This window comes from Callithrix jacchus, chromosome 14 (genome assembly GCF_049354715.1).
Source record: "Callithrix jacchus isolate 240 chromosome 14, calJac240_pri, whole genome shotgun sequence".
In the NCBI taxonomy this organism is placed as follows: domain Eukaryota; kingdom Metazoa; phylum Chordata; class Mammalia; order Primates; family Cebidae; genus Callithrix; species Callithrix jacchus.
The window spans coordinates 25,467,209-25,593,044 of record NC_133515.1 but is presented as its reverse complement, the minus strand read 5'-3'; the positions used below and the strand labels follow the sequence as shown (position 1 = coordinate 25,593,044).

At 39.8% G+C, this 125,836-nt stretch overlaps 1 protein-coding gene, 1 non-coding gene and 2 pseudogenes across 4 annotated transcripts; 1 reads left to right on the top strand and 3 right to left on the bottom strand.

Moving 5' to 3' along the window:
- Positions 1–22,833: 22,833 nt before the first annotated feature.
- LOC100398411 (elongin-C pseudogene) lies at positions 22,834–23,245 on the bottom strand (annotated as a pseudogene).
- A 5,652-nt stretch (positions 23,246–28,897) lies between these two features.
- LOC108588190 (large ribosomal subunit protein eL6 pseudogene) lies at positions 28,898–29,765 on the top strand (annotated as a pseudogene).
- Positions 29,766–33,518: 3,753 nt separating this feature from the next.
- EIF2AK3 (eukaryotic translation initiation factor 2 alpha kinase 3) lies at positions 33,519–104,897 on the bottom strand. 3 transcript variants are annotated; one of them, XM_078348935.1, is made up of 18 exons: positions 104,403–104,897; positions 89,936–90,065; positions 89,038–89,090; positions 71,752–71,946; positions 69,376–69,509; positions 67,467–67,701; positions 67,091–67,253; positions 65,364–65,504; positions 64,572–64,694; positions 62,764–62,984; positions 60,232–60,344; positions 56,178–56,300; positions 52,167–52,316; positions 49,572–50,349; positions 45,814–45,981; positions 39,183–39,284; positions 35,688–35,750; positions 33,519–34,712 (listed from the first exon to the last, which is right to left on the bottom strand). In XM_078348935.1, the coding sequence occupies exons 4-18, from the start codon at positions 71,929–71,931 to the stop codon at positions 34,512–34,514; spliced, it is 2,895 nt and encodes a 964-aa protein (XP_078205061.1). In that variant the 5' UTR covers positions 71,932–71,946; positions 89,038–89,090; positions 89,936–90,065; positions 104,403–104,897; the 3' UTR covers positions 33,519–34,511. The 3 variants fall into 3 exon arrangements, with proteins under 3 accessions (XP_078205061.1, XP_002757568.4, XP_035127904.2); XM_002757522.6 differs by lacking the exon at positions 89,038–89,090; XM_035272013.3 differs by lacking the exons at positions 89,038–89,090; positions 104,403–104,897 and adding an exon at positions 76,410–76,552 and having other exon boundaries at positions 89,936–90,059.
- On the bottom strand, positions 43,632–43,738 carry LOC118147520 (U6 spliceosomal RNA). Its single transcript, XR_004733974.1, has one exon. It is a non-coding gene; the product is annotated as a U6 spliceosomal RNA (small nuclear RNA).
- Positions 104,898–125,836: the final 20,939 nt, after the last annotated feature.

Below are 125,836 nucleotides of genomic sequence, written 5' to 3'. Positions count from 1 at the left end.
GGCTACAGGTGCACACCACCATGCTTGGCTAATTTTTTTTTTTTTTTTTTTTTGTATTTTTAGTAGGGATGGGATTTCACCATATTGGCCAGGCTTGTCTTGAACTCCTGATCTTGTGATCTACCTGCTTTGGCCTCCCAAAGTGCTGGGATTACAAGCGTGAGCCACCGCACCTGGCTGTTGTTTTTATTTCTGTAAGACAGAATCTTACAAGTAGAATTGCTGCAAACAGTATAGCTGTTTAGTGTTAATAGACACTAAGAGAATTTGTTTGGAAGAGCCAATAGTCTTCACCCCACAGCAGTGGGTGATAGTGCCTCTTTTCCTGTCTCCTCACCAGTACATAGATATTATCAATCTTTTAATTTTTGCTAATTTGATAGATGAAAAATGGTACTTTACATGCTTTTAATTTGCAATTACCCACCCTAGCCAGGTTTGAAATGTTTTCTGTATCATTCATCCTTGGGTTTTCTAGTCCCATCTTTTTCTTTTGAGTTTTATTTATTCTCATCAATTTATCGGAGCTCTTTGTACATTGACAATATTAGCCCTTTTATCTAGCACATGTTGCAGATATGTTCCTCTTTAGTTGTAATTATGAAATTTTAGATATGTAATGTGATAATATGTTTTCTAACATAACATTAATAATGCCTTTGGGAGAAAATATTGAAAAGTGAAGAAAAGTGTGAAAGAAGAAAAAGGGACCACTTATAAAATCCCACTACTCAGTGATAACTGCTGTTAACATTTTGATGCCTAGGATGGCAGGATAAAGGTTAAAAATCTTGATTTTTTTTTTTTGAGACAGAGTTTTGCCCAGGCTAGAATATTATGGTGCAATCTCAGCTCACTGTAACCTCCACCTCCTGGGTTTAAGTGGATCTCCTGCCTCAGCCTCCCAAGTAGCTGGGATTACAAGTGTATGCCACCAAGCCCAGCTAATTTTTGTATTTTTAATAGAGATGGGGTTTCGCCATGTTAGCCAGGCTAGTCTTGAACTCCTGACCTCAGATGATCCACCTACGTTGGCCTCCCAAAGTGCTGGGATTGTGGCATGTGCCACTGTGCCTATCCAAAATCTTGATTTTGGAGTCAGACAAAACTGAGGCTTCACCCATACCCTAACTTACTATTTACTAACTGAGAGATGTTCTAGAAAAATCTCTCTGAAGATCAATTCTCTCATCTGTCAGAGGTATTAATAATGCTCCTATCTTACAAGTGAACACTGAACAGTGCCTGAGATAGTGCCCAGTGAGAACTTTTATACAAGTTCACACTGAATTCTGTAATTATTTTCGTTTTCTGTTTTTGGGCAATAATACATTTTATTAAGGTATTTTTTCATGCCCACTTTCTGTCTCTTGTATCATCCCCCCAGTTGACTTCTTTTTTAAAAATTACTATTTAAAAAAATCACTGACCAGGTGCAGTGGCTCAATCCTGTAATCCCAGCACTTTAGGAGGCCAAGTCGGGCGGATCACTGGAGGTCTGGAGTTTGAGACTAGCCTGGTTAACGTGGTAAAACCCTGTTTCTACTGAAAATACAAAAAATTAGCTGGGCATAGTAGCACGTGCCTGTAATCCCAGCTACTCAGGAGGCTGAGGCAGGAGAATTGCTTGAACCTGGGAGGTCTAATCAGAGTGCAATGATTAATACCGAGTGTCAACTTGATTAGATTGAAGGATGCAAAGTATTGATTCTGGGTGTGTCTGTGAGGGTGTTGTCAAAGGAGACTAACATTTGAGTCGGTGGGCTGGGAAAGGCAGACTCACCCAGTTTAAGGGCACCAATGAATCAGCTGCCAGCGAGGCTACAATATAAAGCAAGCAGAAAAACGTGAAAAGACCAGACTGGCCTATCCTCCTAGCCTACATCCTTCTCCCGTGCTGGATGCTTCCTGCCCTCCAACATCAGACTGCCAAGTTCTTCGGTTTCAGGACTTGGACTGGCTCTCCTTGCTCCTCAGACGGCGTATTGTAAGACCTTGTGATTTTTTTTTTCTGGCCATAAAAATACTTCATTAGACCAAACTACACACTATAAAAATGCTTTAAAATGGGCCAGGCACGGTGGCTCAAGCCTGTAATCCCAGCACTTTGGGAGGCCAAGGCGGGTGGATCTCAAGGTCAAGAGATCGAGACCATCCTGCTCAACATGGTGAAACCCCGTCTCTACTAAAAATATTTTTTAAAAAATTAGCTGGGCATGGTGGCGTGTGCCTGTAATCCCAGCTACTCTGGAAGCTGAGGCAGGAGAATTGCCTGAACCCAGGAGGCGGAGGTTGCGGTGAGCCGAGATTGCACCATTGCACTCCAGCCTGGGTAACAATAGTGAAACTCCGTCTCAAAAAAAAAAAGCTTTAAAATGTAGGAGGAGGAGATGTAAAGACTCAAAGAAGTACAAAGAAGTAACAATGGCTATCAGAACACACTAAAGAATCCACACTACTTCCCCCTTTACCTCGAAAAGACAGCTTTTAGGCTACTTCTGCCTCAGCACAGGATTGTGTGAGTTAATGCTTAATAAACTCCCATATATATATGTATGTATATATATGTCCACATTTATATATCTTATTATTTCTGTCCCTCTAGAGAACCCTGACTAGTACAGAGTAATCAGTATATTAATCACCTTAAACATTTATCATTTCTTTATCTTGGGGACATTCAAATTCATCTCTTCTAGCTATCTGAAAATATATGATAAATTGTTAATTCTAGTCATTCTATCATGCTGTAGAATAGCAAAGCTTATTTCTCTTATCTAGCTATAATTTTGTATCCTTTAATCAACCTCTCCCTATTTTCCTTCCCCTCCTACCCTTCCCAGCTTCTAATAACCACTATTCTGCTTTCTTTTTTTTTTTTAATTGCATTTTAGGTTTTGGGGTACATGTGCAAAACATGCAAGATTGTTGCATAGGTACACACATGGCAGTGTGATTTGCTGCCTTCCTCCCCTTCACTCACATGTGGCATTTCTCCCCATGCCATCCCTCCCCAACTCCCCCTGCCGTTGTCCCTACCCTATTCCCCCCGACAGACCCCAGCGTGTAGTGTTCCCCTCCCTGTGTCCACGTGTTCTCATTGTTCATCACCTGCCTGTGAGTGAGAACATGTAATATTTCATTTTCTGTTCTTGTGTCAGTTTGCTGAGAATGATGTTCTCCAGATTCATCCATGTCCCTACAAAGGACACGAACTCATCGTTTTTGATTGCTGCATAATATTCCATGGTGTATATGTACCACATTTTCCCAGTCCAGTCTATTATTGATGGGCATTTGGGTTGGTTCCAGGTCTTTGCTATTGAAAACAGCTCCACAATCAACACATGTGTGCATGTGTCCTTATAGTAGAACAATTTATAATCCTTTGGATATGTACCCAGTAATGGGATTGCTGGGTCAAATGGAATTCCTATGTCTAGGTCCTTGAGGAATTGCCACACTGTCTTCCACAATGGTTGAACTAATTTATTCTCCCACCAGCAGTGTAAAAGTGTTCCTATTTCTCCACATCCTCTCCAGCATCTGCTGTCTCCAGATTTTTTAATGATCGCCATTCTAACTGGCGTGAGATGGTATCTCAATGTAGTTTTGATTTGCATCTCTCTGATGACCAGTGATGATGAGCATTTTTTCATATGTTTGTTGGTCTCATGTATGTCTTCTTTTGTAAAGTGTCTGTTCATATCCTTTGCCCATTTTTGAATGGGCTTGTTTGTTTTTTTCTTGTAAATCTGTTTGAGTTCTTTGTAAATTCTGGATATCAGCCCTTTGTCAGATGGGTAAACTGCAAACATTTTTTCCCATTCTGTTGGTTGCCGATTCACTCTAATGACTGTTTCTTTTGCCATGCAGAAGCTGTGGAGTTTGATTAGGTCCCATTTGTCTATTTTGGCTTTTGTTGCCAGTGCTTTCGGTGTTTTGGTCATGAAGTCCTTGCCTACTCCTATGTCCTGAATGGTTTTGCCTAGATTTTCTTCTAGGGTTTTTATGGTGCCAGGTCTTATGTTTAAGTCTTTAATCCACCTGGAGTTAATTTTAGTGTAAGGTATCAGGAAGGAGTCCAGTTTCTGCTTTCTGCACACAGCTAGCCAGTTTTTCCAACACCATTTATTAAACAGGGAATCCTTTCCTCATTGCTTGTTTTTGTCAGGTTTATCAAAGATTGTATGGTAGTAAATATGATGTGTTGCCTCCGATGCCTCTGTTCTGTTCCATTGGTCTATATATCTGTTTTGGTACCAGTACCATGCTGTTTTGATTACTGTAGCCTTGTAGTATAGTTTGAAGTCTGGTAGTGTGATGCCTCCTGCTGTGTTCTTTTGCTTAGAATTGACTTGGCTATGTGGGCTCTCTTTTGGTTCCATATGAAGTTTAAGGTGGTTTTTTTCCAGTTCTGTGAAGAAGGTCATTGGTAGCTTGATGGGGATAGCATTGAATATGTAAATTACTTTGGGCAGTATGGCCATTTTCATGATATTGATTCTTCCTAACCATGAACATGGAATGTTTCTCCATCTGTTTGTGTCCTCTCTTATTTTGTCGAGCAGTGGTTTGTAGTTCTCCTTGAAGAGGTCCTTTATGTTCCTTGTAAGTTGTATTCCTAGGTATTTTATTCTCTTTGTAGCAATTGTGAATGGCAGTTTGTCCTTGATTTGGCTCTCTTTAAGTCTGTTATTGGTGTAGAGGAATGCTTGTGATTTTTGCACAGTGATTTTGGATCCCGACACTTTGCTGAAGTTGCTTATTAGTTTCAGGAGATTTTGGGCTGAGATGATGGGGTCTTTTAGATATACTATCATGTTGTCTGCAAATAGAGACAATTTGGCTTCCTCCTTTCCTATTTGAATACCCTTTATTTCTTTTTCTTGCCTGATTGCTCTGGCTAGAACTTCCAGTACTATGTTGAATAGGAATGGTGAGAGAGGGCATCCTTGTCTAGTGACAGATTTCAAAGGGAATGCTTCCAGTTTTTGCCCATTCAGTATGATATTGGCTGTTGGTTTGTCGTAAATAGCTTTTATTATTTTGAGATACGTTCCATCAATACCGAGTTTATTGAGGGTTTTTAGCATAAAGGGCTGTTGAATTCTGTCAAAGGCCTTCTCTGTGTCAATTGAGATAATCATGCGGCTTTTGTTTTTGGTTGTGTTTATGTGGTGAATTACGTTTATAGACTTGTGTATGTTGAACCAGCCTTGCATCCCCAGGATGAATCCTACCTGATCATGGTGGATAAGCTGTTTGATGTGCTGTTGCAATTGGCCTGCCAGTATTTTATTGAAGATTTTTGCATCTATGTTCATCATGGATATTGGCCTGAAGTTTTCTTTTCTTGTTGAGTCTTTGCTGGGTTTTGGTATCAGGATGATGCTGGTCTTATAAAATGATTTGGGAAGGATTCCCTCTTTCTGGATTGTTTGCCAGCTCCTCTTTGTATGTCTGGTTGATTTCAGCTGTGAACCCATCTAGATCTGGGCTTTTTTTGGGTGGTAGGCTCTTAATTGCTGCCTCAACTTCAGATCTTGTTATTGGTCTATTCATAGTTTCAATTTCTTCCTAGTTTAGGCCTGGGAGGACACAAGTATCCAGGAATTTATCCATTTCTTCCAGGTTTATTAGTTTACGTGCATAGAGTTGTTTGTAATATTCTCTGATGATGGTTTGAATTTCCGTGGAATCTGTGGTGATTTCCCCTTTATCATTTTTTATTGCATCTATTTTGTTATTCTCACTTTTCTTTTTTATTAATCTGGCTCGTGGTCTGTCTATTTTGTTGATCTTTTTAAAAAACCAGCTCTTGGATTTATTGATTTTCTGAAGGGTTTTTGTGTCTGTCTCCTTCAGTTCTGCTCTAATCTTAGTTATTTCTTGTCTTCTGCTAGGTTTTGAGTTTTTTTGATCTTGCTCCTCTAGCTCTTTCAATTTTGATGATAGGGTGTCAATTTTTGATCTCTCTATTCTTCTCATGTGGGCCCTTATTGCTATATATTTTCCTCTAGAGACTGCTTTAAATGTGTCCCAGAGATTCTGGTATGTTGTATCTTCATTCTCATTGATTTCGAAGAATTTCTTTATTTCTGCCTTGATTTCATTGTTTAGCCAGTCAACATTCAAGAGCCAGTTGTTCAGTTTCCATGAAGCTGTGCGGTTCTGAGTTAGTTTCTGAATTCTGAGTTCTAACTTGATTACACTGTGGTCTGAGAGACTGTTTGTTATGATTTCAGTTGTTTTGCATTTGCTGAGCAGTGCTTTACTTCCAATTATGTGGTCAATTTTAGAGTATGTGTGATGTGGTGCTGAGAAGAATGTATATCCTGTGGATTTGGGGTGGAGAGTTCTGTAAATGTCTATCAGGTTTGCTTGTTCCAGGTCTGAGTTCAAGGCCTGGATATCCTTGTTAATTTTCTGTCTGGTTGATCTGTCTAATATTGACAGTGGAGTGTTAAAGTCTCCCACTATTATTGTGTGGGAGTCTAAGTCTCTTTGTAAGTCATTAAGAACTTGCCTTATATATCTGGGTTCTCCTGTATTGGGTCTGTATATATTTAGGATCGTTAGCTCTTCTTGTTGTATCAATCCTTTTACCATTATGTAATGTCCTTCTTTGTCTCTTTTGATCTTTGTTGCTTTAAAATCTATTTTATCAGAGATGAGAATTGCAACTCCTGCTTTTTTTTGCTCTCCATTTGCTTGGTAAATCTTCCTCCATCCCTTTATTTTGAGCCTTTGTGTATATTTGCATATGAGATGGTTTTCTAGATACAGCACACCGATGGGTTTTGGCTTTGTATCCAATTTGCCAGTCTGTGTCTTTTGATTGGTGCATTTAGCCCATTTACATTTAGGGTTAATATTGTTATGTGTGAATTTGATACTGCCATTTTTATGCTAGCTGGCTGTTTTGCTCGTTAGTTGATGCAGATTCTTCATTTTGTTGATGCTCTTTACCATTTGGTATGTTTTTGGAGTGGCTGGTACTGGTTGTTCCTTTCTATGTGTAGTGCCTCTTTCAGGAGCTCTTGTAAAGCAGGCCTGGTGGTGACAAAATCTCTGGGTATTTGCTTATTCGCAAAGGATTTTACTTTTCCTTCACTTATGAAGCTTAGTTTGGCTGGATATGAAATTCTGGGTTGAAAGTTCTTTTCTTTAAGGATGTTGAATATTGGCCCCCACTCTCTTCTGCTTGTAGGGTTTCTGCTGAGAGATCTGCTGTGAGTCTGATGGGCTTCTCTTTGTGGGTAACCTGTCCTTTCTCTCTGGCTACCCTTAGCATTTTCTCCTTCATTTTAACCCTAGTGAATCTGATGAGTATGTGCCTTGGGGTTGCTCTTTTTGAGGAATATCTTTGTGGTGTTCTCTGTATTTCCTGGATTTGAATATTGGCCTGCCTTGCTATGTTGGGGACTACTTTCTATTTCTATGAGATCAACTATCATTTCTCCCTATCTTGTTACAATCTTTAATACATCTGTTTTATACATCACATGCCTTCTAAGATGTCTGTAAAAGAAAGTATCTATGCACGAAAGCTTATTACCTGTCAACGCTTGCTAATAAATAATCTTTTTCAGTGACAGGTTGTGTGGATCAGCCGATGATTTTAACACATTGCATTTCTACAAAATGCTTTAGCTGAGGTGAAAACATTAGTCAAAATACACACTTGCTGCAAACACCACATACATTATTTCATCCTGCTATTCAGATAAAGAAACAGTCTTTTTTAAAAGACTTCAAATACAAGTTAGAACATACAATATTTGTCTTTCTGTGCCAGGCTTCTTTCGCTTATCACAATGTCCTCCAGGTTCATCCATGTCAGGATTTTATTCTTTTTTTGTGGCTGAATAGTTTTCCCTTCGAATATATATCACATTTTTTTAAACCATCCATCTGTTGATGGACACTTAGGTTGATGATATTTTGGCTATTGTCAATGGTGCTGCAATAAATATGGAAGTGCAGCTCCCTCTTTGATATACTGATTTCCTTTCCTTTAAATAAATACCCAGTAGTAGGATTGCTGGATCGTATTGAATAGTGTAATTTTAAATCCTGCTTGATTTTAATTGCATTAACTGTTAACATTCCCACTCAAACTTAAAACTTTATAAACATCATTGCATGAACCTTACAATCTTATAAACATCATTGCATGAACATACCATAATTTACTATTGTTAGATACTCAAGATTTTTTCAATTATGCATTTTCTCTTACACATAAGGGGACTTTTTTTTACAATAGAAACCTTTTTTCTGTAATTAGATTGAAAAGGAGGAACAGACTGGGTACAGTGGCTCATACTTGTAATCCCAGCACTTTGGGAGGCCAAGGTAGGCAGATCACCTGAGGTCAGGAGTTCAAGACCAGCTTGGCCAACATGGCACAACCTCATCTCTACTAAAAATACAAAAATTAGCCAAGTGTGGTGGCAGGCGCCTGTAATCCCTGCTGTTCAGGGGCTGAGACAGGGAAAATTGCTTGAACTTGGGACTTAGAGGTTGCAGTGAGCCAAGATTGCACCAATGCATTCCAGCCTGGGTGACAGAGAGAGACTTCATCTCAAAAGAAAAGAAAAAAGAAAAGAAAAGAAAAGAAAGTTATTCAGTCAAAATGCACAAGCATGTTCTTGATACATATTACTAATTACCACTTTCTAATTAGATGTATTTTTAATATTAAGGAATGATTACTAATTTTGTCAGGTGTGATGAGGGAATTTTGTTTATGTTTAAATATCTACTGTCTATTAGTGATTATTTTCAGACCTGGCGTGGTGGTTCATGCCTATAATCTCAGTACTCTGGGAGGCCAGGCAGGTGGATCATCCGAGGTTGGGAGTTTGAGACCAGCCTGATCAACATAGAGAAACCCCATCTCTACCAAAAATACAAAATTAGCCCGGCGTGGTGTTGCATACCTGTAATCCAAGCTACTCGGGAGGCTGAGGCAGGAGAATCACTTGGACCTGGGAGGTGAAGGTTGCGGTGAGCCAAGATCATGCTATTGTACTCTAGCCTGGACAGCAATAGAGAAATTCCACCTCAAAAAAAAAAAAAAAAAAAAAAAGAGAGATAATTTTCTTTTGAAATATTAACTTAAGAGTTGATGTCTGAAATTTTATTTTAAAAAGCTCTGGCAAAACAAACAGCGTTGATGGAGGAAATAGGTCAAACAATATCAGTGACAAAATAAAAATTTTTGTTGGGTTATGGGTCCTTGGAAGTTCATGATCCTACTCTTTCTGCTTTGGGGTATGTTTGAAATTATCCACAATAAAACGTAGGAAGGGAGGAAGAAAGGGAGGAAGGGAGGGAGGGAGGGAGGGAGGGAGGGAGGAAGGAAGGAAAGAAGGAGGGAAGGAAGGAAGGAAGGAAGGAAGTAGAGGAATGGAGGAAGGAGAGGAAAGGGAGGGAAGGGAGGGAGGAAGGGAGGATGGAAGAGAGGATGGGAGAGATGGAGCGGAAGGGAAGGGAGGAAAAGGAGAGGGGGAGGGAGGGAGGCAGTAAAAAAAGAAAAGAAAAAAAGAAAAGAAAGATGTACCTCTATTACTAGCCATTTATGAGAGTGGTTAATTCTCAGTGTCCTTATCATTTCTATTACTCTCAAGAAAGAAAGAATGAAAGAGAAAGAGAAGAAAGGAAGAAGACTGTTAAGAGGACAGTCTCTTTGATCCCTGGTGTGGTGGAATAACTTTTCAAATGCTCTTTATCTCTTCATCAGTTGTAAAATGCTTCCTGGTCAGTACATTCCTTTCTCCCTATCTTGTTACAATCTTTAGTGAATCTGTTTTATCCATACTGTGCCTTCTAAGATGTCTATAAAAGAAAGTATCTATTAAGGAAAGCTTACTACCTCTCAATGCTTGTTAATAATTTTTTTCAGTGACAGGTCGTGTGGATCAGCTGATGGTTTTAACACAGGACATTTCTACAAAATGCTTTAGCTGAGGTGAAAACATTAGTGACAATACATACTGGCTGCACACACCACACACATTATTTCATCCTCTATTCAGATGAAGAAACGGAGGTTCAGGGAGGTTGAGTACCTGGCCCGAGTCCACACGTGACAAAGCCAGAATTTAAATCCCAGATTTGATTCCAACCCTAAAGTTTTAGTCATTTTTGATAACTTGCATGTCACTTTATTCTAAGTAAAGGTTTTATTCTCAAACTTTATTTTAAAATTTTTATTTATTTATTTATTGAAACAGAGTTTTCATCTGTCACCCAGGCTGGAGTGCAGTGGCACAATCTCAGCTCACTGCAACTTCTGACTCCCAGGCTTAAGCGATTCTCCTGCCTCAGCCTCCCGAGTAGCTGGGATTACAGGTGCATGCCACCATGCCTGGCTAATTTTTTGTATTTCAGTAGAAACAGGGTTTGTCATGTTGGCCAGGCTGGTCTTGAACTCCTGACCTCAGATGATCCACCCACCTCAGCCTCCCAAAGTGATGAGATTACAGGCGTGAACCACCTCACCCGGCCTCTTCTTAAACTTTAATGAAACTGTCATCTTGCTCCCTAATGTCCAAGTTAAAGACCAGCTGGATTCAGAGATATCTTTCAGTAGTTCTTAATCTGAGATGTTCAGAAACCTCTTTGGAAACTTCCATTTCTGGGGAGAACATCACCGTCACTCCCCAGGGGTGTGCCTGGCTGAGCACAAGTTGAGGTGCTTTCAGACACGAAGTGGTTTAAAGATGTGCCTGGACACCATCAGAGAATGACATGCCAGTTCCCTAGGTGGACGGAGCAAGAAGGTGAGCCATGACCTGGGTCCCCCGGAGCAGGAGAGGACAGCGGTAGGGGAGCCCAGGGAGCGATCAGGCTCAGGAGATAAGGATGAGTTGAGACCCCAACACGCTGCTTTGAGGTGCTTGCTGCACCTTCCCACAGGAGGCTGAGGAAATGGCTCTGTCTGAAAAACAGCCACTAAAGTCCTGAGATTCTGCCTCAGAAATCTCCTTCAGATTTGGCCTTCTGTTCGGATCCCACTGCAGCAGGCCTCCTCTATGGCACTGGGAGCACGCCCTTCAGTCCTCCCTGTTTTAACCCTCCAGGAATCATAGAACACAGGATCCCACTGCAGCAGGCCTCCTCTATGGCACTGGGAGCACGCCCTTCAGTCCTCCCTGTTTTAACCCTCCAGGAATCATAGAACACAGTTCTGATTACATATTCATCATCTCCCCGTATAACCGCCAAGCCGGGGTCCCACTGCGTAAGGCCCTTCACAGGAAGCAGCAACCCCTCCCTCCAACCCATCTTTACCTGCCCTATAGGCATTCTCATCCCTCTCCCACCTCCTGCCTTGTTACTTTTTGTAAACAACCCTTTCTCCTGCTTTCCCCCAGCTGACAGCTGACACAGCCTCCTTTAGAGAACCGTCTTTACAACACGTCCCCAACAGTTTGCTCTCTCTGTGTGTTCCTAAGTCCCTTTGTTCCTACATCTTTCAGATGGGGGCTTTGAGGAGTTCATGAGTGAACACCTAGTGCTTACCCTGGCAAACAGTGAGTGCTCAATCATTGTGAGCTAGATTGTATTTCATTAAAAACATTTTTTTTTTGAGACACAGTCTCACTATGTCACCCAGGTGCGATCTTGGCTTACTGCAACCTCCACCTCCTGGGTTCAAGGGATTTTTGTGCCTCAGCCTCTAAAGTAGCTGGGATTACAGGCATGCACCACCACACCTGGTTAATTGTTGTATTTTTAGTAGAGACAGTGTTCTGTCATGTTGGCCAGGTTGGTCTCAAACTCCTGACCTTCAGTGATTTGCCCACCTTGGCCTCCCAAAGTGCTGGATTATGGGTGTTAGCCATTTAATTCTAATGTGTATTATCTTTAGAATAATTTCTTTAAAAGAAGTATTTGAAAGTGCTTTATTTTCTTTCTTGCTCTTGAAACCTGGCATATAGTAGGTGCTCAACAAATATTGAAGAAAGGAATGACGGTGAGAGAGAGAAACGGTTTTCCAAGGGCTGGCACAGGACAGAGAGAGAAGAGCTCCAGGCTTCTTCTGCAACTGCGTCCAGCAGCTTCAGGCTCCAGGCAGGGAGCAGGGAAGCTCTCAGTACCTGGCAGTATCAGGTAAAGTGACCCGGACAGACAATCCTGAGGACGGCTCACAACTTTGCCCACTGAATTCTACTCTTTCCAACTGAAGTTGTCTTTGGGGAAAAGCAGGACAATAGCACCTCCAAATTGGCTTTGGGTGGTGTCTCCATCAACCCCTCTGCCTTCCTACTCCCAGCTCTGCCCTGGTCTATCCAATAGCTGTGTCTAGTGAGTAGATCCAGGGGAGGTAAATGAATAAAATAAAATAAACCATGTCCAAACCATAGTGTATCTCAAGAATATTTTGGTCAACAGACATTTTAATATTCTCAGAATAAATCTCTTCACTCTTCACATAGTTTATTGCTGAGCAAAGCACAGCCAGATGCCAGCAGCCATCCCCATCTCTCTTCATTCCTCTTGTATTCTTTTTAGGGTCCCCTGAGGTTCCTCAATATAAGGCTGAGAACAGAGAATAGGGAGCAGATATCCTGGAACTACACTCACGACGTGCCAGCCTCCACGTTGGGCCGAGCACATACCTTATCTTACTCAATACCTACCTTCACCACTGAGTGAATATAGCCATCAGTCCTACATTACAGTGGAGAAAACCAAGGCCTCAGGTGACTTGGCCAAATGTCACATGGGTGGTAGCTGAGCTGAGATTAGCTGAGCTGAACCAATCTCCCACAAAATCTTCCTCTCATAAGATCTCATTTTGACCTTTCGTTTTCTCATGTGTAAAAGGAGGATAATTATCCCCATTTCACAAGATACAAAAAATAAAGTACATGAATGCACTTAACATTAAAGAGTTAATACAGTGTTTCTTTCAATTATTAATGTCAAAGAGAATAGATTGACACCTATTTCCCACCATTATTTGTAGATTCTGTGCTGCCCCCCACCACCGTCATGTCAACTCTATGGAGGCTTTTGTCTTTTCTTGACCTGGGGAGGGACCCTGTGGCAGAGGCTGCAGAGACAGGGCTGGGGCTTGAAGGTAATGCTAACAGTTTCATATGTTATATATATTTCAGAGTTTACGAAACATGGCCGTAGAGGGTATCTTCTTCCAGTTTGATTTCTTCTCCTTGACACAGGAATTCTTACACATCCATTTCACAGAAGGGACCAGCAACCAAGGGGTGAGGTTTTAGGCCCCAAGCTTCCATGGCAGTGTGCCTTCTTCAGATCAAGTGGCCACTCACGGCTGATCTTTGAGAGTTCTTAGCAGGGGATGGCAGTGGAATACCTGGGTCAAATGCTGATTCCTCAGTTCTGCCAGGTCTGGATGGAGCCTCATTAGATCTGGTGTGAACTCCAGTAATCTGCATTTTTACATGGTTCGCTGGTGGCTGAGTCACTGGTGCCATGTGAATCACACATTGAGAAATAGCAGATGAGGATGCACAGCTCCTGGAAGTCTTGAACAGACAGTGGCAAGTCTTTGCTTGAAATAAAGGATAACTAGGAAGTTGGGGTAAGGTGGATGCATGCATACATTAAAATATCTTTTATGGCTGGGCGTGATGGTCCATGTCTGTAATGCCAGCACTTTGGGAGGCTGAGGCAGGCCAGTCATCTGAGGTCAGGAGTTTGAGACCAGCCTCTCTGACGTGCTGAAATGCCATCTTTACTAAAAATACAAAAAATTAGTCAGGTGTGGTGGTGGGCACATGTAATCCCAGCTACTTGGGAGGCTGAGGCAGGAGAATTGCTTGAACCCAGGAGGCGGAGGTTACAGTGAGCCAAGATCAAGCCATTGCACTCCAGCTGGGCAACAAGAGTGAAACTGTCTCAAAAAAAAAAAAAAAAGGAAAAAAAGAAATATATTTTACTGGTTCATTTTGTGTTGCTATAAAAGAACACCTGAGACTGGGTGATTTATATAATAAATGAGGTGTATTTAGCTCATGGTTCTGCAGGCTGGGAAGTTCAAGGGCATGGCTCTGGCTTCTGAAGAGGGCTTTCATGGTGTGTCATAATATGGCAGAGAAAGTCAAAGGGTAAGTGGACTCAAGCAAAGAAAAGAAAACATGAAGAGTGTCCTGGCTTTATAACAGCCTACTCTTTTGGGAAACTAATCCATTCCCAGTCCCTTGAGAGCAAGAACTCACTCACTTCCTCGAGAACAGCACCAAGCCATTCCTGAGGGACCTGCCCCCATGACCCAAACACTTCCCAGTAGGCCCCACCTCCTGATACTGCTACACTGGAAACCAAATTTCAACATGAGACTTGGTGCAGTTAAACCACATCCAAACCACTGGGCATGGTGGCTCACACCTGGAATCCCAGCACTTTGGGAGGCCAAGGTGGGTGGATCATGAGGTCAGGAGTTTGAGACCATCCTGGCTAACATGGTGAAACCCCATCCCTACTAAAAATACAAAAATTAGTTGGGCATGGTGGCTTGCGCCTGTAATCTCAGCTACTTGGGAGGCTGAGGCATGAGAATCGCTTGAACCCAGGAGGTGGAGTTTGCAGTGAGCCAAGATTGCACCACTGCACTCTAGCCTGGTGACAGAGTGAGACTCTGTTTCAAAAAAATAAACGAGTAAAATAAAATAAACCATGTCCAAACCATAGTGTATCTCAAGAATATTTTGGGGCCCAGAGTGGTGGCTCATACCTGTAATCCTAGCACTTTGAGAGGCTGGTGTGTGATGAGCACTTGTCCCCAGGAGTTCAAGAACATCCTGGGCAGCAAAGGCAAAATTCTGTCTCTATTTTTGAAAACTTAAAAAAAAATCTTTTGGCTTTGCAACATGCCGAACGTGTCCATTAATTTCCAAACATTAAAGAATATATATTTCATTAGTATAAGGTGCCTAGAGTAGTCAGACTCAGAGACAGGAGGCAGAATGGTGGTTGTGAGGGGTTGGGGATGGAAGAAATGGGGAGTTACTATTCAATGGTACAGAGTTTCAGTTTGGGAGCTTGAAAAGTTCTGGAGATGGATGGTGATGATGATTGCACTACAATGTGAATGTACTTAATGTCATCGATCTCTACACTTAAAAATGGTTAAAATGATAAATTTTATGTGTATATTTTACCACCACAATAAATATATACATATACATACACACAAAAACACAGACACAAACACACATAAAAGGAGAGTTTCTTTAAAGATAACCTAAAATCTGGAAAGTATAAATTAAAAAATTAAATGAATACATTGCCTACATAATAATCAAACTTTCTGCATGGAAGAAAAACCCATAAAATAAAAAGGCAGACCAGGTTCAGTGTTCACCCTTGTAATCCTAACACGTTGGGAGGCTTAGGCACATAGATCCCTTGAGTCCAGGAGTTCAATACCAGCCTGGGCCACCTGGTGAAACCCCATCTCTACAAAAAAATACAAAAATCACCAGATATGGTGGCATGTGCCTGCAGTCCTAGCTACCTGGGAGACTGAGCTGGGAGAATCGCTTGAACAAGGGAGGCAGAGGCTGCAGTGAGCCGAGACCATGCCACTGTACTCCAGCCTGAGCGACAGAGTGAGATCCTGCCTAAAAATAAACAAACAAATAAATAAATAAATAAAATAAAAATTAGGACAAAGAACAAAGTAGGAAAATATTTGCAACATAAATGACACATCTGAGACCTTTATACTGTGAAGAAACAGGCCCATGATGCTGGAGAGAAATGATTTTTAATTTAATCATTTTCTCTTATTTAGCACATATGTATTTAAGACCTGTGTACCAGGCATAATTCTAAGTACTGGCAATATAGCAAAAATGAAAATAGTAATAAGACAAGGTGATTCCATTCTAGTTGGGGAAAATGACAATGAACGAAAGGACAACATGGCATGTTGGAAGGTGGTAAGTGGATAAAGACAAGGCAGGCGAGAGGATGTCAGAGTTATGGCACCAGGCAGAGGCTCCACAGGGTCCTCAGAGCAGGTGGCATTTGAGCAACGCCTTGGTGAAGGGGAGCCCTTCTCACAGGGAGGACTGAGACTGAAGGAGTAGGAAGGGCAGAGCCTCGGGAGGGGCCTGGGTGGCAGTGTCAGGGTTGTCACAAGGCTTCTCAGGACTGTCTAGGTGCAGGTAAGCACTTATAAAGGCTGTGACTCTTATTTTGAGTGAGACAGGAGCCACTGCAAAGTAATGAACGAAGGGTGACATTACCTGATTTCTGTGTTATTATTTATTTTCTGAGACAGAGTCTTGCTCTGTTGCCCAGGCTGGAGTGCAGTGGTGTGATCTCGGCTCACTGCAACCTCCACCTCCTGGGTTCAAGTGATTCTCCTGCCTTAGCCTCCTGAGTAGTTGGGATTATAGGTGTGTACCACCACACCCAGCTATTTTTTGTGTGTTTAGTAGAGATGGAGTTTCACTATATTGGCAAAGTTGGTCTTGAACTCCTGACGTCAAGGAATCCACCTTCCTTGGCCTCCCAAAGTGCTAGGATTACAGATGTGAGCCACTGAGCCCAGCCTGGTTTCTGTTTTAGAAGAATCACTTTGGCCACTGGATTGAGAAAAGACTGAGGGGACAAAGGGAGAAGCGGGAGAATGCAGGTGAGAGATAGGGGTGGCGTGGACCACAGCAAGCACTGTGGAGGTGGAGAAAGTGGAGAAATGGTTGGATTTTGGTTGTGTGTGAAGGCAGAGCCTGAGATTTCCTAACAGATTGGCTGTGGAGTATGTGAGAGAGAGACATTGATCATGCCTCTGTTTTTTGGCTTGTGCAAACTGGAAAGGTGACCTGCTTTTCAGTGAGATGGAGAAAATGATAGTCCAAATGGGTTTAGGGGAGATCAGTTTGGTTTTGGAAATATTAAGTTTGAAATGCCTCTAGGATTTGAGGAGGCAGTTGGCTACACAGGGCAGAGTTCAGGAGAGAGGTTGGGGCCTGGAGATAGATCCTCAGCAATTAACAGCATATGGATGGCACTGAAAAATCAGGAGACTCGGCCCCTTGCCAAGGAGTGGAAGTGGTCCGAGGTCTGAGGTCTAGGGCAGGTAAAAGTTGAAAGGTCAGGCAGATGGAGGGAGCTTTGAGGTGGAACAAAAACCATAGGCATCTGGTGTTCTGGAGATCACATGGCAAAAGGTAACAGGGAGGAGGGAGAATCTGCAGATTAGCAGGGTCAGATGCTGTTGCTGGGCCAGGACTGAGGACTTAGCACTAGATTATTATTAGCAACAAGGTTATTATTGGTAACCTGCAAGAAGCCTGGGGGTGAAAACCTGAAAAATAACCAAGTGCTTTTAAAATGCTCTGTTTTTATAGGTAAAGACAGGCACTATTATCATCCCTATTTTATAGATGAGAAAATTGAGTCACAGAAAGGTCAGACAGCTAGTGAACGGTGGAGCCAGGATTTGAACCCTAGTAGTCTATCTCAAGATTATAAGGACTACTGTGTGTAGTGGCTCACATCTGTAATCTCAGTGCTTTGGGGGGCTGAGGCAAGAGGATTGCTTGAGCCCGGGAGTCCAAGATCAGCCTTGGCAACATAATGAGGCCTCCATCTCCACAAAAAATCAAAAAATTAGCCAGATTTGGTGGTGTGTGTCTGTAATCCCAGCTACTTGGGAGGCTGAGGCAGGAGGATCCCTTGAGCCCTAGAGGTTGAGGCTTCAGTGAGTCAAGATTGCACTACTGCATTCTGGCCTGAGAAATAAAGCATCTCAGAAAAAAAGAGAGAAAGAGAGATTTTAAGTACTATGAAAAAAAAAAACGCAATTCGGGTGTGGTGGCTCATGCCTGTAATTTCAACACTTTGGGAGACTGAAGCAGACGGATCACTTGAGGTCAGTCTGGCCAACTTGTTGAAAACCCATTCCTACTAAAAATACAAAAATTAGCCAGTTGTAGTGGTGGGCACCTGTAATCCCAGCTACTCGGGAAGCTGAGGCAGGAGAATCACTTGAACCCAGGAGGCAGAGGTTGCAGTGAGCCGAGATCACGCCACTGCACTCCAGCTTGGGTGGCAGAGTGAGACTCTGTCTCAGAAAAAAAAAGAAATGCAAACCTCTCTGAGACCCAAATGACAGGAGAAACTCTGGGCAGAAGCTTTTTAGTGGCAAGCACAAGGCCATATGAAAAAGAGCACTGGGTGTGCTCATGGAACAGGAAGAAGGCCAGCATATTGGCTGTGGTGACTGAGAATGAAGAGTTGAGTTGTGGACTGAGTGGGTATCTGACTGCCTTAGAGCTGTAGTTCTCTCCTGGCATGATGACTTCTCCAGGTGGCAGGGAGCGCACTGCCGCTGCCTGTCCCAGTACATGACCATCCTGTTCTTGAGGACATTCTTCCTTAGGTTGAGCTCTGCTAGATTCTCCCCAGTAACCATCTTCTTTTCTGTGTTGACAGACCCCCAAGATTTTAGCTGGGTAATGGCCATTTGGAATAAAGAGTACATTTCCCACCTTTCCTTGCATAAAACACAGCTGCTTGACTAGATCCCAACCAAGAGGCCATAGCAAAAATGGTGGTGTGTGCATCTTGCCAGGCCACACCCTTTTCCTCTTGCATCCTGGTGCTTGGACAAGTTCTGAGCCTAGCTGGACCTCGTGGATAAGCACCCTGCCCTAGGGATGGTGAAATGGCAGTGAGAAGGAGGCTGGATTTTTGAGTGGTGCACAGCAGTCTCGTCAGGTCTGGAATGTGCCATGGGATAAAATAAACCTCCGATTGTTTAAGGCAATGTTTCTTAAGCTTACCTGCACATTATAATCACCTGTGGAGCTTTTAAAAAATAAATATACTGATGTTTGCCCCTTCTCCTAAATTTTTGATTTAATTGGCCTGAAGTGTAACCTGGCATTGAATAATTTTTTGAGACAGAATCTCACTCTGTCGCCCAGGCTGGAGTGCAGTGGCATGATCTTGTCTCATTGCAACCTCTGCCTCCCAGGTTCAAACGATTTTCCTGCCTCAGCCTCCCAATAGCTGGCATTACAGGTGCCTACTACCATGCCTGGCTAATTTTTTGTATTTTTAGTAGAGATGGGGTTTCACCATGTTGGCCAGGCTGGTCTTGAACTCTTGACCTCAGGTGATCCACTCACCTTGGCCTCCCAAAATGCTGGGATTACAGGTGTGAGTCACCACTCCTGGCTGGCACTGGATATTTAGAAAGCTCTAGCCACCGTTAAGAACCCTTGGTTTAGCACTTTGGGAGGCCGAGGCAGGTGGATCACGAGGTCAACAGATCGAGACCATCTTGGTCAACATGGTGAAACCCCATCTCTACTAAAATTACAAAAAATTAGCTGGGCACGGTGGTGCGTGCCTGTAATCCCAGCTGCTCGGGAGGCTGAGGCAGGAGAATCGCCTGAACCCAGGAGGCGGAGATTGCGGTGAGCCGAGATCGCGCCATTGCACTCCAGCCTGGGTAGCAAGAGCAAAACTACGTCTCAAAAAAAAAAAAAAAAAGAACCCTTGGTTTATATCACTGGTGATTTGGGTTTCTGTTAAACACTTAAAACTGTATCCTGACGTGCCGAAGCTCAGGTGGGTCTTGGCTCTTAAAAGCTATGCCTTGAGAACACAGTCAAACTGCTCTCACTGGACAGGCCTCCAAATTAAAAGGGCTGGGCACAGTGGTTCATGCCTGTAATCTCAGCACTTTGGGAGGCCAACGTGGGAGGATCGCTTGAGCCTAGGGGTTCGAGACCAGCCTGGACTACATGGCAAAACCCTGTCTCTACAAAAAACAAAAAAATTATCCAGGTGTGGTGGTGCATGCCTGTAGTCCCAGCTACTTGAGTGCTGAGGTGGATTTGTTGAGACCAGGAGGTCACGGCTACAGTGAGTCATGATTGCGACACCGCACTCCAGCCTGGGCAACAGAGTGAGATGAGACTTCATCTCTACAGAACAGCAACAACCAATTAGCTGGGTGTGGTGATGCATGCCTGTAGTCCCAGCTACTCAGGAGGCTGAGGAGGGAGGATTGCTTGAGATCAGGAGGTTGAGGCTGTCATGAGTCATGATCATGCCACTGTACTCCAGCCTGGGCAAAAGAGTGAGACCATGTCTCAAACAAAACAAAACAAACCCCCAAAGTTAGGTGACAGGCCTCTTTCTAATCATGTCTTGTTCATCCCTTCATTGGGATGAGGGCCAATCAGAATGCTATTCACCAAGATTGTGATCCTGGAGGAGAGACCTGAAAGGAAGGGTCTCCAAGGGGGTGAGGGTTCAGGTGGGTAGAGGAAGTAAGGGGGTAACAGACAGACAAGCTAGGGAGCGTGGCAGCTTGAGACAACGTCACGGGTTCATTTATTACTCCTGAAAAGTAGAATGGGCACATGTGGGTTCTCAAGAATTAAGGCTCAGCTGGGTCAGATGGTGATGGCCTTGTATGCCAAGCTCATGTGTTTGGCTTTGAACCTAAGGATGTCCACGGACTGTCAGAGGATGTTAAGCAGGGAAGAAATAGCATGGCCAGATTTATGTTGTCAAACATTCTGTCATGACAGCATGAGTTGGTTCAAGACCATAGATGGGAAGATCAGTTCTGAGGTCCTGTGAGAGGTGGTAGGGACCAAGGAATGCAGCCTGCTAGTGTCTGGAGTTTTGCCACGTCTCACGTTGTTGATTTACTTTAAGTTTCCAACCAATCTAGAGTTCTGATTGTCAACACTTGTATTGCTTCAAAGGTAGTTCCTACTCAGCCTGCATTTGTCCATCCAGAGCTTAGGGATCTGGGGGAATGGTTATAAGTCCCTTCTAGAATAGTCCCTTCCTCTTAGGAGTTGCTCGGGAGACGTTAGTAGAATGAACCATGGCCCAGGTGCATTTGATGTTGTTAGTGCCAGCCTGTCCCAGAAGCAGTCAGGGTAGGGCTAGTACAGGAGAAGGTTTGGATAAATCTAACCCCACCCCCCGCAGTCTATCTCAAATGTTAATGTTTGTATAAATCACTTTGGGTTCCTATGAAAATATGAATTTTGATCCAGCAGGTCTGGAGTAGAACCTAAGACTCAGCATTTCTGCTGATGTTCCTGGTCCTGTAGCCACTACGAAAGGGCAGGCCTGTGATTCTCAGCTTTGACTGCACTTTGGAATCATCAGGAGGCTTAAAAAAATCCTGAGGTCTGGGCTCCACACCCACAAGTTGTGATTTACAGGGCTGGAGTGCTGCCTGGGTATTAGCTATTTTTTTTAAGGTCCCATTATTATTCTATTGTGCTGTCAAGATTGAGAAGCAGTGCCTTAGAATCACCTACAAAGAGTCTTTAAAATGTAGGTTTTAAAAACTTTTGACTCTTTAGATCTTGGAAGTAGTGGATGGGTGGTGCATACCTATAGTCCCAGCTACCGGGGAAGCTGAGACAGGAAGATCTCTTGAGGCCAGAAGATGGAGGTTGCAGTACGCTATGATCACACTTGTGAATAGTCACTGCACTCCAGCCTGGGCAACATAATATGACTTAAATCTCTGGAAAAAAAAAAGAAAGAGGCCAGGACTGGTGGCTCATGCCTGTAATCCCAGCACTTTAGGAGGCCAAGGCAGGAGGATCACTTGAGGCTAGGAGTTCGAGACCAGCCTGGCCAATTTGGCGAAAGCTAGTCTCTACTAAAAAAAAAAAAAAAAAAAAATAGCTGGGCATGGTGGTGCATGCCTGTAGTCTCTGAGGCAGGAGAATTGCTTGAATGCAGGAGGCAGAGGTTGCAGTGAGTTGAGATTGTGCCACCACACTGCAGCCTGGGTGACAGAGTGAGACTCTGTCTCAAAAAAAGAAAAGAAAAGAAAAAGAAAAAAAAAAAACACCTTGAAAGAGGTCTTGCGAGAAATGTGCACTTTAGCAAGCACCATTGGAGATTCTACTGCAGGTAAACAGCTGTTACACTTGGGAAAGGGGCCTGTGGGTCCTGGTGATGCCAGAGTGCAGTGAGTATGGTGAAGCTGCCTGAGGGTCATGATTATTGGAATTGGAGAGAGCAGATTGGACCTCCAGGCTAGTATTTTCCAGCAACCCTGTAACAGTGGGTCAATCACATTTAAAAAGTCCTTAACTCAGCTGGATGCAGTGGCTCAGGCTTGTAATCCCAGCACTTTGAGAGGCTGAGGCAGGCGGATCATCAAGTCAGGAGATCAAGACCATCCTGGCCAACATAGTGAAAACCTGTCTCTACCAAAAATAACAAAACAAAAAACCCTTAACTCTTTTACTTGCCTGTCCCACTAAGATTAATATTTACCCATGTGATTTTAAAAAATAGATTCCTGGCCAAGCATGGTGGCTCATGCCTGTAATCCCAGCACTTTGGGAGGCTGAGGCAGAGGCTGAGGGTGGATCACGAGGTCACGAGTTTGAGACCAGCCTGGCCAACATGGTCTCTACTAAAAATGCAGAGATTAGCCAGGTGTGGTGGCACATTCCTGTAATCCCAGCTACTCAGGAGGCTGAGGCAGGAGAATCGCTTGAACCCGGGAGGCAAAGGTTGCAGTTAGCTGAGATGGTGCCATTGCACTCCAGCCTGGGCAACAGGTGAGACTCCATCTCAAAAAAAAAAAAAAGAAAAAAAAAGAAAGAAAGAAAGAAAAGAAAAAGAAAAATAGATTACCAAAGTGAAATTTTCAAGAAAAATTATCTTTCAAATTTAGACAGATACTGACCAAAAAAATCATTAAAATACATTGCTAACAACAGCCTATGAGAGAATTCTTTCATCACATTTTTGCTTACACACATAAATCTTTTTTTTTTTAACTGAAAAGAGTGAACAGTTTATTATAAGTTATTTTATTTAACAATCTAGGAAGTTTGCAGCCATCAGAAGTTCTAGTGCAATTTCAGGTGCAATTGGGAATTCTGGAATCTTGGTGGAGCAGTTAGTGTAGCGAACTTTGCACGTAAAATACATGCATACTTTTGATAGCACATGTGAAGGCATTTCTCTAAAATTGACCTCATTGGTTTCATTCTCAGCAAATTGACCTGGGCCACTCAACATGGCTTTTATTGTGCCTGATGTTTATGCATGTTCTCTTTTTAGGATAAATTCATGGCCATCAGATGATATCAATTTGACATACATGGCATCAGGGCCTTCACAGCCACCATAGGTTTTTTCCTCTTCATTTATTTTGTTCTCACGAAGTTCTACTTTGCTTCCCCAGGAACTTTAGTAGTTTCCTGGTGAGGCGAGGATGCAGTGTGTCACTACTTCCGTCTGGAGCAAGTATGTAGTGCCTTCTACACACTTAAATCTTTTAAATGTTTTCCATGTGATAGTAGAAAAGTGGGATCCACTGTTGCTTTTGTTTGCATTTCTGATGAGTAACTAAGTTGAGTTCTTTTCCTTTCTTTTTCTTTTCTGAGATGGAATCTCGCTCTGTCGCCCAGGCTGGAGTGCAGAGAGGCACGATCTCGGCTCACTGCAACCTCTGCCTCCCGGGTTCAAGGGATTCTCCTGCCTCAGCCTCCTAAATAGCTGGGATTACAGGCGTGCACCACCACCTCTAGCTAATTTTTGTTCTTTTAGTAGAGATGGGGTTTCACCATGTTAGTCAGGCTGGTCTCGAACTCATGACCTCGTGATCCACCCACCTCAGCCTCCCAAAGTATTGGGATTTCAGGCGTGAGCCAGTGCTCCCAGATGCATTTTTTTTCCCTTAAACTACTTACAGTTTCCCTATGATTTGCCTGGTTATACCCATTGGATGGAAATCCTTTGATTAAGTAAGCCTCAGTTTCCTCCTCTGTAAAATGGGGGCCATACCTCCCAAGGTTATTGAAAGTATTCCATGAGATACCACCAATATGAACTGCCTAGTATAGGATTTGGTATGCAGCAGGCCTTCCAGAAACGTTGGTTTTGAAACTCACCCAGGAGTCGCCCGCTGGCTGCCCAGCAGGTCTGCGGCCCGGATGAATCCCTCAGTCCTGAGGGCGGAGTGAGTGGTAATTAACCTAGGAGAGCTACCGGCTAGTCCCGCACCTCCGCCTCCTTCGCCAGCACCTCCCGCCCGCCACACCTCCATCGCCGGTGGTTCTCAGGCCCGGCCCACCCTCCCGCATCTGTCACAAGAGGATCGGTCACCGCACTGGACTGACTCGGTGATATTCAGTTCCCCACCCTCCACCCCAAGACCCTTCCCGGGGAACTCAGTGCGCCGCGGACCAGCCGAGCACCCACTTTGCCTTGGCGTCTGCCGTCCCCACTTGGCCAGCCTGGGCTCTTCTTCCTCCTGGGCCAGGTCTTTGTACCGACAGTTCCTGCCGCCGCTCCCAGCTGAGCCCGAGCCAGATTCCCTGCCCCAGCCCCGAGAATCCAGAAGGCATCCTCCTATCTTTCATCTCCAAACCCTCCGGCCACGCTGCGCCCCGGCTCCCCGCTGATCCCTGTAGACCGGCAGCCTAGGGTCAAAGGCCTGGGAGAAAGGAGGCATTCCCAGCCCTCCTCCACCCCCTCGGAAGCCCGAAACCCCTATACAGCAAAGGCGTTTCTTGACTGCTTGAATAATAATCATACTTTTATATTTGCAAAACACGTTGTCCTCACCTGGTCAATGCCATCATCTGGTACTTGTCATAGGCATATTAAATGTCCACATTTATGCATAAACATTATAAAGTTTTTATATGCTGCGTGTTTGACTAAAGAGCTTTTTCTGTATCTTTCTCTCCCATCATATAATCGTAAGAAAAATAAGCCATCCATATTTGTATGACCCTTTAACTCATAGTTGTCACAGTCCTCAGGATAACCCTACCACAGGACTGTGCCCATTTTACATTTGAGAGAACTGAAGTTGGGATTTCATTTTGTCTCTGTTTATCGAATTCTGTTTACCGGGTTCTACACTAAATATTATATATTCTATTGCTTAATCTTCAAAACGTGCTATTTGCAGTGAGGAAACAGATTGGAGAGCTGAAGGAAAATTGTAAACAAGGAAGAAGTAATGCGGCCAGCCCTAATTCCAAAGCCCATCACTGTCCTGTCACCTCTTACCCCTCTAAAATGCTCTCTGAATTGAGGATTATTCAGGAAAGTGGGGATTGTTATGCTAACAAGGGCAGTGCAATGATAAGTGGATCATTAAAAACTTCTTGTTAGGCTGTTGTAGTTATTTTAATTATTGCATTTTTTTACACATAAAATAGTAATGAAAATATCTGCTTTGCAGAGATCGTATTAAAATTACATGAGACCATGTCAAATAAACTATAAGGCAGAATACAAATATGAGATCAGTTAAGATATTGTAAATGCTGGCCAGGGGTGGTAGCTCACACCTGTAATCCCAGCACTTTGGGAAGCTGAGGTGGGTGGATCACTTGAGGCCAGGAGTTTGAGACCAGCCTGGCTCACATGGTGAAACCCTATGTGTACTAAAAACACAAAAAACTAGCCAGGCATTGTGGCACATGCTTGTAATCCCAGCTACTTGGGAGGCTGAGGCAGGAGAATTCTTGAACTCAAGAGGCAGAGGTTGCAGTGAGCCAAGATCATGCCATTGCACTCCAGTCCAGCCTGGGTGAAAAGAGCAAAACTTCATCTAAAGGTTTGATTTTGTAAGTGCTGTTTATTGGTTTCCATTTTCTTTCTTTCTTTTTTTTTTTTTTGAGACGGAGTTTCCCTCTTGTTACCCAGGCTGGAGTGCAATGGCGTGATCTTGGCTCACCACAACCTCCGCCTTCTGGGTTCAGGCAATTCTCCTGCCTCAGCCTCCTGAGTAGCTAGGATTACAGGCACGTGCCACCATGCCCAGCTAATTTTTTGTATTTTTAGTAGAGACGGGGTTTCACCATGTTGACCAGGATGGTCTCAATCTTTTGACCTCGTGATCCACCCGCCTCGGCCTCCTAAAGTGCTGGGATTACAGGCTTGAGCCACCGCGCCCAGCCTGGTTTCCATTTTCTTAATTTTAAAATCTAATTTATTAATCACATTGGATTAAAGTATCACCTGCATTTGAAAGAACTCAAACAATGCCGAGATGCATATTGATGTTAATAATCTTCTCCATCCTCCCCAGCTCTACCCTTGTAACTAGTGTAGCATTTGATGAGAATCCTTCCAAAACTTTCTCTATGCCCATGAAAAAATTCCATTTAAACAGATATAGAAACTATTTTACTTCGTTGCAATTGTACTATTAATACTTTTCTGCAACTTGAATTTGTCATTTACCTGCTTAATAAACCATTGAATAATTCCATGCATAATAATCCACTTATCATTGCACTGTGATGTAATCTACTTATTATACTACTGACTCATTGCATATCTATTGTATGAATGTATCTTCACTTACTCAGCTGGCCTTTTTCTGTTTGTTTTGTTTTGAGATGGAGTTTCACTCTGTGGCCCAGGCTGGAGTGCAATGGCGTGATCTCAGGTTGGCCAGCCCGAGCTCTTCTTCCTCCTGGGCCAGGTCTTTGTACAATTCCTGTCACTGCCTTCAGGATTCAAGTGGCTCTCTGGCCTCAGCCTCTGCAGTAGCTGGGACTACAAGCGTGCACTAGCATGTCTGGCTACTTTTTGTATTTTTTATTAGTAGAGATGGGGTTTTACCACATTGGCCAGGCTGGACAGCTGTTTTCTTGAAGAATACCCTTTCTCCTTCATTACTTCTCAGTATCAAACGCTTTCACTCCCTTGGGGCAAGTCTGTGACCTTGGTGGGTGGTGAAAATTCTCCCAGGCTCTTCTGGGAGGCAGCAGAGCTCCAAGCCAGCAGCACTGTTTCCTCTTCTTCCTACTCACATTTGTGCTGCTAGCAAGAGAGGAGCTGGTCCCAAACTGGTGGCCATCATTTATGACAATGTTCTCTGGATACTCTAAAAGCTAACATCATTTGAGAAAGCAGCTGGTTCTTCCCAAACAAAGAGGCCCTCACTACAGCACCCCCTGAAGTCCTTTAAAACTCAACACTACAGAGCACTGATAGAGGACCCTTCTCGGGTTGTTGGGAGCTAGCACATGGTCAGCTGCTGGACAAAGAAGGGATGTCTTTCAGCTTCCACTGCCTTGGCTCAGGCCCTCTGACTTCTTGCTGGTTAAGGGCTATGGCCTCTGTCTGGTTCCATCTTCAACTCTTTCACCCTCTTGTCAGCTCTCTTCCTCAGCCACCACAGTGATCTTGTGATTAAAAAATTTTTTTTAGAGATAAGGGTCTCTCTATGTTGCCCAGTCTAGTCTTTAACTCCTGGACTTAAGCAATCTGCCTGCCTCGACCTCCCAAACTATTGGGATTATAGGAGTGAGTCACTGTGTCCAGCCTGTAGTGATGTTAAAATCTCTCATCATGTCCTTCCGCAGTTCAGTAACTTTCTACAGCTTCCAATTATAATACACTAACTGTTTACCATCCAAGTCCTGGAATACTCATCCATCATCTTCAAAAGGGATATCTATCATTTCTTCTGTCCCCAAACTGCACCCTCCTTCTGGATTCTATAAAAGCGTCCACACCAGAAACTCAAGAGCCATCTTCTCCTTCACCTATAGTTAGTGAATTCCAGTGTCCTGGCCTTTCTGTCTCAAAAATAATTCTTAAATTGGTCTACTTCTCCCCACCCCACCTTTGAGAAATATTTTTTTTTTTTTTTGAGATGGAGTCTCACTTTGTTGCCCAGGCTGGAGTGCAGTGGCCTGATCTTGGCTCACTGCAACCTCATGCTCCCAGGTTCAAGCAATTCTCTGCCTCAGCCTCCCGAGTAGCTGGGATTATAGGCATCCACCACCACATCTATCTAATTTTTGTATTTTTAGTAGAGACGGGGTTTCATCGTGTTGGCCCGGCTGATCTCGAATTCCTGATCTCAGGTGATCCACCTGCCTTGGCCTCCCAAAGTGCTGGGATTACCAGAGTGAGGCACCGCGCCTCACTTTTTTTTCCTCCTGCCCTCCTTCCATGCTTTTGCATGGGCTGTTTTCTCTGTTCCCTCTCCCTTCCTCAACCTTTTCTTATTACCCCAGAATATGAAGAAAAATCAGAAAAGCAAGTTACTCAGCTGCTCCAAAGAAGCACCGAGTAAGGGATTAGGGATACTAAGCGTTGTTTGAAGTAGAGTTGTTGGAAGCAGCCAGGCACATATGGTTCCTGTGTTCATTTTTCGTTTGTTTATTTTGAGATAGAGTCTCATTCTATAGTCCAGGCTAGAGTGCAGTGGTGCAATCATGGCTCTCTGTAGCTCAATCACCCCTGCTCAGGTGATCCTCCCACTTCAGCCTCCCAGGCCGCTGAAACTCTAGATGTGCCCCACCATGCCCGGCTAATTTTTCTATTTTTCTGTAGAGACGAGATTTCGCCATGTTGCCCAGGCTGATCTCAAACTCCTAGGTGTAAGTGATACTCCCACTTCAGCCTTCCAAAGTGCTGGGACTATAGACGTGAGCCACTGTGCCCAGCCTATTTGTTGTCCGCATGAGACATTATTGTCCACACGAGAAATTTAAAAGCAGTTCATGGCCTGTGGACTTTGTATGGTTAATTTTTGCAATATCTGGCAAGTTTAGATTATGTTGACATGCTTATTCTTATGATATGTTGAACATTTTGGGGAAGGGAGGAATACCTTTAGAGGCTGAAGAATGTTCTTTATCTCAGCTGTCAACTGTCTACTACAGTCATGTGCCACATGACAATGTTTTAGTCAATGAGGGAACACATATACAACAGTGGTCCCATAAGATTATAATACTGGGGCTGGGCGCCGTGCCTTATGCCTGTAATTCCAGCATTTTGGGAGGCTGAGGTGGGTGGATCACCTGAGGTCAGGAGTTCGAGACCAGCCGGGCCAACACGATGAAACCCTGTCTCTACTAAAAATACAAAAATTGCTTTCCCATCTTGCAAGATGGCGGGTGAAAAAGTTGAGAAGCTGGATACTAAAGAGAAAAAACCTGAAGCCAAGAAGGCTGATGCTGGTAGCAAAGTGAAAAAGGGTAACCTCAAGGCTAAAAGCCCAAGAAGGGGAAGCCCCATTGCAGCCGCAATCCTGTTCTTGTCAGAGGAATTGGCAGGTATTCCCGATCTGCCATGTATTCCAGAAAAGCCTTGTACAAGAGGAAGTACTCAGCGGCTAAATCCAAGGTTGAAAAGAAAAAGAAGGAGAAGATTCTTGCAACTGTAACAAAACCAGTTGGTGGTGACAAAAACAGTGGTACCTGGGTGGTTTAACTTCGCAAAATGCCTAGGTATTATGCTACTGAAATGTGCCTCGAAAGCTGTTGAGCCACGGCAAAAAACCCTTTGGTCAGCACGTGAGAAAACTGCGAGCCAGCATTACCCCCGGGACCATTCTGATCATCCTCACAGGACGCCACAGGGGCAAGAGGGTGGTTTTCCTGAAGCAGCTGGCTAGTGGTGGCTTGTTACTTGTGACTGGACCTGTGGTCCTCAATCGAGTTCCTCTGAGAAGAACGCACTGGAAATTTGTCATTGCCACCTCAACCAAAATTGATATCAGCAATGTAAAAATCCCAAAACATCTTACTGATGTTTACTTCAAGAACAAGCAGCTGCGGAAGCCCAGACACCAGGAAGGTGAGATCTTCGACACAGAAAACGAGAAATACGAGATTACAGAGCAACACAAGATTGATCAGAAAGCTGTGGACTCACCAGTTTTACCAAAACTCAAAGCTATTCCTCAGCTTCAGGGTTACCTGCGATCTGTGTTTACCCTGACAAATGGAATTTATCCTCAAAAATTGGTGTTTTAAATGTCCTAATAATCTAATTAAATAACTGATTAAAAAAATACAAAAATTAGCCTGTCCTGGTGGCAGGCACTGTAATCCCAGTTATTCAGGAGGTTGAGGCATGAGAATCACTTGAACCTAGGAGGCAGAGGTTACAGTTAGCCAAGTTTGCACCACTGCACTCCAACCTGGGTGAAAGAGTGAGACTCTGTCTTAAAAAAAAAAGTTTTAAATACCGTATTTTTACTGTCCCTTTTCTATGTTTAGATACATAAATACCATTGTGCTACCATGGCCTACAGTATTCAGTAGAGCATCATATTGTCCAGGTGTGTAGCAATATCCTGCACCATACAGCCCGGGTGTGCGGTCGGCTGTGCCATCTAAGTTTGTGTAAGTGCATTTTGTGATGTTCACAGGATGAAATCACCTAACAATGCATTTCTCAGACCTTTAAGCAACGCATGACTGTACTTGGGGAAAATGGTGAAAATGAGCCACCTGGTGACAGCTACTGTAGTTGCAGGGATAGGCTCTGGGGGCAGAAAGTCTAGGGAAGCAGTGCCTTGACAATCTAGTTATGTGGGATCTTAAATGATAGCAGCGGTGGGCCAAAGAACATCCAGAGCCCCCACTTAACCCCTGACTTCTCCACTGTGGCTAGTGGTTAGACTGGGAGCTTGTTCTACCTCCACTCTCTCAGAGAAAAATGGCACAGAAATAAAATAGTTTTTGTTGTAAATGCATCCAGAGAAATATATCAGTAAGAAAACCCCATCATCCTAACATCATAAAAGTCTGCGTTTCTCTTTACTCCTGGGAGGCAAACAGTAGACTATGTAGCTAGTTTTCAAAATTTCTCATGGGCTTTCCATCCCCGGATGAGCCCTCAGGCTAGTCCTGCTGCCTCCCTGAAGGGTGAATCAGGAGCACCCTGTGCTCTCTCTTGGCATGGTGCCTACAGGCCTGTGTGGCTCTCCCCTCAGTAGCCCCCCAAGACAAAGGATAGGCAGCTAGACTAAAGGAGGAATGCAGCAGGCGGAGCAATGTGGGTGCTAACAAGTGTCCCAGCCCATTACGCCTGTCATTTAAAGCACAAGATCCCCTTCCTTGAGAAGACTTCGAGGATTTCGCGTACGGGCATAGTGGCTCATGCCTGTAATCCCAGCACTTTGGGAGGGCGAGGCGCACGGATCATGAGGTCAGGAAATCAAGACCATCCCGGCTAACATGGTGAAACCCCATCTCTACTTAAAAAAAAATATACAAAAGATTAGCCAGGTGTGGTGGCACACACGCGTAGTCCCAGCTACTCGGGAGGCTGAGGCAGGAGAATCGCTTGAACCAGGGATGTTGCGGTGAACTGAGATGGAGACACTGCACTCCAGCCTGGGCGACAAGCGAGACTCTGTCTCAAAAAAAAAGGAAGAAAACTTTCTAGAATATGATCCTTTCACCTGTTTTTAGCATCAGTATTCTTTTTTCTGTTTGCTTGACATGAAGTCTCGCTCTGTCGCCCAGGCTGAAGTATAGTGGTTCCATCTCAGCTTACCCCAACCTCCACCTCCCAGGTTCAAGTGATTCTCCTGCCTCAGCCTCCCAAGTAGCTGGGATTACAGGCGTGAGCCAGCACACTCAGCTAATTTTTGTATTTTTAGTAGAGATTGGGTTTCACATGTTGGCCAGATTGGTCTCGAACTCCTGGCCTCAAGTGATCCACTTGCCTTGGTCTCCCGAAGTGCTGCGATTACAGGTTACCGCACCTTGCCAGGATTTCTTTTTTTGACTCAGGGTCTTTTTTTTTTTTTTTTTTGAGACGGAGTTTCGCTGTTGTTGCCCAGACTGGCGTACAATGGCACGATCTCAGCTCACCACAACCTCTGCCTTCTGGGTTCAAGCAATTCTCCTGCCTCAGCCTCCCGAGTAGCTGGGACTACAGGCGCGCACTACCATGCCCAGCTAATTTTTGTATTTTTAGTAGAGACAGGGTTTCTTGTTGACCAGGATGGTCTCGATCTCTTGACCTCGTGATCCACCTGCCTCGGCCTCCCAAAGTGCTGGGATTATAGGCGTGAGCCACCGCGCCTGGCCGACACAGGGTCTTACTCTGTTGCCCAGCCTAGAGTGCAGTGGTGCAATCACAGCTCACAGCAACTTCTGCCTGTTGAGTTCAAGCGATCCTCCCACCTCAGCCTCCGGAGTAGCTGGGACTCCAGGCATGCACCATAACACCTGGCTAATTTTGTATCTTTTGTAGAGATGGGGTCTTGCCATGTTGCCCAGGCTGGTATCAAACTCTGAAGCGCAAGCAATTCACCTGCCTTGACTTCTCAAAGTGCTGGGATTACAGGTATGAGCCACTGTGTCCAGCTAGCATCAGGATTTTTAAACCATCTTTCCTTCTTCATTTTTGCCCAGTTTTTATTGTAGTGGGGGTTATATCTAGGTTCCTCAAATTCAATTCTGCAAATACGGAATCAAGTACCAGGCTTTATGCTGAATGTTGCTGGACTACAAGGTGTCCCCTTACTTTCCGAGACCTTAGAAATGAACAAGGGGGAGCTGACCTTAATCAGAGTTGCTGGCTCCTCTGCAGCCTGAGAATAAGTATTATTGAAGGCAACATGCTAAAAGCAGAAGCAAGGGCAGGGGATGGAAAGATGCCAGAAAAACAGAACTTAAAGGGGGTAGTGGGATTTGGAGTCAGTAGAAAGGGCTGTGGGTGAGAACACAGGGGTCTCCATTTTGGCTACTGTTAAGGACTTGTTAAGTGTTGCTGGCTCAGCCTCTTAACTTCCCCAACCCTATGCCTGCTTTCCTGCTGGTGGTCAGCCTTTGCTGACTCCAACGAGGGTTAAAATGAAAGAAAACTGATTACATTGACAGCTTGGTGCAAGGCAGTAGACAAAACACTGACTAGGAATCTAAATACCTAGGTTTTGATCCCGGTTCTGTTCTTGCTGTCTTTGTGACCTTGGGCTAATCACAACACCTTTCTGGACCTGGGTTTGATGGTAATAGTAGTGTCTACCATGGCTAGCTCCTAGAAGGGTCCTGGGGGTCAAAGGATCTTTGGGGGACTGAGTAGGGTGTGCTGGCAGAAGTCAACAAATCTTTACTCCTGGCTGGGGTAAAGAGGAAGGGAGAAAAGGAACAGCAACTAAAGCAGGCTGACCAAGAGAGAAAGTTGACAGGGATGAGCTGGCCAGGAACCAAGCAGAAGCTGGGGAATGAAGTCGATTGAGCAGCACTGCCACGTGTGTCTGGATATACAGTTAGCCACAAAGATCTGGGAAGTGTTTTTCCAGCTTACAAATTGCTCATAACCTTGTGTGGCAGACATTATTAGTTTGCAAGATGGAGATACTACGCATTTTGACCTTTCTAGGTTGTGTCTACCTGGTTCATGCCTTGTCAGCCCAGTATGCCACATGCCTCCATGTGGCACATGTCAGATACATCTTGATATCAATACAACTAGCATCACCACAGCCCTTTTCTCTCAGAGCTCTCCCTTTAGGAGAGGGTCCTCTCTATATTCCCAGTCTTTGGCACAGGGTAGGCACTGAGCAAATGTCTGTCAATTATGGATCTTGTGAATTTTGAAAGAGCCTGCCAAGTCTTTGGGAAATGAAAAAGACATCTGTCTGAAATGGGTTAGGAATAAGTTTTTTTGAGGATAGGTTTATGAGTCTTCCTAGATCTATGATCCCATTATAAATCTGAAAATCTACCATTTTGGGACTAACTCTTCAAAATGAGAGTCAACTATGCTTAATTTAAAAAAAGTTTTATTAAATCATTTAGACTTGAAAGAAGTCACAATAGTTAACACACTTAAGTGTGTTCTGTACACCACCAACCCAAATGGATTGATTTCAGAATTTTTATAAATAAAACATAATCATATTTACAGTGAAAAATAAAAACATGTTAGCAAGTTAGATGATTAAACTGTTATCTATAATCAGTTTGGGGGAAGTACCAATCTACAGGATTACACAGAAGACACTTAAGATTTCATTAGGCTTAAAAAGTCCATAGTTGAAGAAGTTAGTTGTAATATATATGATCCATTTCTTACTACAGTTTTTTTACTCCCAAAACTAGACCTTTCAACCAATTTACATAAAAAAGCTTCATTTTCCCTTTATTGGAGGTAAAAGTACAAAAAGCTCTAAACCCACCCTAGAACCATCTAAGGAATAAAGCTATTTAATGCTTTAGGACTATAAAACTACGGACATCAACCGTTATACAATTTGTGCTACTTGTCCTCCAAAATGGTGCAGATTCCTAATTTAACCACCAGGGACAAAAATGGAGTCAGCTTTTTCTGGAAATCAGTTTCAAAAATCATCATATCTCTAGAAAGCGTATTTCTAGAACAATACAGTTACCACATGGGAGACTTTCCTTCTTCTGTACTATAAAAATATTTCCATTTTAGCTCTCACTATATATATTTTAGGGATTGCTGCTACCTCCATAGGCAAAAATGGTGAGGGTTATAAAGCTTGGCCAGCAGCCAGTTTCAAGAGACTAACAAACAACAAAGACAGCTCTTTCTTTAAGTATAGCAAAATTCAAGAGTTGGCTCAAATTAGGTTATGCCCACAAATCCAGCTTACATTTGACATTAAAAAGTAGTCCACAAGAAAACTGAGCAAAGAACAAAATTTTCAAGTCCGCAATTTTGGACAGGCATATTCTAAGAATTAGGCTATTATCTGTGTCACCTATTAGGGTTACTAGCACAACTTAAGGCTAATTGCTTGGCAAAGGGCTATGGGAGTTGCTGGACTGTCTTGAATGTTTTGTTCCCGATGAACTCATGGAACGAGACCGCTGTCTGAGCACTGTTTTTCCTGGAAAGTCCAAATCCTCAAATACAGCATTTTCAATGATGTTTGTAGCTTCAGGTCGTTCCATGGGGGATGGAGAGAGCATGTCTTGAACCATCACATACTGAAATAGAAAAATTGTTTTGTGATTAAAGGGCCAGGTTTGGTCATTGTACAGTTTTTAAAATCAGTGCTGGCAAATTTTTCTGTATATATTTTAAGTTTTTGAACCACATTTGAGTTTTCAAGTCTCTGATAAAACTACTCGGCTCTGCCATGGATGCACAAAAGCAGCCAGAGACAATTTGTAAACTAATGGGCATGTTTACATATGCCAATAAAACTTTATTATAAAAATAGGTGGCAGGCTGGATTTGACCTGTGAGCCCTAGTTTGCCACCCCCCATTTCAAAAAATCATTGACAATTCTTTGGTAATTTGATTTTCTAACATATTATACAGGATTATTTAGTCACATCATTGAAACATAGATATAATCTGATCAGCATCTTACAATTGTATGTAAATCTACAATTATCTCTATAAAAATTTTAATTAGAAAAAATTATAGCAGAGATCAGCAACTAACACCTTTTCTTTTAAAAGGTTTTAAAAAAATCTCTTTGAACATAACATATACTCTTATAAGCCACCCTGGGAATAGATTCATCAAGTTTGTAAAATACATGATGACAATTTTTAGTAAAACATATTTAAGTATATGTAGGTATTGTCATAAGTCCATTTTTTAATGCAATCCTTCATTATAATACTGAATGATAAATTTTGATTTTTTACCAATTTGAAAATGAACACAAACTAACTCACTTCAACTTAATTATTTACAGAAATTCAAGATTGATCAATATATAAACTTCACAGGTGTTACAGTATGGAACACTGGACATTAGGCTGAAGGAGCCAGGCCCAGCTCCAGTCTTTGGTTTTAATAAATTTTGTGCTGTTAGGAGTAGGTCCCTTTCCTCTCTAGACCTTAGGCTTCCTCATCTGTAAAACAGGGAAACTGAGTTGATTACTAAAGACCCCCTAAGTTCTAAAGATGATTCTAAATAAAATAAAAGATGAGAATTACACATACCTCACAAGGATATTTCTGTGTAAATAATGGTGGAAATTTGAGATTTCTTACATCAGTTAAGGTCTAAAAAGAAAAAAAAGTGTCACTCATTAAGTTTATTTTGACATACAGATCTGTTTAAACATAGAAATATGTTTTGATACTCTAACAAAATGACTAAGTGGTTGTATATTTATCAGACAGAAAACTTATCAATTGTTTTTTCTGATTTAATAACTATATATAAGTGTTTCCTGAGCACAGATGTGTACTCCATCAAATATCCTCAAAATACAGGAGAAATATACATGTATATACAGTTGGTCTTCCATATCCACAGATTCCACATTCAAGGATTCAACCAACCACAGAATGAAAATATTTTAAAAATTTAAAAATAGGCTGGGCGTGGTGGCTGATGCCTGTAATACCAGCACTTTGGGAGGCTGAAGTGGGTGGTCAGGAGTTCAGGAGTTCGAGACCAGCCTGACCAACATGGTGAAACCTTGTCTCTACCAAAAATACAAAAATTAGCTGGGCATGGTGGCACACGCCTTTAATCCCAGCTACTCAGGAGGCTGAGGCAGGAGAATTGCCTGAACCTGGGACGTGGAGGTTGCAGTGAGCCAAGATTGTTCCACTGCACTCCAGCCTGGATGACTGAGTGAGACTTCATCTCAAAAAAAAAAAAAATTTAAAAATAGATGGTTGCATCTGTACTGAACAAATTCAGATTTTTTTCCTTGTTATTATTCCCTCAACAATAGAGTATAATACTTATTTACATAGAATTTCTATTATGTTAGGTATTGTAAGTTATCTACAGATGATTTAAAATATACAGGAAGGTATGTACATTCTATGCAACTATTACACCATTGTATATAAGAGACTTGAGCATTTGCAGATTTGGTACCCACGGGGAGTCCTTGGTATTCACTCCTGTGGATAGCAAGATGACTGTATATGTGTGTTGGTATTTATAAATTTACATATATGTGTATATATGTGTTTGGGAGGGAGAGAGGGAGGAGGAGGGAGAGAGAAAGAAGGGAGGGAAGGAGGGATGGAGGGAGAGAAAGAGGGAAAGAGAGAGAGTGCCATATTAAAGCACAAGGAAAATATTGGAAATCTTTGTCTCTATGGAGTTGCCTATTCTGAGTATTTCATAAAAACTGAATCATACAAAAGCGTACTTTTCTGTCTGGCTTTTTTTACTCAGCATGTTTTCAAGATTCATCTATGTTGTGGCACATATTAGTATTTCCTTCCTTGTATTGGTTGACTGCTTTCCATTGTGTAAAATACCACAGTTTGTTTTTCCATTCATCAGGTGATGAGCATTTGGGTGGTTTCAACTTTTGGATATTAGGAATAAAGCTCATATGGACAGTTGTGTACAAGTTTGTGTCTGTGTTTTCATTTCCCTTAAGTATTACTGGAATTACTGGATCTTATGATAATTCTATCTTTAACTTTTTCAGGAACTGCCAGACTGTTTTCCAAGGCAGTTGCACCATTTTACTTTCCACCAGCAAAGTATGAGGGTTCCAATTTCTCCACATCCTAGCCAACACTTGCTATTTTCCTTTTTGATTATGGATATCCCAGATTGTGCTGAAGTGGTATCTCACTATGGTTTTGATTTGCATTTCCCTAGTGCCTAACCATGTTGAGCATCTTTTCACATGCTTATTGGCCATCTGTTTATCTTCTTTAGAGAAAGGCCTATTGCTTGTCCCTTTTTAAACTGAGTTTTTTTTGTTGTTGTTGAGTTGTAACAGTTCTTTACATATTCTGAATTCTAGATACTTTTTTGGATATAGGATTTACAAATATTTTCTCCCATTCTGTGAGCTGCCTTTTCACTTTCTATTTAATTAATTTGTTTAGAGATAGGGTCTCGTTGTATTGCCCAGGCTATTAGAAGGTATAGTCATAGCTTACCGTAGCGGTAAACTCCTGGGCTCGAGATTCCTCTTTCCTCAAGCTTCCCGCATAGCTGGGACTACAGCCACATGCTACTGCGCCTACCCTGTCTTTTCACTTGCATGATAATGTTCTCTGAGGCATTTATAACTATATAAATTTCGATGCCATCTGATTCTTAATCCTTTACTTAGGTTAGACCTGTTTTATTTTCCTTTCTGGAAGCTTTTAGGGCCTTTATTTCTGGTGTTCTGAAATTTAGTTATTCTGATTGCTTTTTTCTTTTCATTTATTGTACAGAACATTTGGCAGTCCTTTCAGTTAGAAGAAATGAGTCATTTTGCTCTATGTGAGAACTATATCCTCTTCTACCATGGCTGGAGATTAGTAAGTAAGACCTAAAACTGATAAAATGAGAAATGGTGACAAGAGTCTAAACTTTGAAAATAAGGAGGAAAGTACCAGGGACAACAACTAGAAGAGGTGAGGGTAGCTACTTATGAAGGATAGGGAAGAATGTGACAGAGGCCAACTTTATTTTCAGACAGTCTTGCTGTGTCGCCCAGGCTGGAGGGCAGTGGCACAATCATAGCTTACTGTAACCACCTCGAACTCCTGGGCTCAAGTCATCTTCTTGCCTTAGCCTCCCAAAACATGTGCTATCATGACCTGCTGATTTTTTTATTTTTTGTAGAGATGGGGTCTTACTATGTTGCCCAGACCTGTCTTGAACTCCTGGCCTCAAGTGATCTTCTGCTTAAGCCTCCCAAAATGTTGGGATTAGAGGTGTGAGCCACCATGCCTGTCCCAGAGGGCTACTTTAAAACAACTTTTAGTCATGCCTATAATCCCAGCACATTGGGAGGCCAAGGCAGGAGGATTGCTTGAGTCTAGGGGTTTGAGACCAGCCTGAGCAATATAGGCAGAGCCCATCTTGACAAAAAGAATAAAATAAAATTAGCCAGGTATGGTGGCATGTGCCTGTGGTCCAAGCTACTCGGGAGACTGAGATGGGAGGATCACTTGAGTCCAGGAAGTTGAGGCTGCAGTGAGCTGTGACTGTACCACTGCACTCTAGCCTGAGCAACAGAGCAAGACCTTGTTTTGGGGCGGGGGGGCGGGGGGAGAAAAAGACTTTCAGTACTATTTGCTATAAAGGCTGTGATCATGGTTTATTTTGAGAGAAAAAAACCCCTAATTGTACATAATCTGCCAGCTTTTAAATATATGAGTGTATAAATATTGTATATTATATATATAATTATACAATACTGTAGCCCCCATTAACCTTGTGGTTTCCCTAGAATTTTTACTTATTACAAATTTACTGAGTGTAAAATATTGTTAAATTATGATGAATTTAAGCAAAAACTAAGAACAAACAATCCAACCAAACAAGTTTTTGAAGACTGAGCTTTAAACGGAAGCAAATAGTCTAGAACATCTCCCTGTGTTACTCACATCACCTCTTTCACTTTTAGTTAACCAGCCTCCTGATATTAAGAACAATTAAGTCTTTAAAAAATTCTTTTGTAAATGTTAGATCATTTTGTTCCAACCTTTTTTTTGAGCAGGGAGGGTACTTACCCTGACTCTCTCCATCTGAGTGCTGAATGGGTACAGCAATTCAAATAGAATCAGGCCTAAAGAAAAGATGTCCACTTTATGAGAATAGCTGTTTCCATGAATCTGAAATCCCATGTAAAGAAAATTTAAAAATTAACATAGACACAGTACAGTTGATTTTACAGCATTATTGAATCCCAAAGTTTACTTAGTCACTTCTTGGTTTCAATGCAAGTATATGTGTAAAAATGTTAGCAAAGAGTTAATCTCCCAAGTCTCTTTTCTTCACTACTACACCAAGAGTAATTAAACTACTCAGCATTACAGAAGGAAAGCCCAGGTATAGCTCTGAGATATGCATCAGTAAAATAGGCCTCTCAGAAACCTGGAGACTTGCCATGCTAAAAAGTTTGTGGGAGCCAGCAAAATCTGCTTGACTACCCCTGAGGTGAGGTTTTTCAAAGGGAAGGCTATCTAAAGCAAATCTCTCATTTCTAAACATCTTAGTGCTCACCCATTTTTATGAGAAAATCTTCATTACTCCCAACCACTAATCAACTGTAGTTAGCCTTCATTATGGCTCTTAATTATGGATACTTTGCATTCTTGGTTGTATTTTTCATGTGTATATTTCTTATTCTTCACAACTAGATTATCAAGTCCTGGAGGGAAAGAAATGCTTCTTTTGTGTTGCTACCATCCAGCACTGGGCTAAGTACAGAGAAGGCCCTCAATAAACACTGATTTGTTAAAATGAACAAATAAATTAGAACAGAACTACTTGAGTAAAGAAAGCATTATTTAAATTAAAATTGACCTTTTGGTGACTCAGAAATACTCCTTTATTTGTGAAAATTTCTTTAGGGATATAATTTGACATTTGGGAAATAGCCAAAGAAGAGCACTTTGGAAATGCTCCATACCAATACTTCTTAACTGGGGAGTAGAGGTGGTCACAGGGCAGTTGTCAGCATTTATGATCCCTTCACAACCTCCCCTCTAAACTGTACTTGGCATCTGTCTTCCTGGCCTTCTGCACAGCCTGCCTGCCTCTATGCTTACAGAAGAGAAGATGGAAAGTTTCAGTGATCACATCAGCTGCATCATCCTCTTCCCTTCCAAGTGACTGTAGCAACCTGAAGCCTGACTCGCCTCTCATCCCTGGGGTTTGGGAAGTGTTAAAAAAAATGTGCAAAAACAATACTTATAGGAGAACTGAAAAGGACACCCTCACACACTATTTGGAGAATATAAATAAACACAAATTTATGAGAAGCGACTTGGTAATAAATGTTTACTCCTGCTATTAAGCATCTAATTTTACCCACTCTAGGGCAGATAAAAATGTGTGCAAAGATTTGGGTATGGGGATAGCTACCCAAGTGATATTCCTGATAGCAAAATTTACAAGTAATTAAAATGTCCCAAATGAATGTTGAATACCATGCAGCTGCAAATATTTTCTAAGAATATTTAATAATATGGGAAATGCTTATATTTTAATATTGTATCTAAAATTTTACAAAGTAGAATTCCAATTTTATTTTCTAAAGTAAGGTATAAATATATACACACACGCAGAAGGAAATAACTGCTGTTAATATTTTAGAGAAATTTTTTGGTAAGTGATTTTTACTTTTTTGTTATATGTCTCTATACTTTCCATATTCCCTACAGAGAGGACAGATTGATGCATTACTAAATTTGTTATTTCTAATATTACTATTATTATTATTTTTTTTTTGAGACGGAGTTTCGCTATTGTTACCCAGACTGGAGTGCCATGGCACGATCTCGGCTCATGGCAACCTCCGCCTTCTGGGTTCAAGCAATTCTCCTGCCTCAGCCTCCCGAGTAGCTGGGACTACAGGCGCACACCACCATGCCCAGCTAATTTTTGTATTTTTAGTAGAGATGGGGTTTCACCTCGTTGACCAGGATGGTTTCAATCTCTTGACCTCGTGATCCACCCACCTCGGCCTCCCAAAGTGCTGGGATTATAGGCGAGCCACCGTGCCCGGCATTTCTAATATTATTAAATATATTTTAAAAATAAATATAGCCTCATGAACACATGAAAATTTATGTTTAAAAAACATCTAAAAAATAAGGAATTAGAAGGTTTATATCCTTTCTGAGTTTGAACTGATTATTTAATCGCTGTGCAAATCTAGAACTTAGCCTGTGTTTCTTTATAATTACAACCAAGAACAAAGTAACCATGGGTCCTGCCCATTTGTTCCAAGGATGAGAAAATTAAGAGAGTTCTGATAATAATTTTAAAACAATGTTATACTATAGCTTCTAAGGCTTGTGTAAGATTGTACAATTCATACAGCTAAACTATTCTGAGCAACTTTTAAGGAGCACTTTATAAAGTGACAGTTTCTACTCTTAAAGAGGATTAAGAAGAGAATTAAGACTGTCCATTTTAACTACCAAATTTTAACTATTATACATTGCAATATTTCTACAGCTATCCTAACTTTCTAGTTTTTTTAACAATACCAAATATAGCATCAGTTGTCATCAACCTCGTCCTTTCTCAAATGGCAACCCGGTTCTAAGACACACACACACAGTAGCCACAAGCCACACTACAGTCAGCACAGAAGTGTGTATGGGGTGGCTAGTACTACCTGATGTTTATCTTTTTTCACTGGCATTCACTTTCACTCATCTACCAAATATTTATGAAACTATGCCATATTCTAGGCATTGTTTCAGGTGTTAGAGAGACAAGCTAAGTCCCATTCTGATAGTTTACAGGGGAAGAGAAAAATAATCTCAGAGTTAAAAATGCTGTAAAAAGAAACCAGTGTAACGGCATGGACCCTGGCAGGGAGTAAAGGGAGAGGCATCCATTTTAAATAGAGCTAGGTGGGAGGGGCTTCCCAAGTTGTGAGCCTTCATAATAAGCATCCAGATAGAATTCCTTTTATTTGTTTTCACAATATTTAAAATGTAAAAGTATTATTTCCAGCTTCTTAAATAATAAGTTTTTAAAAACACAATTAAAAACTTTTTTTTTTTTTTTAAGATGGAATTTCACTCTTGTCGCCCAGGCTGGAGTGCAATGGCATAATCTTGGCTCACTGCAACTTCTGCCTCCCAGATTCAAGCAATTCTCCTGCCTCAGCCTCCCGAGTAGCTGTGATTACAGGCACCTGCCACCATGCCCAGCTAATTTTTATATTTTCACTAGAGACAGGGTTTCACCATGGTGGCCAGGCTGGTGTCTAACTCCTGACTGACCTCAGGTGATCTGGCTGCTTTGGCCTCCCAAAGTGCTGGTATTACAGGCATGAGCCACCTCACACGGCCAAAAATACTTTTTTTTAAAGGGATCTCACTCTGTCACCCAGGCTGGAGTATGGTGGCATGATCTTGGCTCACTGCAACCTCCCCCTCTCAGGCTCAAATGATCCTTTCTACTTCACTCTCTCAAGTAGCTGGGACCACAGGCATGCACCACCACGCCCAGCTAGTTTTTGCATTTTTTGTAGAGACAGTTTCACCATGTTGCCCAGGCTGGTATCAAACTCTGAAGCTCAAGCAATCCACCTGTCCCAAAGTACTGGAATTACAGGCATGAGCCACCAGGCCTAAGCAAAAACGTTTTTAATATCAATTCTGATATATGACTGTGTAGAAAAATTAGAATATATAGGAAAATCCAAAATAGATTAAAATTCATTCAAAGTCCCCCTACTCAAGAGCAATGCCTGTTGATATTTTATGGCTCTTCTAGTCTTTTTTCCCTATAGATAGAAACATGTATTTATAGTATTTTGATATTTCATACAGTTTTAATTTTTCCTTTCACCAGGCCTTGGCCATATCATTTGAGCAGGATGATTCAATTACCAGGGCCAATAGATTTATTAATTTTTCTATGTAAGCCAGTTTGGATACTTTTGGTTGCAACCAATTGACTATATATGAAATTCTCTAATAAACAAAAATCTCTTCTGTATCCTTTCTAATTTCTAAATTTATTTGTGATTTCTCCCTCTTAAGTAGGTATCTAGCTAGAGAGGATTATCTTTATTTTAAACTATTAGAAACAACCATGGTGATGCTATTTTACTGTTTCACCAGTATCAATTTTTTTTTTTTTACCAGTATCAATTTTTATGTTTGTTTTCCATCTTCTTGGTTCCTCCCTGCCTTCTACTGAGCAGAATTCCAATCACTTATACAGCAATGTGCTTATGTAATGAAGTCCTGTAAAATAAATTTATCTCCAACTGGAACTCTGAAAACTTCCTATAAATGTCACTATTTTTCATTTCTTGCATTTTTTTAAAACAGTTTTTTACATTTTCTTCTAAAGATTGGGTTTCACTATTTTACCCAGGCTGGCCTGGAACTTCTGGGCTCAAGTGATCCTCTCAACTCATGATCCTGAGTAGCTGAGACTGTAGGCTCAAACCATGGTGCCCAGTTCCTTTCATCATTTTATTTCTTTTTCATATGGAACGCTTCACGAATTTGCATGTCATCCTTGCACAGGGGCCATGCTAATCTCCTCTATATCATTCCAATTTCAGTATATGTGCTGCCGAAGTGAGCACTCATCATTTTCTTAATACTTTGTATGAGTATTTTTACTTCATTATTGACCTGATAGTTATTATTTTTTAATAATTATTTTAATGTTTTTTAAATTCTGCGGTACATGTGCAGGATGTGCAGGTCTGTTACACAGGTAATATCAGCTATTAAACAGGTAACATAACCTATTAATTATGGTGGTTGACCCTTATGTCAAATTACTTATGGTGCCATGGTGGTTTGATTCTTACGTGGCAATTACATTCTCCACTGCCACATGCTCATGGGCAAAAGCAAAAAACATTTAACTTAAAATGTCCTTAGCAGTAAAAATTATTAATCTATTAAATCTCAACCTTTAAATACACACTTTTTTAATGATCTGACAAAATGGGAAAATATTCGTAAAAACATTCACCGCACCTGGCAGACAGACAGTTTCTTAAAGATGAACAATGAGACAGGGTATCATGGCTTACGCCTGTCATCCCAGCACTTTTGGGAGGCTGAGGTTCGAGGATTGCTTGTGGCCAGGAGTTTAAACCAGCCTGGGTAACACAGCAGGACCCAATCTCAAAAAAATAAATTAATAAATATTTTTTAAAGAGAAAAAAAGATAAACAATGTGAGAATGGCACTTCAAGGAAAACTAACAGTATTTGTTGTTAGTGATAAAAGTTGAGCTTTTAATTGAAAATTAAAATTTTGGAAGATTTAAATCTACTAGTGGGAATTTGATAGCCTCCTAAAATGTAAAGCCTTTTCTGGTGAGATTTGTGGTCATATTATTCAAAGTGACTTTTTATATTATATGAACTGTGACAACTTTTGGAATAGTTGCCAAACTTAGGGAACCAATAGTTTCCAAATGACTAATGCACAATATAAAATCAAGCATGGGTAAAAAGATCCATTCAAAGTACAAAATGGACCAAAGGATGTTAAAAGTACCAGAGTACAAAATATTCATGAATGGTTTTAGATTTCACAGTGTAAATGACTTTTAAGAAACTATCACTAAGTTTCGATATATTATCAAAGAAAAATATCTAAAATTACTTGAAATGTAATATTGTTCTTTTTCCAACTACATATCTGTGTGAGGTCAGATTTTCTCCATGTACTTCAGCCAAAATAACATTGCAATGAATTGAACACAAAAGCAGATAGGAGAATGTAACACTTTTATAAGTCCGCTACTAGAGAGATTGGCAAAAATGTAAACAAATGTCACTCTAATTTTTTTTTTTTGCAGGGGAATTGGTGCCTGTAATTTTTTTTTTTTTTTGGTTTAGAAAATACTTTTCATAAAATAAGATGTAATGGGTTTAATTCTGTTATTTTAATTGATTTAATAAAGCTTTTAAATTTCTCCTTTAACTTCTAATATAATAAACATTGATAGATAAAATTTTGTTAAGAAAACCTTTTGGGTTCTCAATTATTTCCACAAGTATAAATAGGTATTGAGTGCAAATGTCTGAGACCTGCTGCTCTAAGCATAAGGAAGCTTGTGAAGATCATTTGCCTGGTGGTGGCTGAGCATGCTCACCTGAAGCTTTCAGGATGCCCTGCTCCCACCGCTCTTCCAGTCCCTGCTCTGATTATAGTGCTTTTCCTGTGAAGGCCAAGTAGCCCACAAGGCAACACAGGCCAGCCTGTGTGCCTCTATTTCCTACCATGGTACATGCTGGAGGCTGCCTATGAATGACCACAGACGGCAGCCCAGTATAGTGCCTCTGGGTCTAGCTGGCTCTGAAAACAGTTCTGACATAATATACACAAGGCAAACCAGAATTAAATTTTGGAGGGTGGTATTCAAAGTCTCTCTCCAAATTCATAGTTGCTGTCAGGTGCTGGTTCAGGGGATGAGTGCATTTTATGTGTAGGATTTTTCTTAATCCATCCTCAATTCAGGTTGTAGAAACTATAGTTTAGCTGTGTTACTATTCCACTACTGGAACACTACTGCTAGTTTTCATAATTTTCAGACTTACTGAGTTTTAGATTACTGTATTTTTTAATGAAAACATTGGAAGAGATTGATCAGGTACATCTGCTGCCATGCTAATAAGTGAAAGTATAAAACACTCACCTGCTCTGGGCTCATATACAGTTTGGTCCCTACTTGTCCTGTGTGTCTGGCATAAGCTGGCATTGGGGTCAGAACTGTCTGCTCTTCCTCATCCTGGTCCATTGCAGTCACTAATCCAAAGTCTCCAACCTTGACCACATCATCCATTGTAAAGAATATGTTGGATGGCTGGAAAGAATACAACAGACAAAAGTACAGTGGATGTGCATGGAGGAGAAAGAGAATTATTTAAATTATTACAAAGAAAAAAATGCAATAAACTAGGTATTTTCAAGCATATTTCTCTTTAACATGGGCTAATATGAAAATAGTGACAATTTTTCAGTGCCAGACAAGTACTAGTGGCAAAGAAAAGCGAAGGGTAGCAAAGAGAACTAGTATTTATTGAACATCTACTTAAACCCTTTGAGATGCGCATTCCCTAGGGATCAGGGTACTTAATCCTCAATCTTATTATTCTATATATTCTTCCCAGGCAAGCATCTCTACACTTAGGACTTAAAGCCTTAATAATTATAACGATAACTAATAACAACAAGTTCATAAACAGAACTTGCAACATGCTAGGCACTGTTCAAAGCAGTTTACTACTACTAACTCATGTACTACAATCCCATTATATAGATGAGTACTAACTCCATTTTACAGACGTAGAAAGTGAGGCCCAGAAGTTAAACAAATTGCCTAAGGTTACCCAGCTAGCAAGTGTGGAGCAGGGAATCAAACTTGAGCAGTCTGGCTCTATGAGAAAAGGACCTTGTTATCCACTGCCATGTGCCCAGCTTTCAGCTTTCAGTAGTTCTTGCTCTATGGTAGCTAATTACTATTTGGTGAATAAAAGAAACAGACTGATCTTTTGGTTTGTGTCTGGGAGGAGGACACAGATTATCAGAAGGGATAAGAGCTCTTAACTACTACTCTATGCTACCTCTTGTAAAATCTATATGCTCTTAAGACTACATCTACTCCCAGATCTCTGCCCTGAGTTCTAAACTCATATGAAACTGTTTATTGAATACATCTAACCAGATGTCTCATGGGTTCCTCAAACCCAAAGTGCCCTAGAAATACATCATCTTTGCCTCAGAGTCTACTCTGCCCGGCAGGTAATATGACCATTCATAGCCCTTGAAATGAGGAAAAAGAAAGCCATTTAGCTCATGAAATTGAATTTCATCATGTTTCAAATACTGCCAGAAAATAACATTTCATTCCCAAACTCTAAAATACCATTATATGATTTTGAGTTGGAAGCATGAAGTTATTGTGTATAAGATCTATGGTAATAATCTAGAGCTCTCCAATAAATAACTTTGCACCAGAGGCAATAATAGACTATCCTGCATTAAATGTCATCTTTCTTCCCCACTCCTATTTTCTGATAGCAGTTGTTATTTACTGAACCCTATAATAGACAAGCTTTTTGGCTCTCTAGTATCTATCTCTCTGTGCTTCCACCAGAAGTATCTTGACTTTATTTTGGGAACTTCCTTCATACTGACTGTGCAGCAAAACCCCATGGATAGTGTGAAAGGCATCCATGCTCTACAGTTGTTTATGCCAATCCACAGAATCCCATTGCCTGGCCAGAGACTGGGGTTGTTGAGGGATGAGTAGGTGTCCTTGGTTTAAGTAGAATAAAACTTCTGATAAATAGTGGGAGAAAAAAATACTTTTCTCTCTACCCTCTAACTCACCACCTCCAAAAGACTTAAATAGAAACAAGAAATAGGGAGGAGAGAAACCATGTTCTGGCTAAATCAATTCATCTCAGCTAAAGCTTTACCTGAATCCTCAACAGTTTAGTCACATGGTCCAACAGATTTCCTTTTTTGGTTAAGTCAGTATAAATGCTTTTGAGTGCAAACAAAATAAAATTCAAAATAAATGGTATGACCACCTAATCTAGAACATTTAGGCATTGTACTATAACAGGTGAAAAAAGCAGATATGGTCCATACCCTATGAAAACCATAGAATAAATAATCCAGGTGTGATGAGAATAATGAAGGACCAGGTTTCTGTCAGAACACTGTATATCAGAGGAACTGAGAAAAGCTCAGAGTGAAGAAAATAGAAGACTAGAAGCCAGTCTGAAGAGGTTGGAACCCAAGTCCTGATGACAAAAAATGTGACCAAAATATAACAAGGAAAGAAGGTTTAACACTGAGCTCAAAGATTTAGGTCAGAACAGAACAAAATGTATAGCTTTTTCAACAAGGAATAAAAATCTTTGCTTTTTTTTTTTTTTTTTTTTTTTTTGGTTGGGGGCACCCCAGAAATCTTTAAAAGGAATTGTCTCTTATTTAGAAAGGAATAAAACCTTTCTGATTTCTAGAAAAACTAACAGGAATATTAACTTTTTTATTAAATTTTTCTGGTGCATAGACAAATGTAGAAAAATGTTTAGACAACATTGGAGCATTAAGTGGATATTTACCAATATCTCATTTACATTATAAAATTGGCAGAAGAATATTAATTATCAGTGAAAACATAATTCATTGTCTTTCAAGTTGACATTTGTGTGTACAGCAAGTGTTAAGTACAAGAAGAATGTGTATATCAGCTAGTTGTTTTCCACCTAGTGATAAGCATTTACCATATTCAAACCTAAATGCTAGTTTCTCTCAAATTAGGGGCATGTGGTCTCCTGTAAACTGTCTTCTCTAATCCAATGAAATAATTCATCTCTGAACTTTTCATTCAGTGGAGAACAATTCTTGGCAATCAGTTTGGGCCTACGTCAAAATCACTGAAGCATAATAATTATATATAACTAATAATTATATTGAAAAAATAAGAATTATTTCTAATTCCTATTCTTGTTATCCTAAAGCACTTAAAATATACTCAAGAATTTGAAAACCTATCGCTGATTTTAGAAGAAAACTTGTGTCCAAATAGTTACTTTTGTGCCTGAAACAAGTCTGTGGTTACATAAAACTGAAAAGATTTAAAATGGATCCACATCTATCAAGACTTTAAGCTACTTTCATCAGAAAAGTATTTATACATTCACTATGCATTGACTGATGACAGCTAAGAGTATATGGAATGTAGCAGAAACTACTTAAATACAATTTCCATGTACTTATTTTTAGAAATACTACTAAGGAAATGTCATGTTTTAGTAAGAATCTTAAGTAATTTTGCATATTACTATAATATTCGCTAGAATCCAAGGTTTTAGAGCTATAAATAATTATCTGGTTAACTATTTGCTACCTTTCCCCATTAAGCTTCTCACCTCTTCCCCCAAAGTCTAAACAGTTCAGAATAGGAGCAACAGTGTGAAGATTTGCCCAATTCAAGCTGGCTAATGAAGGACCCCAGGTCTCTCCTTCCATTTGGATCCCTTTCACCATTCTGCTTCAGAGCCCTGGAGGTATTGGTGTCAGGGTTACTCAAAACCATAGAAAAAAAAAAAAAAAAACAAGCTATATCTGCTCATGGCAGATTTTAGCTAAATTTTTTTTTTTTTTTCTCACCTGGAATACTGGGAATACGTTTTACAGTAAAATAGAAGCAAACACATTGCCAAAGAGAATGAATGAATGCATGGTTTGCCTAAAGTTTTCAGACATAAGACTTCTTACTTTTGGAGCAGGACTCTTCAAGGCTACTTTCTCAGACCTCTGCTCTTAGATGCTTTTACTCTCCCCCACTCTTAAGGGTCCTTCAGAGTACTGTAAGTACTGCTCTGAATCACAAAACGTCAGATTGAAACCCAAGGGCGATGCTCCACAAATACAGACCTTGAGGTCCCTATGCATCAATCCTTTACTGTGAAGAAACTCCACCGCCTCTGCAATCTGCAGGAAGATGTGCAGACACATGCCCCTCTCTCTATCCTCTATGGTACATCGTCTATTCATCCAGTCTTTGAGGTTTTCTTTTCTGCACAGCTGCATCTGAATGTAAAGATACACCTTTGGTGAACTGGGCTGGAGTTTTTCTGTGGTGTTTTTACTGAGATCTAAACTTAAAGTGGTTGGTCTTGGAGGAGAAATAGATAACGTAGCTTCAGAAGAAGATCTGCTACTGGTGGGCTTGAAAGCAGTGAGTTTATTAGAATGGTTGCCAATATGCAACCGATTAGTTTTGGGCTCTTCTTTACTGGAAGCATTATCACAGCCAGAGTCTTCAAATACTATTGAAGAGGAGGTTCTCTCCCTTGACCTTACATAAGGAGAAGCTTCAGAAGGACAAAGTTCAAAGGAGTGTCCCTCATCATTGCCATCCATAGTACCATCTTCCACATCACAGTCTGTAAGGCAACTGTCCTGGAGGTTGTATGCTGCATCCACTGACACACTGATGTCTCCATGGTCCATTCCTGAGAATTCCAGTGGTGAGAACTCATTCTCAGATGAACTTGTCTGGCCACAGGAAATCCCTACTGAAAAAGACCTGCTTCTTTGTGGTGAAGGAGCTATGATTTCAATATGTTCTTTTGTAGAGAAAGGATCCATTCTGCATATTTTAACTGATGGTGCATCCATTGGACTAGGGGAGCTGAGTGGCCAGTCTGTACTAAAAGTGGGAGAAATACAAAGGGATAAGAGTGAATATATATTGATTAAAGTACCTGAACTGCACCCTCTGTTTAAAGAGCTTCAACTATAATAAAGCCACTTACCAAATGACAAACAACAAAACAACATACAAACTAAATAAAAACATACAATGTGCGATAGAGATCATCACATTCCATTTGTTCCTTCTAAAAAAACCTAATTTTAAAGCTTAATTTTATACATGAAACAGTTACCTGGGACTGTCTGGGGCTGTCACAGCAGCCAAAGCCTTTTATGTAAAGCAAGGACAGGATTCCTCAATGACTGTGATTCTGAAGCCCTAATCCAAATTAGGGCAGCACCTCACAAGGCCTTAAGATAAGCAGCCATTTCATTTGGACCTTCCATGGCTTAGTTATTGGTTGAGCCTATAATAAGCACCATTTTAATAAGGTACCTTAGGTGGATCTAATGTTGCTTAGGTACCTGTAGGTAGGAGTTTTACTCCAGTTGTTTGGTGGCAGTCTACCTATATATGCTTCCTCCTTATTCCCCTTTAATAGTCTTTCTTTCTTTCTTTCTTTTTTTTTTTTTGTGCATAGATGATCAAAAGGAAGTTGTGATCAAGTTTGGATTTTTTTTTTCTTTGAGGCGGAGTTTCACTCTTGTTGCTCAGGCTGGAGTGCAATGGTATGATCTTGGCTTACTACAACCTCTGCCTCCCGGGTTCAAGTGATTCTCTTGCCTCAGCCTCCTGAGCAGCTGAGATTACAGGCACCTGCCACTACACCCAGCTAATTTTTATATTTTCAGTAGAGATGGGGGTTTCATCACGTTGGCCAGGCTGGTCTTGAACTCCTGACCTCAGGTTATCTGCCCACCTTGGCCTCCCAAAGTGCTCAGCTGTGAGCCACTGCACCGAGCCTTCCTTTAATAGTTTTTAAATAACCTTCCTTCCTATAGCACATCATAGTTAATATGGGCAATATCTTTGGGCTAAGTTTATGTATTTTTAACTGCAAATAGTTCAAAACTACTTTAAAAGGAGTTGTAAATTATTAACTGCTAAGAGAATAACCAAATAACTAACAGTTTTTAAACATGGAGACAGAAGAAAATACCTTATACTGAGAAAAGTCACTATAAATCCCTCAGTTAATCACAATGTACAGAGCCCTATCAACTAATAATTTTTGTTTTGTTTTGTTTTGTTTAGAGACAGTCTCTCTTGCTCTGTCACCCAGGCTGGAATTCAGTGGCGCAATCTTGGCTCTCTGCAACCTCCACCTCCTGGGTTCAAGCGATTCTCCTGCCTCAGCCTCCTGAGTAGCTGAGACTACAGGCACATGCCACCATGTCTGGCTAATTTTTTTGTATTTTTAGTAGAGTTGGGGCTTCACCATGTTAGTTAGGATGGTCTTGATCTCCTGGCCTCATGATCTATCCACTTTGGCCTCCCAAAGTGCTGGGATTACAGGTGTAAGCCACCATGCCCAGCCTTAACTAATAATTTTTTAAAATGTAAATTCTCTTATTTTTTTCTAAGAGACAGGTTCTCACTATGTTGCTTATGTTGGTCTTGAACTCCTGGGCTCAAGAAATCTTCCCACCTTGGCCTCCCAAAGTGCTGGGATTATAGGTGTGAGCCACCCCTGTATGTTCGCAAAATCTAAATCAAAATTTCACAAGTGGCTAGAGAACTTTTTAAAACATGAAACAGAACAGAACTCTGCCATTCCTTAAAAAAAAAAAAATCCCTAAAGTTATAAAACTGATATTGTGATCACACAAGCAAAAAACTAGCTTAAGTCTACGTGGAACAAAGTTAGTTACCTTTCATCTTTCAGCCAAATTTCATCCATCTTTTCTTGCCACTTCTCTGGTGGTGCTTCAAGCCAGGCATTGAAATATCTAACAATGCCTGGGTGCTCAAGTTTGGCTAAGGCTTTAACTTCTCGCATTACCTTTTCCCGAGCCAATTCCCTGAAAGAGAAAAAATATATAAGGTGATGGATATTCCAATTACACTGATTTAATCTTTACAAATTATATGACACATACCCCTAAAATATAGATGCATTCCATATCAATAGAAAAGGAAAATTAAAAAAATAAAATTAGCCAGAAAAAAAAAAGAGAAAGTAAGACAACACTGAGGCCTGTTTATATGTGAAGTATTCATATTCAATAGTGAAAACAGAAAAGTAATAAAATAGGATCCCTTCTTGAAACTGAAATTAGAAACATATGAGTTAGCCTAGGGTATACTTCTTTTTATTTTTTGAGACGGAGTTTTCCTCTGTCGCCTAGGCTGGAGTGCAATAACGCAATCTTGGCGCACTTACCTCTGCCTCCAGGGATCAAGTGATTCTCCTGTCTCAGCCTCCCAAGTAGCTGGGAATGCAGGCATGCACCAATATGCCCTACCTTTTTAAAAATTTTTTTTATTTAATAGAGACAGGGTTTCACCATGTTGGTCAGGCTGGTCTCGATCCTCTGACCTGAGGTGACCCACCCACCTCTGACTCCCAAAATGCTGAGGTTACAGACGTGGACCACTGTGCCCAGCCAGTCTAAAGTATACTTCTAAAAGGCCACACAAAAAATATTTCGAGTCTTTCAGTATTCGAGTATTTCAGTTTTTTTTTTTCCTTCTGGAAATAAATGCTACAAGTGCATCTACTGCACATGCAAATAAAATTTTCTTGGCTGACTAAAAATGAATCATTACAGACTCTTAAAGATTATTGCTTAACATTTGTTGTCAATGGGAGGACAAATAGGTATGAGTGAGATATTCAGAAGAGACACTAGCATCTTCACTCAGGAACACGGAGAAGGACCACTCCAAAAGCATACACATTACAACCTCACAAGCTTGTACTAGCATGTTGTTTGTATAAGCCTCAACTATACAATATCATAGGCAATGAAATTTTAACTAGAAAGACATCTGGATTTTATCTTCTGCTTTCAAAACTTTTCTGACGGACCTAATCTCACATTTCTAGGGATCCCATCATCCCCTAAGCAACACAAATAAATGCAAATTGCATCTATTTCCCTCCCCATGAGAACACCAGCTACTCTGATTTTTTTCCTCTGTGCTTTGTTATGTTATTAATGTCCCCTGCTCTCTCATTCTAAGAATCCTAGTACGTTTCTAAATTAACAACTTCTAGGTACTCACAGTCAGTTACCAAATCCTATCAGCTCCTCCTTTTCAATTCCTTACACTCAATTCTTATTTTAGGACTAAACTGTTGCCAAAAGATCTCATGAACATTCCTCTCTTTTGTCCTTTCCTTGCATCAGCCATCTACACGCTGCTACCAGAGTCACCTCCACTTTGATCACATTGCTTTTTCTATTCAAATGTCTACAAAATAAGATACCAACTTATTTGCTTGGCATTTAAGGTGCTACAAGCTATTTTTTTCCCCCGGAGATGGAGTCTCACTGTGTCACCCAGGTTGGAGTATACTGATTCGATCTCTGCTCATTAACCTCCACCTGCCTTTTAATAGAAATGAAATTTTTGTCATGTTGGCCAGGCTGGTCTCGAACTCCTGGCCTCAAGTGATCCACCCACCTAGGGCTCCTAAAGTGCTGAGATTACAAGCATGAGCCACTGTGCCTGACCAACCTATCTTTTTCTTCCTCTCTTCCATCCTCCCCCATTCTTACCCTTTGCTCCACCTATTCCAGAACTCTCACCATTCTCCATACCACCTCCAGCTGCTTGCAAGAGCCTTAGCTCAGGCCATTTTATGCACTTGGCCATCCCTCCCATACCTGTCTCCTGAGGTAAAGGCTACTCTTGCACACCCAGAGCAAATGCCTCCATTTCCACAAAGTTTGACTTCCTTACTGCCTTTTGGCCACATCCACTCTTCTTCATGAGAAGTTGTTAATACTTAATTGAGATGAAGCAAAGGTCAAAATCTTCCTTGCAATGTATTTACTTGAGTACACATACAAAAGCACCAAAAAGGTACAAGCTTCTTGAGGGGAGAAACCTTGCTTAGTTTTTATAGCCTATGTAGTACCTGGCACATATGAATACTTAAACTACTCAAAAGTTATTTACCAAAAGAAAAAAATTAGTTCCTGAGTACGCAAACCATCCAATTCCTGTCCCTCCCAGACAGGAATTTGAAAAAACTGTGACTACCAGATAAGATGGTAGCACAACAATTAGCATGCGTTTAATCAAGAATCAACAAGAGGCCAGGCATGGTGGCTCATGCCTGCAATTCCAGCACTTTGGGAGGCAGAGACGAGTGGATCATTTGAGGTCAGGAGTTTGAGACCACCCTGGCCAACATGGTGAAACCCCATCTCTACTAAAAATACAAAAATTAGCCAGGTATGGTGGCTCATGCCTGTAATCCCAGCACTTTGGGAGGCTGAGGCAGATGAATCACCTGAGGTCAGGAGTTCGAGACCAGCCTGGCCAACATGGTGAAACTCCATCTCTAGTAAAAATACAAAATTAGCCAGGTGTGGTGGTACACCCCTGTAATCCCAGCACTTTGGGAGGCCAAGGCAGGTGAATCACCTGAGATCAGGAGTCCAAGATCAGCCTGGCCAACATGGTGAAACCCTGTGTCTACTAAAAATACAAAATTAGCCGGGTGTGGTGGTATGTGCCTGTAATCTCAGCTACTTGGGAGGCTGAAGCACGAGAACCACTTGAACCAGGGTGACAGAGCGAGATCCTGTCTCAAAAAAAAAAAAAAAAAAAAAGAAGCAACAAGAGCCTTCTACATAGATAGAATAAAAGGTGTTGCTAGAAACCTATTATCATCTTAAGCATCACAATGCTCTGAGTCAGAAATCACACTTCTAGGAATCTATCCTAAGGAAACAGATATCATCAATATATATATAAAAAGATGATACAGCAAAGTTTTTTTTTATGGTAAAGTTATTTCTAAAATTGTAACAAATTAGAAACCAAATTGTTTATCAATACAAAATGGTTAAATATGGCATGTGTATTAAATGGACTATTACCAAGCTATAAAATACTTTTAATATATTTTTAAAAATTGTTAACAACATGAAAAATATAGAGGATATGACAAAGCAACAGACAAAACTGTACAGTACTGGTGACTGGCTACCAGTTAGGTAAATTTATGACCAGAAAACAAAATCAAGGCCAGGTGTGGTGGCTCACACCTGTAATCCCAGCACTTTGGGAGGCTGGGGCAGGCAGATCATGAGGTCAGGAGTTCGAGATCATCCTAACATGGTAAAACCCTGTCTCTACTAAAAAAATACAAAAATTAGCTGGGCAAGGTGGCAGATGCCTGTAGTCCCAGTGACTTGGGAGGCTGAGGCAGGAGAATCTCTTGAACCCAGGAGGTAGAGGTTGCAGTGAGCTGAGATTGTGCCACTGCACTCCAGCCTGGGCAACAGATTGAAACTCCGTCTCAAAAAAAAGAAAGAAAACAAAATCAAAATACTCTAAATTAGCCGGGCGTGCTGGTGTGCCCGGCTAATTTAATTGTTACTGGGTAGAAACAATACTTTTCAAATGTTTTTGTTCTAGTACTTTTCCTTAATTACACAAAAATATAGAATTATTTTAAAATGCTGCAATTTATTGAAGTCTATAGGAAAGTTCTGAGTTAAGAATCAAAAACAAGGACATTTAAAAGTAGATAGCAACCTAACAACTTTTAGACAGCTGGTTACTTGGCAGCACTTAGAAACTAAAATTTTAAAGGTCTGAAACTGTTTTCTGTGGTGCTTACAAAGGGTAAGAAGGATATTTTACCTATAAGATTAGATCACATTGTGCTGATTTCAAGTTTACCAAAGGTACACCATTACCTATTGGGGAGACGGATCCTCTTGATAGCATAATTGCAGTCATCTACTTTGTTTTTAGCTTCAAAAACAACTCCAAAGCCGCCACGTCCCAGACATTGAATTGGTTCAAAATCAGTTAGATATCTTTAAAGAAAGGTAAAATTTATAAAAATTTGCAACAGTTTTAAATTTTGTGGTAAGGTGAAAATCAGTTCAATCTTATGACACATAAAAATGTATAAACTCATAAAACTCATCTTAATAAATAGTATATTTTGAATTTGATTGACAGCATTTTTAATTACTCTGTTCGTAGAAATAAAGCAAACACAGTTATAAATTTCCTAGAAAAAAATTTAAAATGAAAAATATGTGTTTAATTGGGAATCTCTTGTTAATCACTTGTTCTTATAGCTATTGCACTACTGATTGTGCTGTCCAATACTTTCTATCATCTACCAAAAGATCATATTCCTAATTCTCAAATCTTTTACATTCTGTCACATTTTGTATACAATTACAGAAAATTTATTTTTATCTTAGCTAATTAACTATAAATTTTATGGGAAAAATCAATCCCATTATACCCAGGTATTATTTTAGCCATAAACTTTCCTAGGAACCAAAACTGATACGGGCTGGGTTTCCTCATGAGTCAGTTTACTTACCACTGGAGGTACCAAGTCAGACAGAAGCCAACTTGCAATCTGTCACTTACAGGGGCCTCCACTCAGCAGCCTGTTTCTCCCTTTAGTGCTGACTTCACGTACCTGCACTGTACAATCCAGTCAATTTGCACCATGCAAAAAAACCTCATAATTTCAAGGTTTTGCTTCTGCTTTCTGTTTCACTGGGATGGCCTTCCTCTTTGCTTTTAAAGAACCCTATTCTTTTTTCATTCTGCTGATCTTACCATCTCCGTAAGGCTTTCTTAGACCATCTCGACATTCCCATAACACTCTGCACATAATACTCTGAAGCATTTAAACTTAATTTTTTGCAATTATTTGTAAGCAGCTCCCTTGTTCCACCACCACTGCATTATGGGGGCCACGAATGGAGAAAATCATTCTTGTTTCTCTTTGTATTTCCAGAGATTGGGCACTACCTGGGAAACTGAAAGTCTAATAAACGTCTGCTGAATAAATGCATTAATTAAGAAATGACTTACATACTCATTAATTTAGTAGTTGCCTCAGCTGGTTAAAACATGAAGTTAAGAAGAAGGAATAGATTTCAACCTTCCATGGGCCAATTATCTTCATAGAGAATGAAGAAGAAGGCCGGGCACGGTGCTCACGCCTGTAATCCAAGCTCTTTGGAGACCAAGGCGGGCGGATCACCTGAGGTCGGGAGTTCAAGACCTGCCTGACCAACATGGTGAAACCCCATCTTAAAAAAAAAAAAAAAAAAGAGAATGAAGAATAATAATCTGTATTTCTAAAAATAGCCAGTCAAGATACCTCAGTAAAAATCGGTCTCCCCAAACGCAAAAGCCCACAAAGTTCATGTCCTACTTCTGGAATGCCATATTAAGGAAAATACCTATATAAAAACAGATTATCTTCCAAAAAGAGTAACATCTTATATGTGATTACAGACCCTAGAAATATAAGTATCATCTTTGCTTAAGTTGTCAGCTGATAAATGACAGAGCTGGGATTTGAACTCATGACTAAATGAAGAGTTCATGCTCTTACCAGTGCCTAGGACATCGGTGCCACTAAAAAACATTAGGTATTATTATAGAACTCCTGTATTTTTTTTTAAAAAAAGACCCAATAGCTGCATTCTTCATACTGAATAAACTTAAAGAAAAACCTCATTTAAGTCTAATTCAATTTTGAGTATATTCTAATTTTCTTGACAACAGTCTGACAAACACATCTTTATTCATGACACCACATATATTTTACTCCCAGAACCTCATCTACTTGCCAAACTCTTACTCACAAGTTAAAATTCAATTCAAATATGGCTTCATTTGTGATGCCTTCCTAGATTATCACAAACAGATTTAGTGATTTGGTTCATGACTTTTTTCTTATATGTTTGACCCAGTAGCATCTTTCCCACAGACTTCAAGCTTCTCTAGGACAGGAGCAGTCTTTTTATTTCTCCCAAAGCCTGAAATATTGACCTGCACACAGCTGTTCAGAATAAATGTTTAATGAACAACGAGTGACTTCAGTAGTAGACTACCTCATGGGAGTTGTTGGATTCTTTATTGTTGCCCTTTCTCTCACTGCCTGCTGGTATTGACAGTCACTGACATATTAGTATTTTTATTTGCAAGGGTATTAAAGTAGCCTTTACCATTTGTTAATCACCTAGTAAATTTTGTTTATGGAATTGACTCATTTTACCTGTTCCTCACCATCCTGAAGCATCTGGTTTGATAGAAAGGTAGAATGGCCTTTTGAAGACTCCATTACACTGCCAGGTAGGTACCTTGCAGGGCTGGAGCAAGGTTCTCCAGAAAGCTGTATATGCTCTGAATCAGTGTCTAATATGTAGCATGGTTTCTCCCACAGCCAGTATTTACAGGTCCAGGAATAAAGGGATGAAAATGGGAATGGCATCACTCACCATTACCCCTGGTGATCCAGTAGCAAAATTTTTGCTTCCTGCTCCTGTGAACTTATGGTTGGCTGGCCTAGAGCTCTTAGTCTAAGAGGGGGGAACACTTCCACCAGGAGATACAACAATGATGCCACTGAATTGGAAGTTAAGCCTGCGGCCCAGCAACTTTGAACTCCTCATACCTTTGAATTAACAAAGAAGAGAGATACTGTGCTGCCTAGGTGACTAATCGTGACTACCAAGGATTGCTGCTTCACAATGGAGGTGTAAGAAAGAGTAGGTCTGAAATACATGAGATCCCTTAGGGATCTCTTTGTATAATCATGCCTTGTGATTAAGGTCCATGGAAAACTACAACAATCAAATCCAGATAGAACTACCAATCTCCCAGACCCTTAAGGACTGTGGATTTGGGTCACCTCACCAGATAAAGAACTACAACCAGCAGAGGTGTTCTCTGATGGCAAAGGGAATATGGGATGGATAGGGCAAGAAAGTACTTATAAATACCAGCTGTGCTCACATGACAGGTGACAAAAATAACTAATTGTCACAAGTATTTCCTTAATTTGTTGTGAATATGCTTGTGCATTTATGTCTATATAGAAGTAGATATAGTGCTCGCTTCGGCACCACATATACTATACAGAAGTAGATATATATAGATATATGCATATGTATAAACTATATATGTACATCTTGTCATTTCAGTTTCCTTGGAGAGCCTAATATACATATTTACCTATGATTTTCAATCTTTTCTCCCATAAAATCATTACCCTAGATATTAAGCAGTATAATTCCATGTATTTTCCTTGTCCCTGTATCACTAAAGTGTTAAGAAGGATGCTGTCAAGACAAAGAGAAGAGTAGGTATAATCCATGTAATATGAAAAATAAACCATAATACAATGTCGAGTATCACAATGCATCAAAGGTGATATTTTATACTTGAGAGATTGCTAACAGCTTCTCTACTTTTATTTTACTTTTATTTAAACTGCCTACTTTTAGCTAATCCACTCCCCCTTTTGCTTTTAAAACTAACTGTTCTGTTAGTGTTTTTTCCCCGTATTTCTACTTCCTATTATGGATAGAACAATAATGGAAATAAATGAAGATTCAGAAACACATGGAGATTTATATTATACTCTTATAAACACAATAATTATTATTTGGTACTATAAATGCTAATCCTAGTATATAGTAGACCCTGAATGGCTAAGTTACTTGAATAAGAACTTAATTTGGTAGCTTAAATTCTATACTCCTATAACATTCTATTTTTATCTTTGTTAGGGTATATACCATTTTTATTATATTTAAGTTACTGGAATTTATTTATTGATTAAGGGTTAAATCTATGTTTTATTTATCTAGATATCCACAGGTTTAAAAAAAAAAAAAACAAGATCTTAGGTCATTTTTTCTTTGATTAAAATGGTTGCCATCAGAAGCTATAAGACACATCTGTATTTTATAACACTCTTACCGTGATATATATCCAGAGTTTTTTATGTCATTCCAGCTACTGTCATTGGCTTCACCACTTACAGAATCATATTTATTTTCAGTTTGACACTGAGTTTCAGACTCCTTCCTTTGCTGATAAGGTAAAAAACAAAATTACTACCAGTACAAAGCTGAACTGAAGTTAGCTAAGATTCTTAGGTTATAAAATAAATAACACTGAAAAATAAATAAGCAGCACTGAGAAAAATAAAAGCATTATGAAAATAAAATGCAGCACTATGCTTTATTATGAAAGAAAAACAGTTTATCTTCCCATTGCTATCCCTCCAGTCTTTGAGGGGATTTTGTTTCTTTATAATAAGGCTATGTCATATGTACGGCACGATACATAACTGGATATAAAGAGAAAGACAGTGCACACATGTAAGCATAAATATAAACTCCTGGGCAAGACTAGAGTGATTTGACAAAATGAGGTTGGAAAAAAAAAAAGCAAACAAACAAAAAACCCAGTAACAACAACAAAAAGACTAGAGTGATTTCTTTCCCAACCAATTTTGTAGAATGCATTAAAAATGCTTTCAATAAGGCCGGGCATATTGGCTCACGCCTGTAATCCCAGCACTTTGGGAGGATGAGGCATGTGGATCACCTGAGGTCAGGAGTTTGAGACCAGTCTGACCAAAATGGAGAAACCCTGTCTCTATTTAAAAAAAAATGCTTTCAATAACAGGAAATTAAATTAGGCAATGTCTCTTTACCAACGTCTCCTAAAAGATTTTCCAGAGGATGTTAATAATTATTATTGTCAAATGGGGGCACTGTGGGTCACCTGTTTAGTCATTGATTCAACAAATCTATACTGAGCTCCAATTACATGCCAAGCACCGTGTAAGGGGCTGACAGGATGGTGGCAAACAGTGTAGACTTGTCCTTGTCCTTAAGAATGTACAGTCTAGGCCAGGCGTGGTGTCTCATGCCTGTAATCCCAGAACTCTGGGAAACTGAGGAGGGCAGATCTCTTGAGGCCAGGAGTTTGAGACCAGCCTGACCAACATGAAGAAACCCCATCTCTACAAAAAAATACAAAAAATTAGCTGGGTGTGGTGGCACATGAGATCACTTAGGGATCTCTTTGTATAATCATGCCTTGTGATTAAGATCAATGGAAAACTATATTGACCTTAATCAACTTCTGGGAGGCGGAGGTTGCAGTGAGCAGAGATTGTGCCACTGCATTCTATCTTGGGTGACAGAGTGAGACAAGTGAGACCCTGTCTCTGGGAAAAAATGTACAGTCTAGAGAGAGAGAGAAATTAGGAATTACATATTAAATATTTTAGTAAATAATAAGGGAAGTACAGAGTGTAGATGTAGGCAGAAAATCTAACTCAGAAATAGGAGGTTAGAGACGACTTCCCAGAGGACATGACAACTAATTTCAAACTAAAAGATATTACCCAAGAGTTAATCATTTGGGAAGGGAGAGGAGGTGGGAAACAAAGCTCCAAGGCAAGGTTAGAAAGATGAGTGCTACCAGGGTTACCGAGAGCATGGTCTACAGGAAGGACTGAAAGAGGCTCAGCCTAGAGGCTGAGCATGGGGGAGAGGAGGAAGGAATTAGGGTACCAGTGAAGGATGGGTCATGAGAAGTCAGGGTACGAGTCATTCAGAACCTTGCATGTTCTAAGAAGGGTGGACTTGAGCATAACAACAATGGGGTTGGGGGGGGGGTCATATATTAGAAGTTTTTAAGCCCAGAAATGCAGCTAGAGTTAGGGTGTGGAGAATGGACTGGAGACAGCCTGAGGACTGGGGCACAGAGGCCAGTTAGAGGCTACTTCAGTGATTCAGGAGAGGTGTGATGATGGTATTTGTGCTGGGGAAATGAAAACTGACAAACAGAAGGAGAAAAATTTGAAGACATCTAGGAGAAGAATTTGACAGAACTTGGTGACTGATAAGGGAGAAAAAACGATTCATGGCTTTGGTGACCACATATGGCAGTACTTTTCGTTGACAGGCTGGGGAGAGGAATGGGAGTGGAAATGAGGACAGCCTGAGATGGCTGTATAGTTTGAATTGTCTGTGTAGCACCTACTAGATTGCTGTTCCAGGGAAACAGATACGGGAACCATTAGTATATAAGAAGATTAGAGCTGGGAAAGCAGGGAAGACCATCCAAGGACAGTTTGTGGGATGAACACTGAAAAGAGGGAGCCCTAAAGAATATCAACAATTACTGAGAGAATGAGAAAGATCAGGTCCTAAAGCATCCACATCACACCCAAGGAGACCAGGAGAGCATGGTGTCAAGGAAGCCAGGCAAGAAAGGTCAAAGGGAGATGGTCAACAGTGTCAAATACAAGGAGGTTCAGTTAGATAAGGACTGATAAATGTCCATTACATTTAACACAAGGAAGATCACTGAGAACTTTGGCAAGAGTAGCTTCGGTGGAGCAGTAGAGGTGGAAGCCAGGCTGCAATGGGTTGAGGAGTAAATAGGAGGTGGGGAAGTGGAAACCAGAGAGTAAGCAACAGTGATTCTTACCCTGTGAGGATGAGGATGGAAAAGCCTGCGCACAATAAACGTTGTTGCTATAATACAGAACAAAATTGTTGCAACTATTTCTTTCCACCAGTGTAAGAGGAGAACGGGATCCTTTTTGCGGATATTTTTGTTGTAATTTGGGTTGTCGAGGAATCTGACTGTGATCTGTGTGCTTCGTTTGTTCCTTTCCCTCTTGTAGTATGGTAGATAATAACCATTATCTTCAAATAGAAACATTAAAAGGGTTTTTTTTAAAAAAGGTAATACAAAATAGGCCCATCTTTATTAACATGTATCTATTTTCCTATGAGTGATCACACTAATTCCTTTTAAGTTTCATCTTAAACACATTTTAAACATCTTGTCTATTTTTTCTCCCGTAAACATAGATATTTTCCTTTATCCTATAAGCATATTAAATTTTCTTTGTATTAAGTAATAAGACTCTTAAGGGCTGCTTCATTCATAACCTCATTAATAATTCCGTTCTATAAATCCAAGAATTTATAATCAATCTTCTTTCAAGACATTTTTAGCTTTCCTTTTGCTTGGTATCATTAAAATACCAAATTTTACCACCAATTATTCTTTACAAAATGAAAGGAGAACATCCATGCTGTTTGGTTCAGTTTGGGCTATTAAAATGAGTTTGTCCCAAAAAAACAGCCTCTCTTTTTTTGTTTTCTATTTTGTATTATGTGGTCAGATTACATAATTCTCTTTTATCTTGTCTTTTTTTCTGAGACAGGGTCTTGCTCTGTTGCCCAGGCTGGGATGCAGTGATCTTGCCTCACTGCAACCTCTGCCTCCTGGGCTCAGGTGATCCTCCTGCCTCAGCCTCCTTGAGTAGCTGGGACTACAGGTGTGCACCACAATGCCTGGCTAATTTTTTTATTTTTAGTAAAGACAGGGTTTCACCATGTTGGCCAGGCTGTTCTTGAACTACTGACCTCAAGTGATCTGCCCATCTTGGCCCTGCAAAGTGTTGGGATTACAGGCATCAGCCACCATGCCTGGCCTACCTTGTCTTTCGATCAATGTCAAGATAAAGGCTGCTGTTTCTAGTTCAGAGCTGTATTTGCTTTTTTTTTTTTTTTAATCGATTTAACTTACGTAATAACTTTCCAGTGCTAGCATCTAGGGTAACTGATGAGGAGTCTATGTGTCTACCTGATGCAGATTTGAGGACTTCTTAATTGCACAACTGTTTAAAAGACTTTCATATCTGAATATATCCTAACTTTAAAAAACTGATGCTTACTACATAGAAATGTATGTAATGCCAAATTTCACCTATTCTTGATTTGCACTAGTTTCTCTTGTCTGAGTAAGAAATTAAAATAACCTCATTGTGCATCATTTTCATGTAGTTTTATGAAAAACACATTTTCTTCATTATACAGGCTACTATACAGCCTACATAATATAGGCTGATAAATAAAAGCTAATAACAAAACTAACATTTACTGACACTATGTGCCACACATGATGTTAACAGACTTTGCATGCATTATCTCATTTAGGCCTCACAACAACTCAATACATAGATAATAGGATTACTATCATAACTTTACAGATACAGAAATTGAGACACAGAGGTGCTAGATGCGCCCAACCTAGCATGTGACAAAAATGGGATTTCAACCCTGGAAACCTAACTTTGGAACTTGTATGGTTAGTAATCATTCATGAAATGGTCTCCCAAGATATTCTATTTTCTATACTCTAATCAATTTTCTTCATTTAAATTATATTAATTAATTTTAAATTAAAAAATAAAATAAATAAAACTCAATATTTTCACTTACCATATGGATACTGCAAGATTGAAAGTGCACCATTACTGTACTCTTCATGAGAAAACTTATCATTACTAAGACATTTGTCAAATTCATCAGATCCTACCAAGACAGGAGTTCTGGAAGGAGAATCTAAAAGAAAATTATTATTTTCTTAATAATAACATTTCTTAAGTCTTAACTGTTATTACTTTAATAAAAATGTATGGGTTCAGTAATTGAATAAACTGATATTTAACCATAATTCGGTTCAAACATATAAGTTAAACAAATGCCCAGGGCTCTTGTCTTTGAAAAGCACACAGTCTTATAGAGAATGTGAGTCATTTAAGCAATTAAAATATAATATGACATGTGTAGTAAAAAATACATACAATATGGGAAGATAATGAAAGAAGTAGGTGTCCAGTATTTGATTTCAATTCATTCATGTCTCAAAGAATATGATGTGTTAACTAGATAATTCTTACCTAAATAGTCTTAACATAAATATGTTAAGAGCTAAATGTTAGTTAGGCATAGTCAGCGAACAATTAAGAGTTTTTCTAAGTTTCTAAAAATGTTAACAAAATAGAGAATATTTTACTAACATTTTTATAGAAGCAACTGCTGCTTCCTAGAAATAATGCTCTAAATGATAATAAAAATTCATTATTATCGTGAAATACCATCATGGTTTATCAATAAAATATAAAGTATACAGCAGTTCTTATCTCTGCAATATTCAAAATTAGGACAAAGAGAGTCAGGATTAGGTCTCTGAACACTAACAACATTTATAAAAGCTTACAATTCACTTACGAATTAAGGGTTTCCATTTGATTGTTGGCAAAGGAATAATTGCATTTTCATTACTGACAGATTCCAAAGCCTTGGGACTTGTAGGAAACTTTTCTGAAATTCTGACTGATGACTGCAGATACAGCTGGCCCCTATACATTCCTGAATCAACCAGAACATTGTCAATTATGCACTGATGTTTTTACAAAAAAGGTTTTTTGATTAAAAATTACTTTAATTCCAGTTATTTCTACATATACTACAAAACTCCTGTCAAAGAAGAAACATGCTTGAAGCATTCAAAAATAAACTCAATGGTTATTCATCAAAAACAGGGACAGAAAGTTACACACAAGGTCCATATGTTTGTCACTGAATAATAGCACATTTTCAGTAATACAGGAAAATGATTCCGGTACAAAAATTCAAAGATAGGAAGTCTTTGTACTCTCATGAAACAAATAGCTTAGACTAAGTAACTTTCTCCTTAAGAAAGTTTACCTAAACACTATAATTCTTGAAATATGGCTAACAATTCAGTCAAATACTATCATAACATACATAACATGTTATTCCTTCAAATTCTTGCTTTTCATTCAGACTGACAGGTGGGTGGCAAACTGAGAGAGCTTATAGAATTTTATGAGTACTTAATGATCCAAACAAGTTCAAATAATTAGATTAAAGAGTTTTCAAAAATTTATAATATCGAAGGCTTTCAACTGCCCAGAAGCACACCAGAATTTTATTTTTTAGATAAGTTGTACAGATGCACTGATAAAAAAAGAAATAAACCTAATCTTAAAGAGGGGAGGGGCACAAACTGATATGGACGCAAACAAAAATATAGAAATATAGATAAAAGAGAAATAAATATAGGTAAAAACAAATATTGATAAAAAAGAAATAAACCTAAATTTAAAGAGGGGAGGGCAAAAACTGATATGGATGCAAATACATATATAGAAAATTGTAGACTTTGAGGATACATAGCGAATCACATAAATATATTTTATATGTAATTACATATAATTATATAAATAATTATATAATTATATATGTAGAAATAGAGTGTTGCCCTATCACCCAGGTAGGAGTGCAGTGGCATGATTATAGTTTGGGGTAGCCTTTAACTCCTGGGGTCAAGCTATACTCCCACCTCAACTTTCCAAGTATAGGTTTACAGAGGCGTGCCACCATGCCCAGCTAATGAGTAATTCTAAATCATATTATATAATACGAATATTTCTAAGCCTTTCTAATATAGGTTTCAGAGAAAAAGAATGTGCGACAGTAATTAAAAATTTCAGAATTGGGCTAGGCACAGTGACTCATGCCTGTAATCCCAGCACTTTGGGAGGCCAAGGTGGGTGGTTCACCTAAAGTCAGAAGTTCAAGACTAGCCTGGCCAACATGATGAAACCCCATCTCTACTAAAAATACAAAAATTAGGTGGGCATGGTGGTGGATGCCTGTAATCCCAGCTACTCAGGAGGCTGAGGCAGAAGAATTGCTTGAACCCATGAGGCAGAGGTTGCAGTGAGCCAAGATCACACCATTGTACTCTAGCCTGGGTGACAACAGCAAAACTCCATCTCCGTTAAGAAAAAAAAATTTCATAATTAGACAAATGGGAAAGTAGCAGGATTTAAAACTACTACAGGCACTCCTGAAGTAGGAAGGAACAATGTAAGAAGACAATCTAGATGTCAATGTGTACTACCATTAGATGAGATACATTTACTCACCCAAGTAAACACTGTTTTCTGTGGCTCCTCTGGCAGCTTCTACAATGTCTTCTTCATCTTCTAAAACATCATCATTAGATGTATAACTTGTATCATCAAAAAGACTGATGGGAATGACTTTCCCATCCTTAACTAACCAGGCAGATGCAATTGGAGTACAAAACTAAACAAAAAGGGAAAAAAGATCTTAAATAATTTAAGCAGTAGTTATGTAGTTCCAACCCATAAAAGACCATTTAAAAATCACACATTTCAAAAATCAGCACAGGGAGCAAGCTGAGAGCCCCAAGTGGCAGTAATTTCCTTCCACTCAATAAGTTTGGTCAAACTGGGAGAGGAAGAAACATATTTATAAAACTTCAGTGGTGTTAGGTACCTGGTACTCCCATTTCAGATGTCCTCCCTTTTTACTGAATGCCACAACCTTCCAGTCAGCAACTGAAACTTTTATCACTATGTCCATTATGGCAGCTTCCTGTTCTTCCACATCTGAAATAATTTTAGACTCTTCTGTGTTCTCATTGGGTTTAAAGGTGCTTTCAATAAATCCAGCTCTAGTTTCCATGTCTGGAATATACCGAAGTTCAAAGTGGCCAACACTGAAATTCCACCTTAAATTTACAAAGGTGTGTTTTAGAAATTTACATTTAAATAAACGGAAAAAATAACATAGAACTCTACTAGATTGAAGAAGCAAATACTAAAATTATGTCATGAGAAAAAAAACAACTCAACATAACCTTCTAGAAAGGAGTGCTCTGCTGATTTATGCCACAAGAGGGCCCACGAGAACTCTGTCCTGACCCTGCAGACACAATGGTTCTGAGGGTTGTGGACTGACTGATGTGTCCCTTACAACTGCTAAGGGATACATTTTCTCTCAAAAAGGTACAAATGCTCGCACTTCTACATCAGAGTGATTTTCCCAAAACACATCAATCAATGTCACCTTTCCTAAGTAAGTTTCAGCAGCCTTATCCATGAAGTGGCAATAATAACATTTCCACTATGATTAGTAAATAGAAAAATCACTCAACTATTGAGAGTATATCATCTTATCACTTAGATATAAAATGGAATAGTTAAGCATTCTGACATTTATTGAAATAATTATATTTTAAAGAATCATGGATCTTAGGATCTCAGATCCTTCCTATTCTAGTAACTCGAAATTCTGTTAAGTTGGACATCTGCTGCTATGGTGGCTAAGCTCCCAGTGAGCACTCTAACACTTCAAAAAACAAAATCCAGCCAGGATAAAGAAAGTCAAGTTGTCTGCAAATGCAAAGCCCTATTCATAGTCCAAAGCAAAAAGAATAAATGCATTCTTAACTGAGTATGAAAACAGTTTTCAGGAAAGGAAACTGAATTACACTGCATCAAATCAGACAAAACTTGAAAGTCTGGTTCATTTTAAAAAAATAAAGATGGAATCTAAAGTTATTTTTACACACAGGCAATTCAAAACTTAAATATTAGGTTTAAAAAAATCAAGCATGTGATATAAGATCAGCATATCTAATCTAGATATCACATTTTTAAATCACATATTTAAATATAAAAATTACATAAGGGGCTCATTATTTAAAGAAGGAAACAGGTATTAGGCTAAATGTTTTAATACTTCAAAAAATTGAGTAAAATTATTATTTTTAAATTGGGATAATCAGACAAACATGAAACAACCTACAAGACATAATTAGAGTCAAATAGGTTCAAGCTCAAAGAAACACAATTTTGTCTTAACATCTTTCTGTATTCAAAGAACTTCGAGTGATGAGGTTGCTATAAAAATACCATTAACTTGAAACTAAACGAACAGTCATCACATGGGAACCCCTGTGGTTACCACATCCTGAAGCATATGGTGAGAAGTTTAGTTCAGAATCTGTTAATAACCATGAAACCATTTTTATTTTAGGGACCACATAGGATCACCAGAAGTCAGGAGTTCGACAGCAGCCTGGCCAACATGGTGAAACCCCATCTCTACTAAAAATACAAAAATTAGCCGGGTATGGTGACATGAATCTATAATCCCAGCTACTCGGGAGGCTGAGGCGGGAGAATCACTTGAACCTGGGAGGTGGAGGCTGCAGTGAGCCAATATCGTGCCGGTGTACTCCAGCCTGAACAAGAGAGCGAGACTTCATCTCAAAAAAAAAGAAAAAAGTTTTTAAGGCAACAAAATAGTTCACAAAATCTCCATAAACAGAAATCTAATAAATTTTGATATTAGATGTATTTCTAAATAATACCAACAGCAATACTATCTGAATACATACTTCTCATTGCCACTGCGAGGTCCAACAGCTCTAACAGTTTTTTGGGTGCGCTGTAGAAGCAGGATGTCTTCCTCTTGTTCCATTTCATCACTATCCCATTGGCGACAACCCAGAGCTGAACAGATATACCTCACCTGAAAAGACAAAATTAGATACAAAATTATTAAAAGAATACAACTTATAAGAGATCAGAAATATTAAAATAATCTCTGTAATTTTCAAAAAGTGAAAGGAAACTAAGGAAATGTGCATGAAGTACTCAAGTAATAAGAAGCATCAGTTAGATTACTAACTCCTAAAATGAGTTATTTAGAACCATGACAGTTCCAATGAATATTTATTTCAGGGAATGATTTTAAGGGTTTACATAATTTTAGCCTTGCTTTAGGGATTTCCACGGAATATACAAGAAGAAATAGATAGGCACTTGTGATAGCTTTGTAACAATACCATTAATAAAATTTCAGATGAGTTAAAAAAAATCAACCTTAGAGTTTCTGTATAACAGAAGTATTTGGTTTTTAAAAATTTGAAACTTTTCTGATAGCTTTTTGTATTCAAAAGTAACTCCCTCAAACTTTCACTAAAAGAAAAAAGGAAGACTTAATATAATCCAAACTAAAACCCTCATGAAAAGAAGCATAACTTCTATAATATCAGAATTATGTAGCAGCATATCAAATCAGAAAACCAGGTGACTGGGTTCAATCACCTGTTTGTTTACAGACGAGACTACTGAAGTAAACAGATTGAAGTGCTTGCTCAAAAAATGGCCAGACAGGATGGCATGGCCTCCTCAATACAGTGCAGAGGCACATTAGTGGAGAAGGCAGGAAAGCATCTGCAAGAGCAAGAAAGTGCTATGGGCCTAACACTTAGATAAGGAATTTTTACAGTTGAAAAAAATCAAGAGTAAAAAGATCATGTTTCTATCCTGCCTTATTTTAGTCCAAGGAAGAATATAATATAATGTATATAAAATGATTACATGTCACGGTGTTAAAGGGTTACAAAGATTTTTATTTTTTACCTTTGTAACAATACCATTAATAAAATTTCAGATGAGTTAAAAAAAATCAACCTTAGAGTTTCTGTATAACAGAAGTATTTGGTTTTTAAAAATTTTTACCTTTTAAGAAAGGTTTTATTTATTTATGTTATTTTTTTAAAGTGGAGTCTCAGTCTGTTGCACAAATTGGAGTGCAGTGGTGTGATCTCAGCTCACTGCAACCTCCACCTCCCGGTTCAAGTGATTCTCATATCTCAGCCTCCTGAGTAGCTGGGACTATAGGCATGTATGTGCCACCATCCCCAGCTAATTTTTTTATTTTTAGTAGAGATGGGGTTTTACCATGTTGGCCAGGCTGGTCTTGAACTCCTGGCCTCAAGTGATTCAACCACCTTGGCCTCCCAAAGTGCTAAGATTACAAGCTTGAGCCACCTGCCTGGCTGAAAGGATGTTTTTAATTAGCTACTCTTCATAACGGATTTATAAGACCTAATCTTAGAAGCAGATTGTTATAATTGTATCTCAAGAGCTAATGTTGAGAAAGTGTAGGTTATTAACAGCATGACTTTGTTGTCAGTTAGATCTAAGTTAAATCTGACCTTGGAAGTCTATGAACCTTTAAAGTCCCAGTTTCCTCATCTATAAAATGAGTGCAAACTTTCCTTTTGGATCAGCTTATTATAGGATCAAACTATATAAATGAGTAGTAGCAATTATTCTTATCATTAGATTATTAATCTTTAGAAGGTTCTTCATCTGTCAAAATGAAGAGCCAAAAAAAAAAAAAAGTTACCCTTAGGAAGACTGTGCAGATTGCAAAATAATGTATAAAAAAAGCACCTGAGACTGGGCACAGTGGCTCATACCTGTAAACCTGGCACTTTGGGAGGCCGAGGTGTGCGGATCACTTAAGGCCAGGAGTTAGAGACCAGCCTGGCCAACATGGTAAAACTCTGACTCTATTAAAAATAAAAAATTAGCCAGGCATGGTGGAGCATGCCTGTAATCCCAGCTACTCAGGAGGGTGAGACACAAGAATCACTTGAACCCACTTGAACCTGAGGGGGCATGGAATAGAGCTGAGATCAGCCTGGGCAACACGGTGAGACTGTCTCAAAAAAAAAAAAAAGCACCTGAGACACAGTAGACCATATTTATTAATTCTCTCCCTCCTGCTATTCCTGGCTCTGCCATTTATTGTTACTAGTTTCCCCTTCCTACCTCACAGTTCTCGTATTAAAATAAATGACAACATCAGGGGAAAATTACAGTAAACCCCAACTAGTAATAAGTATAGTTTAATAAATTATTTTTTCTATCTTAATATATTCTGATTTCCCCAAAATAAATTCAGCATTTTCACTTACCTTTCCACTATATGCACTGAGTCCATATGTAGTAAGAGATTTTCCTCCAACCAAAACAACATCATCTCCAAATTTATAAGAAGATTCAAGAAGTGATTCAACTGTGAAAGGAACGGTTTCCATACTCTCACGGTCTCCGTCCCACTGGAAGAGGTCTCCATCCAAGGAAGGAATGATCATCTTATTCCCAAATACCTAAAACAGCAGCAACTTTTTAAAAGGGCTATAACGTTAAATATTTTTTTCTTATTTCTCCCAGAAAAATAAAAGGGTCATACGGTTTAAAGAATAGTAATTAAGAGCTAGAGTCTTGAGCCTGATGTAGTCCAGCTTCCTTCTGAGTGGCACATGACACAGCACAGTCCATCAACCAAAAGTAATTTAAAAGAACTGCCAACCACTCCCAGGCCCTACACACAGTATTCCAGTAAAGTTTTTCTCAAACTCAGTTTACCATGGGCCAAGAGGGTCCCATAATGATAGGTAAACTACCAGAAGAGAGTTTTATGATCAAGTGAGTTCAAGAAGAGGTTACTATAGGAGCTCTTATAGCCATTAACATGTTAACATGTAATATGATTTTCTAGGAAATAGGCAATATGTGCAGTATTTTTCTAGGGCTATTTTTATCAAGGCCAATTACTGTCATAGACTCAGCTCCAAGGAACACAGGTTTGGAGATATTGCCTCAAGCAGTATCCCATCCCTTCTTTTTTATTTGCTTTCTCAAATCTGCAATGAGCTAGAAGCCTGGTAACTAAGCTTACCGGTTTTGTGTCCTCAGTTGCTCTTCCTTCTTTTAACAATGCTTATTAAGGGCCTACCTATGACCTGGCACATTCTGATGGTTGGGATAGATCAGTGAGCAAAATAAACAAATCACTGCCTTTGTGAAGCTTAAACTCTGGTGTCACAAGACAAACAACTTAGTAAATAAATAAATTATATGGTATGTTAGGTGCTAAATGCCATTAAAAAAATGGAACAAGATAGAGGAAGAATGCATGGGGTGGAGTGGGGATTATCAATAAAGAACTCAGGGTAGACCTCACTGAGAAAGTAACATTTAGGCAAAGTCTTAAATGAGAAAGTTAACCAGGCCAGACCAGGTTTTGCAAAGGCTCTTAGATGGAAGTAACCCATCATGTTTGAAAAACCACAAGGAAAGTGAACAGGCTGAGAGGCAAGGGTGGAGGTGAAAGCAGGCAGAAGGTAAGAGATTAGTTGATAGGCAGTTGAGCTGTTTAAGGCGGTCAGGTTTGGGATATAATCAAAAGTAAAGCCAATAGGATTTCATGGTGGATTCTCTTTATGGCATGAGCAAAAGAATGGAGTCCAGCATAATTCCAAGCTTTCTGGCCAAGAATATCTTATCTCTTCAGTAAGTTTCAGTACATGTCTTTGTGAGATTGACCTTTGCATTTAAAAAATGTATAAGTTGATCTCCATCAATTAATGACACAACTATTTTCCTGATTATCCAGGCTCAAAACTTTAGGAAACGGGAACACGAAAGAAATATGAGTTAACAAAATTTCTCTCCACAGTTTTTTGTTCTTTAAGCAGCAGAAGGCTTTCTTTAAAGTGATACTTATTTGAAACCTTGCATACCGTAACTGAGAGTTCTCATTTGGTGTTCAACTCACACATCTACTTTGCCCCCAAACCTGGGTTTTTGGAGGACAGATTAAAAAACCACTATTCTAATTCATTTCTTTCTTTCATTTTCCAGGTCAAATCCTTATTAGCTTCTGCCTGAGCTACTATAATAGCTTCTTTACAGTTCTAAAGTGGATATTTCCTTAGTCTTCTATGTATCTTCCAGATTAATCTCTTTGAGTCTGAGTTAAGCTTGTTATGACACTATTAAAAAATCTTCAACAGCTATTATCTTCTTAATAAAGGCACGAAATCCTAAAGATCCAAAATCCTTTAGAGGACATTCAAGTCCTCTAAATCTGACCTTAAACAGACCTTTCATGCCTGTCTTTTACTTCTCCCCAAAGTAATCAGGCATTACTTTGAAATGCCTGATTAGAAATCAGGGGTAGAAATCAGGCATTTATTTAAACACAACATTTAATGTTACTGATATTGTTCAGTTATGTCATTGTCAATGTCATTTCTTCTCTCTGGAACATCTTTCTATACCAACTCTTTTCACAGAAATCCTACTTGGCTTTCAACCTAGCATCATATATATTTTTGCTTTGAAATCTAAGAAAATTTTGGCAATGTAAGTTTGCTGATAAAAATCTTCCCATTCCTTAAGTTTGCTTCTTGTTGTAACTATAATCTGAGACACCATGATATTCTAACAAATTGTTCATTGTATCTCCAAGAAACACTTATCAGGTCTGCTAATCTTTATACATTTATATTTATACAGTAGCTGTAAAAGCAGTGCACTCATACTGGTGCCCAAATTTTGTTATCTAATTCCATTCTCCACCAAAAGGAACCAGGGCTCCTCAAAGAAATGGTGGATTCCAGGGCTAGGGTAAGGTAGATGCAAGATAAGACTTTACCATCTTATTCTTTCAAAAAGCAAGGATGTACTCGAAAAGGGTGGGGGCATGCCACTGGCCAAATCTGGGACAATTTAAGCAACAAAATAATTAATTACTGAATTTTAAAAAATAGAAATCCACACGTTCATACCAATAGCAAACAGATAAAATAAATAATATATGAGGGAAAAGTAATGGCTGGAGTTGGGAAAAATAGCATTTTGCCACCATCACAGCAAAGACTGGGTCAGACCAGAATCAGCAAGGGTGCTAAATTAAGGTGGAAATTTTGATGAAGAACAGAATATCTACATGGTCTACAGTGTCTACCTACAGAGTACTTATTAGTTACAAGAAATTAAAAAATAAAAGTTATATATTATATAATGGAGATAATACCTTGATTGGATAACCAAAAGTAAAAATCATCATTGAGCGTTAGATGCCCTGAGAGAAGCCACATCACCTATGTAGTATTCCAGCCAATAATGTACAACCTGAATCTCAGCACAAAGAAACATCGGACAAGCACAAAGTGAGGAAAATACTGTTTTTAAAACAAAATAACAGAGAAACTGTGTTCTTAAAAAATCTCGGTGTCAGACAAAGGCTGTGGAAAAAAAAAAAAACTAGATAAAAAGAGGATAATGTAACAAATAAATGCAATATCTGACCCTAGACTAGATGCTGTATTGAGGCAGAGAATGCTATAAAGGATGTTATTAAGTGAACTGACAAAACTCTTATATGGATGGTATTGTATTCATACAAATTGATAACGCTTATAACTTTTGTAATTATGTAAGAGAATATCTATATTAGGAAATATACACCGATGTATTTAGGAGTAAAGGACCATGATGTATATTGAACTTATCCTCAAATATTTCAAGAAAAACAAGTGTGTATGAGGGGATGGGGGAGAAGAGTGAGAGTGGGCAAGAGGACACAGGCAAGCATATTTAAATGATAAAGCAGGCAACCAGGTTTGGGTAGGTAAAATCTGGGCATATAAGATTGTTTTTTTTTTGGTACCATGTTTATTTGTGCAACTGTCTATAGTTTGAAATTATTTCTAAACAAGAGTTTAAAAACAAAAGAAAGGTACTCAAGAGTCTTGCAGGAGCTCTATAGTCAAACTCAAGACTATATCATTAAAAGAAGGTTTACCATAATTCTAGACACTAAAAATTCCTAACTATTCCTACTTACTGAAAAAAACATTTGATTTTGAATAAGTTCTCCAGTGACATTGATATGTACCTTAATTAATATTACCTTAGAGTCTTAGCATTACTACTTTATTCTTTGTTTTCTTCTATTTCTTGGTGATAACAAATTTTATTGTCAAAAATTAAAACCTTTCTATCTTTTGTAAAATCTCCAGCTTGTAAGTTGCCATTAGAACAAATTTAGGTTACATTATGCACATAATCTATAATAACAATATGTAGTATTTAGCCAATATGATCTTCTATTTTGAGTTACATATCAGATAGAAAATCAAGTATTTACCGTTATCTACCTCCATATTATATTAAATATTCTATATTTTATCAGAAGACTAGATTCAAATGATAATAAAGTTAAAAATAGATATTTCAGTTGGTCATCTCAACAGCAATATTAGGTTAAAGTACAAACAGGAAAGCAGGTGTGCATGACTAAAAGAGGAAGAGGAGCAAGTGTGTCTGCAGCAAACAGCGTTTATTATTTCCTCTTATTTCTTCTTCCATTAAAAACCTCTTTTTCTCTAAAGCAGTAGCAGGTCCTTAGAGAATACAATGTCCCCTAAGTGCAAAAATCAACTGTCAAACTAATATAGAATAAATTCCGTTTTTGCCCTAAGGATGATCTCTGCACCACCAAAAGTAAAACCAACCAACCTTATCTTCAATTAAAAATACAGTTTAAAAAAACCAAGAAGATTTGATATGATTGACCATACTGAGAAAACTGCCTAGTTTTAAAAGTTAAATGCTCAATAGCATTAACTCAATAAATGCAAAACACAAAACAACAACAAAGCATTATGATTCAATAATGAATCATCATGTCATATTTCTGGATTATGATTTTAAAAGTTCACTTTTAAATAGCTGCTCTTCACTAATTGGTTGCTTATGAGTCATGCACATGGCTGCTGACCTTTGTGCCAATCTTTGTCAAGTCTTTCAGGATGCATATGTGAAAGCAGATGGAGCTTTTCCTTGAGAGCCACAGAAGCAATGTATGCAGGCAGTTCAGGTACAGAGATGACATCATCCTTCACAATAGCATTACCTCACCCCCTAAGCATAGGAATGAGTCACCCGTTAGTCAGCTGCAAATCTCTTGGTAGAAAAAAATTTAGGTTACGGTGATGCATTTTCACATCCCACTGATTTGTTCATGTAAGCAGCTATTTGTTCTGATTCGCTGCTCTGCATCTCAAACTCACTGTGTGACTTGTTTCTGCCTTAAGTCATTTTTAAAAGTCTAAATTTTTTGTATTTATTTTGTTTTTCCCTGTTCATAATTTAAAATATAAGATGCTAGCAAACTCAGTACCAAAGATCCAGAGTCTATCTGTGTTATCACAAAGCAGTTTAGCAAAGTAATTCAGTTTCTTAACTGAATTACTAAGTGGTACAATGAATACCAGTGGCACATGTAATCAGAGACCTCTATTTTAAATTAAAATGTGATAATAAGAACCTTAATTTTCAAGTGGAGAAAAGAATTTCATATGAGAAAATAAGGAAGTACTACTACTAAAATGAGCACCAATAGCAATAAAAAACAAAAATTCCTGTAACTATAAGAAAAAATGTTTCCCATTTGATAATTCCCTTTTTTCCTATGCAGCCAACCCCTCTCCCCAACTGACTCACACACTTTTTGGGGTACACTCAACTTTATTTTAACTTGTTATAAAAAATTTCAAGCATATAGAATGTAAAGAGTTTAATAAATCCCCAAGTATCTATCATGCAGTTTCAACAACTATCAACATTTTGCCAACTGTTTCATCTAGCTCCACTTACCTACTATATACTTGTTTATTGGGGTAAAATCATCAAAATTTCAAATTTCTCCTATTATCTCAAAGATCTACTTTATGATGAGGAAGTCCAATTCTACATATCACATCTGATTCTTTTTCCCTCACAAAGGAGCTTCTTTTACCCCCTTTGTTATGCACTGATTTACTTGATAAACTAGATTATCTGTCCTACAAAACGCCCCACAGTCAGGATTCTACATCTCATTTAACTTGTTCCTTTGTTTCCTATATTTCCTGAAAAGTATGATTAGACTTGGAGTTTTGATCTGATGCAGGTTTGTTTTGACAAGAAGACTTCACATCTGGTGCTATGCACTTCCTATTATATTAGGGGTCTGCAAACTACAGCCCATGGGCTAAATCCAGCCCGATGACTGTTTTATAAGTAAAGTTTTATTGGAACACAGTCACATACTCATTCATTTATGTATTTGTCTATGACTGCTTTCTAGCTGCAGCTAGAGGGCACGTCGTCCTCAAAGCCAAGAATAAGTACCATCTGGCCCTTAACACGAAAAGTTGGCTGGCCCCTGTGATATATCATATTAGGAGGCACATAGTGTTTGCATGCCCCACTTTTAATGATGTTACTATCAATTACATGAGTCTGGGGGAAGTCAGCCTGATCCCTCCATTTAAAGTGTCCTATCAACTTTTTATCATTTTAGTATTGCTTGAGGGCCTATTATTTCAACAAAGGAACTAAAATAGCAATTTCTAATTTTATCATTCCTTTTGCATCTATTAGTTAGGACTTTTCTATAAAGAACTTTCTCTCATTCAGTTTTGGAAGCCAGATTTGCACACATTAGCATTTTCTTGATTAGTGACTCTGGCATTCAATACTCTCAAATTCCAAAAATTGTATCCAGAAGCAACTCACCCACTATAAAACTAAAAATTGAAAAGGGTGAGATCAGTGTGTTCCCTAACCAGGAAAGAAGGAAAAGGAACACATTGGCCCTGATAGTTAACAAAAGCCAAGTTCTGAGTATAAGCTAAAAAGTGACAAGGTTTAGAAAGGAGAAGGAGGGTAACAAAAAGAGTGTGGCAAGATGCAAACTCACTGAGTGTAGAGACAAGGAAGAATAAACATAGGCCATGAAGAAAGGGTATAAAACACCAACTATCCTAGAAAATTTAACTAAAGGGGCACACATCCCTGCCCCATCTAGGAACCCCAGGGAGCATTTCTAGGATAATACAGTAACTGATGCTTACAATGATAATCCCAAGGAATAAATAAAAAGCTACAACTCATGAAGATTGGGAAGATGTGAAATACATGAATACACCATTAATGTTCTCACTTATAAGTGGGAGTTGAACAATGAGATCACATGGACACAGGGAAGGGAGCAACACATACTGGGGCCTGTTGGGGGGTGGGGTGGGGGAAGAGGAGGGAGAGCATTAGGACAAACACCTAATGCATATGGGGTGTTAAAACCTAAATGATGGATTAATAGGTGCAGCAAACCACCATGGCACATGTATACCTATACCTATGTAACAAATCTGCACATTATGCACACATATCTTGGAACTTAAAGCATTAAAAAAAATCCAAAAAAAAGAAAAATATGCCACTAAAAATGCTAAATTGTTGAATTTTTTTATTATCTGGAAGTCTCCTTTGCCTAGAACAATTACTTCCTAGCCATACTAGCTGTTTGCAAACCAAGATGATGGGGCAACATCACATAACCAAAACACAAAATAAAAAAAAAATTTTTTTTTTTTTTTTTTGCGATGGCGTTTCACCTCGGCTGGAGGGCAATGGTGCAATCTCAGCTAACTGCAACCTCCGCCTCCTAGGTTCCAGCGATTCTCCTGCCTCAGCCTCCCGAGTAGCTGGGATTACAGGCATGTACCACCATGTCCAGCTAATTTTGTATTTTTAGCAGAGGTGGAGTTTGTCCATCTTGGCCAGGCTGGTCTCGAACTCCTGATCTCAGGTAATCTGCCCACCTTGGCCTTCCAAAATACTGGGATTACAGGCGTGAACCACCACACCCAGCCTGAAATAAAAATGTATCCATACCAACCAGTTGACTGCACCTCATTCAGCCCATTCCCTCGGTCCCTGACTTTACTACTCATTCACTATATGACCTCAGATAAAAACTAACACTTCATTTTTTAATAAAATGTCTCACGTTACTTTATTTCACTTGATTCTCAAAATCACTCTCCACAACTAACTTAAAAGGGATTCCTTTTTGGTCTCCAACCATTGACTAATGCTTTTATCACTTTAGGCATCCAGAGGCTTCCTGCTTTTTTCCACTGCTTTCCAAGTTCCCCCAACTGAAAGCAGAAAGGGTTTTCTGATGTTCTGTTTTGCTACAAAACTTTCAATAAGGCTAACAAATCGAGGAGTTGTTTGAAGAGGCATTTGCATTATAAGTAAGTTATATCTAATTATGGAAGTATTTATATTTACAAATATTTATAAAGTCTTCACACCAACTAGCAGATGAGGAAATCTGAAGGAAAGCAGAATAATTCCTAAAATCCCACTAAAACAAAGCTATCATTGAAACACTTTTTCTCTCAATTTTCTCTGACTTATCAGCCTGTCAATTTTAAAATGTTGGAATTTAAAACTTTGGTCATAGGTCTTCTCACCCTACTTTCTTTCAAGGTGATTGATTTCAGTTCCCATGACACAAGCAATTCTAATTTTAACTTCAGCCCACACTTTTCTTCTGTCAGCACAAGACCCATAAAGTCAGATGCCTTCTTCAGCATCTCTGCTTGGAGAGCTCTCATGGTCCACCAAACTCATATCTAGACAACACATGTTCTTCCTTTCTATATCTGTTCTTAATTTACTACTAAATCCTCCTTTGGTCTTGTAATTTCATAAAGATCTTCCTCATTAAGCTTCTTTTGAATCCATCACTTTACTTCACTCTTTTCCACTGTCACCATCCAGTCTAACTACCATCCCATCTGGATGACTACCATGCAGTCTCTTGACTAGTATGGGAGACTTGAAATAGTCTCCCAATTTCTGCTGTTGTTCCAGTCCACTTTCTATAGTCAGAGCGATCTCTTCCACTTAAACCTGCAATGGTTTCTCATGGCTCAGGATAAAATCTGAAATACTTAATATAGCCTACTACACCCTGCATAACCTAGTCCTGGGCTATCTTAATGGGCTTATTTCAGCTACTCTTTCCTAACCATCATTCCCGTTGCCATCCTCAACTTCTCTCAGTTACCATGAGCATGCCATGGTTAACTCTTGCCTCAAGGCTTTGAGATAAGCTACTTCCTCTCCCAGTGCAATCCTCCCCCTGCTCTCTACCCATCTCTTGCCTCAGTAACTCCTCATCATACTAGAGAGGCCTTCTTTGACCACCACGCTAGATAAGCAGTTATCCATGTTAGAGTCTTTGTGCTCTATCCTGTCTTGTGCCAGTTACCACATTCAATTGCATTATTTACACTATAATTATTTCATATCTGCCTCCCTAGCTGGCTCCACAGAGTACCATGTAAGTTCTAGGAAGGCAGGAATCACATCTGTCCTGGGCAGTGGACAACTCTGCACACCCACCTCCTGCAATCCCGCAATGCTGAATTCAGTTTTGGATGTGTTAAGTTTGGGTGCCTGTGACTATCCTATAGGGGTGCCCTAGAAGCAGTTTAAGTGCTCAAAATGTGCTGAGCTATGTGCTAGGTATGCTGTACACAGGATGTCTTTGAGTAATTAATCTCCATAAGGCACATGAGGAATTATTAGTAGAGAAAATACAAATAAATTGGTAAGCATTAAGGTATTTTAAAATGCATTAAATGTTAAAAAGAGGGAAAGACTTAAGTACAAAGATCTAGAGTTGAGTCTCAGCTTTACTACATCAGACAAATCTTTAAATGTTTGATCCCCAATTTTATCATCTGAAAAATTAGGGTTAATTAGAATATTGACTTCACAGGGCTATGTAAATAACTAAATAAGAATAGATATCACTTTACAAACTATAAAGTGCTACTCAAACAATAGTTTATGATCCAGGGCTGCTTACTTTGAACTTCTAAGGTAATTTGTGTGTTTACATGTATATACATACACATGCATACTTATTAAAGAAAAAAGTTAAAAGCAAAAATGTAAACTCAATCTAGAAGCATTTGACTACCTATAATTCATAGTGAGCTTTTATTTTATTCTTTACTGGAAACTTCAGGCAAGAGCTACTATTCATTAATACAAAATTTCAAAAATAACAAAAGCTTTCTGAATTCTAGAGAATATCTGTTCCAGAAGTAAATTAAAGGAGAAAGCAGACCAAAAGCTTAATTATGCCAGGTCAGTTATTTCTTTCCCAAACAAGGATTCACATCTGTTTAAAAACAAGGTCTCAAAATCAAATAAAGGTTAATGCAATGTAGAATTAAATATATCAAATTGCTAAGTTTTTATCAGAAAGCTCTATCAGGCCTAAAATTCTTTGATTGTAACATAAAAACTCTAATGGATTTTAAAGTACTTTATTAATCAATAAAGACAAACAATGCTAAAGAAAAGTTAATGAGTATATTTTTGTATATTTTAATTCTTCAAAAATAATACACTTGAATGGAACATAAACAGTAAATGTTAATTAACCAAAATGAGCATCTTACTACACTACTAGATGTCAGAATTGACTATCTGTGACTTAAAAAAAAGATGCTTCAAAATTGTATTAAGGAAATATATATTTTTACTTCCCTGGAAACATTGGGGAAAGTAAAAGGAAAATTGTTTGATAAAAGGAAAGGGTCTCCAGGAATCATACCTTAAAGACAAGGGAAGCAGGCATCACCATTAGATGATCTAACAGGAAGGGTGATGTGATGGTTCAGCAGATCTGGGTATTAGTCAGAATGCATCCCATCCCAAGTGATATGTTTAAAAGGAATGCTATATGCTTAAATGTAGAGAAAAAAACTCCGCAATGATTTGGTATTTATTATCTTCAAAACTGTAATTAGTACTCAACAGCAGAGAAATACCAAGTAGATAGTAATTGTTTAATTCTTTTTTTCACTAATTTAGTCAACCTACGAAACAAAATGCCTCAAGAAAAACTACCAGACTAGCTTTTTTAACATATTTCTCAGTCATGATAAAAGAACACTGATTTTAATAACTATCTCTGCCTTCACCTATATTATATTCATGACATAGATAAACAATGTACATGTAGAGTCAATTTCAAAAGGAAAAAAAAAACAGGGCCAAATCAGTTTCTCCGTTGGTGACATGCAAAACTGGGATAAATTAGTTTAGTTCACAACATTGCTTTCAGCCATGCTAAGGGATTAATACAACAAAATTAAAACACTGTTTCATTTCTATAATTAAAAGAAAAGCAATTAACCCAGGCAATTATTTAAACATTGGCTCACTACATAATTGACAGCCACGCTTCAAAATAAACCGCCGTCTTAGATGACATAGACTCAAAATGTGCTAGTTTGCATACAAACTGCAAAACAACTTGGACAACTTTCGTATAAGTAAGAGAATCTTGAAAAGAGATTACAGATTCTCTTTTAATAAATGCTTAAATGGTCTACTCTACTAATAGCATTTTCTGAACATATCAGTAACCAGTAAAGACATACCCTTTTCAAAGGCACTCCCACCTTCAAAGCCCTTTTACTAGTGGGATGCATGCTGTCTGAAATGGGGAGGGAGAGGAGGCTGGAAAGCACCAGCATCATAGCTGTCTGTTTCTGCACCTGCCTGAAACAAAAAGGCGGTGTCCCTTGGGGAGAAACATGCCTAAAATAAACCAAAACCCCAAATCTTATCTAAGTTTCGACTTATAATAAAGTTGTTTGTTCTTCTTAAGAGAAAAAAAAGGCCATTTTTCACAGAAAACCAAAACAGGAAACAAATATGGTATCTCTAAATACAGAAGAGAGAAAGGTATTCATCTAAGTACAAATTAGTTATATATACACAATTACAATATGCATTCTGAATGAAAATAAGGAAGGTCTTCATATTTATAAATGTGTTCCAAGACATAAAGAAGTAGACAGTTCAATCTACTTAGATTTGGTGAAGTGATCCAAATGTAGCCCAGAGACCCTAAAGAAAAAACTACGCTAATATGTTAGAAAACAAAAATTTAAGACAATCAGTAGGAACCACAGAAAAATTTCCTTAGTGCTTTTTCAAGGTTGAATCTGAATATAAATTACCAGAGGAAAGCAAATCAGACTTCACATCAGGTGGTCCTTCTTAAAATTAAAAACAAAATTCTTAGCTACTATTAACTGGCAAAAATATTAGGCTTAGAACCTAGGGCACATCTGTTAAAGCTAACAGAGTGAACTTTAGGTGCATCATTTATTCTAAGACACCCAAATATACACACTAATGATTTTAGCTTGGTTATATATCAACACTCTTTTCAGGAGATAGTGGCAAACGAGATATATGCCCCAAGGTACTTCAATCTTCCTGCAGCATACAATTCATTCTAAATATAATGTAAAACATCTGTTCTTAATGGAACTGTCAATTTCCCATGAACTTTTCTTTTTCATTGACATAATCAAAACCCCACTAAAGCTACATAATAAACTGTCTTAAACAGATGTGCCCTAGGTTCTAAGCCTAATATTTTTGCCAGTTAATAGTAGCTAAGAATTTTGTTTTTAATTTTAAGAAGGACCACCTGATGTGAAGTCTGATTTGCTTTCCTCTGGTAATTTATATTCAGATTCAACCTTGAAAAAGCACTAAGGAAATTTTTCTGTGGTTCCTACTGATTGTCTTAAATTTTTGTTTTCTAACATATTAGCGTAGTTTTTTCTTTAGGGTCTCTGGGCTACATTTGGATCACTTCACCAAATCTAAGTAGATTGAACTGTCTACTTCTTTAACCTCTTTGGATCAGAAGAGGTTAAGAACAACATCAGTGCAAGCCAGGGGGCAAGTATCTACCTAATGCTAATTCCTAGTGAATTTGTTTTTTATTTTCAAAAGAATCCTTAAATGTAGTAAAAGGGAAAGTTCAAAAATTCCTCTAGATAATTTACTTCGGTATTTCATGTATTTGCCTGTACTGATGCATGAAGTGAGATTCTCTTTAGTGATTTAGTCCAATCCTATAATTCTACAGAGAAGAAAATTAAAGCTCTACTGATTAAATAATTTAGCCAGTTCACACAGTAAATTAATAGAAAAATTATGACTAAAACTGAAGCTCCTGAATCCTAGTCCCTCCTCCATAATACGACATCATCTAAAAAGTTCCTGTGTAGCTTTATTATTCCAGCAAAAGTACATGTGATCCATAACCAATTCTTTCATCAATAACTTAAACATTATTATATAGTCTATCATATCCTTTATCCTTCAGTTTCTCAGATTAATAAGTAACTTTGATAACTGCAGAGAATACATGTTTTCTGGTCTTCTAAATTTAATCTGTTTCATCTTCATAAGACAGGGTTGTACTATGCGGCCCAAGCTGGCCTCAAACTCCTGAGCTCAACAGGTCTCAACCTCCTGAGTAGATGGGATGACTACTCAGGAGGCACATGCCCCTGCGCCCACCTTTCATACCACTCTTGATGAAAGCTTGGAGAAACTGACATTCTAATATAGGACTCCCCATATGAAATCATCAACCTATTTATTGTTACCTGGGAGGTGCCAGCTCTTTCTGCCTGCTACAACTGGCCCTTTTCCCTCCATCACCCTTTAAAACGAAACACACTAGGTTTCTGAGAGAGAAGTTAATTACTTCTCACAAAGTTAACTATTATGAAGGTTAAGGACCTTAAGAAAACACTGCACCAGATGCATTTAGGAAGGCGTTATTACTCTATGCATCCAATTCACAGCATTTCAAATGGCAGTTTTATATATATATATATTTATTTATTTATTTATTTTTTTTTTTTAGACAAGGTCTCACTCTGTTACCCAGGCTGGAGTGCAGTGGTGCGATCTGACTCACTGCAATCTCCGCCTCCCAGGCCCAAGCAATCCTCCCACATCAGCCTCTAGAGTAGCTGGAACTACAAGTGCATGTCACCACATCTGACTAATTTTGTATTTGTAGAGATCAGGTTTCACCATGTTGCCCAGGCTGGTCTTGAACTCCTGAGCTCAAGCAATCCACCTGCCTTGGCTTCCCAAAGTGCTGGGATTACATGTGAGCCACCATGCCTGGCCTTGGTGATCGTTTTGTGTTTATCCAACTTTTTGTTTCTAAATCTGAACTGGACAAACGTTCAACGTTTGAACATAACTTCTAGATGCTGAGCAGCACACACCTTGCTGAATAACAGATGACTCAAGTTCACAATACATTCTTCTCTCCCTGCTAATATGTTTATAATTTCACAAATATTCTTATATTTTTATCATATACCAAATAAGCGATTTTCAAAGTGTTATCTGTGGACTCTTTCAGGGGTGCAAATAGCTAATAGTTTTCAAACAAGGTGAGATTTGCCTTTTCACTGGGTTGCTATTTCCCCTGAAGGTGTAAAAGCAATGCTGACTAAAACTGCTGGTACTTTGGCACAATTCAGGAAACAAACTAAGAATACAATGGTATTCTTCACCATCATACACTTGAAGTAAAAGAAAAAAAAAAACAGAGACAGTTGCACTTAAGAAAGTTCTTGAGGAAGCAATAAAAATGACTGATTTCATTAAGTCTTGACCCTGAGTACACATCTTTTTACTATTCTGCAGGACTAATTAGGAAGTATGTAACAAGCCTTTCTCTACATACTAAAGCATGTCTTCAGGAAAAGCACTTGTGGAACTGAGTTGTGAGCTGAACTAGCAGCTTTGTTCATTGAGCTACAATTTTACTCAAAAGTCAACTGAAAAAAACCATGATTATGGGACTTAGGTATTTGGTAGACATTTTCTAAAAAATGAGCAAAGTGGACTTTTTACTTCAAAGAACACATCTGATAGTATTTGTGATAAAATTTAAGTTTTTCAAGTGAATTCTAGAATACTGGAAAACTTGGGCCAGGCATGGTGGCTCATGCCTATAATTCCAGCACTTTGGAAGACTGAGGCAGGAGGATAGCTTGAGCCCAGGTGTTCGAGATCAGCCTGGGAAACATAAGAAAACTCCATTTCTACAAAAAATTTTAAAAAGTAGCTGAGCTTGGTGGCAAGAACCTACAGTCCTAGCTACTTAGGAGGCTGAGGTGGGAGAATTGCTTGAGCCCAGGAGTTGGAGGCTACTGTGAGCTATGATCATGCCACTGCATTCCACCCTGGGCAACAGAGCAACATCCAGTCTCTAAAAGAAAAAATACAAACCAAAACTAAAAAAACTTCCATCTACCAATTTGCGCTTGATAGCTTCCCAGTACTTACAGACTTTTCTGATGAGCTCAGTGGTAACAGCAACAAATTTGATTTTTTTAATATTGTATAAGGAAATATGCCAACGTTTAAAAGATCTATGTAATTCAGTCAATATTTTCTAAATTATAAAATCATGCATGAGTAAAAGGTAAGACAGACCAATGGATGTTAGTGATCAGAGTATAAAATGTTCATTGAAATGTTCACTGTGGTTTCTGATTCCACAGTGAAACTAATGTTTAAGAAACTTCCACTTCTTTTGGTAGAGTATCAAAAAAGAATGGGTTCAATTATGTGAAAAGGCTACTAGGATATTCCTCCCTTTTCCAACTACATTTGTATGTGGCTGGATATTCTTTTTTATATAATTAAATCAAAAGAACAATGCAACATATTTAAGGCAGAAGCCAATAAAACTGTCTTCTATTAAACGAGAAATTTAAGAGACTTGCAAAAATGTAAAATGCTATGTTTCTTATTAAATTTTTTGTATTAAATAATATAGTTATTATTCATAAAAAGTTATGTTATTGTGCAGTGGGTTTATTATTTCTTTAATAAGTTAATAAATACATTTTTTAAACATTTGTTTTAGGCTGGTCGTGGTGGCTTATGCCTGTGATCCCAGCACTCTGAGAGGCCAATGTGGGAAGATGGCTTGAGTCCACGGGTTTGAGACCAGCCTAAGCAATATTGAGACACTGTCTCTACAAAAAAAAAAAAAAAAAAAACTTAGCTGGGCATGGTGGTGCATGCCTGTACTCCCAGCTACTGGGGAGGCTGAGGCAGGAGGATTGCTTGAGCCCAGGATTCAAGGCTGCAGAGAGACATGATCACATCATTGCACTCCAGCCTGAAAAAAGCTCTTTGGAGCCCTCAATAATTTTTTAGAGTATAAATGGGTCCTGAGACCAAACAGTCTTAGAACCAGTGTACTTTGTGAACAGACTGGGTTTGTAAAGAGGGGTACATGCAAGGTGGCAAAAGGGCTTCAGAGCAGGCAGAATGGAGTACAGTCAAGCAAGCCAGGCTCAGTTCCAACTTCATCATACATATGGCCAGTCAGCAACCTCAAACAAATTTCTTTGAGCTGCAGTTTCCTCTTTACAAAATGGAACAAATGTATCCACCTCAAAAGGGTTACTATGAAAATTACACTATCTAAGAGCATCAAGTACATGTTATAATGCTGGGAACAATGTTATATCATCAGTATCTCTACATATTAAACATCCACTCTCAAGAAATAGTCCCAAAAATTTGGGGCAGCAGTAAAATCTAGTAAATCTATCATGTTATCACAGATATTTCAATGCCTTCAGATTTTCTTCTTTTTTTTTTCCTATGAAGTAGAAAATTAAAATCTAGATAATGCAAAGAGGTATTAGGATTCTCTTCCTGCATGCGAAGCAACCAGTGAGCCTTCTGAATATGCTTTCAATTCAATATTTCAAAGCATTCTATCCAAAGGATCTAGAATTGGGGATGGGTGGGTGTGAGAGAGGACAATGAAAACAAGAGAACCCTAATAAATCACAGAAAATGGTGCCAACTAAGGACAGTAAGAAAGCTGAACTGTTTTAAAAACAGCTAATATAACTGCTATCTGTAAGAAAACCTTCAAATACAACTAGCTGCTTATAACTTAAACACACTTACTAGCACTCAAGTTATCACAACTATTTGCATTCTACTTTGCCATACCATACAACTTATCTTTTTGTGCCTATGTATATTTCAATTTGCAAACACACACATGCTTTGAACCACTACAACACACTGTAATATTACCTCAGATGTAAGCAGCTTACAATCTTCTCATTTTGCTGATCATCTCTTATGTCTAGTTTAAAAATAAAGTAAAATGTGCATACTCAAGCATAATCCCAGCAGAACAAAAATAAACAAGTTTATCTTAAGTAGTAATTCATTTGAATACCATACTCAGTTAGAAACTGAATGTAATTTACAATCAAATTGCTATTTGCATTAATAATTCACAAAACAATAGAAGTTCACTATTCTCAAAATATATTTTCAGTACACTGTCTTGAGAAATAGTGGCCACTTTTAAAGTCTAGTCAGGGTTTAGGTTTAGCACACAGCAAATGTGGAAATTTGACAGTGTTGTTTCCTTAAGTATCAGTTTGGGTGCACCAGAAAAGATTTGGGCTGGGTTTACTGGAGAGCACAGGAAAGTCCATTATTACAGATGGTCACTGGCAGTAGTTTCCCATTGGAAAGTCTGGTAACCAATATTCACATCGTTCTCAAACCCTTCATGTAAGATTTTGTGTTTTCCATACTTAATATCAGCTAGGAAGCTTTTTAAAGAAAAACAGTGATGACAAAAGAGAAAAAAAGACTACCTTAGGGAATGGCTCACAGGAACAACTCGATATAATAGAAGGCCACGGGTTTTCTGGAAAACAGAGGTGACTACTTCAATGCCAGTAGTCACCACTCAAAAGATGGACTTATTTTTAAATAATACAAACAACACACTAAAGCTCCAGAAAAGGAGAGAGACTTAATCCATCAGAATTGAGTCTAAAGGTGAGGAAAATCAGCTTCTCTTATTTAATCTCCTCCATCTGCACCCCATGAACGCAGGCTGTGTCCTTACCTTATTGATGAGGACAACTAATGCTCTGAGGGGCTTGAACTCATGTGCCAGAGTAATTTTGGAAGCGAAGTCTCTTTGAATCTATTCTTTTTCTCCCCTACTATTCTAGAGCTTTGAATTATTAAGTACAAATTTTCTGCAAATAATCAAATTGACTGGAATTACATTATTTAAAAAATTCAGATGAATTGTTTATAATTAGGATATACACTTGAGGGAAAACATAAGGAATAATAATTTATGGGATTTTGCAGCACAGATTTCCAATTAGTAAAATTCAATTAAGTTTTTATTTATATTTATCTTATTATGCCTAGAGACCTTGTGATGATAATAAACCATAATCATTTAAAGCTTAGAAAATGTGCTATGTTGACATGGCAGATAGTATCCTTAGCTGCTCACTTATAGGATTAACTCATTTAATGCCCCAAGTAATCCTAAGAAGTAGATGTTATTATCCATCTCATTTCACAAGAGGGGAACTGAGGAATAGAAGTTAAGTAATTGCCCTAAAGGGACACAGCCTGTAAGAGGTAGACAGGCCTCAAACTTGGACAATAGGGCCCCAAACTTATTAATATCAGCAATTACTCATTAGAATTAAGTTTTCCAGTCAATATTTAATAGAAAATTCTTACCTCTGGTTTGCTAAGGCTGGATGACACCAAGGAACCAGATCCCACATCCAAATCCCACTGCTTTTTACCATGATTTTCAGGATCCAAGGCAGCAATTCGCCCATCTAACGTGCTGATAATTACTAATGATCTGTAAATATTAAAAATATTTTAAAAATTAAACAGGTCTCTAAGATATTGGGCACACTTATCACACACACTCAAAAGACATCCAGCCCATGTCCAGGTTTCTATTGGTAGAAAGAAAGAGGGGCCCTCTACCAATCTTGCCACAACTGTCTTTGGACCAAGACAATTTCAATATGCCCTTTATCTACTTATGTCACTTATGAAAAGCCCCAACTCATAGGTCACCCTTCATTTCACACTCTAATTCCCATAAGGAATACAATGTCCCTTGGTTTGTCTTCTTCTACCTACCTACCTCCTGAAAATCTTTCCCCTGAAACACTGTCTTCCCTGAATGTTCACTTATCTTCTTGCGCTCATAGAAACCAGGCTTTCCCTGAGGACATGGCTTCCCTACAGAAGCACAGAGAATTTTTTTCTCCCATTACCCTTGCTCAGAATGGGGTAAGTAGACTCCATGTATCTCATTGCAATTTTTAGACCATTTTTTCTCCTCTCCTCTCTGAAAATCCTCAGGATCAAACTGTTCTGTCCATTACTCCTCCTAGTAGACATCTAACTGACCCTTAGGTAACTAGCCCCATCCTGAAAAACTTCAGCTGCTGGTTTACTGCTACTACCTAATATATTTAACATGCTTCGGCCTCAGTTATTTGGGTTTTCATTATCTGTCTACCTTGTTTCAGCAACTCCTGTGGTCAGACACTAGACTCATTACAAATCACCGCAACCCCCTACCAATCAACTCCTCTTTTTGGCTCACTTCCTCTACTTCCCTAATTCCCCAACTTCTGACCCCACCAGAACCTACAAGCCACTGATACTATGACTTTCACTACCACCATGCCGTCTTCTTTCTTAACCAGTTAAAGTCCCACAGTCCTTCATCTTAAGCACTACCCTGTGGACACATCAACGCCCTACCCTGACTCTCACATGTCACACTCTGGAAGAACTGGTTGAAGTCAATCTTCTCCCCTTTCTCACTCCTACATCTGTGCAGTTGAATGTATCTGAAGAGAAACGTATCAGGTTGACTATCCTCACTTTAATTAATAACCACCAACCTCAAAAAGGCTATTAATGATGTTCAACAATCATAACACCCTTCCCTAGTCTATCCATTATGCCACTGAGCCACGTTAACCATTTCATGACTCCCCGCTCCTCAAACTTCTGATACCTGCTCTTTCAAGCTCACACATTTCGGTGACGATGCTTCCTATTTCATGGAGAAAAACAGAAGCAAATAGCTTGCTTCCTACCACATCTCTATCTATTCATCAGTACCTGGACCATGACTTCCACCTCCCCTCCTGTTAGTGCAAGTGAATTGTCCACACTCCCATCTACCACCAACACCTCCACTTAAGCAATAGAGCTCCCTTACACATTCATGAGGTCTTGATCCTAAAAATGTCTCCTCTCACCCCCAAGTCATCAATCATGCCTTCTCTACTAGAATATTCTCATCAGCATTTGCTATAAACTGAACATTTGTCACCCCCAAAAATCCATAAGTTGAAACCTAATCACCAAGGTGATGGTACTAGGAGGTGGGAACTTTGGGAGGTGATTAGTTCATGAAAGTAGGGTCCTCACTTATGATATTAATACCTTTATAAAAGCATCCCCAGAGACTCCCTCACCCCTTCCACCAAGTGGGAATGCTTCTGTGAAGAATTAGTCTTTGCCAGATACTGAATCTGCTGGTACCTTGATCTTGAACTTCCCAGCCTCTAGAGCTGTGAGAAATAAATGTCTGTTGTCTATAAACCACCCAGTCTACAGTATTTTGTTATAGCAGCATTCAAACCTGCTACTACTTTCCCCAACTTAAAAACCAAACCAGATCAAACAAAATGAATCCTTCTCCCTCCTCAAGCATCCAATCTATTTCTTACCCCTCTGCAACAAAACTTCTTGAAAAAGTTATGTATTTTCTCTAAATATCCTCCTCCCCTTCTATCTTGAACTATTTCTAATCAAGTTCTTACCCCCACCACCCCACTGAAATGGTTCTTGTCAGAGTCAGCAATGACCTTCACACTGATAAATCCCATGGTCTCACTTCACTTGACCACCCAGCAGCACCTGACCAGCAATTTCTGTCCTCCATGAAACAACTCTATGTGGTTTCCAGGACACCATGCTCTTTTTTTTTCGGACTCAGTACTATGCTATTCTTTTTCAATTTCATTCTCTGGTTCCTTCTTATCTTTGCTATCTCTTAAAATAGTCTCTACCTGCATGTAACTTTTTTGGTGATTTCATCCAGTCTCATAGCTTTAAATACCATCTATATGCTGGCAACCCCCAAATTTATATCTGGTTCCAGGCCTCTCCCCTGAACGGTAGACATACATATCTAACCACCTACCCAATTTAGATTGTCTACTAGGCTTCTCAGAATTCACATATACACAGACAGATTCCTCCAACTCTTCAAATACATCATGCAAAATTTTCCCTTAGGGCCTTTTCAGCTACTGTTTCTTCTGCCTGGGGCATACACCTCCAGCTACACAACAGACTCTCCATAACTTTTTCTTTTCTCTCTCTCTTTTTTTTTTTTAAGACAGAGTTTCGCTCTTATTGCCCAAGCTGGAGTGCAATGGCGCAATCTCGGCTCACTGCAACCTCTGCCTGCTGGGTTCAAGCAAGTCTCCAGCCTCAGCCTCCTGAATAGCTAGGATTACAGGTGCCCACCACCAAGCCCAGGTAATTATTATATTTTTTAGTAGAGATGGGGTTTCACCATGTTGGCCAGGCTGGTCTCGAACTCCTGACCTCAGGTGATCCAACCACCTCAACCTCCCAAAGTGCTGGGATTACAGGTGTGAACCACCTGCCTGGCCTAAATATTTGTTTAAAGGACGACTTGTACAGTTGTTCTAGAAATTTGTTAGATATATTTTTCAGCTTTAAAGACCATGCTGCAACTTTATCTCTCCTGTATCACTTGATGCACAATGTATATAAATTCAAAGTAGAGCCGCTAGTTGACCAAGACAGACATGTGCAAAGTAAACCCATTTGAAACCCTTCAAAGAGCAATTAATTTAGTTTCCAAACACTACACTAATTCTAATTTTGAATTTTTTGAATGGCAACTTAGTCTGACTTGTGAAAGTAAAGACTTTGCCATCCTACAAACTCAAGTAATTTTAAATAACAAACCAAAAGAGAACCACCCAACTTCCTGCCCTACATATTATCCTTCTGCTTTCTAAAGAAATTTATTAGGAGTTGGTAAAGCAAAAGGATACTTTGAAAAAAAAATATTTTATAATAAAGAGTATAAAAAGTCACACCTTAGATATGCCACTTGATAAATAAAACAACAGAATCTAATTAAGTTAGAGATCAACAGTTAACCACCAAGTTAACTATTTCCCAGTCCCATTGTAGAGATGTTTCATTTTTCTGTTCAAGAATCATTAACCACAAATAAATGGCTGAATGAAAAAAAAAATCTAATTGAAACAAAATTTAGCATGAGCAAACAGTGTTGACCCATGAAAAATTAAGGACACCATTAGAACACTTCAAATACTATTTTCCTTTTAAATTCTGGACAAACGTTTTTCCCCCTACTTGGACATTCTATTTACTACAGTCCAAAAAAGCTATACTTTTTCTGAATATGTTGCTAGTTGTGTGCTAAAAGTATATTCAGAGAATACCATTCTAGCTCTCATCTTCAAGACAAAGAAAAATTCAACAATAAAATATGCATATACATATCATTATGTATAAGAACATGTTTTAATAAGTAATCTGGTATTTCATATTTAACTATTCTTTCACTGAAAACCTATAATGAGGTTATACTTAACTGAGTCAAATACTCTGCTTTCTGGCCAATATGTTCTGCTTTTGAAAGTAAGATATTTTTATTAACTATTATGTTTAGGCAGTATGTGAATATTTGAGCAATGTTTAAAAATATAAACATGGGCAGGAACAATTGAGTATCTCACTGTTGGCTGGGTGTGGTGACTCATGCCTGTAATTCCAAAACTTTGAGAGGCTAAGGCAGGAGCTGCTTGAACCTAGGAGTTCGAGACCAGCCTGTGCAACATAGTAAGACCTCATCTCTATAAAAAAAAGTTTTTTAAAAATTAGCTTGGCATGGTGGCACATGGCTGTAGTCCCAGTTACTTGGGCAGCTGAGGTGGCAGTGTCATTTGAGCCCAGCAGTTCAAGGCTGCAGTGAGCTAAGACCGCGCCACCATGCTCTAGCCTGGAGGACAGAGTGAGACCCTGCTGCAAATATAAAATAAAATACAAAGTATCTCCCTTACTTTCTTAATGGCAATTGATACTTAATCTAGCGCTTAGATTTGAGTGGGGTACCCTTTATTATTTTGAACCCTTGAAATGAGAATAACAGCAAATCCCCTAACAATTCTATCAGGTATCAAAAAAGGTTATTCTTCCTCTCTTGTGTTACAAGCCAGCTATAGTATTCATTATGGGCTCCTCCCCACAAGCATGTTTCTGGAACGGAGGTACCCCTTCTGATGTGGTTGGAATTGAGTAGCACTACTAGGGCAATAAAGATTTTCTACTATACCTAATCACCGTCGAAGAGAGAGGTGCTTATTGGCACAACATAGATCAAGAAAATCACCGTCTAAGAGAGAGGTGCTTATAGGCACAATATAGATCATCTCTGTCAGTAAACACTTCAGGCTGAATGCAGAGATGAACAGAGGATACCAATGAGTTACAGCATTTAGTGCGCTATTCCAATAACAAAGACATGGAATCAACCTAGTGCCCATCAGCAGTAAACTGGATTTTGAAAATATGGTACATATGTACCATGGAATACTATGCAGCCATAAAAAATAAAATCATGCTTTTGTAGCAACATGGAGGGAGCTGGAGGCCATAATCCTAAGAAAATTAACATAGAAACAAAAAACCAAATAACTGCATGTTCTCACTTATAAGCAGAAGCTAAACATTAAGCACACATGAACACAAATATGGGAGCAATAGACACTGCAGACTACTGGCAGGGGGTGAGTTGAAAAGCTACCACTGGGTACTATGCTCACTACCTGGTTATAATATACTATGTACAAAATCAGCACATGCAGTTCCTGTATCTAAAATAAAAGGTGAACTTAACAAAAAAAGATATGGCATTTAGAATAAACACAACCAGGTGCAGTGGCTTTCATTTGTAAACCCAACACTCAAGAAGACTGAGGCAGAAGACCTGTTTGGAGCGCTAGGGATTTGAGACCAGACTGTGCAACACAGTGAGACTCCGAATATACAAAAATACCTCAAAAATTAGCCAGGTCTGGTGACATAGGCCTGTAGTCCCAGCTACTCGGAGGCTGAGGTGGGAGAATAGTGTGTACCCAGGAGGCTGAGGCTGCAGTGAACTATGACTGTACCATTGCAGTCCAGCCTAAGTGTTAGAGTGAAATGGTATGTCCAAAAAGAAGAAGAAACATAGAGATAAAAAATAAAAAATGAACACCTTCCAAAATAGGAAGAATATATGGTTAATTTATCTCCCCAATATCCACTTGCCCTATTTTGAAGTTTCCATTATCAAGATGAAAACTCATAACTTATTCAAGAATTGAAGGAAATGTAGAGACAGCTTTTCCAGTGGAAAGAATCAGAGCTATAAGTCAGACCTGGGTGTACACCCCATGGCTCTGCTCTTACTCTTCTCATGATTTCATCTGACTTACTTTTTCACAGGCAAAATATGGCTATTTCACCTATCTCAGTATAACCCAAATGTACCAGATCATAAAAATAATCTGGACTACTTGTTAAAAACCATTAAAAGTTAACACGTTTCATTCTAAGAGGGGGACTGGAAGAATGTAGCTTAACAAGCACCCCAGATGAGTCTCATAAGACCAGTTGTGCAAACACTGTTTTACCGTAGAGAGCCATTTCCATAGAGAAAAAATAATAATTTATGACGTGAATGAAGAAGGCATATCAAACATCTCTGTCAGTAAACACTTTAGAGACTTCTATTTCTCTTACATCTTGCTGTAGCTTACAAAGGCACTCAATTTGGATGATTCTTCAGTAAGCCCTGATCTCTTACCCATCCAATTCTTGGAAACTACTCTCAAGAAAGATTTTCAGTGGTTTCCTAACTGCCAGATCCATTTCCTTCATCAGGTCTGTCCTCACAAAAGCCACCGTTGTGGCTACCTCCTCATTCTGGGCATTCTTCTTTCCTAGTTTCTACAGGACCAGTCCCTCCTGAGTCCTCACCTATCATTCTTATAGCTTTCAATCTCTATATAGCAAGCACTTTCCCATTTGTACCACATGTTCCACTGAGATGGTCAATGTTCACAGCTTCACCTCCATCTGTAGTATGACAGCCCCCAAATCTGTACAGGATTTATAGTTCATCATCTCTCCCTATCCTAGTTCTGCCTTTTCAGCAGGATCTACTTGTTATCACCATAACAGGCTCAGAAAACTTCTTTCCCACAACCTATTCCTGCCACTTGAAAGTGTAGCCATCCATCCTATTACCTAACATTTAAATCAGACATCAACTCTTCATGCTCCCTTACCCTCTACATTTAAACAACAGCCATGTACTTTTAATTCTATTTCTGAAGCTTCTCTTAATTCTTTTCTGGCAGGATGCAGTGACTCACACTTGTAATCCCAGCACTTTGGGAGGCAAAGGTTGGTGGATCACCTGAGGTCTGGAGTTCAAGACCAGCCTGGCCAACATGGTGAAACCGTGTCTCTACTAAAACTACAAAAGTAAGCTGGGTGTGGTGGTGCACACCTGTAATCCCAGCTACTTGGGAGGCTGAGGCAAGAGAATCTGAGAGGTAGAGGTTGCAGTGACCTGGATTGCACCACTGCACTCCTGCCTTCAAGACAGAGTGAGGCTCCATCTCAAAAAAAAATCTTTTCCTTCTTTATTACCACAGCTCTTGCCTTAGAGCAGATTCTCATTTCTCATCAGGACACCTTAAAATGTCTTCTAACACATTTTCCTGCCTCAGGTTTCTTTCCCCTCTCTTCTTCCCATAGCTTTGTTTTTGTAATAGAGAGCTAATAAACTTCCAAGGTTCCCTGAACCCACTGAAGAAGAAAAGGTCACACTGCTTGGTATGGCACATAAAGCCTTTCACAATCTGGCTTCAGTGTACTTTCCTAATCTCATTTTTCTGCCTCCTCTGCCAGCCCAACCCCCTCTCCCCTCTCTTTCCCAGCCCTATGCCCCACCCCCTCCCATGGGGTGAACTTTTCAAAAGATCTTTTATTTGTCTATATTTTTCCCCATGTCTTAAATCATTACACTTGCCAAATAAACACTGTGTATAACTCCCCTGTCTTTTGAGGAAATATGTAAGAACCAATCAAAATATTCAACATTTCTTGAAACAACTATAATTACTATATAAGGTTTTATAGAATTCCAGTTAAAAGCAGAAAAACATGACTTTTTAATGCACCTTCTATTAAATGTTCAATTTCCATTCGGTTATTTAAAAATACTGGCAGTCTCATGGATCCCCATTTTCATCTTTGTAAGATCTGTAGGGGTCCAGGAGCCCTGGCTTAGGAACCACTGCTCTGTGCTCATTCTATGAACTCCCTGCTCTGTCCCCTTGCTCACACTATTCTGTTGCCTACACTATTCTTGATATTTTCCTCATTCCAGGACTCAATAACTTGCCACTTCCATTCTTTTCACTCTCACACTACTTTTACGTCACTTATTATCTAAGACTGGATAGTTTAACACAATGATCTGTCAGGCTTGGAGCTTCCTAAGGAAAAGACATTTATCTACTCTCAGGACCTAACAGTACCTAGGCCCCAATAAAACTAAATAAATGTTTGTTGAATGAATGAAACTTGGTAGGACAAACATATTATCTACATAAAACAACCACCACCAAAAAGGCTGAGAAGATGAAAAAAGATGTGATTTACCTAAGGTTATGTACCAAATATGAAGTTTTGAAAAGGAGCAGAAATTCAGGTTTTCTAACTCTGTTATTCTGTTAACTATAAGTTTGCACAAGTGGCAACTACTATATTACTACAATGCGCAGCTTTTTATTCCTCTCGGAAATCTCACAGATGTTGTTCATCCTGTAATTGCTCTAATTATGTTCTTAATTTAGGAGAAATGACTTTTTGCCACAATGAATATGCAATAAAAAAAGAAAAAAGGTGCTGACTTAAGTTACCCAGAACACCTGCCTATTTACAGTTAAGTTTATCAAATTCTGGTAAGTATATTTTAAATTTCTTCATAAAATTATTTTAAAGGCAGCTTATCTCCTGTAGAAGTTTCCCATGTGAAAGAATAGAAGCAGGTGACAGGAGAATATTATATGGATTAAATAATTTCGACATTAACAACTGCTTATTTTAAAATTTCAAATTTCCTTTCTGGAGGTTGAGAAGAAGGCAGTACTTCACAAAACCACAAATCAAATGTGATTTGGTTGAACCTGTTTTTTTTTGGTGTAGCAAAGAATCCTTTACCCAAACATGTGCTTTCACTAAAGGAAGCATATGTTCTTTTTCAGAAACAAACTAGGACTGATTGGACTTTACTTCCTGGTCCTCACCTACTAAGTAAATCTTCAAGTCAAACCTCCTTCACTTAAACATATGACAAGACTAACCATGCCCCAAATCATAACAAATACATCAAAAGTATTACAATCTTAGTTTTCAGTGATACAGAATTTAACATGAGCATTAATAGATATCCTTTTCCTGTTACATTGAAACATTTTTGAAAGTGCCTTTTCGGCTGGGCACGGTGGCTCAAGCCTGTAATCCCAGCACTTTGGGAGGTCGAGGCGGGTGGATCACGAGGTCAAGAGATCGAGACCATCCTGGTCAATATGGTGAAACCCCGTCTCTACTAAAAAAAATACAAAAAATTAGCTGGGCATGGTGGCGCGTGCCTGTAATCCCAGCTACTCAGGAGGCTGAGGCAGGAGAATTGCCTGAACCCAGGAGGCGGAAGTTGCGGTGAGCCGAGATCACGCCATTGCACTCCAGCCCCGGTAAGGAGAACGAAACTCCGTCTCAAAAAAAAAAAAAAAAAAAAAAAAAATTGCCTTTTCTACTTTAGTCTATTAAACTTTTTTTTTTTAAAGACAGAGTCTCACTCTTGCCCAGGCTAGAGTGCAGTGGCACGATCTTGGCTTACTGAAAGCTCTAAATCCCAGGTTAAAGTGATTGTCCTGCCTCGGCCTCCTGAGTAGCTGGGACTACAGGTGCGTGCTGCCACACCTGGCTAATTTTTATATTTTTAGTAGAGACGGTGTTTCACCATGTTGGCCAGGCTGGTCTCGAATTCCTGACCTCAGGTGATCCACCCACCTCAGCCTCCCAAAGTGCTGTGATTACAGGCATGAGCCTCCACACTGGGCCCTATGAAACATTTTTAATCAAAATGGTCATTTATAAATAGAATGGGATTAAAAACACACACATTTACCTCCTTCCCTCACATTTAACTCTGCAACTTTTAAAACAATTTGTAATAAAAATATTTAAGAAGTTCCCCTCCTACAAAAAATAAATAAATAAAAGCAAATGGAATTATCAGGCAATGTTTAGGGAGTGAAGAGACACGCTGAAGCTATAGCTCAGAGAACTGATAAAGACAGGTCCTCTGCAATCTAGAAAATGCCTGTGAACTCAGGGAGCTGAAATCAGGAGAAAGCAGTCTCCTGTCCCTGACCACGTAGTTTAGGCACAGTCCTGGCATCAATTAAGCTGAAGATAATTTTAGACACAAAGGATACTTCATTACTTGCCCAAAGTATATTTATTTTGGCTTATAACTTGCTTTGAAAGTTCTGTGTAAATTCTTCTTTATATGTGACTTTTAGTTAACTGATATGCTACTAATCAAGGGTCCTAGCAGTTAAAAATCTGAGGAAGACCAAGTTGCTGTACCTTTGTTTTACATCAGATCACTTTGTAAAATGACAGGAAAAAAATAAGAAGAATTAAACCATCTTATATTTGCAAATACTTTCATGTATCTCATTTAATAAAAAAAAATCAGTTTAGAGATGCACACATTGAAGAAACACTAGAGATTATGTCAGATTTAGAAACACTTTTGTTAGAGAAGATTAGAGTCAGAGGAAAAAGGAACATGTACTTTGCAAATTAGTGACAGTTAAGGTAAAACCAGTGCGTTACAACTTCTGAGATAGTCAGAATGATTTTCCAACCCATCCCAAGAACCCCAAGTAACACTCTGCAATTTGCTATTTCTGTGGAAGTCAGAATACTGGTAACTCACAAAATTATATAAACATATATAAAACTTAACAGTGAGGTGAGATTAAGACTTTCTTCCCAACTTTCTGCAATGACCATCTCACTTAAATATCAACTAATGTAATGTTTAACAGAAGAAACATGAACAACAAGACTGCTACCAGAAAAACAAGTTTATTTTAGCTAACTTTTAAAGAAAAAAAAATAGCTTATTCACTCATTCACATGCTTAATATGCAGAGCAAGCATTTAGAATGAAACCTTAAAATTCCATGAGAAGAAAAAAAACCAATGAACTGGTGAATCTCAGATTGCTTCTTGATTATCAAAAGACAACATGCCAAAAAAAAAAAAAAAATTCTGCACCTCCTTCTTTTTAAAATTTTTGCCAGTATCGCAGTTCTTCACAGCTGTTCATTAAAAAACCTGTTTAATTCAGATCTGTTCCCCTAATACTCGTGAAACAAACAGAATTACTGGTCTATTATTACTGAACTAATATTCTCTAGGTTTTTATCTTTTTTTTTAAAGAGCATTTAGAAAAAAACTTTTATAAAGTTTGTATATTGATTTGCTGTTGACCCGCCACCGCTCCTGGCTAATTAAAGGTTTCGCAAACATTCCACACTATCTTAAATTCATACTATAAGGTAGCCCCGAAAACTAGGCCCTATCTCTTCCTCGCCAATTCTATTTAGTAGAGATCACATACGCTCTTCAAGCCAAAATTCCTGTTTTCATTGTAATTTATGAGAAAGAAATGACCCTCCTGTTTGCTAAGTGGATCTTTTCCAACTACCTTCACCTCCTTGCCTGTTCCTTTCATTTTCCTTTTTTTGACATGGAGTTTCACTCTTGTTGCCTAGGCTGATATCATCTTGGCTCACTGCAACCTCTGCTTCCCCATGTTCAAGCAATTCTCCTTCCTTAGCCTCCCGAGTAGGTGTAATTACAGGCACCCGTAACCATGCCCAGCCAATTTTTTTGTATTTTTAGTAGAGATGAGGTTTCATCATGTTGGCCAGGCTAGTCTCGAACGCCTGACCTCAGGTAATTCACCCACCTAGTCCTCTCAAAGTGCTGGGATTACAGGTGTGAGCCACCGCACCCAGCCCCTTTCATTTTCATTCTGTCTACACAGGCTCCCTCTTTTCAGTAAATAAATAAATTCAGAGGTTCTTTCTCCTAAAAATTACCTCATCAGTGAGGAAAGGAGGGAGTGGGGCAGAAGGGCCTGAATCTTTAACCTTTTATAATTTGAGTATTGTCTCTGCTGCTTCATTTAAATTCTTTAAGTGTGCTCATCATCAAATCTCTTTCTTCCCAGTCCTCATTCTATACCTCTAACCTAGCCGGCTATATTTCTGTCTCCTTTGCTGGCTCATCTTCCTCCCTAAAATAAAAGGTATTTCCTGAAAATGAGCCTACTCTTTCCCACAACTTCAACTATTCATATTTACCCTGCCCTCTCACTGGCTCTAGTCACTCATTTCCACCCACCTACTAATATCTCCCTCTGGATGTCCTGCCTGCACCTTCGAGTCACATGTCCAACACCAAAACCCTTACCTTTTCTTGCCTGCTGCCCTAAACCTCTTTTCTCAGCTTCTGGTCACCCAGTCTCAATCTTTGGACAAGGGTACCAAGAAAGGAAAAATAAATTCACTTGCCAGGAACCTAGAGTTTGCATCACATATCTCAACTCTGCCCCCTCTGTTCTATACCACTTTACATGAAACCTCTCATCTGAACTGCTGTAACACTCTCCTTCTGGTATTCTTAACTCAAGTTTTCAGTATACACCATTGCTAGAGAAACATTCCTTAGGCATAATTTTAATCAAGCCTGGCATTCAGGATACTCTGCCCAACATTTCTCAAACTTTAACCTGAATGTGAATCACACGGCGATCTTGTTAAAATGCAGACACTCTCATTCAGTGAGTGTGGGGTGGTGCCTGATTCTGGATTTTTAATGTACTCCCAAGTGACGATGATGCTATTAGCATCAGGCTATACATATACACAATCTGCTCTAACCTATTTTTCTAGCCTCATCTATTTCTCCCTGCCTAGCATACATATGTGCATATATGTATATCTCTTACACACACACACACACACACATATATACAAAGACAAAATGTTCTCCAAACATAATCTCCAGCCTCTGTGCCTCTTGCTGTTTCCTCAAGTCCTGTGACTGTCTGTTAAATTTTACCCATTTTTCAGGAACCAACTCATTCTGCCATAACCTTCTCTTATCTTCTTACCTACCTCACTCCCATACCCCATCTAGTAGAACACCACAAAAACCTTGGGACATCCCTGACACTGGCACTGTTTCTGGTCTATAATGCCATTATAGGTCTTCTCGTTTCATCCTTACTGTTAGACTGCACACTCTCCTGGAAGGCCAGGACTACCTACCTAACCTCTGTCACCTAGGGCATCCTTGGGCTCTTGTTAACCAGTAAGTATCTGCTGAAGTGGCTTTGAATTCTAAGAAAAACAAAACATCTCAACTCTACTTCATGTAATTCATTTTGAGAAGGAGCTTTAGAAATTTCTTTACGATAAACAAAAACACTCTTCCAGGAGAACTGACTCATTAGCAAACCTAAGAAAACTTTGTTCTATAATTATTTTTTGACATATAAACATTCAAATAATGCCCAGAGAATTTTGGTACTTATCATATTTGTAGTAGTCTCCAGGTATATAGATCAGAGTTCTAATACTAATTTAAAATTAAATCTAATTTGTTGCGATCTTGTAATGACTATATTATAAGCCCCAAATATGTTCCAATCCAGGACCTAGCCCTCCCTGGTTTAATTTACTTAATGCTCCTTTTAACACTCCATTTATGAAATGGGACCACACTTTCTCCTCAGATATAAGATTGGCTGTCCCCAAAATTTACTGTTAATATGCCTTATATTTGTGTCTAGACATTGAAAAGTGCTTTAAAATAAGCACCTTGAAGTAGCATTTTTAAAAGAATGCTTAGAAACTAAAAAAAAAAAAAACCTATATTAAATGTTTATACAGTAAACCCCTTATTCAAGAACCTAACCATGGCTCCTAGGTTCAAGAACCAATATTCAGGCAGGTGGATCAAGAGGTCAAGAAATCAAGACCATCCTGGTCGACAAGGTGAAACCCCGTCTCTACTAAAAATACAAAAAAATTAGCTGGGCACGGTGGCCCGTGCCTGTAATCCCAGCTACTCGGGAGGCTGAGGCAGGAGAATTGCCTGAACTCAGGAGGCGGAGGTCACGGTGAGCCGAGATCGCGCCATTGCACTCCAGCCTGGGTAACAAGAGCAAAACTCCGTCTCAAAAAAACAAAAACAAAAACCAATATTCAAGAACCTGACTATAGCTCTTAAACTTTAGCGTCCAAGAATTATCCGGAGTGCTTGTTAAACATGCAGATGCCAAGTTCTTACCCAGGGAATGTCTGATTCAGTAAAACTGGGGTGGGGCCTAGAAAACTGTAAGTTTCACCAGCATCCCCAGGTGGTTCGGACGCAGGTGTTCCTCAGATTTCAATTAGAGACACTGATCTCAATCCTTGTCCGGGGACACTACAGAGTTGTGTTTGAAGGAAAATGCAGACTCTCTTGCTAAAGTCCTTTCTCAAAACAGCTGTCACGCCAGCACAGACAGGAGGTGATGTGCGTAAGGAAAAAGAGGGAAAGGTTCCTTGGAAGATAATCAATGCCCGAAAACAATGAAAGAGGGTAAGTGGCGTTTCTTTGCAACCTGGGAACTCCATTCTTCGAGCATCTCCCGAACCTGCGAAGATGCTGCTCTGACCCGTCTATCAGGACCAGGCGCTCGGGAGCCGAGCCCAGGTAGGACGCTGGCCGAGGGATAGGAGGGCGTCGTGGCCCCGTGCTCGTTCCCAGGTCGACAGCTGAACCTCCGCAGCCAAGGGAAGACGCCCGCCTGGCTCCCGGGTCTCCGCCCCTCCCCGACCCTGCATCCTCAGCGTCTCGCGCACGTAAACACGTCGCCTTCCCCGGGTCAGCGGCCCCTTACCTGCCGCGCGGTCGCAACTCCGCTTCATCGTCGGGTTCTGGACTCCGCGGCTCCTGCTCGCCCGCGGCCGCCGGCAGCGCCTCAGCGTCCTCCACAGTCACCTCGGCCGCAGCTACGGCCGCCACAGCCGGTACTCGCGCCGGTGAGGTGGGAGCAGCGGCTGCCCCGAGGCCAAATGCCGCCTCCGCCGTCGGCACAGGGAGGTTGCGGGCGCGCCCCGCGGGTACCGTCCCTGCCGCGAGCCCCAGCAGCAGCGGCAGCAGCAGAGCCCGTACCAGCAGTCCCAGGCGGGTGGCTCGCTCCATCAGCGGCCTGCCTCGCGCGCAGGCATGGAGGCGCAGCCACGGGCGCCTGCCTCTCCCGCCGCTCGGAACTCCCACCAGGGCAAGGACACGCTAGGGACCCTACCGTCACCCCGACGGCCTGGACAGCCAGCTGTGTTCCCGGGCCACGTCTCAGCCCGGCCTCCGCCGCTGCTACCTGAGTGACAGCCTCTCTTGGACATAGCCCATTGAGCAAACTTTCCCCGCGTCTGCTCCCTCATTGGCTGCGGCCGCTGCCACTCAATGTTCCCAGGCTGGCCTTGTTAGGGAAGGCAGACTTTCCCTGGTTGTCAACATCGCGCCTACCAATCAAATCGTAATTTCGTCGTTTGAGGCCCGTCCCTATTCCGGATGCAATTACCAATGAAAAATGCCCCTCCCTGCCGTTCTTTTTACCTGATTGGTGTACTTATCAGTTCCCGGAATACCTTTCCTGCAACAGATTGGCCATCGCGGTGATTGGTCTCGCCCCTCAAAGCTAGGCGCTGGGGAACACTTGAAGATTATTGGTAGAAGTGGATGTCCCTCAAAGGTCTGCGCTACCTGCCTTTTGATTGGTTGGAAGCGGCACTTACTACGTGGCGGATTCTGACTGTGAAGAGGACAGTCCCAAGTGAAGACTGGGAGGCAAGTCTCTTGTGACCGAGAAGAGGTCGACCTTAAAGGAGCTGGCATTGTAGCTCTTCTAAAGCCTAGTCTACTTCGGAAGGCGCAAGCGAAACAGGAAGTGGCCACAAAAGTCGTGTGGTCTCTAGAAGTGCCTGGTCCTACTTGTGGCCCCAACGGTGCTCACAAGTCCGCTTGTTAGAGATGGCAGTGATCTGCGACAATCCAGTCCACCCGACACGCCTCCCGCCTCCTTAGGAACGGGAAGAAGCCCCAGCGCAGTGCACTGACGTCTTTTGCCTAAAATCACGTAGCTAGTTGGTCACAGAATCATGACTTTAATTCATGTGTTCTGACTCTGAACTGGCATGCTTTCTACCGCACCGAAGTCAGTGATGAAAGTGCAAAAGGACAGAGTGGAAAAGATTGGAATGTTCAGCCAAGGCATTTGAACTTTTAATACAGCAAATAAGGACTTCCTGAAGATTTTTGAGCAGATGAGTGAAGTGATAAGAAAATGCATCCTCAGCAGTGACGGCATCAATGATGAGGAGACTGGCCAGGAGTCTGTTACCTCCATCAAAACCAGTGAACATTAAAAAAAATTTTTTTTAGAGACAGGGTGTTGCTCTTTTGCCCATGCTGGAGTGCAGTGGCTTGGCCATAGCTCATTGTAACCTTGAATTCCTGTGTTCAATCGATCTTCCTGCCTCAGCTTCTGGAATCACTGGGACTACAGATGCTTGCCACTGGGCCAGGCCAGTTTTTAATTTTGTTGTGTAAAGATGGGGTTTCTGTTCTGGCCAGATTGATCTCAAACTCCTGGCCTCAAGCCATCCTCCTGCCTCAGCCTCCCAAAGTGCTAGGATTACAGGCATGAGCCACTGCACCTGCTCCAAAACTGGTGAAAATTTGTTAAGGTGTTGGCAATTTGGGTATATATGGATTATTCTTCATCTTCATAAAAACATGCTCTAAGCTCTCCCCAGCCCAAGACAAAACAAACAAGAAACCCCCACTTCCCCTTCCAGCTCCTACCACATGTCTTTGTCTTCCTCTGTATGGCAAAACTCAAGTGTTCAAAATTCCTTATCTTCAATTCTTCTTCTCCCATTCCCAGGCACACTATAGTTAGGCATTCACACCCTCAACTCCACCAAAACTGAGCTTGCTGAGGCCACCAGTGCTGTATTCAAAGGATAATTCCTGGTCTTCATTTTATCAGCTGTATTTGAGTCAGCAACTCAAGTCTTTCCTGTTGAGAACACTTTTCACTGGTCTTCCTGCTTTCCATAGTGCAGGTCATAACCCTCAAAAGTTCCCCAGTTCACTCAGGATAAAAGCCAAGTCCTTACAGTAGACTACAGGGTGCTACCACATCTGGTTCCTACAGCTTTTTGGATCTCATTTCATACTGTCTTTGCTCACTCCATCCTGGCCACTGGCCTCAGCTAGCGCAGTTTTGATGGACTTGAGGGTATGAATGCCTGACTGTAGTGTACTTGGCCACATTGGCCTCCTTGCTGTGACAAAGCTGGCCAATCAAGTCCCACCCTGGGGGCTTTCCTTTGTTGTTTTGTTTTGTTTTCCTGCCTAGGAAACTCTTCCCAGGTATATTAGTTTGCTAGAGCTGCCCTAACAAATACCACAGACCAGGTGGCCTGGACAAGAGTTTATTTTTTTGAAGGCTGGAGGCCAGAAGTCCAAGATCAAGGTTGGATTCTGAGGCCTCTCTCCTTGGCTTGCAGATAGCAGCCCTCTTACTGCCTCTTCCTTCTGCACATGTGTGCTTCTGGTGTCTCTTACTATTCTAACACCAGCCAGACTGGAGTATGGGCCTACATTTAACAGCCTCATTTTTACTTAATCACTGCTTTACAGATCTTATCTCCAAATACAGTATAGTTACATTCTGAAACAGTAAGGATTGGAACTTCAACATATAAATTTTGGAGGGACACAGTTTTTCACATAATACCCAGATACCCCCAAGCTGTGTTCCCTCACTTTATTTGAGGCTGTGCTAATCGCAGTAAAGTCTCTCCTCACTACCTTATTTAAAATGAACACCTTCACCACCTTCCTTCACTTTTCTCCTGCTTTATTTCTGCTTAGCCTCAAATACTGTAATTGACATATTTGTTTTGTTTATTGTCTGCTCTGTTTCCCCCCACTTGCATGTGAATTCTGTGAAGATTTGCTCATTGATGTATTCAAAGATATAAAACAGTGCAATCCGTTTAGCATGCATTTAATAAATGTTTGCTCAGTGAGTGAATGAAGAATACCAGAGGACAGAAGGAAAGAGACAACTGGAAAGGAAGAAACTGCAGTTGCTGTAGACAGAGGGGGTTGATTACGAGAGCAAGATTCCAGAGGATCTAGAGGAAAAGGGGCAGCTCTGCCTTCCATGCTGAAAGTAGAGCTTAGGAGGTACCCCTAGAGAGTAAGTTATTTTGAAAAGAAGAGAAAACAGATGAGCGAACTGAAACCAATTATCTTCTCAACAAAATAGGAAATAAAATTGCAAGGTTCTTTGAACTGACTGCACCAGGGACTACACCATAGTGACCCCTCTGACCCACACACACACCTCTAGATGGACTCCCGGAGCCTGAAAGTCTGAGTCAACTTTGTGACACTGAACTCTGTGGCCTGATTTACCAACCTTTCGACATTCCACCATTGTTCTGCCTCAACTGATAAGCCAACCTTGTGACAATGGACCTTGGACCTTGTGATACCCCTACCCCCCGGGTAGCAACCCCCACCCCCCAGCTTGCAGAAACGCTGAACTGTAACTTCTGTAACTTTCCACTGCCTACCCCAAACCTATAAAACCAACTTCTATCCCACTGCCCTCTGCTGACTCTCTTTTCAGACTCAGCCCACCCACACACAGGTGAATAAACAGCCATGTTGCTCACACAAAGCCTGTTTAGGTGGTCTCTTCATTCAGAGCATGCCTAACAAAAATCTCCCACCTAAAAAGGATTATAATGGTTGGTGTGAGGAAGGTGTTAGAAAATTAACACAAGATGAAAAATGATTGTTAATTACCTGTTTGAAATTAGTGTATATATTTTTAGTGGGCCTGGTCTTCATAGTCTTGTAATTTTTTCAATAAATGATCATGGCATGAACGAGGCTATTAATCTGAGCTAATGAATTAGGAGTCTGCTTGCCACCTGTAAATACTGTGGAAGTTTTGTTTTTTCATTTATTAATATAACATTCAGGGATTCCATGTGACCACCTATAAAGAATGAGAATAAAGATGAACAAAATAGATGTGGTTCCCACCCTTCTGAAGCTTAACACCTCTCTAGGTAGGGAGACAGACACTAACAATCACACATATATTATTAAAACTAAGGTAAGTCCTATGATGAAAAAGGCAGAGTCAGAAGAGCACAGTGGTGAAAAATGCCAGTAAGGAGAGTCAAGCTTTATACTTGGGAACAAAATGCCAATTTTCCATTTTGAAAGAAGAAAAGCCTGAGTCAAGTATGCTGACTGGGAAAATAAATTAAGGAGAGAAAAGAGAGTCTACCTGTTTTAGGACAGCATGACTGTGACTTTGTGGGAGCTCTGGAACCTAGGTCCCTCAGGGAAGTGTAAGAAAGTGGGGACCAGGCATGAGAGCTGGCCAGTGAGGCTGGGCCAGGAAAAGAAGCTGGTGCTCAGGTACCCTGAGCCAGGGTTGCCCAAAACAACTAAGATTCTACACCTGAGTGTGGCCCAGAAAATCAGGAAAATAGATCTTAGATTTAGAAACAGTAGGTTCAACCCTTAACAGAGAGACTGCGTCTGTTGAAATGACATTTGATTGTAAATAACAAAATCTTGCCATATAGTGGCTGGAGCAAGAAGTGGGTTTCTTTTTCTTACTGATGCCACAGCTCCACAGTGATGTTTTATTTAAACTCATGCTCCTTCTATTTCTCCATACTTCATGTGTGACTTTGTTCCTTGTGCCTGTCATCTCACTTACTTGGGATGGCAACTCCAGCATCATTTCTTTATTATAGGTAGGGCAAAGAGGAATGACAAAAGGCATGTAACCACCCAAATTTGCCCCTATCGAAGAGCAATCCAGGAAGCACCACCAAGGAATTTTCACTGACATTTCCCAGGCCAGACCATGTCAAATAGCCACTCAGAGCTGCAAAGAAAGCATGCAGCAGCTAAACAAAATGAGGGTTCTGCTAGTGAGGATAAAAGGGAGAATTTGTAATCAGTTTTCTTGAAGTACAATAAACTAAACCTACTGGAAATATACACGTGGATGAGTGTATATACGACGGATGTATAAACCACAGTCAAGATATAGAACATTCCCATTACTCCTAGAGCTTCCTCTTATCCCTTTGTTGTCAATCCCTCCTTCTACCCGCAGCTTTTAGGTAATCTCTGATCTGTTTTCTGTCACGATAGATTAGTCTGCATATTCTAGCATCTTTCAAAAATGCAGCCATACAGTATGTACTTTTGTGTCTCACTTCTTTCACTCCATATAACATTTTTAAATTTATATATGTTGTTGCATGTCGCAATACTTTGTTCCTTTTTACTGCTGAGTACTATTCTGCTTTGTATATTTCACATTTGTTTATCCATTTACTTGTTGGTGTGCATTTTGTATATTTTCAATTTTTGGACATTGCAAATAAAGCTGCTAGAGTTGCTCTGAGAATATTTATGTACAGGTCTCTGAGTAGATGTAGGTTTTTATTTCTGTTGGGTAAAGACCTTGATGTGGAATAACTGGCTTATATAGTAGATGGATGTTTCACTTTATAAGAATCTGCCAAGCATTTTTCCAAAGTCATGTACCCTTTTATACCCCCACCAGTGCTGCACAAGAATTCAAGTTGTTCTGTATCCTCACCAACATTTGGTAATTGTCTTTTTAATTTTAATTATTCTAGTAGGTATGTGATGGTATTTCATTGTAGTTTTGGTTTGCATATCCCTGATGACTAATGATATTGAGCATCTTTTAATGTGCTTGTTGGACGTTATATGTCTTATTTTCTAAAATGTCTATTAAGTGTTTATAAAGAGAGGAATGTTTATGGGTAGGCACTCTGAGAAGTTTGCCACACAGTAAAATTTGTTGTATTGCACCAGTTACCTATTGGCACAACAATGTTGTGTAAGAAACCATCTCAAAATTCAGTGGCTTAAAATAACAAAAATGTGAACTCTCATACCCTTCACCTGGAGTTGCCTGATCTAGCTAGAGCACGGTTTTCTTATGACAACGGAAGAAACACAATTAAGAGGAAACTTGAAGGGCCTCGTAAAACTACTATTAGAACTGGAGCACTTATTACTGGAGCACTGTGGACTAAAGCAAGGCATATGACTAGGCCTAACATCAAAGAGGCAGGAAAACATGCCTTGCATATAGTGAAAGAAACTGAAAAGTCATGTGACAAAGGGCATGGGACTAAAATGTTGTAACTGTATCAAGAAATCAGCTTATCAATGTTTCTTAAAGTTTGGCCCTGGACTGACTTAATCAGAAGTTTGAGGAATGAGGTCCAGGAATCTGCAGTTTTAACAAATACCCTAGGAGAGTCTACCACAAATACCATGGGAGCAATCAGTTATATCTGTTCCTGAACGTAGCATGAACAATTGCTCCACAATTGCTTTACAATTGTTCATGCTAGATTCAGGAACAGATATAACTGACTGCACACAATGAGATACTACTTCATATATATTAGAATAGCTATTTTTAAAAATTCAATATCAAGTGCTGGCAAGGATATATGAGCAATACCCCACACATTGCTGGTACAACTGTCTTGGAAACAGCTTGGCAACTTCTATTACAGTTAAACATGTGCTTACCATGTAATATGGTTTGGCTCTCTGTCCTCACCCAAATCTCATCTCAAATTGTAATCCCCACATATTGAGGGAGGGACCTGGTGGGAAGTGATTAGATCATGGGGATGGTTCCCCCATGCTGTTCTCATGATAGTGAGTGAGTTCTCAAAAGAGCTGATGGTTTTAAAGTACAGTACTTCCTTGTGTTCTCTCTCTCCTGCCACCTTGTAAAGAAGGTGCTTGCCTCTCTTTTGCCTTCCATCATGATTGTAAGTTTCCTGAGGCCTCCCCAGCCTTGCAGGACTATGAGTCAATTAAACTTCTCTCCTTTATCAGTGACCTAGTATCAGGTATTATCTGACACCACCTATTGGAGTGTAGTGATCAGTGGTCCGGGAGCACCGCAGCCCCTCATCACAGTGAATTCTTAGCCCGGAGGAGGCAGAAAACAAAGTCAGGGCTCCATGCAAGTCCTCCAGAGTTAGACCACACAGTCCAGGAGCTGGGAGCTGAGCTCCCAATATCTTCCAAAAATGAAGCTAGTCAGCTGAATCTAGGTTATACAACAATCAAACCCTCAAGGCCATTAAATAGGATAAAAGAAAAAAAATTTAAAGGTCAGCAACCTCAAAGGTTGAAGGTAGATAAGCCCACAAAGATGAGAAAGAACCAGTGTAAAAACCCTGACAACTCAAAAAGTCAGAGTTCTTTCTTTCCTCCAAACAACCGCATTGCCTCTTCAGCAAAGTTCTGAACCAGACTGAGATGGCTGAAATGACAGAAATGAATTCAGAATATGGATAGGAATGAAGGCTATCCATTGAGCTACAGAAGTTATGTTGAAACCCAATACAAGGAAGCTAAAAATCATGATAAAACAATGCAGGAGCTGACAGACAAAAGAGCTAGTAAAGAAAAGAACATAATTGACCTAACAGAGCTGAAAAATACACTACAAGAATTTCATAATGCAATCACAGGTATTAATAGCAAGAATAGACCAAGCAGAAGAAAGAATCTCAGAGTTTGATGATGGCTTTCTGATATATAACAGTCAGATAAGAATGGAGAAAAAATAATAAAAAGAAATGAACAAAACCTCCAAAAATATGGGTTATGTAAATAGACCAAATCTGTGACTCACTGGTGTTCCTGAAGGAGATGAGTTGAACAGAAGCAACCCAGAAGGCATATTTCAGAATATCATCCGTGAGAACTTCCTCAACCTTGCCAGAGAGGTCAACATTCAAATTTAAAAATTCAGAGACCCCCAGTAAGACACTTTTAAAAAGATCATCCCCAAGACACTTGATCATCAGATTCTCCAAGGTCAAAATGAAAGAAAAAAATTTAAAGACAGTGAGAGGGAAAGGTCAGGGAAGCCTAACAGTGATTGTTCCCTACAAAGGGAAGCCTATTGGCCTAACAGTGATCCTTTCTGCAGAAACCATACAAGCCAGATGAGATTGGAGGCCAATATTACTTTCCTGAAGAAAATAAATTCCAACTTAGAATTTCATATCTGGCCAAACTAAGCTTCATAAATGAAGGAAAAAAAATTCTTTTCAGACAAGCAAATGCCGACAGAATTTGTTACCACCAGACTTGCCTTACAAGAGATCCTGAAGAAAGCACTAAATATGGAAAGGAAAGACTATTACTGACCACTACAAAAACACACTGAAGTACACAGACTGGTGACACTATAAGGCAACCACATTAACAAGTCTGCAAAATAATCCACTTACATCATGATGACAGGACCAAATTCACACATATTAATACTAACATTCAATGTAAATGGGCTATATGCCCCAATGAAAAGACACAGAGGTCAGGTGCAGTGGCTCACACCTATAATCCCAGAACTTTGGGAGGCCAACATGGGCAGATCACTTGAGGCCAGGAGTGTGAGACCAGCCTGGCCAATATGGTGAAAATCTGTGCCTACTAAAAATGCAAAAATTAGCTGGGTATGGTGGCACACACCTGTAATCCCAGCTACTTGGGAGGCTGAGACATGAAAATTGCTTGAAGCTAGGATGTGGAGGTCAGAGTGAACCATGATCATGCCACTGCACTCCAGCCTGGGTGACAAATCCAGATTGTCTCAAAAAATAAAAATAAAAAAAGACACAGAGTGGCATGGTGGATAAAGAACCAAACTTGGCTGTGTGTGGTGACTCATGCCTGTCATCCCAGGACTTTGGGAGGCTGAGGCAGGCAGATCACTTGAGATCAGGAGTTCGAGACCAGCCTGGCCAACATGGTGAAACTCTTTCTCTACTAAAAATACAAAAATTGGCCATGCATGGTGGCATGCACCTGTAGTTCCAGCTACTGAGGCAGGAGAATGGCTTGAACCCAGGAGGTGGAGGTGTAGTGAGCCACAATCATGCCACTGCATTCTAGCCTGGAAGAGAGAATGAGACTCTGTATCAAAAAAAAAAAAAAAAATCAAATAAAGTAAGAAACAAGACCTTTTGAGATGCTGTCTTCAAGAGACCCATCTCTCATGCAATGGCACGCATAAGCTTAGGATGGAGAAAAATTTACCAAGCAAATGAAAAACAGAAAAAAGCAGAGGTTGCAATCCTAGTTTCAGAGAAAACAGACTTTAAACCAAACTTTCAATTGTAGTTCCAGACAAAACAGACTTTAAACCAACAAAGACTGAAAAAGACGGAGAAGGGCATTAGATAGTGGTAAAGGATTCAATTCAACAAGAAGAGCTAACTATGCTAAATATAGGCACCCAACACAGGAGCACCCAGATTCATAAAGCAAGTTCTTAGAGATCTTCAAAGAGACTTAGACTCCCACATAATAGCAGTGGAAGACTTTAACACCCCACTGACAATATTAGCCAGATCAAGACAGGAAATTAACGATGATATTCAGGACTTTAAGCACTGGATCAAATGGACCCAATAAACATCTACAGAACTCTTCACTGAGAAAAAACAGAATATACATTCTTCTCTTTGCCATATGGCACATCTTCTAAAATTGATCACACAATCAGAAGTAAAACACTCCTCAGCAAATGCAAAATAACTGAAATTGTAACAATCTCTCAGATCATAGTACAATCAAATTAGACATCAAGATTAAGAAATTTACTTAAAACTATGCAATTAAATGGAAATTGAATAACCTGCTCCTGAATGACATTGGGTAAATAATGAAATTAAGGCAAAAATCAGAAGTTCTTTGAAACTAATGAGAACAAAGATACAACGTACCAGAATCTCTGGGACACAGCTGTCAGAGTTAAAAGGAAAATTTATTGTATTAAATGTCCACATCAAAATGTTAGAAAGATCTCAAGTCAACAACCTCACATCACAACTAAAAGAACTAGAGAACCAAGAGCAAACAAATTCCAAAGCTAGCAGAAGATAAGAAATAACCAAAATCAGAACTGAACTAAAGGAAATTGAGACACAGAAAACCATTCAAAAGATCAGTGAATCCAGGAGCTGATTTTTTTAAAAGATTTATTTCATGGATAGACCACTAGCTAGACTAATGGAGAAGAAGAGAGAGAAGATTCAAATAAACACAGTCAAAAACAACAAGGGGGATATTAACCACTGACCCCACAGAAATACGAACAACCATCAAAGAATATTATAAACACCCCTACCTATGCACATAAACTAGAAAACATGAAGAAAGGATAAATTCTTATGAACATACACCCTCCCAAGACTGAACCAGGAAGAAACTGAATCCCTGAACAGACCAATAACAAACTCTGAAATTGAGGCAGTAATAAACAGCCTACGAACCAAAAAAAAAAAAGCCAAGGACAGGTGGGATTCACAACTGAATTCTACCAGATGTACAAAAGTAGCTGGTACCATTCCTGCTGAAACTACTCCAAGAAATTGAGGAGAAGGAACTTCTCCCTAACTCATTCTGTGAGCCTTACATCATCCTCATACCAAAACCTGGCAGAGACACAACCAAAAAAGAAAACTTCAGATCAATATGCTTGATGAACATCAATGCAAAATTTCCCCACAAAATACTGGCAGACTGAATCCAGCAGCACATCAAAAGGCTTATCCACCATGATCAAGTAAGCTTTATTCCTGGGATGCAAGGTTGGTTCAACATATGCAAATCAATAAATGTGATTTATCACATAAATAGAACTAAAGACAAAAACCACATGATTATCTCAATAGATGCAGTAAAGGCTTCGGATAAAATTCAGTCATCCTTTATATTAAAAACTCTCAATAAACTAGATATTGAAGGAACATACCTCAAAATAATAGCAGCCACCTATGACAAACCCACAGACAACATGATACTGAATGGGCAAATGCTGGAAGTATTCCCCTTGAAAACTGGCAAGAATGCCCTCTCCCACCACTCTTTTTCGGCATAGCATTGGAAGTCCTGGCCAGGACGATCTGTCAAGAGAAAGAAATAAAGGGCATCCAAATAGGAAAAGAGGAGGTCAAACTATCCCTGTTTGCAGACGAAATGATTCTGTATCCAGAAAACCATATAGTCTCAACCCAAAACCTTCTTAAGCTGACAAACAACTTTAGCAAAGTCTCAGGATACAAAATCAATGTACAAAAATCACTAACATTTCTTTTTTATTTTATTTTATTTTCTTTACTAAAACCTATGTGTAAGGTAAAAAAAATCACTAACATTTTTATATACCAACAACACTCAAGCCAAGAGTCAAATCAGGGATGCAATCCCATTCTCAATTGCCACCAAAAAAATAAAATACACAAGAATACAGCTAACCAGGGAGGTGAAAAATCTCTACAAGAAGAACTACAAAACCTTGCTCAAAGAAATCAGAGATGACACAAACAATTGGAAAACATTTCATGCTCATGGATAGGAAGAACCAATATTGTTAAAATGGCGATACTGCTCCAAAACAATATATATATTCAATGCTGTTCCTATCAAACTACCAGTAAAGCTTTTAACAGAACTAGAAAAAACCATTTCAAAATTCATATTGAACCAAAAAATAGCCCAAATAACCAAGGCAATTGAGCAAAAGGAACAAAGCTGGAGGCATTACGATAACTGACTTCAAACTATACTAAAATAACCAAAACAGCATGGTATTAGTACAAAAACAGACACAGAGATCAGTAGAACAGAATATAGAACCCAGAAATAAGGCCGTACACCTTCAACTATCTGACCTTCCACAAACCTGACAAAAACAAGCAATGAGGGAAAAATTCCCTATTCAATAAATGGTGCTGGGATACTAGCCATATGCAGAAGACTGAAATTGGACCCCCTCTTTACACAATATACAATAAATAACTCAATGGATTAAAAAGTTAAATGTAAAACCCCAAGCTGTAAAAACCCTGAAAGACAACCTAAACAATACCATTCCAATCACAGATCATAGGAACAGGCAAAGATTTCGTGATGAACCAACAGCAATTGCAATTAAAGCAGAAATTGGCAAATTGGATCTAATTAAACTAAAGAGTTTCTGCCCAGCAGAACTAGATCATGTCTTTTGCAGGAACATGGATGAAACTGGAGGTCATTATTCTTAGCAAACTAACACTGGAACAGAAAACCAAATTCCACATGTTCTCACTTATAAGTGGGAGCTAAATGATGAGAACACATGAACACATAGAGGAGAACAACACACCCTCGACCTATCAGAGGGTAGAGGGTGGCAGGAGGGAGAAGATCAGGAAAAATAACTAATAGGTATTAGGCTTAATACCTGGGTAACGAAACAATCTGTACAATAAACCCCCACGACACAAGTTTATCTATGGAACAAACCTTTACATGTACCCCTGAACCTAAAATAAAAGTTAAATTTGAAAAAATTTAGGAGTAAATATAAGAAAAGTTTATTGTTTTGTAGAATGCTAATATCTTTGCAAATTTTAAATATGCATAATATTGAATGTATATAATATTAAAATATATAACTACATGCCTGTAATCCCAGCACTTTGGGAGGCTAAAGTGGGTGGTTCACTTGATTACTGGAGATCAAGACCAGTTTGGCCAACCTCATTTCTACTAAAAGTACAAAAATTAGCTGGGTGTGGTGCATGCACCTGTAGTTCTAGCTAATCTGGGAGACTGAGGTGAGAGAATCACTTGAACCTGGGAAGTGGAAGTTGAAGTGAGCGGAGATCTCACCACTGCACTTCAGCCTGGGGGACAGAGCGAGACTGTGTCAAAAGAAAAGGAAAGGAAAGAAAGAAAGAAAGGAAAGAAAGAGAGAGAGAGGGAGGGAGGGAGGGAGGGAGGGAGGAAGGAAGGAAGGAAGGAAGGAAGGAAGGAAGGAAGGAAGGAAGGAAGGAAGGAAGGAAGGAAAGAAAAATATAATTACAATACAAAAAGTGGCAGTAGTTAAAGTGGTCAAAGATCTTTGTGTTGTCTGGCAAAGTAAAGTACTAATTTATATTATACTGTAACTGGTCAGGAATAGGAATGGGTGTTATAATCCTAAAGTGATCACTTAAAGAATTATAAAGATTGACTGAATACGGTGGCTCACTCCTATAATCCCAGCACTTTGGGAGGTGGAGGCAGGAGGAACACTTGACTCCCCAAGTTCAAGACCAGCCTGAACAGCATAGTGAGACCCTTGTCTCTATATTTTTAATGAATAAAATTAAAAAAAAATTATAAAGATTGTATAACAAGCTTGGGGAATTATTAATATGGCTGCTATAGTCATCCATGTGCAAGTCTTTGTGTGGATGCCTGCTTTCAACTTCTTTGGATCATGGTTGCTGGATTGTCTGGTAAGAGTACATTTAGTTTTGTAAGAAATCACCAAACTGTTGTTATGGAGGATGGTCTGAGAAAAAAAAAATCACTATACTGTCTTCCAAAGTGGCTGTACAATTTTGTATCCCACAAGCAGCAGTTGAGTTCCTGTTGCTCCTCATGCTCACCGGCATTTGGTGGTGTTAGTGTTTTTGGATTTTGGTCATTCTAACAGGTGTGTCATGGTATCTTGTTTTAACATGCAGTTTCCTAACAATGTGTGATGTTGAGCATCTTTTCATAGTTTATTTGCCATCTGTATATCATCTTTGGTGAGGTGTCCAATCAGGTGTTTCGCCTATTTTTAAATTGGGCTGTTTATTTTCTTATTTTGAATTTTACAAGTTCTTTGTATATTTTGGATGGAAGTCCTTTATCAGCTATACCTTTTGCAAATATTTTCTCCAAGTCTGTAGCAAAGTCAACTTTAGGACAAGAAAGACTAGAAATAGAGACATTTCATAATCATAAGTGGGTCAGCCCATCAGGATGAATTAACAAATTCTGGGACTGAGGGGTTTTCTGGGACTTGGGACTTCCAGTTTTAAAATTAGGGGAGTCCTGGGCAAATCGGGACACACTGGACACATTATATAGTGGCAATAGACTAGGTGTCCTGTGTTGAAAATAAGTCCCAGGCTTCCTTGCAGCCTCTGTTTAGCTGCATTTCCTGCCCTCACTCTAACACACTCCTCTCTATGCACTCTGCCTGATAACCCAGTTACAGCTCTGGCTCTTGCCTAGGCCTCCATCTGTGACCACACAGCCTGCTACATCTGCTCTCTTAGTAATTGGTCTCTCTCTGGGTTAGAGCCCCTAATTCTTATGCCAGGTGTGGTGCCTTATATCTGTAATCCTAGCACTTTGGGAGGCCCAGGTAGGAGGACTGCTTAAGACCAGGAGTTCAGGAACAGCCTAGGGAGCATAGTGAGACACCAGCTCTAAACAATAAAATAAAATAAATTAGCTGGCATGGTGGTATGCACTTGCAGTCCCAGCTGCTCAGGAAGCTGAGGTGGGAGGATCACTTGACCCCAGGAATTCAAGGCCGCAGTGAGTTTTGATCACATCACTGCACTCCAGCCTGCTTGTTTTCCTAGAGGCAGTGGTATTACCTGTTTTCTTCTTCTAGAAATAGATAGACAGATGATAGATTGATTATAGATAGAAAAAAATCTTTCCCTCCAGAGCAGCTAGGACTATAGGTGCATACGACCATGCCCAGCTAATTTATTTTATAGATAGAAAAGAATCTATCTATAATCAATCTATCATCTATCTGTTTCTTGAAGAAAAAAACAGGTAATACCACTGCCTCTGGGAAAACAAGCAGGGTGGACAAGGCACAAGTGTGGGAGGGTAGGAAGGAGACTTCTTTCTTTACCAGTTTCATTTGGATATAATACACATATTATACAATTCAACTATTAAAAGTGTATAGTTCTTTGGGAGGCCGAGGCAGGTGGATCACGAGGTCAAGAGATCGAGACCATCCTGGTCAACATGGTGAAACCCTGTCTCTACTGAAAATACAAAAAATTAGCTGGGCACGGTGGCGCATGCCTGTAATCCCAGCTACTCAGGAGGCTGAGGCAGGAGAATTGCCTGAACCCAGGAGGCGGAGGTTGCGGTGAGCTGAGATCGCGCCATTGCACTCCAGCCTGGGTAACAAGAGCGAAACTCCATGTCAAAAAAAAAAAAAAAAAAGTGCACAGTTCATAGGCTGGGCGCAGTGGCTCATGCGTGTAATCCCAGCACATTGGGAGGCCAAGGCAAGCAGATTACTTGAGGCCAGAAGTTTGAGACCAGCCTGGCCAACCTGTCAAAACTCCATCTCTGCTACAAATACAAAAATTAGACAGGCATGGTGGTGGGTGCCTGTAATCCCAGCCACTGGTGAGGCTGAGGCATGAGAATTGCAAGAAGCTGGGAGGCAGAGGTCGCAGTGAGCAGAGAGTGCAACACTGCTCTAGCCTGTGCAACAGAGCTAGACTCTGTCTCAAAAAAAAAAAAAAGTATAGTTCAATGTTTTTTTAATATAATGACAGAGTTGCAAACCAAATATACAGTTGACCCTTAAGCAACACAAATTTCAACTGTGCGGGTCCACTTATACACAGATTTTTTTCAACTAAACACAGATGGAAATAGAAATTACAGGATCAGGAGATGTAAAACCCGCACATAAGGAGGGCTGACTTTTCGTATAGGTGGTCCCGCAGGACCGGCTCAGGGACTTGAGTGTGCAGAGTTTGGCATGGGGGTGGGAGGGGTATACCAAGGGATGACTGCATGTCCTTTTGCCTCTTTTGAATTAGGAACCAAGATAGTGTATTAACTACTACAATGTAAATAAATCTACAAATCAATAAAAACAGCAACAAGTTTCTATTGTCCTTACCGTTTCTCAAACAAGTGGGCAGGAGCTTGTAAATTGACTCAGTGTTTACTACTTGCTTCATACATTCATTCAGTTCTTCCACAAATATTTCAAAGGCCTACCTAGGCTGTGGCTGACCTGCCAGGCACTGAGGTTTTAAACTCTGGTAGAAAGTATGTTTGTCCAGCTGGGCGCGGTGGCTCATGCCTGTAATATCAGCACTTTAGGAGGCTGAGGCGGGCAAATCGCATGAGGCCAGGAGCTCGAGACCATTCTGGTCAACTGACGAAACCTGGTCTCTACTTAAAAATACAAAAATTAGCTGAGCGTGGTGGCATGCACCTGTAGTCCCAGATACTCAGGAAGCTGAGGTGGGAGGATCCCTTGAACCCGGGAGGCAGAGGTCACAGTGAGCTGAGATTGCACCACTGCACTCTAGCCTGGGTGACAGAGCAAGACCCTGTCTTAGAAAAAAAAATCCTTGTCCTTGGGGATATAGAGTGTCTATCATTATGTTTTTAGTGAAATTGATAGCCCCTTGAAGGAATGCACCTCCTCTACATTTTCCTTTGTGTCCTGCACCTCTCAGGCAGTGGGGACACACATTTGATGCTTATGGAATAGGTATGATGAAAAATAAAATGGGGCCTCCAAGGCACACCTTCAAACAGAAAAATCCTGCAGGGTTTTTACTGGTTGGGTAACTTTTGTTGCCAACAATCATGGGATGAAGGGGAGCTCCTCTAAAGACCAGGGCTTGAGATTTGGATCTTCCCCCTCTTAACTCCCTGTGTTCTTTGCAGAGCACTGATTTCAGCACACTGCTCTGGCAGTATCTTCAGGTACTCATTACCAAGCATGATATTCCAGAAGAGGATAGTGTATAAGGAAGTGATTGCATGTTTAGTCTTACAACTCCCTCCAACTTGGCACAAGTCAGAACACTAAAAAAGAAAAAATAGAGATGGGGTCTTACTATGTTGCCCAGGCTGGTCTCAGACTCCTGGGCTCAAGTGATCCTTCTGCCTCCACTTCTCAAAGTGCTGGGATTATAGATGTGAGCCACCATGCCTGGCCTTTAGAACATTAAAAAATGTATTTATGTTCATCTACAGTGTCTATTTTTAATTCACTCTTTTCTGCAACGCACATACATTACCTTTGTATTTTGAAGTTATTAATTGGCTGGGTGCCTGTAATCCCAGCACTTTGGGAAGCTGAGGTGGGAGGATCATTTGAGGTAGGAGTTTGAGACCAGCCTGACCAACATGGCAAAACTCTATCTCTACTAAAAGTACAAAAACGAGCTGGGCATGGTGGCACATGCCTGTAGCCTCAGCTACTCAGGAGGCTGAGGCACGAGAATCGTTTGAACCTGGGAGGTGAAGGTTGCAGTGAGCTGAGATCGCACTATTGCACTCCAGCCTGGGTGACAGAGCAAGACTCCATCTCAAATAGACGAAAAATTAATTAATTAATTAATTAATTAATCACAGTCTTCATGGCACCTCCTACAGGAAGTCTTCCTTGACTCTTTCCCCACCTTTCCACGGTAGTTTTGTTCTCTTCTCTTAGTTTCTGTCAAATGCTTTCTCAACATGAGCAGAGCACTTACCATAAGGTATTTTAGTCACGTGCTTAATTACCTGCCTTCTTCTTAGACTGTGATTTTCTTAGCGCAGGTGCTGTGTCTGTCAAAATTGGGTTTAGCAGAAACTTTGATATTTTCATCTCCTCTAAGTTTTCTGACTTTGACACCCACCTTGGTCAACAACCAAGCCTGTAAGACCTATTCTCAGAGAACGCAAAGAAAGCTTCTCTTCAGTTACATGCCTTAATATGTCCTGAGTTCCCAACACCATGAATATGAGAAAATTAGAACTCTAAAGGGACTTGATTGGCACAGTCATCTCAGGAATGCTGTACGTCAAGGCAGGTCTATTTAGGTGAGAGGTGTATTCCTCTGAAATGAAATGTAAAGAGGTTTGGGAGGGATCAGGACTGGAACTAGACCTCAAGATTAGGAGGCAGGAAGGCTATGAAGGCATGAATCTCTGCTTCAGAACACAGATGGACAGAGCGGGGATGACAGAGCATCACACAAGTGCTGAACTTATACAAATTCAACTAGATATGTTTGGCAGAGAGGAAGGGTGGAGGGGGGAAAAGCAAAAGTGGGAGGGGTGGAAAAAGGAGATCTAAGAGAAGTAAACATTTAATGGGCACAGCGGCTCATGCCTGTAGTCCCAGCACCTTGGAAGGCTTAGATGCGTAGGTCACTTGAGTCCAGGAGTTCAAGACCAGCCTGGACAAAATGGCAAAACCCCATCTCTACAAATAATACAAAAAATTAGCTGGGCATAGAGATGTGCACCTGTAGTTCCAGCTGCTCAGGAGGCTGAGGTGGGAGGAGCACTTGAGCCCAGGAAGTGAAGGTGGCAATGAGCTGAGATTGCACCACTGCACTCCAGCCTGGGCAACAGAGTGATTCTGTCTCAAAAAGTAAGTAAATAGGCCAGGCACAGTGGCGTATGCCTGTAATCCCAGCACTCTGGAAGATCAAGGTGGTTGGATCACCTGAGGTCAGGAGTTAAAGACCAGTTTGGCCAACATGGTGAAACCCCATCTCTACAAAAAATACAAAATAAAATAGCTGGGCATGGTGGCACAAGCTTGTGATCCCAGTTACTCAGGAGGCTGAGGCAGGAGAATCGTTTGAACCCAGGAGGCAGAGGTTGCAGTGAGCCAAGATCGTACCACTGCACTCCAGTCCGGGTGACACAGCAAGACTCCCTCTCAAAAAAAAAAAAATAATAATAATATATATATATATATAAAGTAAGTAAATAAAATAGATTTTTAAAAAAGAAATCACTATGTAAATAATGCAGGTTTCTATATCTTTATTAATGTATAGGTTATTCTACTCAACATTCCACTCAGGAATGCCCTTAATGAACTTGAGAAGGAAGAATTAACATCAATCTACTTTTAGTGTGGTGGGATTCAGCCTTGACTGCACTAGAATGATCAGGTGGGCTTTAAAAAAAAATTCAGTTGCCTAGAACCCACTGCCAGAGATTCTGATGTAATCAGTTTGTTAGAGGTTTGGCCTGAGCACCAGGATTGTAAAAGCTTCCCAAGTAATTCTGATATGCAGCTAGAGTTGGGAATCTCTGCAGCTGGTCTTGGCTTCTAACTCACTCACTGTTCCGAATGTGACTTCATACTGTGCTGAGTGTGATGCTAGTGTTGAAAGATACATATTTTTCACTCAAAATGATCCTCAAACTTAGGCTATAACTTCATCTGGTGTTCATCTGAAGAAAAAGCAATCTGTTTCAACATTGACCATATTTGACTTACTGATAGCTTATATATCTCTATACTGTTTTTGTGGTATTTGAAGGATTATTCAGAGGTGATTTTTTAATCCATTCATTATGCCCTCCGCTACCCATATAGGTACTACTTTTATTAGAGTCTTGTGACATCTCCCAGAACTTCTTTTTTTTTTTTTTTTGGCGGGGAAGGGAAGGCATCTTACTTTGTCGCCCAGGCTGGAATGTGGTGGTATGATCTTGGCTCACGGCAACCTCCGCCTCCTGTGTTCCAGTGATTCTCCTGTCTCAGCCTCCTGAGTAGCTGGGATTACAAGTGTGCACCACCATGGCCAGCTAATTTTTGTATTTTTAGTAAAGACGGGGTTACACCATGTTGGCTGGGCGGGTCTCAAACTCTTGACCTCAAGTGATCCGCCTGCCTTGGCCTCCCAAAGTGCTTGGATTACAGGCATAAGCCACTGCAACCGGCCCTCATAACTTCTTTATACAAGTCCAGCTAATGAAAATATTTATTATTTTTTCCGCCTTTTTAAAAAATAAATATTAACATACCACATTCTATTTTGTACCTTTTTAAAAAAATGTAAGAATATTTAGGCATCCTAGCACCCAGATTGTAAACATTAAATACCAGTTTTCACTTAAGGGAACCACAAATTCTTGGAGAAACTCTTCATTCCAGATGTGGACAGGAAATACACAAGATGATTTGGGAAAACTTGTCTCCTAAGAAAGAAAGAAAGCTCTCGAAGACCAGTAGAATCATATGTAAAGGTTTTCAGGTTTCAAACTGTAGAGGCTTATCATGGTCAACAATAGCATAATGTGGACATTGACAGATTGAAACCATCAACTATGTTTAGTTTTTAATTTTTTGTTTGTTTATTTTGAGACAGAGTCTTACTCTGTTGCACAGGCTGCAGTGCAATGGGGTGATCTCAGTTCACTGCAGCCTCCACAATCAATTCAAGCGATTTCATACCTCATCCCCCTGAATAGATGGGACTATAGGTGCATGCCACCATGCCTGGCTAATTTTTGTATTTTCTTTAGAGACAGGGTTTCACCATGTTGCCCAGTTTGGTCTTGAACTCCTGAACTCAAGAGATCTGCTGGCGTAGGCCTCCAAAAGTGCTGGGATTACAGGTGTGAGCCACTGTGCCTGGTCCCCATCAAATATGTTTAAGTCCTTAATTTCATAATGATATCTAAAAACATGTTGTCTTTGGAGGAGTCTAGAGGACCTCATTAGTTTTAAAACTGGAAAATAAGAAAGTGAATCAAGCATTTCTACACAAACTATAGTGCTGAGTCATCAAGCATTATGTGGTGAGTTTATCTTTATAGAAATATTCCAGCTAATGAAGAAGAAATGACAGAATATCACTGCCCTGGACCCTCATGGATTTATAAACAAAGGGCTGAGCCAGTGGCATCACAACAGAGAGGCAGCCTGATGCAATAGACCTCTTGAAGTACATAACACCACTCATGAAGTCGTCTTGCTACCCGCCAAAAAGGAAAAACAGAGAATCCATGGTGAATTACATCTGTACATACAACTACCAGTTCATGGGAAAGACAGAGAACAGAGGAATATTTTTGATGACTCTACAAAAATGTGTAAGCAAAATCCAGACTATAAGAAACAAATAATTACAAGGAGTTAAAAAGAGATGGAGAAGAATCCCATAGATTAAAAGAGATGTAAGAGATACTAACCAGTTGTGGTGTATGCATCTGTGAAGAAAAGGGCTGACACAGCAGGCCTGGGACTGCTATTCTTGGAAAGGCCCCCTTGCAAGGCTGGCCATTGACTGGCATATGGAAACTTGGAGTTCATGAAGTTTCCCACCAACCCCTACATGATAAGAGTGGCTCGTTGTGCCTAAGCTGTTGTACAATATGGTTTATGGTGAATACCTGCTTTCTTTCTGGGCACTGAATCACTAATGAGCTTCTCTGGTAGACAACACTTCACATGGTTGTCATGATTGATGCTAAAGGAATTAAGTGCATCCACTGTGACTCCTCTGAAAGAGGACTCTTGGAAGCTTGAGTCTGGTTTACTCCGGGCTTTACCCCATCCACCTTTACTCTTTGCTGATTTTGTTTTGTAACCTT

Coding starts and splice junctions, on each gene's coding strand:
- EIF2AK3 (XM_002757522.6), bottom strand. CDS start 104,707: ATGGAGCGAGCCACCCGCCTGGGACTGCTGGTACGGGCTCTGCTGCTG. Junction 67,254..67,466: donor ATCTGAAATGGGAGTACCAG/GTACCTAACACC, acceptor CTTTTTGTTTAG/TTTTGTACTCCAATTGCATC. Junction 50,350..52,166: donor ATTTGGCTGAAAGATGAAAG/GTAACTAACTTT, acceptor TCCCACTTTTAG/TACAGACTGGCCACTCAGCT.